This window comes from Chroicocephalus ridibundus, chromosome 3 (assembly GCF_963924245.1).
Source record: "Chroicocephalus ridibundus chromosome 3, bChrRid1.1, whole genome shotgun sequence".
Classification (NCBI taxonomy): Eukaryota; Metazoa; Chordata; class Aves; order Charadriiformes; family Laridae; genus Chroicocephalus; species Chroicocephalus ridibundus.
Window position 1 is genome coordinate 94,085,110 of NC_086286.1, and position 112,002 is coordinate 94,197,111.

Genomic DNA, 112,002 nt, shown 5'->3' on the forward strand with positions numbered 1-112,002 from the left:
GCTTCCTGTTCTGCTTTACTCATTTGCTCTGCAATACATAAACAAACAAAAAAAATTAAATCAACGGCATGGTTTTATCATCATGGCGTGAAGTTTGCTTGATTTTTCAACTCTTTCTTTACCGAATGTTTTGGAAGTTAGATTCTCCTGAGACGAGAATACAGTACAACCTCAAAGATCAACACCACAGTTCTTCTGTTTGAAGTCTTTGGTCTTTAAAGAGTGTACTCAGTTTCTTAGAGCAAGAAAAATAGGACTGTCACAAGGGACGACTTAGGTGTCTCTTCTGCTTTTGCCGCTAGCCTGCAAATGGGCACCAGAAGTGCATGCATTTTTTATGCCAAGTAATCTAAAACTTTTATAAGAATTCTTAGTTGTTATTCTATCCGATGTGAAAAACAATACAAACAGATACATTTAATTAGGTAGCCATCTGATACCTTACGCTGCAGAACGCAGTCATGCTACTCTTAAAGCATTCGTAATCTTAAATCTTATAAAGGCATATACCAGTTATGCTTTCCTCAGAGTGTATGTCTGGCCATATAATTATTAAATAAACATATCTAGTCCCCACCACACTAACTTTCACTGAATAAATCTCATTCAGTACATTCACTGGTAAATTCTTTGTTAGATTGCAAAACACCGTGGCACAGCTGACCATCACGTTAACGCCTAACAAGCACATGCAGCAGTGAGCTTTGTAAACCAAGTCAGTAAGGTTTTAAATAACTCATTCTTAATTCTGTGGGGTTTTTTTCTATTAACATCACATTTTATTAAAAAAATAAGTTTCCTATATTTAACATGTATATTAGCTTGCTGTATATGACTGAAGATCTCAAGACCTTTAACATTAAATGATAATAAATCAAACACTTTCTTCACAGCTTTGAAAAGGGGAGGGAGGAAGAAGGGGAGGACAGGAAAGAGGAGGGAGAAGGAGGAAGCACCAGGCCATTCTAGCAAGAGAACCAAATAGTTCTACAGCATCAAATTATGAACCTGCATCACAAATGTTAGAAAAAGGAAAACTAACTATTATATTGATCAAATTTGGATATATTCCATATAATTAGAACATACCATTGGGAAAGACAAAACCAGGAAGAAATACATTCTATTTGCAATTGTCTCTTCTCTGTATTTCCAAGAAATTCTTTTCCTTCCCTCTCTACAAGCCATCACTGATTTACCTGCATTTGTATATTTTACTATTCCTGTATGTCAGTTGCACTGAAGCCAGATACACAAGACCTTGCAAGGAAACAGCCTGAAACTATTTTATCACAGATTTTCCCCAACAATGGCAAGAATACTGGATAAATTCGATGGAGGAAACAACTCGGAGGTGTGCACATTACATATTTAACTTGTAGTCCAGAAGATTTCCCCCCACGTACTTTCAACACGAAACCTATGCAGGAGTCATCTCTAACATGATGTATATACGTGGTGCTCACGTATTCTCCGTGGGGCCCACTTCTTCTACGCGAGAAGAGGGAATGACCAAGTCCCCTAAATCCCACGGGTTATCTGTGCAAAAGATTAGCAGCCCACGGTTGTATTGCTCTACGTGCACTCGCTCTGCCTTGGTGAGCGAAACCCCTTTTACACAGAGGGTTTCACAGAGACAGTCGTCTCTGCAGAAACGCCCCGGCAGTAACGTCATTAGCAGCCGTGTTTTCAAGGTTTAGTGAGAATGAAAACTCATGGAGAACCTGAAGTACTGGGTTAGACTTGATCTTGCGTATAAAAATTGATCTTGCGTATAAAAATTGATCTTGGGGGACGGAGAGTTCAGCTAATGAATTCTCTGCTGCTTCTCTTTGGGAGAAGGGAATGACAAATGACATTCCCAGCAGAAAAATCAGGAGAGAAAATACTATCTGCAAGGAGGGATAGAAGGTCCCTCTCTCCCCTGACAGATTCCTTCCTGGGAGGAGTTTCTGGTTCCCTTCAAAGACATCTATGTCAGTAGAAGACTGGAGATACATATATCCTTGCACGAACCATCTCTTACTTTCCTCATGTGAATACCACAGCCTTTCTGTAACAAGGATAAAAGGCTACGTTTGCAGTTTAAGCAACGATGGCATTTTAGATTGTTGTAAAATCAAAATACACTGGAAATATCCAAACAAATCCCAACATTAGTCTGATGCTACCTAAAGCCAAGAACAAACAAGCAAGCAATGAACACTGGTATTTTGGTTTTTTGCGTGGATATTACAAAAAATAGTAATCATACACTTTTTTTCTTTTTAAATGTTCATTACTTAGATAAAGCACATATGAATGTAACATTCAGAGTTGTAACATAGAAAATGTAATGTGGGCAATCTGCTATTCCAAGTACACTTACCAAAATACAATTTTATAATGAAGAAAGTCTCAAAATACACCTGTACAACAATTGGGATCCACAAAATATGATTTAATAGTATCACTCAAGATCACTTCATTGAAACCACTTTTATAATACTGTTTGAATAGTAATCTCTGGTCAAAGAGCATTCTCCCCCGTTTCCTAGCCCGTCCCACTAAAGCAAGTGTGGAATTTTAATTGCAATGCGTATCTTTTAAAACCCCAAATCTGAAGCAGTCCTATTAACTATTACACTGCCTACACTTAGATACTGGGAGGATGGGAATCACCCTCTCTGAGGCCATGGTACATCGAGACACCCATATTATTGCTTGTAGCGCAAGCAGAATAATCTTGTAAAGGGCAACTAAATAGGGTCAAAATAGGAATTAGTTATCTCACTACCAAATCGTTCCCTATGTGTTACTTAAGCCTGTAACATTACAACTTTACTGAAAAAGAAAAAGTTAACCATTTTATCCTATAAATATTTTCTTTATTTGCTTTATGTTTAGAAGTTGCTATTTAAGTTCTATTAACAGAAATACATAACAAAAGCTCCCTAACAAGTGGAAAAAAAGTAATTACAAATGCTGAAAAAGTTGGCCTCATTAACATATGTACAGACTTGCTTACTTAATACACATCTTTGTGGGAATTAAATCATTTTATGACACACATTTATACAGGCATTAAACATTCCCAAGTAACTTTGAGCAGAGAATACGCCAAATCTTTAGTCTGGGCAGACAAAAAAATGTATATTTCAGTTTTGATTGTGGAGCTAACATGCAACAGATACAACATTCAGTCTGAGCTGCTGTTGATAAGTTGTTCTGTTTTTTCCTGCAAAGATCTTTCCATTGAACTCAGGTCCTTTTGTCCCTTCTTTTCCTTGTTCTGCTGTTCCTGCAGCTTCAGGATTATTTTTCGTATTTCTTCTCTTTTGGTTTTCATTCTTGGGCGTGGAAACCAGTCTGTTAAGTTCATTGGTAGCTCAAAACTCAGAATGGGATTCTGAAAAGAAAGGTCATTTCGATATTAAAGTCAGGAGTTATAACCTAAAAGGCTGGAGAGAACTGTAGTGGGGAAAAGTACATGCTTCTTCACCTCATTCCATCAGCATGGAACAAAGTTTCTGCAATTTGTGTGTTTGTACATGTACGATTCAGGTAGAATCAATCAAGCTTCAGTATGTTACAGAGTACCATTCATCCAGATCACAGTTCTGTGAAGAAGGGCCCTAATAATGTACTCAGTTTGCTACATCTTTTATACAAAGCGTTTGACTGCATAAATGTGTAAAATTGCTCTAATTTTTTTTTTTAAAGAGAAAATTATTGTAGTGATATAGCACATTTTTTAAGGATGACTAGCATCAAAATCTAGAGCTGATTAGGAATCCGCGGCTAAAGACTCCTGTTCTTATACTTTTAGGACCACAACCACCTAAGAAAGTCAGTTTTACATTGCACCCTAAAAAAACAGGGCCTGTGAAAAAACCCTGGCTACCACCAGCTCTTTGTGTGCTTACATTCTGCTTTCTTGGTAGAGGTCATTCATCCAATGAATTAAGAGAATGATTCTTACGAGATGACAACTACGCCACTTCTGTGACACTGGTATAACAATTTCACCCTAAACAAACAACAGGTTTTGGAATAGTGTTTTCTCTCCAAAGAAATGCCTCCCTTTGTGTATTCTCGTTTACATCATTAACAGGGTTATTTAAGAGTGAACTACATTCATCCACTGAGCTAACACTAATAGGGCTACTTGGGAAAAAAACAGTCACATTCTGCACAGGAACATGTCAGTGCTTAATGCTGCACTAGCTACATGACTCCACATCCAAACAGAGCATCAGGTAGATAACACCGCAATTAAAAAAACCCCAAAACTGTGTTGAACTGACTTTGCCAATGAAGCTACTTAACACCAGCAATAAGCGGACTTCAGAAGGATGACACTAAAGGATGCAGGAAACCATGAGCAAAGACTGAATAGGTTTTCCATCGTTTCAATTATAAAATAGGCCAGACAAAGGTGTGGGTTTTTTTCAAAAAAACTAGTGTGCTTACCAGCAACAGAGAGACATTTCAAATTAACCTGAACACGTCCTTAAGTAAGGCTTTTTGTTGTTGTTGTTCAGTTTGGGGAAGAAAAGCAGGGCCATGGGTCGGCAGCCAGTCACGCAGGTATTCTGCTGCCTCGGAGCTTCCTTCTTGCTTTGCGAGAAGACACGACCAATTTCGGCCGCGAAGCCGTGCTCCCAGGGCGGCGGAGGCCGCCCGGATCCCGCCCGCCCCCTGCCCCCGGCGCGGCCCCACGGCGGCCCCTGGCGGCGCGGCGGAGCCCGAGCCCGAGCCCGAGCCCGCAGGGCCGGGGCGCCTCTGGCCGCTCAGAGCTGCTCCCCCCCGGGGGCGAAGCTGGGCCGGCGCGGCGTTGAGGGAGGGCTGAGAAACTACGAGGGCTGACAGGTATGATCCTTACTACGCCACCTACCCTGTCAAATGAGTCTTGGGTTTAGAAAACACACATCATGATTTTAACCCTTATTATTAAAAAGCAGGGATTTGAAATAAATCCACAAAGAAGAAAAAGATGTGCCTGAGTAGTCCCACAAACATCAAATGAACCAGCCCTCCCCCCACACTCCCCATTTAGTTCGTACAGCTGCTGAAACGTATGAGACTGTGCAATTTTTCAAATACATTAGCAGCCAAAACTATTACTTCGATAACTGCAAGCCAGTCGAGTGCCATGCAAGTAGTACACCTGTTTGCCTTCCCCGCTAGTGTTACTTGTGAGAATACCCTGTGATTTGCTACCTGACACATCGACCTGCCACCCCTGCTCCCTGGCAGACAAAGCTGCTGCATACTGCAAGTCCAGGCAGGACAAGGGATTTCCGACTAACATAATTCAGCAACTAATTTGCAAAAAGGAAGGGGCTAAGATTATTAAAATTTGGTTGCTCCTCATATCCCTTGTGTAGAAACCAAGAAGCACGATGACGGTTCTAAGCTCTCAAGGACTCGCTGGTAAAGCAAAAGCTTTTGGCTTTGATTTGCATGAATGCACTCTGCTAAAGCCCTGCTGCTCTCCTAGAAAGTATGAACGAGGAGAATAAACCAACAGTTTTCTCAGGAAAGGTTCGTTACGGGAGAGTTCAGGAACAGCACTCAAGTACTATGGACCATAAACAGAGTTGGTGACCCATGCAGGCAACATCTCACTTTGACCATCATTTCGCCTCCCAACCCAGACCTGAAGGTGCTAATACACCTTCGCTAGTTGGTAAAAGTAGCTGTAACTTGAAGACAAGACAGTTAAACTAAGGAAGATTTTAACTTATTTCAATGGAATCAAGATTTGGCATTTAGCTGTAAATGATTCCACTTACATGTTTTAATGCAAGTTAAAAAAACTAGCTGTATCATATTAATGAATTTATTCAGAGTCACATTTCTTAGGGAAAAAAGAACAAGCTTTTTGTACCACATCTTTAGTTTAGAATTTGAACTCGAATTTGAACTCCGTTTCTTACCGGATAATTTTAAAGGGAATACATGATGAGAACACAAAGGAAGACTATTTTGTTAACATTCTCTCAGAAAATCCATGGCTTCTGATTTCTGATACCTGTGTGCAACTAATAATGATAACTAGTTTATTTTCCAAAAAGAATTATTTTGTATGTTAATGTATAAATTAGTTTATAATGCACAATCTAATAAATAGGTGTAAGAGACACACTACAGAGCCTTTTATTATTGTTACAGGTCATATTTGATTGCTGTAGGAGACCCAAAAAAAAATGGTTACATGAACAGGTATACATACCTCAAAAAAGCTCTCCACATACTGCAGTATGTACACTCCACAATCACTGAAGTTGTTCTGTTGTGGCACTTTTGGGTTGGAACCTTTCATGACGTCTTTGGAAAAGCTTCTTTTGTTGCCTTTCCTGACTTCCCATTCCACCTCTAAATATCTATGATAAAAGACCACGTAAATTCAAACTTTCATTTTCTTGCATAATTTTGAGAAGGGGGGGGGGGGGGGGGGGGGGGAGATAAAAGAAAATCAACAACTCAAACCCCCAGATATGAAACTTACTCCCTTAGTGTTTTCACAACATTTGACCGGGAAGGGCCCCTCAGTGAGTCCATAAGCAAAATGCAGGGCCTAAGAGAGAATACAATTTTTTAGTACACAATATTTTCCAGCAGTTTGGAAAACACATTGTTACACAGCTGGCTCGCCATGAAATAATTTGTGGGGTGATCTTGAACTGAACTAGATCAACACTATGAAGTTTTGCCAGTGCTGCTGTAATCCCCTAAACTGGGAGAGCTGAATGGAAAGTTATCTTTAGATTTAACCATACACTAAGTACAGAGAACTTCGGAATACACTTAGAAAAATATAGTACTGTCAGACTGAAAGCATGTGTTATAGTCAAAATCCAGGTGCCTGAAACTGCCTCAGGTGTCTCAAGCTCTTTTAGATGCACAGGTATCTGGGACACTGGCAAGAGACTAGAAAGTAAGGCACAGAACCCATATACATCCTTCTGGAGGGCAGATGGGACAGTCCACAGCCCCTACGACGACATGTTCAAGAAGTGATCCCAACCAATGAATCTGAAATCTGACAGTTACCCACAAAACACACACGTATTCTATTTGATAGACTCTAGAAAATAATGTATCCATAAACAATTTCTAGAGAACCAAGTCTGCTTGAAGTCATGCACATGACAGATGTTTACATCCCATCACTTGACGTAGAGGATACTACCTTTGCAGTAGCTATTAACATAACATGCATATCAGACACCTTATACGCAACAGCTGGATTTATACATCAAAGCTAACTCATACCAGAGTTCAGAATCTCGGCACAAGATGCAAGATGTATTTTGAGGGATCAAATAGGATGCAGACTACTCTTCACAAAGCTCTGCTTTCTCTTTGCTAACAATACCATGCATGTATTCAGACAAGGCGTCCTTTACAGAAACTCCAAACTAGTAAATTCGGACAAAATATCTGCATGCATTTATGTACAGGTTTATTTGCATTTATAAACTTTTTTACATGTATGCAATTTTTTAGGCATAAGCATATAGTCACTTGAATAATGTTTGCTTTTACTTGTACTGGTTTTAGTTTTTGATAAAAGAAAGTTACTATTTATATAGGTAATGTGCTTTAAAAATGCAGAGTCCAGTACTTTCGGGGTGGGGAAAAGAGGGAAAGAAGTGAAAACCTTTTCAAGGTAATACTCTTTTTCATATAGAGGTAATTTAAAAATATGCTAATAGTAAAGTATTTAAGTGCCCTTAATGACTTTCGATACTTAAGTGTACACAATCTTACGAAATTTCATGTTTGGATTGAAATAATGTCTGGTAGAAAGTATTATGTACAGATAATCCACCATCAGAATGGGATAAATTTAGCCAAGCTATAATCAGAAGCTCCTAAATCTGCTAAAAGTCATAACACAGATGTAACCCTTCCTCAAAATGTATTAAGAGCAATTCATACACATTCCCTATCATGTATAAATCTATAATTTTATCCTGCACCGTAAGAACATATTGTGCATCTTTACCTTTCTAGTAACCATTATATTCACAAAGAAGGAAATATAAAAATGGATAAATAAATTGTGAAAAAATGCAAACAAAATTGTGAAGATAGCAATTCTAGTAACAATATTTCTAGATTTGGAATCATGCGCTTCTGTCACACCAAAATGCAAGCAACTGCAGTCAATGATTATTAATAAATTATTTCTGGGTTTCAAACATCAAAAAATAAATTTTAAGAGTTTTAAAATCCAAAACAGGTAAAAAAAAAACCAAAACGAACTGAATTTAGTATTGTGGAATATTCTCATTAGAGAAAAAAGAATAATGCAAAGAACAGAGAGAGAAAAAAAGAATAATGCTAGGAACAGAAAGAGACAATAAAGAGAAACAGCTAGAGCACATTTAGATAAGAAATGGGAGCAGTTAAAATTACTCCCATTTTCCTGTACTAATTTGAGTGGGGACAAAGGTTTTCTTTAGTATTCATTTATTATTTTCATTTAAAGACCTTATTTTTTTTATATAGAGGAGGAGACATTGAAACATGCTTCTGCAGCTTCTTTTTGTAGGAATCGAAGTGCAAGATATCAAAGACCAGCCTTATTTGAAGAAACAATCTTCAATTGCCTGAAGCAGCACACAGGCTTAACAGAAACCCAAAAAGCTATTATTTAACTCATAGTGTTTATTCATTAAGCTGTCTGCTCACTGAAGATGTTGATATTGCAAAGTATAAAATTTTCTCTCAAACACTAATAACATGCTCATTAAAGTGTTTGAAGACTGATGTATGACTATTTCCCGTAATTACTGTCTTTTAAATTTCAGACTTTTATGGAATTTCCATTTTAATGGTTTTAACACTTACTGTTTGCAGATAGTAGGCTTCAGGTGCCATTGTCCCATTTCTGAATTACAGTTATCATCCACAAGGCCACCATCATCACTACTGTCTTCCTACAGAGGCAACAGGTTTACAAGGTGTTTAAAAGCTAGTATTGTTTTTCAAACAGATGCAAAAGAAACTATTGCTATACTTACCATTTTTATTCGAGACCAATAACATAAATTTAATAAAGAAGTGGTAGCTTTAATCTGAGACCATTCAGCGTTTGTAAATTTTGCATTACTAACTTTTAGTCACATGGTTTCTCAAATCCATGCTGAAACAACACAGAGTGAACGGTGCTATTTATTTAATGACTGCTGAAACTAGAAAAAACCTGCAACTGACACTTTCAAAGCATTGCTGGCTTAAAAAAGGTGCATCTCCATTATTTGGTTATAATCCAAATTATCAATACTTTTTCCCTTGCTAATGATTACTAGAAACTTGCTTGGTGGCTTCATGTACATTATCTTCTAGATGAAATGAAACAAAATCTGCAATGAATTCAGCAGTAAAATTTGATCTTTGCTCCAGAATATACCAACTCAATTCTTAGGGCAAAGGAAATAAAATCACCATGATATTACATATCATGGGTTATAAAAACAGCCATTCCACAAACCTCGGAATATCCTTTCATTTCAATATTGATTGCTATGCATGCTAGTGGTTTTGTTCACAAAACTTCCCTAAGTTCTTGTATCTAAAAGTAACCCAATGATCCATGGTTTATTACTCTTCTACTGAGTTCACTATTACTACCACAGACCATTGCATTATAGGGAAACAGATGCTTTCCAAAAATGAGAACCCCTGTATCAGCATGATTTGTGAAATTTTTGGTATTACGTACACTTCACTAACACACAGGATCCTATGACTGAAATCCTCATGCTATGCCATGAAGATGTTATCATATGAAAAACTACTGCCTAGTTCCTAATACAGTTGTTTCTGTTGCAGCCTCAACTCCATTTTTGGCAGACGTGAAGGTGCACTTGGCCTACCATTTGTATACGTGCTTTGTGCATTCTAGAAGGCATCAGTGACAGCTTCAGCCTGAGTTAAGTTCTAAGCTACACTGCAACCAGGAAATTTGGCATCTTTTCCTCAAGGAACACAGCTGGCCATGTGCTTTCTTCCCTGCCTTCATGCCATCTCCTTCAGAATGGAAACACTCTACTGCTCATTCTCCATCTTCAGGGAACTCTAACTGCTACAAAATAATCAGAAAGGCACTTCATCAAGTGGGAATCACAGAACGTTTGGGCAAGTGGCATGACAGGAGAGGTGGGTTGAGTCTGTATAAAAAGCATAGTTAGGTTTCAACATGAACTGCAGCTTTTATATGTGTGCACACATATACATACTATTTGGAAGCCATTACAAATAGCTGCAGACTTTGAAAAATAATTGTTCTGGACTCAAAGGTGAAAAATAGGTAATTCCTAGACTGTATATTTGATAGCCTCTGATTCTTTATTTCGGACAACTTGGAGTCATACACCTGGAACATGAACAGGAAGGCCAATTAGGAAGAGTAAATGTGTAACTCCTAGCGTCTCACACTGAATTTACACTGTAGAAGCAACAGCGCTATGTAATAATGCCTGCGTACCCAGTAGTAAGTCAGTAAAGGACATTTTAATGATCAGTCTTTCCACAGCTCTAAAATCTAAATGTCTTCCAATTTGACCAAGAACACTACTTGATTATAAATCCACATTGTTTAAATTTGATTAGGAGAAGCACCAATGAAACAAAACAGCAGAGTAGCACCTACTTATAAATGTGTCTGCTTATGTCCAGGAAACGGAGCTGAAATAAAAGTAACTTGTTCTTGGGTCTGGTAGATAAACATGGGTGTCGGGGAGATGAAAGACAGAAATGCGTTGACTTTCAGAGTTTCCACTAAAATCATTGTGTAATGAGACTCACAAAATTAAATGCAGCATCAGTACAGCAGCACCATATTAAACACTTAAATGAATAAATGTATAATCCTCTCCTATGAGCTAATTTGCATATTTTTGTAGGTAACCAGTGTTTTGTATTTGACACTTGTAAAGATAACTAGCTTTAGACAATGCACATTTACAATGTGTATACAGCTTTTAAGCTGCCCATTCAAAATACAACACAACAGTTTGCATTTAACAAAGAAAACTGCTAAATTCTTTACCTGGTTATCTTGGTCTTCAGAAAAATCTATAAGCTCATCTTCATTTAGTTTACTGCCATCAGCTGAGTCTTCACTGTAGTTTAGCCTGATTTTGTGCAATCCATCTGTATCAATCACAGACAGTAGTATATTTAAACATCAAATACTACGTCATCATTGAACACCAAACTCACTTTAAATACCTCAATTTCCTGAGGACTGCTTACAATAACCGTGATACAACTGACATATTTTATTCATGCATATGAACAGAAGTGAAAAGTTACTTCTAAGTAACAGCAGAAACTGTTCCTTATTCTGTGAAAGGCCTAAAAAAACCAAACATCTAGAGACCTAGACTAAAATCCACTCTGAAATTACCCTGTAGTTCCATGAAGCCTATACACAGTATAAATTGGTATTGCTACCAAAAGGAGCGGTCCCATTTGGTCCCTAATATAACCATTTATTCCCATCCCTAGCTGGTTCTTTCCATGACACCAAATACATCCCCACACAGTGGACCAGACTGAGAAAGTCAGTCACAAGCTTATGATTTTTTAACTTGAATAGTTTCCTTTATCGGATTCACTGTGTAGTTATATGAAGACTTGTGCTGGTAAAAGGGAAAAGGCAGCTTGGGAACACACTACTAGGAGGGCAGAATGCAGGATCAGCTCTCCTGGGAGCAGCAGCTTAGTTTGTGAAGCTTCACTGTTTGCTACATAAAACGAGTATCTCTAAATTCACTCCCTACCCCCTCTACATATTTAGTCCCTTGGGAAACAGCATCAGAAGAAATAAAGAATACCGAATGTACGAATGTTATAGTTATACCTGTGAAAGAAGCAGATACAGACAGATACAGGCTCCCTAGTCTTACTATACTACCATGCAAGACTTCGGAACAGATTTTGAGGGAAAAATAATAAACTATGTAGAAATAAGTGAAAAATGAATAACTCATGCCAGCAAAACCTCAAATCTTTGTAAGAAAGCTTATCCTATAAAAGGGCTATACTATATCCAAGCAATCCCAAAAATAAAAAAGCGTTGGTTATGATGTCACTGGAGGACGTATTACTTATTAAAGAAAACTAAGATTTCTATAAGAACAGTAAATAGGGCAATGAACTAGCTAATGGAAAAAACAGAGAAGACCTGGATTTGAGAATACTTCAACAGAGAATTTGAAGTAACACTTCAGAAAGAGGTCACTAGTGGAGCTCCACAGGGACAAACTTAGGAATTAGCCTCACTCAGTCTCTTTGAAAAGACCTTAGCACAAGAAGTAGGCCATATAGTAATGTGATTTATTGCTGAGAGATTCCTAACAAATAAAAATTGGTATCAAGAAGAATCACATCTCATACAAGAACTGAGCAATAAAAAGAGGATTAGTTCAGTAATAAAAACATACATATTTTGGATTATTTCTTCAAAGCTACTTAGGTATCAACTCCTACTGATTTTCAAGTCCAACACCGGGATTTAGTCTGAGATCAAGACATCGAAGTTTACGCTCCCACCTAGGATCTCGCAATGTTAAGCGGAGACCATAATCAGAGCAGAGAGCTACTCAACTGAACAGAGCTACTCTGTATCTGCTTTAGGATGAGAAGAGGTCTCTTTGTTTCATTAACTATACTATCAAAGAAGCACCTGCTGCCTTTTGAGATACCCTAGGATATCCAGGACATACGTATGGATTTGGCAGAGTCAATAGTCAAGACCTACACCCTTCTGGAGCAAAAGCTGAAGGGTGTGCAGAAAAGCCAAGGCCTACATCCCCATCTCCCATCTGGAGAGACTCAGAGTGTTTTCGTCAGCAACAGAATGACCATCAGCCACAAAAAAAAAAAAAAAAAAGAAAAAGTAATCCTCGTAAAAATATATGTCATGAAGTGTGTTCCATCTAATTACAGACAAGTAACGGTAGCAGCATCTGAGACACAAGACCATATCATACAGCGGCAATATCATAAACAATAACAATCACACATAAAATGAAAAATCAATTAAAACGCGAGCAGATCTCCACACACCCCCAGCCCCCTCCCCAAGACCTTCTAGAAATGACAATGTTATCACAAATGAATAAATTTAGATCAGAAAAGTAGGAGAGTGTTTATACCCACGAAGATATTAAACTTGTAATGGCCTGCAGTATACAGATCAGACCACGTGATTGACAGTCTTCTCAGATCTTGTACTATAAGCTATGCAATTACTTACTGTGTAAATTAAGTCAGAAGGAATACTATCTGTGACTAAAGTAAAAGTTTTTTGCATGACCAGATGTTTTGTAGTCTATGCCTCAAGGAGATGCGAATCTTGCAGTGAGCAGAGAAAACAATCTTTTCCTAATTCCTTCATATGCCTTTAAAAGTATGTCAGCTCCTTTGTACCCTTTGGTACAAACGCTGTTCCAGATCACTGAAATCAGCCTCCACAGCAGTGAAGCTTCTCTGAACGTAACACGGAGGTCATGTGAGAGATTTTTTTATTTTTTTTTAAATTATTTTCTTCTTACTTTTTTTACATACCTTCTATCAGGACATTAAATAACTTAATGGTGTTGAAGCAAAACCTCAAATGCTAGAAGACACTGGAATTAAGGTTGCTCACACAATCTTAATTCAGTTCCTCCATGCACATACACTCTGAGGATCCGTGGTCAACTACTATTCTTTCCTTAACAATTACAGTCTTAAGTGATGCAAAGTGATATCTAAAAAATGATTGTGTGAAAAAAGTTCATACAACTGAAAAAATTAATCTGATTTAGGAAAACAGTGTTTTATCGCCAGCCCTTTGCTATAAGAGTTATGTCAACCACAACAAAAACATTTTATATGCAATGGCTATAAATTACTTACATTGCAAGCACCCAAACTTCATCCACACACAATTGCAAAAGTAGTAATCTCCAATTTTTTTCATTAAAATTGCATATTTTTAAATTACATACCCATAGATTGGCTAGCAGTTGTGAATTCACCCTGTATACCATTTTTGTCCGGAGTCCTATGGTCTAGTTTATGGCAAGCTGATTCCACAGTGTTAGGCTCTTCCACGTCACTGTCTATTTGATTTAGCTTTTTAAAAGCAATTTTTCCCCTACAAGGACTTCTTCTACAACATGAAGACTCACTGTCCTCTGTTTCAGTGTTTGGGTCAATTAAAGCTGTATTATATTTTTTGGTCAACGTCTTCTTTGCTGTGGACTTGGAAGGTGAGTTTTGTGCATCTAATTCATTTGGCAAAGGAGATGGTGTGTTGGTCTCTCCATCTGAAGAGGAAGATTTTATCTGTGTTGTAGCACTTTCATGATAGTGGGGATTTGGTTCATATTTGGGTTTTTCTAAACCAGGAAAGCAGATGACAGCCAAAAACCAGTGGGCACTGCAAAGGAAAAAATACATTAAAAACTAGCAATTACATTAATGCTCACAGTTAAACACTGAGAGCACACACACACACACAAAAAACCCTCCCAAACCTTACCCCCCCCATAGTTATCAAAGATAGATTGCAACAGCTGTTCACTTTTTCGAGCAGGTTTTACTCAAGCCTTCACAGTCTTTTCTAAAGGAAAGGTGACTCCATGCAAGTAGTCACCAACAAATTCATTAATAGTATGCAGTTAGTTGAAAACGGGTGCTGGCTACATATTTATTTCAATTTGCTCATGCTTTATACATTCTTTTCCTTCTTTGAATTAAAGCTTATTTCTTTTTTGACAGTTTCTTTATCACTGTATGAACTACAGATTGTAGCATTCATGTTTTATGGCTGTATAAAGTTTTCTAGTAGTTCAGCACTAGCAACACAAGTAGTCAGATCTAATAGTATAGCTGGATTGCCCGTATTCTTCTTCCTATATATCTTCCAATTGTATATGACACTTCACGTTTTTAAAGAAACCTTGTCAACAGCGAATTAAAAAAGGGCAGAAAAGAGTGTTTGTAATGCCATCACCATGACTCTCTTGTCCTTCTCACCCTTCACAGAACTGACATTCTAACCCTTTCAGGATCAAAAATAGCTCCATTTTCCTCCTTATCTCCTTGCCTCTTTGGACTTTACTGACTTGCCACTCAACCAGAAATGGAGCAGCAGCAAATTCAGGGATTCAGACATTGCAAGTAGATATTGACTGATCTGATTTAGAAATTTTCTGAAGGTTCTCTGATTTCCTACAGCAAATAACAAAACAGAACCTAGCTACATACTAAGCAAGTGAAGACACATTTCAATGTGTTTTATAAAAAAGAAAAAGCAGTAGGTAAAAATGCATGTCTAACCGACATACTAAAAAATTAATTAGAAAATTATGAAGCCTAAATTTCATCAAAACTCTATGGCAGTTACAGTAAGCGGCCTTTGAAAGCAGCACGTGAAGTATGGAGGCATTTTGTCTTGAATGATTCACCACACCTAGTAAATGAATACATTAAGTATTGCCAAACCCTGGAATTTGTGTGCGCTCTATTAATATAGGCTTTATGTACCAATTATGTAAATAGACTAGCAAATTAACCTCGATCTAAAAAGGAAAGAGCTTGTAACTTTTAAAAGAATAACCTATTTCCATTGGAGACTTGAACAAAAAGGACTGTACTGCCAAAGGACGCTGATGCAGTCATAGTTAAATCAGACACATTGTTCTGAACTTAGCTCTCCCCTAGATTCATCCTGCCCACCTCAGTTACTGCAGTCTGACACTTGTTAGACAATAAGCCCACATTCCCTATACTAGTGTTTATGGGAGAGCCTGGAAAGGCTTTCTGGAAGTAGATACTGAAGTCCAGCAACTCCAAACCAGTAATTTCTAGAATGTACTTGTAAACCGATGCCAGAATCATAGAATGGTTTAGGTTGGAAGGGACTTTAAAGATCATCCAGTTCCAACCCCCCTGCCACAGGCAGGGACACCTCCCACTAGACCAGGTTGCTCAAAGCTCCATCCGGCCTGGCCTTGAACACTTCCAGGGATGGGGCATCCATGGCTTCCCTAGGCAACCTGTTCCAGTATCTTCTAAAAGAAATAAAAGCATCACTCTAGGCAGCACAGGAGACCTGTTATCAGGAACAACCACTAGCAGCATTCCTACAACGTGAGACAAGCTCTCAAGTTTTCTCAAATCCTAGAATAACTTGTTTCACATGCTACTCAATTCAAGACACAAAGAAGCAAATGAAACTGTGAGACCAGTTCTCAACCAGACTAATTTTGCCACAGATTAAGGTCTGAGACCTTTTATAAATAGTAAAGAATACATAACTTTCACTAGAACCAAAGAAACTCTTCAATACCTTTGATCCGCTATTGTATCACATAGAGAAAAGTTCTGTTCACAAGGACTAATTACCAGCATCAAACCCGGTGGCAAATTCCTGAAAAACACCTGCAGTGCTGCAACGTGTCAAGTTGCAAACAGTGGGAGAATCTATGCAACTCAAGGCTGTATGCACGTTCTATGATCAGAATCTCTGAAGACAGAGAACAAACTGATGGAAGAGAAGTGGGTGATGAAAGCCTTACTACACTATATTAGGTTGCATACACAGATGTCCAGGCACAGGCTGGACAGAAAAAATTCTGAAAACCAGGTTCTCCAAAAACCACACAGAATGGCATGTACTTTGCACTCTATACACCACAGGCATTAGCTGTCTCTCCCTCGTCACCACAGATTCTGTGTGCTCCTAGTGTTTTCACTAATCCCTCGAAGTTATGAGGCAATGCCCTGATTACAAAAAAAACCTCTAGACAATTAGACACCAAGTAGTTGGAAGTCATATTCTGCTGAACATACAGCATCTAAAATTCTCCATTCTCGCCAACACAAAGCGTGACAGTCCTCATTTTGCAAGTGAGGAACAGGAGCATTGGAAAATTTGGGGAAATTACGTAACACAAAAGAAATCACACAAGGGAATTTCTGAAAAAGCTGCAACTTCATACAGATATTAGGTGCCAGCCCACAGCCTTCATCGTAAGGCTTGCATGTCCGAAAGACTCACTGCAGATTAAGAAGCCAACTAATATACAAATCAGCACCACAAATATATAAAAATGTTGTATTTAGCACGAAAGCAAGGGTTCACAGTCCTAACAACCAACAAAGTCCAGGGGCTATACATTTCATAACACATTATATACACAGCTACAGAATGCTACCTGAGGCTGTAACTTACACAAACAGGATCTATATTGTACTTCCTAATCCTTCAATTTAGTATTTTGCCATTAAGAAAAAAAAAAAAAAATCAACACTGATACTTAGTGCCTCTTTTTTTCAGCAGTATGTTTAGTTCTAAAAATAAAACTTTGTTGTTCTACATCAGAGAAGCTAAGTAGTACTTGAAGTGGTACTGTAGTGAGGGTCAATGAAAATCAAACAGGATTTACATGTCAATTCAACATAAAGAGCTACAAATCAATGTGAGAGAGATACTTGCATTAACCAGCAAAACCTCGAAACATTTTTGACTGAAAAAAAGTGAGTTAAGACAACTCCAGTTCTCTGCTCTTGACCCATTTTGAAACATAAGAATACATGAAAAGAGCAGTCCGATGTAGAGCAGCCCAGTAACACCTGCTATTCTTCTGTGTCATGGCAACATAAGCAAGAAGGAGACACTTAGCAAGTGACAGCGATACTACTAGGATAGAGGCCTAGAAGCCTTCTGTCCTGGTTCCGGTGGGGATAGGGTTAATTTTCCCTGGTATTCCATGCCATGTGAGCCACGCCCACCCTGAGCTGCCGGGGGAGGGGGCAGGAAGTTGCTGCTTAAAAGCGGGCTGGGGCGTCCCGGGTCCGGCTGGTCGGCGAGCGGTGGGGAGCTGCGGTTCCGTAATCGCGTTTGTATATTCCCCTATCCGTGTTGTTGTTGTTGTTGTTTGCCTGTTCCCTTTGCTGTTCTGTTAAACTGCCTTTGTCCCAACCCAAGAGTCTTGCCTTTTCTTACGATCCTTCCTGTATTAGGAAGGCACGTGCGAGCGGCACGTGGTTCTTTGTTGCCATCTGAGGCTAAACCACGACACCTTCATACTTGACAGTTTTTCCATTCTTTCCCAAGTAGTTCCCCAGCCTTCTCTCTGTCCTCCGATATCAATTACTCATCATAATGGGAGTATTTCATTGCTGAGTCACTGATTCCTTCCTAAATATATTAGCATCTCCCCCCAAAACAGTCAGCTTTTTGTTCCTCAAAACTGAATGTTGGGTTTCAGGGGATGGGGCAAAGTGACATGTTTGAGGGGAGACAGAGTAGCAAAGTGCATCCAAAAAAATACTAGCACCCAACAGCAATAAATTAAAAAAAGAGAAATATGGAAGATCTAACTTATGCTTTCTTTGCCAGAAGGCAGGTCAAAAGACAACAATAAAAACCAAACCCACTCCCTCTGCCCCACTGTCAGACCAACACTAACTCATCTATGACCATGTGACCCACCTTCTGGATGCGGGGAAGGCTGTGGACATTGTCTGTCTGGACTTTGGTAAGGCCTTTGACACCATCCCCCACAGCATTCTCCTGGAGAAGCTGGCGAATCATGGCATAGACAAGTGTACTCTTCGCTGGGTTAAAAACTGGCTGGATGGCCGTGCCCAGAGAGTTGTGATTAATGGGGTGAAATCCTCTTGGCAGCCCATCACCAGCGGTGTCCCTCAGGGCTCAGTTTTGGGGCCAATTTTGTTTAATATCTTCATCAATGATCTGGATGAGGGGATTGAGTGCACCCTCAGTAAGTTTGCAGGCGACACCAAACCAGGTGGGGGTGTTGATCTGCTTGAGGGTAGGAAGGCTCTACGGAGGGACCTGGACAGGCTGGATCGATGGGCCAAGGCCAACTGTATGAGGTTTAATAAGGCCAAGTGCTGGGTCCTGCATTTCGGTCACAACAACCCCAAGCAACGCTACAGGCTTGGGGCAGAGTGGCTGGAAAGCTGCCCGGCAGAAAAGGACCTGGGGGTGCTGGTGGCCGGCCAGCTTAACATGAGCCAGCAGTGTGCCCAGGTGGCCAAGAAGGCCAACAGCATTCTAGCTTGTATCAGGAATAGCGTGGCCAGCAGGAGCAGGGAAGTGATCGTGCCTCTGTACTCGGCGCTGGTGAGGCCTCGCCTCCAGTACTGTGTTCAGTTCTGGGCCCCTCTGTACAAGAGGGACATTGAGGTGCTGGAGTGTGTCCAGAGGAGAGCTACCAGGCTGGTGAGGGGTCTGGAGACCAAGTCATATGAGGAGAGGCTGAGGGAGCTGGGCATGGTTAGCTTGGAGAAGAAGAGGCTGAGGGGAGACCTCACTGCCCTCTTCTACAACTACCTGAAAGGAGGTTGCAGAGAGGGGGGTGTTGGCCTCTTCTCCCAGGTGAATAATGACAGGACCAGAGGAAATGGTCTGAAGTTGCGGCAGGGGAGGTTTAGATTAGATATTAGGAAGAATTACTTTACTGAAAGAGTAGTCAGGCACTGGAACAGCCTGCCCAGGGAGGTGGTGGAGTCACCATCCCTAGAGGTATTTAAGAAACGTCTAGATGTGGCACTTCAGGGCATGCTCTACTGGCAGAGATTGTAGGTTGTTTGGTTGGACTCGATGATCTCAAAGGTCCTTTCCAACCATGAAGATTCTATGATTCTATGATCTCCCTGGATTCTTGGTTTTTTTTCTGTTCTGCAATATTCTTACTGTACGTATCAAGAAACCACTTTTGCAGATGAATGTCCTCCTATCACTACTTACCAAGTTTCAGTTCACAGTGAAGGACAGTTCCAAAAACTGTGAACAGGATCATTTCCAGATGAAAGATGCACATTAAGAGTACACTTTCCACGCTCTAATCACTACTGGATGTGTCCACGAGACCAAGCTAGTCCAAAGCAAAATCCCCAACCCACACGTGGTGCGAACATCACACCTTCAGTATAAACTGTTTTGTTCTGCAAATTTACTCCTACTGAGCTGTACTACTTGCTAAGGTAGACACTGCTTTAGTTCCTTATCAGTAAATGAAAAAGACAATGAAAACTGCTATGTGTTGAATTACTAGCAACGTAACTAATTCTTTTCAACGACAATAGCTTAGAAGAACGAACTCCAGAGAACCAGTTAAAACCTAGAAAAAGTACTCAGCAAAGCTCATTTTTACTAAGTCTTTATATTGTCTGATACTTCTTATACTACAACAATGCACTTAAAGGTCTTAAATTATGATTTTGTTTTTATCACTTGGAAAAAGATGTTTATTCTCTTAATTTTTAACTCCAATTGACACTATAATATAACTTTAAATTTTAGAATTATTAAACTTAGGCCCTTACCAAATGCGCTAAAAAGGTATATTTACTTACGCTTCATTAAGGGGAACAAAAATGAAATCTTTCTCAAAAATGTCAACATGCCGTGTCCATGTTTTCACTCGCCCATGTCGTTTTTGTTGTATTCTGCAAGAAGAAACCAACACATGATTTGTATGGTGGCTCTCATTTGAAATGAAAGACTACTTTTGCAGATATTTGCACCTTAACGGCTTATTAAGATTTCAATGTCATATTCTATTTTTCTTATAGCTCTGGATGCTTCCTAGAGTTCTCTTGGTATCATAATATTGTCTATAAGGATTTTATCTCTGTAAAGCATCTATTCTTGTATTCTTCACTGTATCTCAATGAGTCTTCACTTCTCTTAGTTAAACTAACTTATCAACAGACTTACGAAAGGTTTGAAGTTTCATGAATACTTCTTCTTTCTCTTTGATTAAGGCGTTTATAGAAGAATGAACTGAATACATGTATTCTATCAGCATCTTCTTTTTTCAGTTTTTCAAGTACCAAATACCTAATTAGTTAAAAAAAAAAGAAAGAAAAATTCAGGGAGGTTTTAACTCAACGTGTTCATCACCAGAGTAAAAAGGACTGCCAACAGTGCTACGTCCCCACCAAATTGTTGCAACCTCTCACAAAATACCTGTAAGAATAATAGAACTAACCACCCACATCAGCTAATAAATGCAAAATCTGTGTCAATTTCTCAAGGTATTAACAGCTCTGCTCAATCAACAAGTTCTGCTCCTGTTGTATTTATTTTTATTTCATGGCAGGAAAACAAATTTCCACTCAGTTTATAATGACCTATCTAGGAAAGACCCGTATTTTGTAACAGAGCCACTAAATCTCAAAATACTCCCACAGTGATGTACTAATTTTCTTTCTACCTCTAAAATATTGTAATAGAGTGAAAGTGATACACGTGCACCTTATGTGTAGCATAAACAAAGCAGAATGCAACAATTTAATACTCTTCGAACATCGTTAGCATCAGTGACACCAAAAAATTAATTTATGTATTATCTTAATCAAAATTAATTAAGTTCCAGGGAACACAAATACCCTGAAAAAAACCAAACTTTAAAAGGCTTTTTGTTTTCCTTGCAGTTAAAATTCCTCTTCAGATACTAAGAAATTTTAAAGAACATTTTTTCCAAGTGAGAACAATGTCATTGTCAAGCAGGACAGGAGAGGAATGAAAATTTCTTGCAAAGATACAAAACAGCCTTTCAACTAGAGCTACACATAGCTGGAGACCAAGTGTTATCAAGTGACCTATGAATTTTTAATCTCATAAGTTTTCAAGTTTCAAAGTAAAAGACAACTAAAAACTGATTTGAAATAAAACTTACTTTAAATAAAAATCAATAATAACATCATTTAAAAATTCTCCTTCATTTAGACAATGGAGGTCTTCGTTGGTCACAGAAATACCACCTTTAGCTGGAGGAGGTGGATAAACTATCAACCTGAAAAGAAAAATAAATTCAATAATAAATATGAAATGCCAAAAAACCTCGGAGAATTGTTACAGGGCAAAGATAAGTATCTTACTTTTCTATAGGACCAATAAATACTGTATGTGGTTCTCCAATTTCTTCATCATCATCAAAATACGGTAATTGTTTATTTCGCTGCTGCAATTTGGACTCAGAAGCAACCTTAAAAGAATAAAGTCATTATTAATTTGCATACTGTGCTCAAACTTACCAAAAAGGTAATAAAGCTTTGTGAAGTCAAGTAGTATACTTCAAGTTTGTGTTTTTTCCTTTCCTAGTTCATTTATTACACTTAGGTCTGTACTCATTTCTTGCAGAGCCACAAACACTTTCAAATTCTTTAAGAGGTAGTTTTGTTTAAAGAAAGCATTAAACTTAACTGCAACACTGCAACTTAATTTCTTGTTTGATGTGCTAGAATTTTATCAGTAGATGAATTTGGAAACAATTGTGTTGTCTAATTATAGTACAGATTTCTCATCCCTTAATAATTTTGAAATAACAACATCACTTGTGGACCACTGTCCAACCTTACAATCAAACTAAACACATTAGAAGGTATTGTGAATGCACAGACTATTTCCCATAGTTTCGTAACGCACCATGGACCACTCTGGGCATCCTCTTATAAAAGCCAGCAGAAGTTGTGGGGATTTTTTTTGGTCTGGTGACTAGCACACTATCTTTAGTGTCTTTGTAACCCAAATAATATAACGACTTTGTTTCAAGACAAAAACATAATTACATTTTTTATTTTGTTTTCTCTGTGAGATGGGCTTCCTTTGGAATTGTCTTCCAAGCACTTAGTAAATGCAACAAGCCTGCCATTGGCTTCTTCAAAGGAAATTTTCACAAAGAAGTCAGAAATATTATTTCTAATACCAATGTCAGTAATTATTTTTTCAAATATTGAGTTTGCATGAGTATCAAGACCAGTTTCAAAAATCAAAATGATGTACTGTTCTTCTTGACCTACAAAAAAGCAGACAGAAGATTATTCATTTAGAAACAAAATAAAATATGTTGCAATTAAAAACAGATTTCAAAGAAACCTGGGTCAACACATGTATGCAGTACTGACAATACATACAAGGAGTAACATATATGTATGCAGATGGACAGAAGGATTAACTACCAAATCCTTCTACCTACATTTGCAAAAAGAGTGCATGCAAATTCTGGTTTAATCTAGAAAAGTTAATTACTACACCTGATAAATTTTTAAAATCATAGAGAAACAGAATCAAAGAATGGTTAGAGTTGGAAGGGACCTTGAAGATCATCTAGTTCCAAACCCCCTGCCATGGGCAGGGACACCTCCCACTCGACCAGGTTACTCAAAGCCTGGCCTTGAACACTTCCAGGGATGGGGCATCCACAGCTTCTCTGGGCAACCTGTTCCAGTGCCTCACCACCCTCACAGTAAAGAATTTCTTCCCAATATCTAATCTAAATCTACACTTTTCCAGTTTAAAACCGTCACCTTTCGTCCTATCACTACACTCCCTGACAAAGAGTCCCTCCCCATCTTGCCTGTAGGCCCCGTTTAAGTACTAGAAGGCTGCTGTAAGGTCTCCCTAGAGCCTTCTCTTCTCCCGGCTGAACCACCCCAACTCTCTCAGCCTGTCCTCATAGGAGAGGTGCTCCAGCCCCCTGACCATCTTTATGGCCCTCCTCCAACAGGTCCATGTCCTTCCTGTGCTGAGGGTTCAACAGCTGGACGCAGTACTCCAGGCAGGGTCTCATGCAAATGGAGTAGAGGGGCAGAATCACCTCTCTCAACCTGCTGGCCACGCAGTTGGCCTTCTGGGCTGTGAGTGCACATCGTCAGCTCACGTCCAGCTTTTCATCTGCTAGGACCCTGCACTTGGCCTTGTTGAACTTCACGAGGTTCACAAGGGACCACTTCTTGAGCCTGTCCAGGTCCCTCTGAATGGCATCCCGTCCCTCAGGCACAACAATCACACCACTCAGCTTGGTGTTGTCTGCAAACTTGCTGAAGGTGCACTCGATCCCACTGTCTATGTAATTGATGAAGATATTAAACAGTACTGGTCCCAATACAGACGGAACCCAGGGGGACACCACTCGTCACCAATCTCCATCTAGATGTTGAGCAATACCCTCTGGATGCGACCATCTAACGAATTCCTCATCCACTGAACAGTCCACCCATCAAATCCATATCTTTCCAATTTAGAGAGATATACATGCAGATATAGCACTGACATTTACATGTCAGCTCTTTCAGACAATAGAGATTCTTAGAAACAGTGGAAGGTTGAAAGAAATACTTCTCTCACTTGGGGTAGCTAGCAAGTACGACACAAAACTTATTAGAAACTAAACTGAACAGAATACGACAGGGGAAAAAAGTACATTTTTGAGACAACTGTTTCCTGACTTAAATGGGAAAATAAGCATGATGGTTTTTAAAAAGCGTATACAAACTGTATACCACATATTAGAAGCACGAAGTTCTAACACAACTACTCTTACTGATTCTAGGCATGTGTTGTTGGGTACGTAAGTATAAAAACCTGTAATGGCAATTTCACAAAAGAAAGTTATTTTTCGCTGCTCACATTTTTGTTACTAAAGAAACAGAAATCTCTTAAGGATCTCCGATCCACTGGGAACCAGTTTTCATTTCTAAAAATTACACATCTGAACAAGGAACTTAAAATGTCACAGTAATCAAAATGTTCATCCTCTTACACAAGTAAACAGATCTCACCACTTAGAAGAGCAAAGCCCTGCTTTCAGGTCCTGTAACATAACCAAATCAAAATCTCCCTGCCTCCGGTGAACATTCTGCAAACAGAATACTGTCAGGTGTTCTCTCACGCTTACTCTTGCTAGCCCTAGTAAATCTCCTGTTTCTTTTGGTACAGTGGCTTAGCTTCAACAGGTCAGCCTACACCTTTACCAAAAGTTGGAGAACGTGAGTCGGATCAATCAGCTATTGTATAAATACCACCCACTCACATAATCTGAAAAAATAAAAAAGCAGTAAGTTGCACTAAGAGCAATTATTTAGGCAGTCAGAGACAGGAAGAGGATTCAGGCTGCAAATCCCAGTTTCATGTAGTTCGCTAAGTCAGAGCTGTAGAGACCTGTTTTTCCGCAAGAGTTTGAGACACATGCGTAACGATTTCCTTTTGGTTATTCTTAACTCAGCATGCTAACTGTTGTGAAAAACAATTCTTCAGCATCGTATTTCCCAATTCACCACACAGAGAATTTAGGTGTCTAACCAGGTTTTGGGTGTTCCTATTTTGGGAACTAGGCATCTACACACAATTGTTTACACAGCTACGGATTCAGGCTTACAGTAATTTCATTGCTCACAAGGCAAATAGCAGCTGTGTTATCACAAAGTACTTCTAAGTATCAAGTACAATAAAGCAGTTGGGTGTTAAAACTAGCTCAGCGCCACAGCCTCAGAGGGAAAAGCTGGAAAAAGAAAGGCTAAGAGACATGCTAAGGGAAGGATTTCTTAGACAGCCATCTCAGGAAGCTGTTCCTTTTTTCACTTTTGAACATCTGTGTTCATCTGTGTTCTAATGCCTGCTCCCAGGATTATGTCTAGCTCCCCTGCATGCTCTCCAATTACTTTTATAATTATGATACTCCTTACAGCTCATACTTTTTATAGGAGGTGGATGAGGTTGTTATAACAGTATTATGTGTTGGAAGCAAACAATTTTGAGACTGTTGAAAGCATTCTTCCTCCATTTGAATGCATCATGTATCTATGAAGCTGAGTACAAGTACAAAGAACCACAAAATTTAACCTAAAGAAAAGCCTATTTCAGGGGAAGATAACTCTATGCTAATTTTAAAAATACTGTGAATATTAAGATGCTAGACCCTTGAGGAAAATCATGTTGAAATTAATTTTAAGATACATGAAGACAATCCACTTATTTTCCAAGCAGATATTCGTCTACATCACAACATCGCTTACAACCATATGGGGGAAAAAAACCCAAGCCAACCCACACAACAGTTTCTACTGAAACTAAGGCCTGTAAGCAGAACAGCGCAGAAAGCAGAAGTAAGTATACCAAAAACTGTCCAATAAATGTAAAGGCCCGTATTCAAAAGCTAAACAAACCAACTTGCTTTCATTCAGTATAAATATTAGTGAAAAAAGTTATACTAAACTGACTAGATGCTGTAACTAGCACATATCTGGACAAACAGAAGACTATAGTTTTGCCAAGCTGTTCTGAACTGTACTCTTCAGCCTGAGAAGGTGGTTGTGCCCAGAAAAACACTACACCTGCTGCAGCCAGTAATGCCAGTTTTATTCTTTAGTCCAGTCACTCATGAGCCAAAACTTTAAAACACAATTTAAAATGAAATAGTAGACTAAAATTGTTTTACTTACTGTCTCCTTTACATTCGTACCAGACATTATCTTTACTCATTTTCAGTTGGTCTCTCAGGCTACTACAGGTTGATGGTACTGTTTGTAGGAAAACTACTGGTAATTTTCGGACACTACACCATTCACATTTGGTAAGTTCTGAAGTTTTCAGGTTAATCTCTCGGATATCACTTTCTGATTCTAGAAGAAAATAATGACATTATATTAAATTATAGTAAATATACATAGGTTTCCTTTACAATTTCCCCCTCTATTTTAACAAGAAATCAGTACGTGCTCATTAAGTTCTACAAAGTTTTTAAAAGATTCAAATCAACACATATCCAGGAAGTGGTGTCTGTTGATATCTTAAAAGATGAACTGAACTCCACTGTCACTTTTCAGGAAAGTAATCAGAAATAAACTGTTTTCTTCTCACCAACTTTAATCTAGTTTTTACTCCACAGAAAAAAAATGTAACTTCCAGTGACGATTTAAATTTGCAACTATTGCTATGATACATTTTACAACAGGTTTGTAAAACTTTCTTTGTAGATTTATCTTTGACAAAGTTTCCTTATGAAAAATAACTTTGAAATTAAGATAAACAAACACATGCAGAGAAACGACCTGATTGCCTGAGGAAAATAAGGTACCACTATCAATTTACAACCAAAGAGAAATGTCAGTAACACGGTAAATTTTTAAAACTACATCTGATGCTGACAGTGACAATGTTGAGAATTTTACAGGTTTTATTGAATTATAAAAATGGAAGGAAAAATGCGAAGTCAAAGTTCTTCGAATGTGGTGACGAAACCCAAAAGTTCAATGCCAGTAATTATTTCTAGATCAGAAAAATGGTTAATGGTAGTCACTTAAAGCTTTAGATAGTGGTAACTTCCACCATTCTACCACATGCTTGATGGCAGCCTCCACCAGAAAAACTATATCCCCTTAAATAGACAGGATAGAAGGAGAAATGGAGCCAACAAAGTCCTTTAGAAATTAAAAACGGTGCATGAAATCCGTCTCCTCCTTTCCCTGTAAAAGGGAGGAGAGTGAAGGGAATTCCTGAAAAGACTAAGGCCTTTACTAAGTTAAATTCTAGTAAACATTTCATGACCAGACAGATGATAAGTAAAAATTCGTAAAATGGTTACCACTTGAAGAGTTTAATTTGCAGCACCCTGAACATAATCGTATAAAGCCACATGATGAAAACAAATAAAAAAAAAGGATGGCATTACCATTACTTTCTACCTTACCGGTATTAGTTATTAGAGGTTCTTATTATTAGTGGAGGGAGTGCTCCTCTCTGCCTTCCCCCCCCCGCCCCCTGCTTTTTTTTATTTTTTAAACTGTTTTCCCTATCCTTCCTGTGGCATTTAGCAGCCAATGCCCAGCAGCAGCCCTCTACATCCTCTCTTTTTGATGGCAACTGAATTCACACCCCTGTGCCTGCCAGAAAAGAGTCTGCTGCTCATAAAGACAGAGCAAACAGTTACCCAAAGCAAGGCATCCACTGGCTGCAGACTGGAAGCGGTGGCCACCACAGCTCCTGCGGAGCAAAGCAGCTCTCCTTTTCTTCTAAACCTCCAATATCCCTGGTCCCACAAGCTGGGGAAGAAGGAGTCCAGCTCTGCGTCAGGCTGCAGCAACACCATGCTTCCCTCAAGCCAACAGGGCAGCATTTACTGCTCAGAACAGTAGTTTGCCATCTCATCAGGAAAAGAGCTGCAGAAATACGCCACAAGGATCTAACTAGTCCATCTCCTTGCACTGATTCTCCTTTTTCTCCCTAAGGACTTATATATGATAAAATGAAGATAGTAACTAAATGAAGGTTTGTAGACGATTCCTTGAGTCTTCTCTCCTTTGTGTTTAAAATGAACAACAAAACAGCTTTCGAAGGCTAGGCTGTAATACCACAGTCTCTATAGTAATACTTCAGTTTTCTCCTTCCTAAACGTACACGCTTTCCTTAATACATTTCACGTAAATTCCCACTTTCAGAGGCAGACTGCAATAACTACAATCGCAACTTAGAAGTGGATTCAACCCATTTAACTGAGGCATATAGGTCCTTCTAATGGTGTATAGATAGAAGGTCCTTGCCAAAACATGAGCTAGTTGGTCTTTGGAGAAAACTCTGAATCCTTGTAACTGTATTTGCACTGAGATGAAGCATACTGAATTTATGTGAGAGGAAGACTGTCTACTCTTCAGATGATAATTTAAATCATATTCATCCTTTTGCATTAAGACAGGCATCTTATAATACATTTCACCATAAGCACCTTAATCTGTGAACTATATTTCCTGTAATGCTGACAGAAGACAGACAATAGGACTTATCCATTAAAGGCAATGTGAATAGTTTTTCACACATTCGAAACACCACTTGGGAGCTGCACAAAACTGACATGGGGTGTGGAGAGAATTTTGAGAACTTGATGTATATACACACAAAAACAAGCTCAAGGCAGGACAGTACTGCTATTTCTACTGCTGTTCAAAGCATTTGCCTTTCCCTGACAAAGCATGACGACTGTAATCAATCTAAAGAAAAAAAACATTAGGTGTCATTTTTATTTCAAGACTCTTACTTGTATTAAAACAAATCATCCTATGATTATAAAGTTAATAGAAATGGAGCTGGGAATACACCCATATTCCTCCAGATGCAAAACTCAAAAAAAATTAAAGTGCTAAATGTTCCAATAAACACAGCATTTAGTGAGTTGCCATTTTTATGCTAATGAGGGATCAAGTCCCAGGGAAATAAATTCACCATGCAGTTGTTTTGCCTAAAAATTGATAGACGTTTTCTACAAATTTTACTAAACTTTGTAGTGTTGTTTGGTTGTTTTTTTTTAATTTATTTAATGCATGAAAACTGGTAGTTTCTATGCATCTATATTTTAGATGTAGCAAACGTAAATACTTGACTGAGCAAAGGCTACGCTTATCTTTACAGGTTGTGAGACACCATTTTGCATATAATAGTGACAAAATATAATAGTCCTGTTTTACAAACAACAAAAGGCAAAATTCAATAGGACTGCATCTTCACGGAAACTTAAGATTATCAAATGGAGGCAAAGCTTCTTTTCAGGCCGAAAGCAAAACCCTACAAAGGGTTTTCTACCTCCAAAAGAAAACAAAGGAAACAGAGCAATAGTTGTAAACTCACCATCTCCCAAACTATGTCACTGTATTTCTTTCATTAACATGAAATATACAACTTAGAGACTAGAGAAGAAAAAATTTTCAAGGGAGATACAGACAGGAAAGGTCTAAGACACCTGTGTGGTTTTTACTCTCTACTTACGCATCTGAAATAAAAGAACTAATAAAGTGTTAAAGGTACCATGTTTTACAGGAGGTTATTCTTCCCTTTTGTTTTTGCTAATCATTTTTAAAACAACCTTTGCTGACCATCACCAGAATATCTACAACTCTTCAGCTAGGATGAAGTGTAAGAACTAATGACCCAGTTGCACGCACAACACAAATTGCTAACTCCTGCTATCTGTGAATTTTCTTTCTGTCAGTAGAACGCAGAGAGAATGCCAAATCATTTTGTTTCTTATTCACCAGGCAGTTCAGGTTGAATTTATACTCTCAATTTTTTTCTTTTCTCTTATCTGACTACAAGCACCCAGTATAATTAATTACATACATAACAAAACCAGAGAAAACGTTTCATTATGATTCACTTGTTAATTCCTTTGACAAAGTTACTTCATTCAAAAATATATTGAGTACTAACATAAAATGAAAGATGTACTCACCTTCTTGACTTTCTAGGCGTATTTTGATATAATCCAGGCAAAACTGTGGAAGACAACATAATAATATTTCACATCTTCTCTAAACCAAAATTAACTTAATGGCTTTTAACTGTTAGTAAACATAATTGAATTGACTAAGTAACTGTCAATTACTTAGTAATGATTGTAACATATTTTAATTGACTTAATGAAAACTTTAAAATAAAAAATGTATTTTTTTAAAAAAAACCAAAGTGTATATTTTGGTACAACTCAAGAAAGCAAGTATATTCTTTACTATTCAGTGTCTCTTTCACTCATATTGACTATTGAAACTTAAGATCTCTCAAGTACTCAATTTTCAAAAAGGTTCAAAATACTGTAAAAAATACCAAAAATTACAGGGAGAAAAAACCCGCATCTTTTAAGGAGAATGCCACCTATCAGTATTTAAGCAAATCACACAATAGGGATTCGCAGAGAGGCGTTACTTGTTCTTTCCACCTCTTTCCTATTTGGTGAAGAGCTTAGCGGTTACTCCTGCGAGAAGTATGCTGCATGCTGCATACAACTAACATGCAATGTCTCCTTGAACATCTCCATGCAGCTTAGAAGGTTAACAAAAAAAGGTATTGTAAGCAAGATTATTCACCTGCAGACATGCTGCTTCTTCCCACCTATCAATATCAATTTTTTGGTAATTACTGCCTTCAATTTTCTTAGCAAATGCACGCCAGTCCATAAGCCCTCCCCCAACAAAGTAAACACATTTTCAAGTGTTTTGTAGGCATGATGTTTCTATTAAACACCAAAACTAGATGGTATGCATTAGGAAGCACATAACAGTATTTTGGGTTTCTTTGGGAACCACAGCCTCTGAAATTGGAGACAAACTTACTGTTCCAGGCAAAGGCAAAATATTATGTTGATCAAGTATGAAAATAACAACATCCATCAAAAACTGAAAGGAAATTTGTCAAATAACAAGTTTACTTACAATGACAGGTTCCACTACCATTCTTCGTAGTGTTCCTATTCGTATACTTCGACAGTTCAGAATGACACTTTCACAGGAATTTTGATAATTTAGAGGTACAGCCTCAGTTACAATCTCTTGAGAAATAACTTTACGACGTTTTATTGGAGTGTTAGACACAATGTTCCCAAACTGAAAAGTAATTTTCAAGGTTTCAGAATGTCTCACTAAGATTTATTGCTAAAACAAGCTTATTAAAAACTAGTGACTAAATTTTCAGGTACTTTTCTGTTTGTCAACAGGATTACTTACTATAGCAGCCACCTTAACCATATCCAGAAGGTAGAAATTTCCTAAGGGACTTTTTTGGAACACCTGACAATGTAAATATTGCTAGATTCAAGAAAAGAAATGGAAACCAAAACTTGTAGACTTTTTTTAACATTTCCAAATCACATATAATGCTTATAAAATTGCCAAAACCAATTCAGTTTTTGTCATTTTGAAACAACATTCAGCCCAGCAAAACAAAGTTATTTTTAATATATTTTATTTGTTTATTTATATAAAAACACTAATTACTAATGCTGTAAAAGCACCACAAAATTGGTGGTTTTATTTTTTGTTTCAGTTTTTTTTTTAGTCCGAGCTTTTCGTGACTGAAAACACTGAGTAATTACTGTAGTACAGTACATCAATCACATTATCAGGAGTAGAATCTTCAAGAAATATAAATAAATAAGCCCAATCAAAATTCCTTAAAGCAACTTTATAAAACTATTAAGATTTTTTTAGGATAGATTCCAGGGTCAGAAGACTAAATACTGAAAGAAGGCCACGTGGAGTTTGGCTCCAGTTCAGGAACGTCTCTAGCTGCTGACTGAAGCTGTAATCTCAGTTAAGCCCCCTGTTTACCAACAGAACAATCTTACCAAAAACAATTAAACCAAAAGCAAGCTGGCTGATAGCCATCAAGATTAATATATTTATTTGTTGTGTTCCTTATAATGCTATACTTTGTTGACAGATTTTCTGTACACTAGTCTTTTCTTTGTTATTTATATTGTTTCATAAAGTCCATTAATAAACATTCTTTTGGGTTACAAAATACAACTAAATTCCCACAGAAAAACATTTTAAGGGATTCAGTATTTCTATTAAGCCTAAATCTCAACATTTCAAGCCCCTAATTACTAGCCTATCTTGGCCATAATTCAAAACATACTTTTCAATGCTTCATTTAAATACAGTGGAGGAAGCAGAGATTCTAAATCCCTGTAATTAAAGTATTTTGCTATAGCTCCTGTTGAAGACACTTTTTCATTTTTGTCTGTTGGACTAGCTAAACATTAAAAGCTCAAAACTCAAATCACAGACAAACAGTAAAACAGTAAACATTAAAGTGGTGCTATATTCAAATAGCCTCTTCAGTAAAGAATTAATTAATATTTTGAGAGAAAAACAAATGTACAAAGCTTCTTAAAGCTTCTTCTATCATATCTGACAAAAACACCCTGACATCTGCAATTCTTGGAAGTTTCCTTGAATCAACGCAAAGTCTGTGTTAAATTTCACCAAGGGAAAAAAAAAAAAAAAAAAAAAATCTGTTTCCCTTGTTTTCAAAACCAAGCTCTTTTCTACTTTTGTCTAAAATATGCGGTTAATTTCCAATGGTACAACTTGGTTCTTAAAGACTAGTGAACAGGAATATATGGATATACAAAGGAAAACATTTGGGAGAGTTTCAGAAGTCTTAGACACCAGTGCCTTCACAATGCAACGCTTTCAATGAATCCAGCACATAACACCAGAATAGCTGAAAATCAAAAGTATTTATCATTCAAGCTTTTAGCCCCTCAGTTTTATTGTTGGCTAGAGGTTCACAGCTTTGTATTGACAATGATGACTAATTATACACCACATTATAAACACCCATAATTTAATCAATTACAGCACTAGAATATTGGCTTCTGAATCTCAAAATAGCATGAAGGTTTTGGCATCATTACTCTAGCGTTTTAACTCAGACAACAAAGGGTTTGAGACTGCAGGTGGAAATCTGATACTCTCATTGAACCAAACCCACAATAGTAAAACTGGACAAGTGACCCAAGAGTGGTTTTAATCAGCACTATTAATTTAACACCAGTTGTCACGGGGAATTCATTCTTCTTAATGGCTCACTACTGAGGTAGTTAAGTTTCACATACCGTGAAAGCTGTTCCCTTTGACAGCACTTAAGGAGTTTGCTCATGGTGCATTTTTTGTCTTTTGTTTATCCAATTTTTGCAGTGGTACTCAATTAAAAAACAAAAGCCCCACCATGAAATCCTTAAAATAAGTGCTATTAATTGGGACAGTTGTCAAAGTATTTTAATTTTAAAGGCCCACTATTGTTCCCAGTGTCTCTTTTTATGTTTAACTTCATACGTCCAAAGTCTTCCCACGCAACAACTGGTACTGACACTCTTCTGCAAATGAAGTGGGCCCTTGAGTTTCAGAGAGATACCCCGCCCAGTCTCAAAGAGTATACATTCAACACAGAAGCATCTACGTTAAAAGTGTAATTCAAATCATGATGAACGCTTGTAAAAATGTAATGAACACATTTTCTTATGTTTCCAGTACTATGTAAGCAGATACTACTCAACGAGTTGCTAAATAAGAAAAGCAATCAAATATAGTCAACTTCTGACAATGCAAAACAAGCCGTTACATTTTCCATTTATGATTTGATTTTTGTTTTCTTTAAACAAAGCGTTAAATAGTACCTGATCTTTCATTCTTGCTTTTCTTGGTAGTGTGACTGCAATTTCTGTATCTGTTGTTATACTACCTATTCTCTGTTCTATTCCACAACTGTTTTCCTTTAATGCTGCTTCCACCTTTCCTGTAGAAGGAGCTGGGGAGGAGCGGGCTGAATCTGCAGGACGAGGTGAAATGCTTTCCATTCTCCTAGTGCTGCCACTATCCTCCTCATCATCATCATCACTAGACAAAACAACTAAACAGAAAATATTAAATTCTCAACCACTACATTTTTCTGTAACAGAAATGTCTTTTCAAGCAACAGCTTTAAAATAATTTATGTAATTGTCCTGCAGTGCCAAGAAAGTCCACATTTATCATTATATTATGCTTTTATTAACGTTTATTTGGAATCTGCTCGCAGGTGCTCTCTCCCTCATTTTTTTATTTCTCACAACTAACTGCACACGAAATGGGTATCATTAACCCGCCTCTAGATACAGAAGTGAAGCCATACATTTCTTGTATGTACATTCCTTCAATCAAGAATTGACAGTGAATAATGTAACTTAAGAAAAACTGACAAGAAATTATGACCGACATTGTTCACATCTGCAAGACAACATGGTCTAGTAAACTAAGCATGGAACTAGAAGCATAACTTCCCAAATTTCAGTTCTTTCCTGCTTATAAATTAATTTGAGTTTATGCAGAGAAAGCACAACTATTAACATTTTTCAAATTATGAAATGCAATTAAATGCATAGCTCAAAAGGAAAGAGGGAAAAATATAAAATAAAAAAAAAAAATAATCAAAGACTGTCTTTCCCTTTGGGACAATGAATGATGGAATTCTGCCCAAGAATGTTTTTTCTTAAAATGATAAAGTGTAAGCCTTTAAAAAAAAAAAAAAAAAGGGGGGGGGGACCAAAAAATAATGACATAATGTTTGTTTTCCCCAGTCTTCATCTTTCTCAGGGAGTAACTCAGTATATGAAAAGGAAATTATAAAAAGGTCTGGCCCTCCTCCCCAAGAACACATCCACAAAAACATTCCATGCAAAATCAGAAATGTAAACCTTCAGTTTCTTCAGTATACGCTATTTTGGGTTTCCAGTTTATGGCTATATTCATAAAAAGGTACTTACTTGGATCATTTAGTTCTGATGGTCTTGTACTCCTCTGTCTTAAGCTTCCTGTAATTTTAGGACTTTTTGTCCCAGTTATAAGACCAACTTTTCCATTCTGTCGTAACATAGAATGTCCTACAACTTCATTACTCAGTAGAATATCCGTTGGACCTTTCCCAACAGCAGAACTATAAAACTTCTTTGTGTTGAACCCTGTACCCGAAGATTTTTGTCCTGTTGAATTCTGATGTATTGAAGAACGTGATAAAGGCCCCACAGATTCACTTAATGCCACAGTTTGTCTGGAGACTCTTTGCAAATCCTTTAGAGAAGCACTTTCACAATGTCGGCATTTGGTCTGATTATCGTTTGCCTGCCCACAATTTGGACAATCAGTAGAATAATCAATTTGTTCCAAAAGCTAGAGGGGAAACAAATACACACAAAATCAGTAACTGCGTAAGTACAAAGATATCATTTCCAAATCTCACATTTAATTTCCATTCAGAATGAAGGTAGACAACACTATATTAGCAACTACAGTGAACAGAGAAAGCAAACATTAAAATACAGTTTGATTTTTTTCATTTAAGAAAATGAAAAATGTTCTAATAGGAACAAATGCCATTTCTGTCAATTTTTAAAAAGGGATTAATATTGGACAATTCAGATCTTCCTTCTTGCCTTTCTTCTTTCCATACATAAAAGGTTGCACACCATTCAGATATACATATCCATCAGCAAGAAGGTCCAGATACATTGTTTCCGTAAAAATAGTTTCATTGGACAAAAATAAAGTAATCTAAGGATCCACAGAGCAATGGTAAAGAGGACTAGAAGCAAGCTCCTAGGTCATGAAGTACATTTGTTCTCCCAGGATATTTTCTAACAGCCTGGCAAAGCATGTAGAAAAATCACTCCTTAAAAAAAAAGACAAAAAATTAAGAAAATAGAGAGAAAACAAAAAAAAAAGGGAAAAGAAAAGAAAAGTAAATACATTGCTCCAGAGCCCAGTATCTCAGAAAAGGACTTGAGGAAAAGGAGTTCTCTAAACTTTCAAGAGGAAAGCAGGGGCTACAAGGGAAAATGTATCCTATCACTGCAAAGACAAAGATGTGTTTTGTTTCTCTCACATGTACTAGGCCCCACTTAATTACGTATCACAAGTGCAGAACCTGGACTTCTAAGTCTAAGGGATTCAATACTAACATAAGCTACTGAATGTGTACTGAGTTGAATACAAGACACCTCTAGAACAGAAATGTTTGTTATTGTCTCCTGGAGTATTGAGCTCAAATCACATAACCATTGTACTGTGAACTACTGAAGATACTAAATACCTACATCCCACCAAAAACTTTTTGAACCTATTTTCAAACCAAAACATAGCTATAACTGTTTGCACCCTCCACATCCCCAGCCATGAACATTTTTCCAATAAAGAAGACTTTCTCAGGTGTTGAATCTTCAATCATCTTTTAAAATAAATGTAAAGACAAAAGCCATACACAGAGAATATATTATTTTTACAAAATTTCTGCAATTTAACAAAGTTACACATATCACAGTGAAACCGATGCAAAAAAACCCCAGTGTATAAAATGTATCAGACCTCTAAAAGCCAAGTGGTGGGATACGATGGTAAGTGACATGAAAACCATTGTTGTGCCTCAGTGTTCAGTTACAGGATACAGTTTTTACAAAGATACTACTAATCACATTGAAAAAATTTCAATTAGACATTAAAATACTCAACAGAAGCTACCAATCATACCTGAAGGATCTTAAGTATAGAATAACCGCACCCCTCTACTTCAACCACACCAAAAACTTAAAACTAACTTCCTTTCCATGGTTTGAGAACCTGCATCTTGATGGTAGAGGTAGCAGTGTTTAATTAAGAGGGGCACACTCTTCTCTTTTTTAGACCCTATTTTAAGATAAATGACTACTTAAGTAGATGAGTTCTACCTAAATGTGTCTGCCTTCTATGTTTTATAATACAGTATTTTTTTAAACCTTGAAATCTGCAAAATAGAAGTACTAAATGTACTATACAAATACTCTGCCCTATCTCTAATAAATGATTCAGAATCCAAAGCTTTTGTTATTTTTCAGCTTTTTTTTTTTTTTTTTAGGAAGCACATATGAAGCAGAAAATCCTCCTTCCTTTAAAATTATGTACATTTTTAACAACTGGAAAGTGCAACCTATTATAGTCTGGTAAGATGAAAACCATTTGCACTTTGCCTGACAAGCAGCTGGTTATGTTTGTAATTCCTCTGGCACAAAACTACTACCAACACTTTTGAATTGTTCAGACGTTCCACAAACCTCTGATCGATCATCTGCACGCTTCAGCAACTCACGGCTCATGAAAATGCATATAGTTCATGACAAATGCATAAATCATTGTGTTAAATCCCTATGCTGCAATAAAGGATAAAACTCTTAAGCCATTTAAAAAAAAGAAAATAAAACCAAGAGTTGTGCTAGTGAACCCAGTTGCAGCAAAACCTGTTCTATATCCAGGAAGTGTATCCACAAACTGTACAGTCTTATAGGATCATAACTATCCTGTGGGACTGGAGTAAAGGTTTATCTAGCCCTGTGCTGTATTTTCAACAGTGGCCAGTGGTAGTGTTGGGAGCACAGGGAACAGAGTAAGGACAATTACTTGATGTAATCACCAATGTAGACATTTCCTGAATCAGTGGTTGAATTTAACTCAACCTGTTTAATGATGATGTAGCCTCACAAATTTTGAAATCTTGTAATGATTGTGTGAAAAATATGCAGGTTTCACCTTTTTTAAGCTAACTGCTTGACACATATCACAGGCACTCAGCTCTTGTGTCTGAGAAAAAGTACGTGGTTTCCATTCATGGCTGTTGATGTTCTCAACTTTAGAGATCTCCAAGATACGCATGGGAACAAGTACCAGATGTAATTATTAAATCCTGTTTACAAGTCCAATCTGTCTGATGGCTTTGGAAATGAAATCATGCCCCTGGAACAACATAATCGAGTCTGCGCTTTTTTATCGGGGAGACAGAGAACACCTTGTTTTAGCAATGAGGTCAGCTACACACAATCTGGCTCAAGGACACCAAGCTACTGCTATTTCTACATGCAGCTCCAGCCCTCACTTTCCACATGTTTACAATGGGGGAAGTAGTTCTTGCTTCTACAGGTACACTGAGCTAGGAGTTACTGCAAATGGTCAACACAGATCACAGTCCAGCCACAAATGATGAGCCCCTCTCCTTCCTCTCATGCTAATTCACATCATTTGTAAGGAAAAAACTGTGTTAAAAGATGACACTTGTTAGATCTTCAGACTGAAAATTTTTTTATCAAGGCAGCGACAAGATTCCGTTTATTTTTAACTTGTTTTCTTCAACGACCATTTCAATCTAGAAGACTGTTTTCTGCTCTTGTCCCTTACCTGACAGGACATAAGCAATGAATATTTTACTTTTTTAAACAAACATAAACAAAGTTATCAATGTAATGATTAAAACAAAATCCATAGAACTGCAATGACTTTTGTTTTGTTTTCAACTGTTTTGCTACTTCATTACTTAGATTTATGGATTGTATCTATATAGGTATCATATGTAGATCAAAAACTCATCTATTAAAATTTCCAAGTAACATCATAGTAATTAACTAACTATAGAATGGAAATGAGTAAGATTAGCACCAAGTGTTCCATCCTAGCAAAGAAATACAGTCTGACTTCCTTTCTAATACACAGAAGCAAACATAAACTGATTACATGTAATAATGACACATCTAGTTATTATGTTGGTTTTTTTTTTAAATTAAGAACTTCTTACAGGAAGTTTTGCTTTGATAGTCATACAGTGGGCATTATGAATCTTCCACAGTAACTTGGGAAGATGATAAGAAATACAGAAGGGCTCACAGGAATTTCCAAAATACCTTAAATATGATATTCAGAAAAGTTCCAGTCAAAACATCCTGGTCGGCTGTATCTAGACCAGAGAATGCCATTGTGATACCTGCACTATTTTCACTGAGAAAGAGAGCAACCGAGTAAGAAGGACTTGCATCTCTGCAGTACCTCTGTCTTTATTGTTATAATGAATACATAAAATCATGATACTTAAAAAAAAAAAAATCCTGTCAAAGAGTAAGATATTGTTCATCTATTTCATAGACAGCAAACCAAAATTACCAGTTTCTGGTTTCTCGACCAGCCAATCAATTTAAACACAGGTTCTTTTGCTTTCTACTACAGCATCTATTTGTTCAAATAAAAAAATAAATATTTCATAGCTAGTATAAATATTAACACTTAAATATCTCTATGATTATAGCTTTTTAAAAAAAATGTCATTATCTAAATCTTTCTCCCAACTCTAAGGATTTTTAAAACATCAACTTATTTTACAACTGAATGCTTGTTTTTAAAATATGCATCAACTTTTAAAGTTAAACAGAAGTTTACGTATCTTTAAAATCTAACCCACCTTTAACTGGCTTAAGCATTTTTTTGTAGCAGAAGATAGAGTCAAGTCAGATTGATATGAATTGCAGTAACGTTTCTGTTGCACTTTTCTCTTAATTTCCGATTCTGATTCTGATTCTGACTCTTCTGTGTTTTCCATTATACTATCTAGGAGGGGAAAAATGCAAAAATGTTAACAAGAAATGTCTGCTCATATGCTGTTAAAATTATTTCTTCACATACATGAACACCTTTTTTAAGACGCAACAAACTACACTGCTTCAAGTGTCTCATTATTTGTTGTATCAGTAAGAAAAAAAATCCACAAAGTAACTTTGAAAATTTTGCTTTATTAATACTATTTAAGTGTCTCTTGGTGGCAATAGGTAGCTTAATATCTTTGAAGGAGGCTTGGGACTTGAAAATCGATACTAACTTCACTACAACTAGAATGGAGTGACTGCTACGGAAAGTAGGAGGGGATCTGCTAGATTATGATGATGGTAATTATCACTAAAGAACTGTTGGTGAATGCATTTAGAATCATCGGAAATGTTCTGCGTAATTAGGATTTATACCTTCAAAACAAGACTCAGCAGTGCAGTGAACTATACTGTCATATCCTGTTTTATACCAGGGCACTCATTTAAATACTGGAATAGTATAGCAAAAAAGAAATCCATAATCTACTTAAACTAACAACATACAGAGTGAGATTTTCTTTTAAGCACAGTATGTTTTACAAGAGTGCCTTAATTCAGTTTAATGTAAAAGTGCTATTTACACTCCCTAGCCTAATTGCAGTCTCCATACTGGAACTTTTTTAAGTTCGGTGGTTGTTTTTCTTTTTCCAACAGATATGAGCACTTTTTCAATATACATACTGATAGTCTCCCAAACATCCTAGTATTAGAAGACACCTCGAAACTGAAGAATGACTTGTTTTCAAAAAAGAAACAATAATAAGTGGGTTTTTTTCTAAGTTAACTTACTTTTCTGTAGAATTGATGAAGTTCTACTTACATTAACCTTAAAAAGGCACAGCAGAACAGCTGGCCAGTGTCAATGCCTAAGCAGCTGCATAACAGGTTTACAGACTGTATCTGTACTGACAAAGCTCAACCAAACACAGTGTTTCCTCTTTTCCAATTTCAGAATTTCCCCACCTCATAGCATATCGTATTTTCTCTCTTGCATCTCCATCAATGGCCCCTAATCAATACTGTAAGAGCATATTTCATTTGAGCTACAGGGCAGTGCTGACGCTGACTCTTCTCCTCACTACCTCAGTGCCTGAATGTACTTCATAACAAATGTTATTTACCGTGTTATATTTTGCACATACTAACAGTACTACAGAAGTTCCTTGCCAATAATTCAAGAACAAGCTGGGGGCCTGGGCTTGGATTAGATGATCTCCTGAGATCTCATGCAACTCCAACAGTTCTATGATTCTAAGTTTTTCCAATTTCAGTTGAAAATAACTGAAGCGCAATTTAAAATTAATTCTGACATGACCGAACAGGTTGCAGAAATCTGCTAAAAAGGGCAAAATCCTCCCTTCATGCACAAACTTGTTTAAACCTAGAATAACAGGATATAAGGATAGAAATAGATATACTAAAGGTTACACAGAGTTTGGCAACACACCCACCCAAAGCAGGTATTCAAAAAAATTATTCTGCTTAAAAGAAATGAGAACTCTAAACGTAACTTACCCACACCTTGAGACCGTGGTAACCTAATGTGGTCTGCTTCTACTTTCTGAAGTTGAGGGGGATATTCTTTTCTGGAAAATAAATTAGATATACGGTTATTCTTTTGACAGACATCATTGTAATTTAGCCAAAATTATACATGAAAAAAATAAACCTGAAACGTATCTGAAAGCTATGAATAAATAACTTCTCCTATTACATGCTATTTATACACTTAAAAAAAAAAAAAAAAAGCATTACCGGAATTCTAAGAGCACCTACCATAAAGGTCTTAGAAGTGTTTCTGATCTAAACCCCTTTGATAGTAACCAATAGTTCAGGAGTCTCTCACTTTCAGACCCAAGTCTTCAAAGACTGAAGCCTGCATCTCCTCTCCCCTCTCATGAAGTACAAGATAGATACTTTTAAAATCCAAATTTTATTTATTTTTTTAATATTAAAGTAGATTCCACAAGTTCCACAACTTAAAAAACAGGAAGAGAAGATGCAAAACAGAGGAAAGGGATCTAATGTCAAAAATTGCCGTGGCCAAAAAAATAAAAAGAACAAGACAGGAGAAGACGTAGTTCCCATATACTTGTTTTAAAAATATAATGCTATAGACAAATTAGTGGATAATAAAACTTCTGTTGGTATAGTTTGCATAATATACATATCACATTTTTCGTGCAAATAAATGCAATATAAAACATTCTAGTAGGATTTTTTGAGTCTCCTGAAAGACATTTTCAGTTTACACACAAGCATGTCAAATCATGCTACTCCCAAATTAAGATTCCTGAAGCTCACAGCATCTCAGTTACTGTTTGTGGCAGTTCTCTTTCTCAGCTATCTTACCCTGCTCTGCAGCTGCAGATTACTGTTCCTGTTATAACAGATGGCACACACCTGAAACACAGGAGGCCTTGCCAACCACTTCAGCAGAAACCGGTTTTATTGGCAAGTTAAGCCAGTGCACTGGGCTGCAAATGGGTCACATACATCCCATACTGCTACCTCTGATTACGAGGACATTAATCAACAGCAAGGAGGCAAAGAAAACAGCTGTAGGCAGTAACATCTCAAATTAACAGCTAAATTTTGAGAACCCACCTGGCAAAAACCTGTCTTTGGCTGAAGCTGACTTCAGGACTAGCCATAATATTTTATTTCTTTCAGCACAGCATTTCCTAATGCATCACATTAGAAAACCTTGGAATTTTCTGCATTTCTAGGTAATATTTCTCAGGGTTGTACCATATTTTATTATTAACTAACGCCTTTGGAACAAGATTAATCTACAATGCCCTTTGGGATACCTCTTACCTAAATAAAAACATGTTTTATTGTGTTGAGTGGCTGCAGTGTGAATGAAAACTCGGGCAGAAAGGATTGAGAAACAAGCATGGCTGGATTGCAACACAGAATGTAGAGACGCCACAGTACTTTATGGTGACTGCTCACAAACACCTCACAGCCAACAAATTAAGTAGTTTATTTGTTACTGATTGTGTCAAACATCAAACATGTTTCTGAAACAATCCTACTCCTCCAAGAAGTTCTTTTTACTGCCTGCACGCATAAAAACTGAACCAAACTCAGAAACTCAACATGAATATTTATTCATAAATTAAGTGTATGATTTTTTTTTTATCATTTTCTTTAAAAATTCAAATGACAAGGGATTGCTTTAAAGGCAGAATTGGTAGAAATATAAGGCAGAGCCTAAACTAATCACTACCTAATGAGAAGCTGTTACTGTCAAACCCAATGACAATGATATTCTAAAGGGTAGAAAACACCTGTAACACCACTATAGGAGATTTGAAAAACATAAACTTTGTAGTAAGGATGCGCGAGCTGTTGTTTGACATGTTATGATTATCTTCCAGTAGTCTTTCAAAACAGTAAGTCTTGTTTTGAACATAACTGTTAGAAAAATTATTGTCTGTAAAATGTTTTAAATATACAACATTTAATTGATATTTAAGAGAAACAATACTGAAACTATTTGACATTTAATTACAAGCAATGAAAACAATATGGTAGATTTCAAATACTAAAATTTCTTTTAGAAATTAGCTGACAATTCAAAGTCTCTGGACATTTGTATGTTATGATTTTACTTCTAAAAATCATACAGCTTTGCATTACATTTTTAACACGCAACATTTATTTATCTTTTTAAGATAATAAATTCCTCACCGATCATATATTGCTAAATAATTTTCTGACAATAAATTGGAATACAGTAGAATTATTTACCCTTGTCTGAATTTTGCTATCAGCATAGACTTGTATTGATACTTATTAAATGGCCGAGCACTTGCAAGAATACACAAGGGCTAGCATAAAATGAGTATCTTTCTTCTCCCACAATAGAAGACTTACTTGTATGCTCACAATGAACCAGTAACACCCAAACCTAAGTTATGAAAAACAACTCTAAGTCAACTTAGGCTTCCTAACACAGTTTAACTTGATTAGCAATTCAAGGTCAGGTTTGAAGTTGCTTTGAGTTAGAAACAAAAGTGGAGACTATTTTAAACACTACTTAATTTCATCTGAAAAAAATGCTTTCTTGGAGACAGTAACAGCCACCAAAACAAGCGGACGGCAACTTGAGGTGCCTCCTACTAATTTCCTTTCCTGAAAAGCCCACACACAAATAAAAAGGCAGAGCCCACCACCACAAAGTTTTTACAGATGAAAAAGTGAAGGCTCCCCCCTCACCATGATGTTCGCTGGCATTTGAACAGCTGCAGATCCATTGAGACCTTCTCCAGTAAAGTACTTAGTACACTGAGCAGTTTAATTGTGTGTTGGTGCAGAAACAGAATGGAAACTATAGTTGTTTTTTTTTTAAATCAAACAATAGACCTATCTTTAAAAGGACTTCTTGGAAAAGAAAAGAATTCTTGTAAGAGATTAAAAAACATACAGCACTTCAAAACAAATGCCTTCTTGCTGTTAAATCCTAACTTAAACTAATAGTCTCACGTTTCAAAAGGAATAAATGAGGGATCAAATAGCTAAACCAACCAAGACGCGAGACTATCTACATACTGTATTTAACAGAAAAAAATAAGAAATACAATATTGATTCCTGTTCCTACCATCCTAGCAAATATTAAAAATGCACAAATTTTTTTTCCCTGTTAGGATTCCTAAAATATTTATGAGATTCAGATTTTGTTTGAAGAACAGGGCTCCATGCTCAGCGATTAAATCATTTTAGGCAACTCATTTATCCCATCCATTATAAGCAGTTTTGATTTTAATAACTTTAAGTACAAGGGAGGTAGACCAGTATTTCATAAAAGCAACCTCAAGAAGTAGTAAAGCATCAAACAGCAAAACATTAATTACAATATCAAGAAAGATCAGGCTTTTCCTGCAACAAAAATGACAAAAATACTGAGGTAGTCTGGACTGTGGAGAGTCTTGAACTTTTAACACATCTTAACAGCTAAATGGTACAGCATTCTTAACAAAACATGTTTTGCCCAGAGAGAATGGTGTCACTGATTTAGTATTTTCAGCACACATTCAAGATTACTGACATATTCCTTTGCTGATGGAATTGGACCTTAGTATCTTCACCTTGGGCTGGTAGACAGACCTGTGTGACACCCTTCAGCCAAAGTGAAGTTTTAACATTAGAATTTCTTCTCTAGAAAAAAAAAAAGGGGGGGGGGGCACAGGTGGGGGACACAGGGACAACAATCTACGCCAGAAAGGAATAAACCTAAAGAAGCATCTGGATCTGGGAATTTTGGATACAGTGCTGTCTTAGATAAGAGCTTTCAAAACTACCTCCGATCTGTTCTGAGCCACATCAAAAATACCATCTATGTGCAAGGCTGCACCAACTCCTAACTTTGTTGAGGCGCAGGCTCACGCCAGAGCTGAGTTTAGTGTGCAGTCTGGCTCTTTGGGAGGCTGCTTTATTCAGCCTTCTCTCACTCTGTATAGTAGTATTTGGAGGTATGCCACCACAGGCAGGCTACTGGTTCCTACATCATTACACAAAACCAGAGTAAAGTATGGTTAAGACAGGAAGCACCAAGCTGCTGAGGTGAGATTTACCTTCAGTGTGTCTTATAGGAAAAGCAGAGTACAAAAGTCAAGGGCTGAAAGAGAGAAGTTGCAGGACAGGGAGTTGGGGTTTTAGTATGCAGGTCAGTAGCCCTATTTCACCTAGAAAGTCAGGAGCTGCAGCTGCACTTATCATGATGGCTAATGACTGAAACTAAATTTAGCAGCTCCTGCCTACATCGTCTTCCCCTGCTAGGACAGCAACAAAAAGCAGGGAAGGAAAAAAGAACGTATCCAGTAGTACTTGTTTAAGAAGCAGCAGGTGTCCCCCAGGGAAAATTAAGATCACCAGCATGCAATTCAATCCTAGTATTCTATGACACACAATGACAAATTAAAAACATTAATAGCTGAATGGTGAACTAATAACATAAATGCAGCACAAAGAAAAACAGGGAAAAATACATGAACTCAAAGCCTAGGTAGCAGGAGGATGATCAAATCCCTTCTTAGAGGGCCAAAACTAACTGGCAAGTATCTCTCTGAGATTTCTTTTAAGAAATAGCAAAAAAGCAGTAAAACAGAAAGGCTTGGTTTTACTACTGAATTTGAAATAAACCTAGAAAATCCTGAATTCACAAAGAACAGATCTAGACTAGATTTCTGTTTTATTTATATCATTATTGGTTAAACATTATATACACTGTTTAAACAACCCAACCTGATATCAAGCATATAATGCCAAAAAACACCTACATAGACAGGATTGTTACCAAGAAAAACAGAATTAATTCATTACTATCAAGAAAACCTTTCCACTGACATATAAATTTAAGTTACATAGGAAGAAAAAGCAAATGTATGGTATTTCACATTGCTAACAAAATATTAACAGCAGTAAAACAGTGGAAAATGAGTGAGAAATGAGCCTGAAATGAGCAATGAAAAACCAGCATGCCTGGTTTTGCTACACATTTTCTGTTAATTGCTTTAACATATACACTTCATGAACAGAATGTACACAGTAATGCAATAAAAACCTTAATGCTATTCAAACCATGCTCAGATGACATGAAAAGCTGTTGAACACCTACTAAGATACGCTTCAGAACCATTCTATTACAGAAAGTTTGTGGCTCTATGAAGAGATTTAGCAGTGAATTCTTAAATTCCAGAGAAAGTCCGAATTTATCTATTTAACATTGGATATTTAGAGAAGACATATTTCCAGTGGAAATGTACCCAAAGTTCACATTAACATGCATTATCTAGAGATGGACATAAAGGTCTTTTTTTGGTAAAAGGGAGTAAGTGAACCATAAAAAAAGAAATAAAAACAACTAATGCCCCTCACACATGAGAATATATGATTGACTGGATCGAACATTCTTTAACTAGCACTGATAAAGCACTCATTCAGGTAGTTTTCTTAATGCTCATTGCCATGCTCATTTCATCAACAGTAAGCTTACCTTTCCTTTCGGTCCAGATTGCTTAAAATATGAAAAAAGAAAAAAAAACATAAGATGCAAAGCCCCACACGTGTTGCACATCACTAAATTCAAGTTATTAAATATAAACTGTAACTGTTTCGTTGTCTCTTGCACTCACTGGACTAGTTTTCAAATGAGCATTATTATTTTTCACAGCATTTTTGTAACAGTAATTATAAACACACAAACAAATGCTACTTGACAGACAGCAATGGTCAGTGGCCTAAATACTACATTGTCTTGCCTCTTTTTCAATGTATAAAATTTGCTAATTCTGAACTCAACCCAATTGTCTCACTTAATTCACTGCAATGTAGAACCGGACATGACAGAATCCTAATACGTGAATTAAGATAAAGCCCCATTTCCAATCCCCGATTGCCATACGAAAGGAGATAAAACCCATTTACATAACAACTTCTTTCCAACTCTTCAAAAAATATTTAAGTGCTTAAATTGAGGGGGAAAAAAAATTCAGAAAGCACTACTTAAATATTTAGGAGACCACGTGCAATCAACTACTGGATAGAGAAGGATAAACAGAAGCAACCAGCCTCCTCCTCAGGTTTTTGCTAAGAAGAATCTCCAATTCACGAATTAGGGCCACTAGTTTCAGAAGTGTCTCCTTTAACATCAGTGAAATGTAGTTGGTGCTCACAACTCGGGTCCTTTGCATATACCAAGAGTGATATAAAAATAGATCTTACTAAGCACAGCACAAAGACAACTGTAAAACAGTATCGTTCTCTCTCCTGCTTTTTCAAAACTCGCCATATGGAATGCTGTAAGCTTTTAATACGTGGCTGTTCCTCCCAAATATCAAAAGCCTAACAAACTTCTGTAATATATGCATTACACTAAACCAGAACAAACTGGTTTGTGTTTTACTTCTGTCAAATTAAACAGAGTAATAATATTACAGAGTAATAAAACTCATTCTCCTTTCCTTTTTACAAACAGAACACTCACAAGAATAGAGCATACTCTCTAACTGTTACCCAGAAGAACAGCAGGATTGAAAGCAAACCAGGTAAAAAGGTAATCATGATAATCCTACAAAGCACAGTACGAAAACATATTCAATCTCCACAGCGCTGTGGGTTCTTGGAAGAGAGTAAAAGGAATTCAAAACTGAACATGACCACTGCAACTTAGGCTGGGGTGGGGGTAATCAGCCAATGCTGCATGGAAGTGGGGAAAATTTGCTTCCAACTGGACCTAGCTTTAATAAACACTGGTTTTGTGCAGGTCACATCTGAATTTATAAATGCAGTCAGATCTAAACCACATCTTGCATGGAGCCATATCCAGTATCTTTGTATCCTTGGCACAGTTAATACATAACTTGCATTAACTGTTTACAGGTGCTACAGAGGGTCACACTATTGAGAATTGTAAATTTTAATGCTAAGGAAACTTAAAGGCAGGAAAAAAAATTCCAGAATGCCTAATACTGTACACTGTCATTACATTAGATGCCTTGCTTGTTTTAAAAATCAAAGAATCATTTAGGTTGGAAAAGACCTTTAAGATCGTTGAGTCTGACCATAAATGTAACACTGCCAAGCCCACTAAATCCCATATTAATACAACGCACTTAAAGAATTATCACTTTTACATCTCAGAAAGATTAAGAAATGAGAATCCTGGACAGACCCAGGAATTATAGCGAGCAGTGTCCCTATGAATTGCTGCATGCAGCTCATGCATTAATATTTGTTAGACATGCTGTACATACATGCTATTCCAATGCCAAGTCTTGGAGAACAGTCAGTCAATAGCATAAGATAGAACCACGTGTCCATTAAATGAAGCAAAATAGTCTGAACCAACTACAACACTAGGCTACACTGTATCTGAAAATCTGTTTTATCAGAAGTGAACAAATTTTAAGTTCATCCCCAGATTTCACTGGAAAAAACACAAATAATATTTATCAAAATATTATTTTGAAATGCCCAATTTTGTTGTATTGGAAGCTTATATTTGAAATAAGAGTGAAACAGATACTCAGCCAGATCTTAAATTAACATGCATGTGCAAAAAAAGTTGAAGATGAGAAATACAGTACAAATCACAAGCTCCAAATTCAACTTGAAAAAGATTACAGCCAAGTTTCATAATTAGCTTGCCCCATGTGACACCGTCCCCACTCAAAGAACCTAGTATAAATAACGAAATCTGTAACGTCAGTGCCCGAGACTCAATCCGCTCAGAACTAATTTAATCATGGTTTTATTTTTCATTACCCTTTCAATAATGCACTAGACATTTAAGAACAATACATTAGGTTAGTTAAAACTATTTTCCCCATGTTGTTACTGATCACCATACCATAAAACAATTCTAGAAATGCAAACAATGTAAAAGAACGCAACTTTGTGTTGGCTTTCAAGTAGTATAGCAACAAAGCCCAACACATTAGAACTCAATTTCCATGCTACCAGATTTTTTTTTTGTCTGGATATATACCTAGAATTTTATTCTTGGTTTGCCATCCACATTCTCTGCATGTACTCCTTTCTGAGGAGACACCACCAGAACTTACTTTTAAACTCAACAATTGTTTAACATTAGTAAAAACCAGCAAAAAAAGATACTAAGAAGTTCCCAAAAAACTAAAAATGTACCACCAAAAAAAATTACATGGTTTATATGCACTGGAATTTTGTATTATGAACAGTTTTACAGTCCTATTTTAGTTTGGTTTTTTTTCTAACAACTACTGTCTTCTCATTCATAAACCTACATTTTCCATATCAAGAAGCCTTAAGATCCCCCTTCTTTTTTAATTAAGTAAAAAAGCATATCAGGAGGACTTGTTCTATTAATTTTCAACCCTCTAACTCAGAAACAGATTTGGAACCTTTCAGAAGCAGTCAATTGCATCAAGTGTCAAAAGATACTGGCATTAAAAATCCTTTGCATAGTTCCTATGTAAAGCTCACCCTCAGTCAATTAGATCATACTGGTTCTGACATCCTCCAGTAGCAAAACTTTGCTTGGAATTGTTATGACTATTTCCTGCCTTTGAAACTCCTAAAATATTCTTAGCATAAGAGTTAACTGTCTGTTGTTAACGTAAATGAACTATAATAACAACCCTGAAAGAAAACACATTTAGAAACATTCAAGATGACTATTATCCAATTACTTCATGCAGTATTCAGGTTGCCTATATTATGCATTAGTTTTCTTTCTGTGGGTCACACATGTGAAGACGCTACTTTTATTTTTTTTTTCCCACATTACATTGTAGGCTTATAAAGAAGCAAGTCACCTAGGTGAGAAAGGCAAGCTGGCACATCTAACATCCCCTCAAGATCAAGAATCTCTGGAGCAGACTTTCCTGCATGCTGAAGAAGCCTACAGCACTTAACTAGATAAGATGGCGGTTTCGAAGAACCACCTTAAAACAAAGCTTAATCAAGTACACTGATATTATTAAGGTCAACATTCAGCAATTCAAGAAAGAGCAGTCTTGCATGATTTTGCTTACTTCGAATCATTTTAATTAGCACTGTAGATCAAGATTTTAACCCTTAGAATTACAAAAAAAAAAAATAGATAGATAAGGGCATGAATGCTTAAGAGATGCCCCATGCTTTCCTCCATGGAATATTGAACAAAAATATTCTAAAAAGGACTGCATGTAAGAAGAAAAGAGCAGAAAGAGCACAGCTGGTTCAGCCTAAAACACACGGGTAACATACACCTCATCGTCTTTCAGATAATCTGTGGGAAAAATTCTGCCAATCCTCCTTAGTCATCCCTGCCTTGCCATGACAGGAAGAAATGAAAAGGGAGATCTCTACTACTGCATCTGCTATTACTAAGGGGAAGGAAACATCCACACTATTTTCCATTTACAGATGACAGTACAGTTTGAAATGGAAGGAGGCAACAATGGTGTAGATCCTCAGGGACAGGACTGCAAAATCCGTTTTTCTGCCTGTTTCTTCAATGCCAGATTACCCTAATATATGTTTGGATCACATCATTCGTTCACATTAGTATACGGGCTTTGTTTTTCTGAAGATAGCAAATGTAAGCAAGGGAAGTGGGATGAAAAGAGGATGATGCCTGTGTATGATCCCACCACTCCAAAGAATCTACACCAAACACGAGAGAGGTAAAAAGGGGGCAGAAAATGGAGGCTACAAAACGCTGATGGGATGAAGCACTCCTGTAGGCTGGTGGAAATCCATGAAATTCACAGATAAAGAGAGCTCTGAATAGACAAATTTTGCAGGAAAATTCCTTAAAGCAATGGTTATCTCATATGTTTGTGATACACATTGGGTGTGAAAAGCCTGTAACAGAAATTTAAAAACAACCCTGCAATTTATAGAAGTCTGATATAGTTTTAAGTTTTCAAAACAATGAAGTTTAATTCAGCATAGCTGAGTAAGATTCTCCAATTTCCAGCTGTCCATTCTAACAATTATTTATATAAATGCAAAGCCTTGCTTCTGTGAGATGTCCCAGTTTATGTTTTATGCTGTATTTACAGACCATATAGGATCAACAGATCTATAACTTAATCTTTAGCTGGATTTTATTCAAGCTGGAGTTTCTGTGAATTAGTATTTGATGATGTTGTCAGTTATGTGAATTTCTACTGCATACTATGTTTGTCCATTTCAAAGTATTTTCTAAGTGTATTTACATTAGCAGGTGCTCTCCTACTGAATATGTGCCATAGTGTGGTTAGTAAATTCTAAGATTATATAATAAGTTCTGAACAGTAAGTTTTATGAAACTTCAGTAATTAAGATCAAAGCTCAAGAATGCACCATGTAATTACTTACGTTTCCTTAAAACACTTCATAGCAAAAGGGAAACCATTAAATACAAAACCAGAAAAGATTCTTTTGAATTGAACATCTGGAGGAACAAATATAGTCTTACCTTTGGGCTGCTGTTTTTACTACTGCTGTCTGTGCATGTGCATGGTGAAAACGTCTACCATGTACCACAGTTACAGGACAAGACATATTCTGAGCATTTTCACTGCAAACATACAGAAAAATGGTTAAAGAAAAGACTCTGGTGTATTTGTACATCATTTTAGCTAAAAACTGTGGTGTCCTGCTTTTACAATAACAGCCATACAAAACAAAAAACCAACAAGGTATTTCTGAATCAATAATACAACTTGTTAGGATCCTCTGACAGGCACAAAAACATTCCGATAGACAAATAAGAATATACACAATTATATTTTTTTTTCCCTGGAAGAAAAACTAAAGAATTTTTAAATTTTATTGCCACCCAAAACACTGTGAACCAGCTCTCCTTTACTCATCTCCATCACTGCAAAAAGACACAGCCTTTTTTAATGAATTAAAACCCATTTATAATTAATTTCATACTTCCATCTACACATTTTATCAAGGCATAATGTTAACTTCTTTAATGTGCCTTAGAGGGCATAACATGCAAACATTTAGAAATTCGTAACATTGCACATGCAGAAATTTCCCTCATCTTCTTACTCATACGGGAAAAGAAATAAGATGGCTGGTAACCAAAAAACACAACAGAGCTAAAAAAAAAAAAAGAGAAGGATTCTCAGGTGTTCAAATGTCTCAGCAGGACTCTGCACAGAGATAGTATATTCACTAATGTTTTTCAGCATTTCTTTGGTTTCTTCATTTGCTGCCTTTTAACACTTTAATCCCATTACTGTGTAAAACAAGTAATTCTGGAGAGAAGATTACTTGCCATTACCCTCTCTAGTAAAAGCTGATATAAAGATATGGTAGATCAATAATACAGTATTCCTTCAAAGATTGTTAGAGCCTAACAATTATCCTACGCACTTCTGTGACAGGACACACAATACTACATTTGAAATGCTCAAAAAACATGGAATTTTTAACAGACAGCATGTTGATAACACAAACGGTTTCAAATTATGGAACTACAACGCTTACATTTTGCTTGTAAAATTGCCTGGAAATCTTATTTGCACTAAATAAAATCATGTGAAAAAGCATTCTGATTGATTAAAAATATTTCTCAGAAATATTATTCAACAGAATTTTTGCTCCTGCCACTTGTCCTGTTATGAACAATGAAAAAACCTGAAGTATCAAAAAACCCCCAAAAGCTGCAAACCAATTCCTAATCCTTCCTCTACATTCCCCAAAAAGTGAAACTGAGCAAACTGCGAGCTTGCTTTTTGAATTTCTTTTCAGTTTAGCACTACAAACCCTTTTGGGAGCCTTATATCAAGTATTATAAGTGAATATTAGAAGCTTTCAGAGCATTTCTGACTGATCATAAGATGACTGTTATGATCTGACTGATCATAACATAACCACGAACGCAACACAACAAGACCTATCAAAACCAACTAAATGGTAAAACTCTCTTTCCTAGCATATGAAGTTTTAGCTTTGCCAAACTATCGTGATTGGGAAACTCTTGTCACAAAGTCTTGTGCCCCTGCAGCAGAAAAAAACCTGATATGCAGCGCTTCTGCTTTCTGCCTCACGCTCAAGTAGTGAGAAACTCCAGTAGGTGCTGGAATAGAACATCGCAGCCTGCTGGGTGATCAGATTTGAGTCAAAGCAGACTGTTCTAGATAGCACACTTAAATGGTTCATATGGCATCAGATATGCTTCCAAGTAGGACAGCTATAAAACACAATCTGCTCTATAATCCTGTTCTTTGAATAGAACATACCCAGTGCAGACAAAATCACCCGAAAATTTAATCATAAAGTCCTAGCAAGTTGCAAAATGGGCACATCCAAACTGAAATCTGGGTTTGCAAGTTTCAGCACATTTTCAAGAAAATTAACATATAACACTAAAACCAGCGTGATCCACCAATCAGAAAGTTCCTTGAAAGAAGAAATGTTCTAGAAGCCTCAAAGAACTTACGATATATTAACGATGTATCTCTCCCTGACATGACCTCAGAAACAACAGAATTATTTAAAGTTTAGGCTCTGATGAAAACAAGGTTACACTGCCACTTTCTATCAGCTGATAGAACTTCTTATCACCACAGATTAAAAAGGCAAAGCACACAGGAATCTTGCACTGGGCAAAGGGATGGATCTAGAAGTAATGGAAGCATGAAATTTCAGGAACACAGGACACAACTATAGACTACATTAATTCTGCTGTTTGCCAAATTAACTTTTTTTATGAAATATTACACAAAAAAATCTAAAATAGACTTAAGGAAGTCAGAAATTTTGATACATGTTATTGAAAATAGCAAGGATAAAAGCAATTTAAAGTAAGACCTCATGATTAAAAATAAAACAAACCAAAAAAGCCCCCAAAAACTATTAGGGTTAAGTTAGAGCTTGAGACTGGATTTGCTTAACCAGATAACAGATGATAATGTTTTGCTTGGTTTAAATTTTTGTACATGCAAGTGGATATGTACAGGGAAAGTTTCTTATCACTGTCCTTGCATATCCCATTTTCCTATCACTCATTCCCTGAATTTTAGGGAATACTGTACTACAATAACACTAATTTGAGTCAAGCTCCACTGATCTGAAAAGTTTTTAATCCCTATTCTGCAAACAAGGTGGGGGGGGGGGGGGGGGAAAAAAAAAAAGACTTCAACTTTGTGATAAAAATCACCATGAACAGCTCAAGAATCTCAAGTAGCTTATCTTCTTGTACTAAATCTAGCAGCTTAACTGCACGATCAATCTTCAGAATTTTCTCTAGTTGAACAGTCCCAATATTGAAAGGACAACTATTACCCACCTTCCATGCTGCATGTCAAAGTGAACATGCCAGCAGTCTCCGCTACAGACAGTAACTGGATCACAAACCTCTACTGATTTGGGGATTTTATTGTGATACGTGTGTTATGAAAGACACACATTGCTGTCACAATTAAATTATTAAATCAAGATAATCACTTACAGCATAATCACATTTTCAAGCAGCCTTAGTGACCAAAATCTGAGTTATTAAATATGAACTCATAGTACCAAGTGTTTACGGCAGTCATAGTTGCCTGCACGCATCCATTATTCCCAACTAAATTCCTTCATTACTGACAGTTTATTAACAAGAAGGTGGATAGTTATATTTTCCATTTAAATTCAGCATGCAGCTCAGTACTAGACAGAAGGCAAATGCCTGCTTTCAAAGTAGATAATGTGACCTTTAAGTAAGGTAACGTACTTGCAACAGATTTTATTTTTTTTAGTTGAATTTTATGAATCATACTAGGTCTTAGGTTTATAACATTTTATTTGTCAATAGAAGGAATTCCCAATGCAAGTAACAGAATGCCTGAAACTGCTTAGACTGTCTAAAAAACCCTCATCAATTACTTACCTTAAAAACAAAATGAAACAAACATACCCTTCTGGAACTTAAGAAAAACATATACATACACAGTCAAGTATGATTGCTTTAATAGAAAAAGGGAGAAAAATTACATAGTAAGGTTGGATTTCACTACAAATCTCACAGCCAGACAGAAGAAAATTCTAGTTTCCAGAGGATTAGAGAAATCTTATTTTAAATGGTTAGGTGTACTCAAAACAAGCCACAAATGTAATGTTGCACAGGCTTCTTCGCTACTAAAACAGAGCAAAGAAGTCCTGACAGATTTGTTAACAGGCATTTGTATCTTTATGTCTATGTTCAAGAACAGAATCCTAAAGAATGGAATAACCAAGGTGATTCCCTAAGAACTGCCCAATTTGAAGAGCAGCAAGGTAGAAATCTGGATATAATCTTATAAATCTGTTGTGTGTACTAAAAATTAAAGACTGAAACACAAAACATCATTTACATCACATAAATCAAGGATAATGAAGTACTATGCTAATTTATGTAAATGTAAAAAGACTTTTAAAAAGGGATGAAAGGAAAGAAAAGTGATGTTCAGAGTTACCAAGAGCTGCAAAGGAAGTGCTTAAATGTGTTGAAAAATAACAGACTCCTGTGCAATGGCACAACTTTTAATCTATAACAAAAAAAACTTGCCATTATTAAATGCATTTTATTCAAAAAAAGGTTTTTAAGTTCCATATAAGATCCTATTAGTCTATCTCAAAAATCAAGACACTGTCTGTATTCTTATCAAAGGGAAGCAGGGAAAATGTAGGTGCACTCTCACCAAAAAGCTAAGTAAAATCTTTTTCATAAACGTATGATCATGTCTGATCTGCAGGTCTGATCTGACCAGGTCCGAAACATCTGTGAAGAGAATGCAATGATCGCTTTCGTGTTTTATTGGACACTGGGAAGGCAATGACTTTTGTATTCGTTGTTCTCTATCAAACTGATGGACCACCAGTCCAGATTGGAAATTCTGGATTTGTTCCCTCTACATCAGGCTCAAAGATGAGAACAGCAGATGACACACATCACACATGACTTCAAGGATTTATTTTCTCAAATGACTCTGTGATAAGATGGTCCCACTAAACAACAAAGCTCTATGGATCAGCATGCAAGAATGAAGACAAGGACATCCCTCATACAGCCATGTATGGGTTAGGTATTTGATGACTGGCCCAACTATAGCTAGCTATCTGATGAACTTTTCCTTCCCGCAAAGGTAACCAAATTGAGTGCAGTGTAGCAATATGAAACATTCCCAGAGGAAGTTACATGAATGTATCACTTTTTATTATATACTAAATAAAGAGATTAGTCTGTTACAAGCTAGGGATGGTAGTAACAAGCAAGTACAGCACAGAATGCTTAAACACTGTTCCTGTCAGCTCTAAATGCAAGTGACAATCTCACAATATCATGTAGGAGTATGGATATTTGCCGAATCCTTTAAAGGAATAGTCCATGACTCCTAAATCAAATGATATCTTGCAGTAAGAAAAACAGAAAATGCATCCTGAGTTAACCTTGGCAATTCACAGTCATGGAAAGAAATTCTTGATGGGCATGTTAGAAATATTCTTCTACCTGATAGCACTGCGTAGAGGAAACAATAACACATGCTGACAACATTGGCAAGGCACTGACAACTATGCCAGTGAATGCTCTATTTTAATAATCTTGTAGTATTTTACTAACACACTATTTAACATTTTGGAAAAGGAAAGACCTTAACAACCTAGTTTTCTATCTTTGCTCAGAAGCACACAACAGCGTAGCTTCTTAAAATGCACGGCAGATAATGAAAATGTACAAGTTCTTTTCATTTAGCATTGATTTATATCAACGATCGAGTACATAAGTAAACATAAAACTAAATGTAGTACCTCAGTTTCTTGCTATTTCCCATCATGTTGAGGCCAATTGAGTTCCCTTTAAAAAGTCTCAAGCTTCCAGCTTTGCCTCGCCTTGCATATGTTTTTATGAAATCACCACTGGTGCCGACAGCTCCAGGCCGACAACGAAGTGACTGTAAGAAGAGAATTCACATATATTAAAATACTTGTATAAAAGTTAAAAGGAAAAAAACAGATTGCAAAATATTTATATAAATATTACTTTGGCTTCATTTTCAGACTACTTCTGTGCCAAATTTCAAGTAAAATATACCCCGTCTACACCCTTACTCACCAGAATTCCTTACTAAACAAAATATGAATATTTTCAAGGTGTTATGAAGCATCTTGCAGTTCTAAGCTATTTCAGTATACATGAAAAAAAAAAACCAAAACAAAAGCATGGGGTTGCCTATGTATCTTCTCCTTTTATATATATATATACACACACACATATATATGCATACAAAACTGGGAATCTGACAGTAAGCAATCAAGGGATATAAGGATTAATATTTTTAATTAAAAATTATAATCCCATTAATGACAACTATCTACAGTTAAACGTATTCACGCTCATATTTTCAGAGCACTATGCAAACCAAGATCTACAGGAGTAAGAGGAAAAAATAACACGAAGGGTAGGCAGAAAGACAGCTTGTGCATATGTTGCTAAATCAACACAGAAACTTTAATTTTGCAATGCCACACAGATGACTAAGCAACATTGTTAAAGAACCCAGCAAGCTTTAAAGATACATTTTCAACAGAGATAAACAGAGTATTTACCTTTCTTTCTTCATTGGGACTGAATGGCCCATCACTGTCATCTACACTGAGCAGATTTGCCTCACTAGATAGGTGTGGGAGAGAAAAGCAGATTCATTGTAATGCAACAGAGCACCATCACAACATTTTAAACACACAAAGGGGCTTTTTTTTTCCCCTTTGCTCTTTAAATTTAAATGCATCACATTCACATTGTATATACATGCCCAAAACATCAGGAACATAAAGCAGACAACGTAGTGATCCAGATGTTGTTATGTGAACCTGAACTTAAAGTGTATATTAAACTATTTCACAAAAGCAAAATTAAAAGAATGTTATTAATTAAAAATAGAGAATACTACTGAACCTTCAATATTGTTATGGCAATGTTACTGACATGAAAGATTCTATACAACCCTATGCATAAATTAAGTCAAATGCTAAATTTATCTATAAAACATAGTCTAAGTTTGTTCACGCATATCAATGTTCAAGTATGTAGTTTAAAACTGCAAACTTCACACTGCTTTAGGAGAAGAACTTACGTATAACTGAATTTTATCCCATAGGAATTACTGCCAAAATACGTCTTCCTAAAAATAGCGTATTCAGTTTGGCTCAACTTTTCATTAAAATGTGTTTCTGTAGTACTTTTATGTCTGTAAACTTCATCTATTATAATGGGGAAGAAGATGCAACAAAAAGAAACCCACACCATGATCCTGTGAAAAGGTATCTTTCTAGTCATAGGCAATTATCCTCAAATGTGTATTTAAATTAAAACCCCAATCAAACATTGTATACTGATAGCAACTAGATCAGGCTAACACATTCTTGCTTCCAGGAGAAGCAATCTGCAGATAAGCCCTTCTCATCAATCCTGGTAAGGTTACTCCTTTCTTGGCCACAACAAAAAAATATGTTAGCCAACTTGTAATTGCATGGTTTTGGGGTTTTTAATTAAGATCATTCAGGCAGAAATTACTTAAGAATACAAGCAGTTATGCCGGGAGTTCTAAGGGAACAACTACACGAGAGAAACAATGATGGAGGTGAAGGTGGAAACATTTCTTAGCTGCAGGTATGATATGTTGATTGCAATACACACAGTGACTTTTGCTCTTTATATATAGGTAACCACTCAGTACCACCACCCCCCATTTTCCTAAAAACTTCTTCCATGCACAAGATTTCCTGTCATGTTACAATTTATTCCTCCACCTTATATAATACGGATATCCCTACATCAAATAAAATGAAAGAAAAAAATGTTCTTGACTCATAGGGTGAGAATTGCAGACCCTGGAGCTTCAGGAGATAAGACTGTGCACACAGTTGGTTTTGATATGGGAAGAATGATCTAAGTGTCAACACTCAGCCAGTGGCACTGTTGTATTTTCCTTTCGTCTACAGACCACAAGAATACTAAGTGCGTAATGGTAAAGCAGTGTAGCGGATCATCACTAATTTCCAATATACAGTGTCACAAAGACAAGAGTATAGTTGTACTTCTGTACAGACTATGCATGGATATTACAATTTTAAAATACTGTAACATTTTTTAAAATTCTCTTTCAGGATAAATTATTCTTTCAAGGGAGGCTCAGTGAGCTTTCTCAACCCTTCATCAGAAGACAATAAGTTCAACGATTTCAGAAATTTTCCAAATCCTAGAGCACAAAGAAAACCCTGCAGCACAGACATGAACAGCAACCTATGGTAGGTACCTGCAGCTCTGGCATTCACCTATTGTGTTCACCTAGCCACATCATTTCACCTCTAGATGTGTTTTTGTTCTTCAGCTCCAGCTTGTACAAAAGTCATGACAATTTTAAAAATGCCATTGTACAGAGGGTGTACATTTAGGGCTTCAAGATTCCACAATACTGCAACCATTTTAACAGAGGGTGTTTGGGTGCGTGAGAGAGAAGGGAAGGTAACAGACTGCAAATGAACAAAACACTGAAAAAAATCCTTACATCAAACTGAACATGAACAACCCTTATGATGCAACTAAAATGACATGACTAAAAAAATATTTGGGAATTGGATGTCTTTAAAGAACCAATATTTTTAGACTTTACAAACTGCAAAGTATATGCATCAGTACCAGAAAGGCTGTTTTTTTCAGAGAGTAGAATACATAGCAACTGAGTAATGTCTATTTGCTCATGCATCACATGCTTACAGTTGCCTGCTTAAACAGACAGGAAAAAAATCCACTATACCACACTCCCACATACCAGACAATAACGTTTTAACACTACAGAAATGAAACCTCAGTGGTCTTGCTGGGAGGAAGCTATGCCTCCACAATTTGTCACTTTTAACCAGGGAACCAGAGAGAGATGTTTTCATATTAGAATAAAAATTTCTAACACTCCAATGATCTGCAAGCATATTTCTATCAACTACCAACTGATCTAGCCATGTTTCAAATGTAATTGGAATTTCTTTCTCAAAACTCTTACATACAAAAACAGGAGGCTGACAAATTTCCCCTCACTGCACACTGTGTACATTCCTTATTTTAAATTACATGGTGGTAGGCAGCATAGTTAAAAAAGCCCTGATATCAGAGGCATAAGAGAAGTAGTGTTATTATTCAACTCATGCACAGTGACATCCCATTAAAAATAACTTTAACTAAAACTGCTAAAAATTAAGAACTGAGGCTCTGAACAAAAGGCTTTTTATCAATTTAAAGGTTATAGGGCCTTACTAACAGGGTCACAAAAGAAGGATAAAACATCTATACAAATGGGTAGGCGGGGGTGTTTGAGAAAGGAAGAAAAAGGAAAAAAGTACTGGAAAAAAGCTAAACAGAAATAAAAAAAAAAAAAGTATCACTGCTTTTCCAGTCAGGAATACAAAGGAACAAGCAGTTTACACCCCTAAGTGAAAGAAAAAAAAATAAATAAAAGTTTTTGAAAGAAAATGTTAGTTAAGAAAGGACACCATAGCACAAATAAACTAGACACACACATTTCTTTGTATTCAGTTTTTTGATAAGGCTATTATTGAACAAATCTCAGTGGAAGGCCCAAGTCTGGACTATTAAAATCCAGTATGACAGCCAAGAGAAAACCAGGTCTGTCAGTTTACAAGACCACTGCGGGGCATATCAAGACATATTTCAAAACCATTTACCCAGATATTAAAAAGGAAGTAAACATAAATTATCCAAGACACTTCAAGAACAATCACCTGTAAACTAGAAAGCATCTTATAAGATGTTAATTTCAGAAATCAATTCAGTTAATATATTACTTTGGCCACGTTAGCATAAGTATGACATCCTTTCATGTCTTCTGCTACAGAAGACAAACATCATTTCCATCATTTATTCTGTGATGGTCTACACAGGTTTCAGTGTGTTCAGCTGACCAACTGGTCTTTTTTTTCTACTGTTCTGCATAAAGATTTCTCTTCTGTGTGATCTCCAAGAACAAAGCAAGAAAAGTCTCGAGTCACTTGCTATTATCTTGATTGCCATCTTGAGTAGATCAAATCTTGTAAATCATCAAAAATGATACTTTTACTCTTTCAAGTGGACTGAAGATTATCTGCAGGCATTTACTTTGGGATAAGATACTTGTCAATTACCACTTTCAATTTCTGTAACTCTAGTTCCATGCCAAGTATCAATTCTAGTAGCATTTTAAAATGTATATGTTGTGTTGGGTGATCTTCAATTTTTCCAAGTCTTCTTCAGTTTACAAAGTTCTTTACTCTTTTTGTCTTCATTATGCAACACCTCACCATTACAACACAGCCTATCTAATTACCCAAATAAGTTAAACAAAACAATTCTTTTAAAATAATCTACCTATTCTAAAAATTGCTTTGATAGGAAGTCATTAGCCACGTTATTTTGTGTTCATTTCACTGAAGAAAGATAATCCAAACAGACATCCAGTATTGACCAACAACATTAGCACAGGTCCTATGGGGTAATATAAGAACACAGCCAATCCTTTAAGTGCTGGAATGTTATTCTTGGGCCAGTTCAAAACAAACTTATTGTGTGTCTGCCATTAAGAGGGCAAAAAGCTGTGACAAGGTCAGACACTGCTAGTGCCTCAACAACAAGCATGAGATGCATCCAGATGCTTCCTTCAGATTTACAGCTTTCTCCACACAGAAATGCAGTAAGTTACAAACATTGCTAGTAAATACCAGCACAGCATAGCCAATGACATTTTAAAAACCTGCCAGACTACATACTTATTTGTCGTGGTTTGGGCAGGACTGGCCACTGAAACAATAGTATGCTCAAAATATTGGGGGGATGCAAAGCTTTATGCTGGAAGAATTTTGTGAACTAAAGCTGCTTATCTTTGAAACGTTCTACTAAGGGTAAAGGGAATTAAGAAAGAAAAGGACAATTTACTGTCAAATAATTTGTTTTCTAAAGATTCCGTTCTGTCAATATTTTGTTATATAAAGTAAAAACGTATCAGAAATACACTTTTTTTTTTTTTTCAAAATGCTCAAAGCTTACAATACCATCAAGACAGAAAACCCCAGGTGTTACCAAGAGTAAACGTGGGCAGCTTAAAACACATAGCTGTCTGGAGGGAGTGAGAAGTTGCCTGAAATGGTATCAGAGGATGGGTAAACAAAAAAGGCAGGATCTCCAGTTTAAATCAATTTTCAACTACTCTTTTATCAAAACCTCCAGATACGATTCTCCATAATTCACAGATACAAAAACAACTTACTGATGCGAGTAGGTAATAAAATTTCAACACTGGCTATGTGAGAACTGTTTATCATACAGAATATTTGAAAGGAATGAAAAAATCACTCAGAAATACAATCTTAAAAATAGATGTAACTATATAAAAACATATGTTCCACAATCAGTTTTTCTAACTTTTTTTTTAGCATCAGTACACTATACATAGTTCATTCCCTGTTCTTAAGTCAACATCAGCTGGAGACAGATGGAAAACAGCAGTAAAATACCAGAAGTAAAAAAATCTGCTATGCTTACTTAAGTGAGTTACTTTTATTTCTGAAAACAAGCAAAATGCAAATACTAACTATATTATGCGTACTATCATGACACTTAAAACATATTACTATGCACCAGAAATGGATGTAAAATTGCTAAAAATAAAAAAGGCAAGCTTAATTTTATAAAATTAAAAAGCCCTTAGTTTGAGAACCTTTTAAAAAGTCGATTTAAGTTCTAATACAGTTCTGTTTTGACAAAAGCTCTTAATGCTTACCTCACACTTCAGTGAACTCCCAAACTCATTTTTTAATATCTAAAGCATCGCATTTCTCAATGTTTTTGTCAGATTACAGCATAGCCTGCTACTGCAGCCTAAGTGGTTATGTGTCTACTTTCCCATCTCCCTTCCAACACACAATATTTGGCATAATATTACAGGATATAAATTCATATAAGAATTATTTTTGTATTTAACCACAGGATTCAATTTCTCCTTACTAGAGAACCACAGAATCCTTTTTAAACTTGCAGGTCCTACTCTCCAAATATCTAAGAACAACAAATATACCTAACATGCATTCTTCATGTATGAAACTTGTTCTTTTAACAATTCATTAGTCTTTTTGGAAATAAATACATTAATATCAAGAAAACATATAAGTAACAATAAAATGTCACAAGGACAAAGTATGTATTCAAACTACACACACAGGGTTTAAGTTCTAGTCAAAATCCAAACATACCAAGTAAAGAAATAAATGATCAGGGAACAAAACCAGCCTTAAGTCTACCCAGTGAGATAAGGACACAGGAGGAAAACCTACAGTCTTTTAAGCTTAGTTTAACTTGATGTAGGCCTACAGCTACTGCAGTACCTTAATCATAACTGTGAAGTACCAAGTAGCATCACCACTAAAGGAGAAGTTGAAGCTGCTTGGATACCCTGCTCTTACCATTTCCTTACTTTGCATGTTGACATATTTCTTGTCTGTGTTCCTTAGAATTACACAGTAGCTCCGAAGACAACTACACTTGAAACGTACTGTTCCCTATGTTGTGAGCCCCACATTCACAATTAACTTTACATTATAATGTACTTTTTTATGTACTTTACTATTTAAAATAATCACTTCTTTGAAGCCATTTTCCTTAATCACTGAAATTTTTAAGATGTTATATATTGTTTCTTATTAATAAATTACAAAAAAGTATTTACTTATAAATAGACACTTATACTTTCAATAGCCTAAATAAAAGTATCCTTACTCTTTCTCTGCATCTCCTTCACTTTCTTCTGCATGATCAAAGCTCCAATTATTTTTAAAACCTCCATCTCTCTTGGACTGTGATCTATCCAAAGCTGAAATGAGAACAAGTTAAGATAAGTCTTGATTTTAAGATGAGTTATTAATCAACACAAACTAGAAGAATAAACCAGATGCATATATTTTCCCCAAGTATTTATTTTGTTGATGTCAATGTTTAACTATCATTTGACAAAATAAGTTCATCAATGCAGTGGTGACTCATTTTTCTAAATAAATACAAGTGAGTATCTGCCAACATCTTAACTACTAATGCAACAAGTTAAGAAGCTATTAAAAATGATGACATGAGGTAGTTTTACAAGGATATCAACTGTTTTAGACACCTGTAAATTTCAGGGTTCCTTCCCTGATATGAACTATATGCATGCAGAAAGGGTCCTAAAATTTATTATTTAAATGTTTAATACCCAAACACATATTTAGTTCTTCCATATAAAAGTAACAGTCCTGAACTGCCCCAAGTACAATTTCAATGTAATATGCTTTTTTTCTTTAATTCAACATATGACACTGACCTGAATTAACATCTGATGCTAACTGAAATTTCAGCATTAGCATCAAGTAAGCAAAAACCTGAGCTTTCTGAGAACAGTCACACTACATCAAATTTCAGATTTATCTACTGCGATATCCAATGGCATGGAGATTTTCATATAATATGATGGCATGGGGGTACTCTTAAGTGAAGGAGGTCCAGTGCATGGAGACAGCACTCGTTATGGCGAGGCACTGTTCACCCCAGGCCCTAATTATTGCAACTAAGAGCTGTCTCACACAAATTCTGTATGACAAACTATGCAGCAGCTTTGACTCTGGTATAATTTAATGTGTCTTTTCTTACTATGTTCTTCTTTACATAGTTGGAAATGCATTTAGAAATAATGAATACAACTCTATGTTTTAATAGAAAACAAAAAAAAAAAATCACAACCAACAACAGATGTCTATGGTAAAGTATAAAGACTGCACACAGAAATAATTATTGCATATTCAACCTCTGCTTCCAGCTACATACATCTACCAAGGACTTCCTGAGCCATGGATGATATTTTTGTGTTTAACAGCCATTGCTACTCTTTTTCTTCTCCCTGCTTGCTTTTTTAATCAAGCCTACTTTATAGGATCAACAGCATCTTGCAGTAGAGAATACCTCAGCTTAATTACACATTATATGAGTAAGTATCTTCTTTTGTTTGTTCTGATTCAATTTGGCATCTTTTGCCCCTACTTAGTACTCCACTCCTTCAGTTCTTGTACTTTGGAAGACAGTAATAAGTAATCCTTCCCTATTCACTCATGACTGCATAGATCTCTCTTGTGTTCTTTCACAGTCATCCTTTTCCCAGGCAGAAAAAGAAAAAAAACTGAGTCATTTTTCCTCACATAAAAGCTGTTTCATGCCTTTAAATCACTCTCAATGCTTCTCTCTGAACCACTTCTAGTCTACTGTACCCTTTTTGAGATGAGGATACCAACACTATGAGGAATATTCAAGATGCATACGTGCCATGAATTTCTACAGAAGCAGTATGATGTTTCTGTTTTGTTCTTTAGTCCCTTCCTAATAAGTCTTAACACTGGATTTGCTGTTTTCACTGCTATGGAGAACTGCACTGATCTTTATGTACTATATAATTCCATCTTTCACTGATGGCTGGTAAGAACCAGTTCAGGGCCAATTAGTGTCTACAAAAATTCTCTTTCCTACTTCTTATTCACTTGGACTACTTGGCATTTACCTACACCGAATTTCATATATGATTTTAACCCACATAACCCAAAATCTGAGCATCTGCCATTTTCTTCAAATAGCTAGCCACTACACTAACTCAAATAAAATCTGGAACATCTACAAATTTTGTCATCTCACTATTAATCCATTTTCTTTATATCTGCGCACCAATGTTAACCCAGAGCCTCGTGGAATTCAATGAGTTACTCCTCCTATTAACGAAAAAACATTTTTGTCCTCTCTTTCCAGTTTTTCCTTACAAAACTTTCCATTTTATCCATACGCAACTTAGCCTCTCCAAAAGCCTTTGGTAGAAGACTTTACAGAGGCAATGATGAAATTAATTCTGGTCTTCATTACCATTTCTATGAATCTGGGTCGTGTAGTCACAAAGCTCACGGATGTAAAGCTTCTCAAATACCTCCACTGCCTTTTTAAAAAGCTGGTATCGGTATCATACTAGCTACCTTCTTTACCTGTAGCAGAAAGACAATGCTAACCAACAAGTAACACACTACGAGTTCCTCTTACAACACTTGCACACAACACTTTGATACCATTCGATCCTGTTGCCTTGTTCACTGTTTGCTTAAATGAGCTGCAATTTCTTCCACTGATGTTTCGTTTTGAGTCATATACTCTATCACATTCCTTCTTAAGAAATATTCGGCATAAAGACCTTTATAAGTGTTGCCAAAGTAGGTGCAAGTGATTTCAGGTTTTTTAGCTGTGACCTTTTAGCCACCTTTTACAACTCAGGTATTTAGTGACCCTAGAGATATTCCATAAACTTTTCTATTGAGTTTGAAGAAGTACTTAATGATAGTTTTTATGCCTGTTGGGAGTTATTTATCAAAAATTTTTTTGCCTGTCTCATTGGAATTACAGGTTTAATCCTCCAGCTTTTTTACTAATCTCCATTTTCATCATTTGGACAAAAGTTCGGAGTCAAGAAGGATGATGTTTTATTTCAGACTTCTCCCCTTAGGCTGCTGTTTAGCCATGCCAACATTTTGTGGGGCCTTTTGAAGTCTATTTAAATAAGCAGCATTCATGTGCTGTAAGCCTTCAATATGGTGTCTTTAAATAACTCGCAAGCTGTCTGCAAATATTTCACACTTCGGTTGCAGAGAATGGTTTAGGTTGGAAGGGACCTTAACTATCATCTAGTTCCAACCCCCCTGCCATGGGCAGGGACACCTCCCACTAGACCAGGTTGCTCAAAGCCCCATCAAGCCTGGCCTTGAACACTTCCAGGGAATGGAGCATCCATAACTTCTCTGGGCAACCTGTTCCAGTGCCTCACCACCCTCACAATAAAGAATTTCTTCCCAATGTCTAACCTAAATCTACCCTCTTCCAGTTTGAGGTCATTACCCCTCATCCTATCACTACATGCCCTTGCAAAAAGTCCCTCTCCAGCTTTCTTGTAGGCCTCCTTTAGGTACTAGAAGGCTACTATAAGATCTCCCCAGAACCTTCTTTTTTCCATGCTGAACAACCCCAACTTGCTCAGCCTGTCTTCGTAAGAGAGATGCTCCAGCCCTCTGATCATGTTCATGGCCCTCCTCTGGACTCACTGCAACAGGTCCATGTCCTTCTTATGTTGGGGGCCCCAGAGCTGGATGCAGTACTCCAGGTGGGGTCTCATGAGAGACAAGTAGAGGGGTAGAATCACTGCCCTGGCCATGCTTCTTTTGATGCAGCCCAGGATGCAGTTGCTTTTCACTGCCGGCTCACGTTGAGCTTCTCATCCACCAACACCCTCAAATCCCTCTCCTCAGGGCTGCTCTCAATCCATTCTATGGCCAGACTGTATTTGTACATGGGACTGCATCTTTTAGTTTCTTTCAGAAGTTTCTTAAGATATTCTGTAGTCCTTCCCCTCCCCACCCCGCCATGTCTGCTATTTCTGCAGCTTTTAGAATTTCTCTTAACAGGCTACTATAGTCAGCATCCTGGTCAACTTAAGTGGTAATGTGATTTTTCACATAGTCCTTGAATCTATCTGGATTTCATATAACTTTTGGAGCCATTTATGTCTGATCTAACTTGAACTTTTTCTGGAACACACAGTACTTCTTCAATCAACACAATCAATTCTTCACCAGTTGCCCTTTAGTCTCAATTGTCATAATGTCCCTCTAATTATTTTCCTTCTATCTAATTTCAAATAAATTAATTCTGTCAGTTTCCAGTTCTCTCATTTTACCTAAAATATTTTTCTAGGTTTCTTCACACAAATGAAGCAAACGCTTTTTTTGGCATGGGGTTTCTTTTGGTCCTTTTTCTGTTTAAATTGGACTATGTGTACATGATTTTCTACGCTAGTTCCTACCTTAGTTTTACCAGCTACAGTACAGGATTTTTTTTTTTTAATAGTTTTATCCACTGAGCATAAATTACATCAAATCATGTGCTGCTCCACATGTATCAGCCTCAGTCCACTCTAGGTGCCGTGAGACTGCTTCTAATTTTGTTTTGAGAAAATCCATCCCCACTGCACAGAACTCCCTCTCTAAAGACGAAATTTGCAGATATTAATTCATCTTCCCTGCGTGTTTTTTTCTGACATTGCAACTGTCCATTTTTGCGGCCCTGCACCTGCTATGGAATATGCCAAGATTCCTATCATGTGCAACAATGCTACCAGCTCTTCTGTTGCGTTCTCTACAAGTCTTCAGATATCTTATAAAGTTTACCATCTCTGCTCCCATGAGACAGCTTGCGACAGATTCTGTCTACTCTCATAAACCCAGCAACCTATTTTTGCAATAATCCAGTCCACTGCCACAGTCCAGCTCAGTTGTCCATGGAAGAAGAGTCTGACTCTGCTCGCACAGCTCTGGATCAATTTCCACTCTCTCTAGTACTCTTGATCCTACCACAAACGCAAATCTACAAGTATACCATCATGTTAGCCAGACTGTTCACCTAAGAGAGTTACTTGATCTGAATGGTCACTTGGGATCTGATTTTATACAGGATTGTTTGTTTTAACAGGGATAACAAGTCATCTGTCACACAGGCTAAGTTTCTAACTATTTTGTAGTAAGACTTAAATTTGCAACTTCTGTGTTGCAATTTTTACTATGTATACTATGAAGACCATTTTAATCAGCAAGACGCATTCATACTTAGAAGGTGACAATATTCAAATAAGCTGACCTGGCCCTAAGAGATTGCGCCAACAGTGCCCATTAAGGCAGCATGCTGGAGCAGATTTCACTAGCAATGGCAAATCATTTTTCCTCCCACTATAAGTTCCCCTTGGTGCTGTTACACCAAGGGAGATTAGCAATTCTCAGCCCCAGAAACTAGAAGGAATTTAAACAGACATTCTTAACAGGTGTATCTGACATACATCACTGCTTTTTAAAATAATTGTGATCAGTGACATTTCATTTTAAAAAGCCAATTAAAAAAGTTTGCTGCAAAATTAATTCGTATTTCAGTTTTTATTAAAACTTTTATGGCATTACTAACAAAATCCTGAAGTCACCCTTTTAAAAATCCCCATACTGCCTTTTTATGTAAAATCCAATTGACTAATTTTAGGTTACAAAACAAAGTATGCTGTAGGAAGAATGGCAGAAAGCATATTAACACCTTTCAGCTACTGTGTGTGGGCACTGTTTTGTAAACTCCTTTAGCAGGAGTTTCTATCATTCAACAGTGTCCTTAACCAATTCCTATATGGGAGGAAAAAAGTTCACAGTGAATCTCCATGAAATAATAGAAAAGCTATGCATTTGCAAAAAAAATCATTTAGAATTCTGCCTAAAACAATGAAGTGAGGAGTAACATATACAGTATTTAGTTAAGTCCTAGTGTGTAACACAAAGTACCATCTTAGAAGATTTTTTTTGCATGCCTTGTACCCCTTGCTCTAAGGCACATCATTCCATAGTAATCTATATTACATCTGACCAGGAAAACGTTATCTATTTCTTCTCACTGTTTTGGATATGATGCTGTATTGGGTTTGCGTGATAAGGTTTTGGTAGCCAGGGGAGGGGGGCATTGCAGGGTGTTCTGTGAGAAGATGCCAGAAGCTGCCCTCATGTCCGATAAAGCCAATGCCAGCCAGCTACAAGACTGACCCACTGCTGGCCAAGGCTGAGCCCATCAGCGACAGTGGTAGTGTCTCTGTGATAACATATTTAAGAAGGGGAAAAAACAGCTGTGCAACAGCAGCTGGGAGAGAGGAGTGAGAATACATAAGAGCAAAAACTCTGCAGACGCCAAGGTCAGCGAAGAAGGAGGGGCTGGAGGTGCTCCAGGCCTGCAGCCTGTGGTGAAGACCATGATGCGGCAGGCTGTCCCCCTGCAGCTCATGGAGGTTAACAGTGGAGCAGTATCCACCTGCAGGCCATGGAGGGCCCCACGCCGGAAGCAGGTAGATGCACCCAAAGGAGGCTGCAACCACGTGGGCAGCCCATGCAGGCTCCTGACAGATCTGTGAACCCATGGGGAGGAGCACACGTTAGAGCAGGTTTGCTGTCAGGACCTGTGACCCCATGGGGGACCCATGCTGGAGCAGTCTGGTCCTGAAGGACTGCACCTGGTGGAAATGACCCACACTGGAACAGTTTGTGAAGAAGTGCAGCTCATGGGAAGGACTCACATTGGAGTAGTTCACGGAGGACTGTCTTCCATGGGAGGGACCCCATGCTGGAGCAGAAGAGCACGAGGAGGGAGGAATGGCAGAGACAATGCATTGTGAACTGACCACAACCCCCTTTCCTTGTGCCCCTGCGCCGCTTGGGGGGACTCAGTAGAGAAATCAGGAGTGAAGTTGAGCCTGGGAAGAAGGGAGGGGCAGGAGGAAGGTGTTTTTAGATTTGTTCTTTTTCATTATCCTCCTCTGATTTGATTGGTAATGAATTAAATTAATTTCCCCAAGTCGAGTCTGTTTAGCCCATGATGGTAATTGCTGAGTGATATCCCTGTCCTGATCTTGACCCAGGAGCCTTTCATCATATTATCTCTCCCCATGTACAGCTGAGGAGGGGAAGTAATAGAGCAGCTTGGTGGGGACTTGGTAACCAGCCACGGTCAACCCACCACAGTCACCAGATGTGTGTACTGGTCACAGGAAGACCAACTTCTCTAGGAAAGCAACTTTTTCAGACGTATCACTGTATTGTCAAAAGAACTCCCCACCCCCAGAATACAACATTAGAGACTTTAAGGTCTCTATTTCAGCACACGGAAGCTTTTAAAAGTCTTTCGTCTGCTGAGATCACATCTCTTTCTGTGCCCGAGAACTATCCTAAACATGAAACCTAAATCAAACAAAGGTTTGATTCAAGACCACGGAGTTTTTCCAGGAGGACCTGAAATTTACTTTTTTTTTTTTCCCCAGTTACACTGATCTGAAAAAAAAGAAATAATAGAAGCCTCATCTTACAAATGCTTAGACTGTAACTGCAACAAACTTAGCAGATAATTTGCATTTTTTGTGTGAAGGCTGCAGTAATTTAAATGTGCTCAGAATCATTGCCTTCATTCAGACTCGTATTTAAGTAAATTAAAAAGAATGCTTCTAAGCCTTCTAATCTGTTGTTCATTTAGAGTCGTCACATATATTGTTAAGAGGATACAAGCACTCATAACAATCTGACACAGAAATATTTTTTTAATTTTTACCTTCCCTGTTGATTCATTATTCTTTCAAAAAGGCTTCTTCAGGCTTCTATGCAAAATAGCTTTTTATCTTCCAGCTTTGATACTATCAGCTCTAGTAGGTCAACTGTGTAACCACAGTGAGGTTGCATTTTCACATTCTGAAGCAGGACTACATGAACAGGTTTATGCACCCCTCACACTTCCTGAAAGCTGGGGCTTCTTGCTCCTGTCCTGTACACTGCGTACATCAGCACAGACCTACCTGAGGGCAAACCTGGGGAAGGAAACTAATTCAGGCAAAAATGCCTTGAGCAGTGGGGCAGGGGAAAGCTATTTTTCAACCACATCAGTTCCCTGCTCTGTTCAACCACACCACCACAGCACAGCTATGACAGCACAGCAGAGGTAAGAGGCATCCAAGAACTAAGATTGGTTTAGGCACTAAGAATACCAAAGAAATCTGCACGGAACCATAGCCTAACCTACATTTATAGGTACAGATTTAGAGATCTGTTGCTTAAAAGATGCTTTAACTTTTCTCTCCCTAACTAGACGCAGATGCAAAAAAAGCTGTCATTTCCAGTAACAGGCAGTAATCATAAATTAATAGTAAGTTAGATATTACATGAAGCACAGAGTTCAGCAGTAAAGTTCTACGATACCAGTGTTAACAGATACAAAGTATGGACATTCTTTCACACATGAAGGCAATTTAATTTCTCATATGGCTAATAAAAACCTCACCATTTCAAGAATATGATGCCAACAGAAAACCAATGATAAATACTGAGTATCCACTCCTGGACAAAAAGCACACAAAGAAAAAGCATTTATAAGAGGTCTGTAATACAAAGATGGAACATAATCTGCATATTCTGATAAACAATTATTTTATTTTTTTTTCCTTCGGGACTTTCACACACATTGGGTTGCTTACAGTGCAGAATATCACACAGAATGACTGGACTCAAGAAGACAGAACTGCATAAATTTGATCATTTGCCAAACTGTGTTTAATATTTTCTAAGTATTAACAAGGAGTAACAGAGGAGGACAGAGCTCTGAAGTATGTTAAACATTTTCTTTGCAATGTCTTTGAAGGTTTTTCTGGTAAAATAGCAGTGGTAACCACACACTGGACAATGTGTGTTTCTTGACCTTTTCTACTGATTCTCCCAACAGAGATGTAGATGTATCACCCAAAGATGCTGCCCGTATGATAGCATCAGAAAACAATGCAGCAGTACTTCAAGAGGGCTTATTTACACCAGCAGCAAAAAGAATGCTGAGGAAAACATGGGCCCACTGCTCAATGGGACAGCAACCTAGTGACACAGAACATGGAAAAAACTGAAGAACTTGATCCTTCTTTTTTTTTTTTTTTTTGCCCCTGCAGATTTTAGTGGTAAGTTCTACCCTCTGACCTCCCAGTTCCCCAGCTCTACCAGCAGAGCGTTTGGGAATGTAACATCACCCATTGTCAAGGAAGATATGATTAAGGAACACTTAAGTCAGTTGTACATGTAGAAGTCCATAGGATCAGACAGGATGCATCTGATGGTGTTGAGGAAGCTTGCCACTCTCACTATTAGGCCAGTGTACACTATATTTGAAAGGTCATGGCATGAGAGAGGTTACCAATGACTGGAAAAACATCATACCTATCTTCAAGATGGGCAACAAGGATGATCTGGTGAACTACAGGCTGGTCTGCTTCACCTCAACCCTTGATAAGGTTATGGATCAAGCCTTCCAGGAATCCACTCCCAGCTACACAATGACAAGAAGGTGAAAAGCCAGCATGGATTTACCAAGGGCAAATTGTGCCCAACTAACCCAACTGCATTCTCTAGTCAGATAGCTGGCTGTGTAGGTAAGGGGAGAGTAACGAGTATTGCAAGGCCTTTGACATGGTCTCCCACAGGGTCCTTATAGCCAGACTAGAGAGACAGGGGTGAGTAAATGAATGAGAAGGTGAGGGGAAAACCAGTTGGACCATTGGGGTCAAAGGGTGATGACTACCAGTACAAATCCAGCTGCTGGCATCCCTCAGTGATCAGTACTGGAGCAAATACTGTTTAATGCCTTTGTTAATAATCTGGATGCTGGGATCAAGTGCACTGAGCACTCGATACCAAACTGGGGAAGCAGCTGACACACTGGAAGCAGAGAGGGCTGCTATTCAGAGGGACCTGACCAGCTGGAGAAATGGGCTGACAACAACCTTATAAAGTTCAACAAAAGCAAAATGCGAAGTCCTACATCTGCAACCAAATAAGCCCATGCAGCAGTGCATGCTGGGGGCTGACTGGCTAGGAAGCAGCTCTTCAAGAGAATCTAGGGGTCCCAGTAGACAGCAAATTGAACATGGATCAGGAGTGCACCCCCACAACGTGGAAGGCCAACCTCATGACATAATAGCAAAAGTTTAGCCAGCAGTCAAGAGAAGCGACTCTTCCCCTCCATATGGCACTTCCACACGAAACTGTAACTGGAGTACTGCATTCAGTTTTGGCTCTCCAGTATAACAAAGACAGTGACACACTAAATCAAGTTTGGTGAAGGGCTGTCCAGATAGCCAAGGGGATCAAGCATATGACATATAAGGAGAGACTAAAAAAACTGGGTTTATTCAGCCTTCAAAAGGGGAAGGGAAGACCTTCTTGCTGTCTTCAACTACCTAATGTGAAGGCAGAGAGAAGATAAAGCCAAACTCTACACAGCGATGCACAGCACAAGGGGCAATAGACACAAGCTGGAACAAAGAAAATTCCAACTCAACGGAAGAATTTATTTTTTACTATGAGGGTGATCAAGAGTGGACCAGGCTGACCTGAGAGGTCATGCAGATTGAACAAAGCCCTGAGCAAACTGCTCTGACTGGGCTTAGTTCGGACAGGAGGTCCCACGTGGTTCCAACCAGCAATCAAGTAAAACCAGTGACTACTCATAGGTACAAAGAATCACCTAAGGCAACTGCACCATCATCACAAACGCTTCCAAAATGAAGTACTTCAGTCACTTTCCTTTTTTTCTTTCTCTGAGTAAGTATGCCACCCACTCAAACTTTCCACACAAGTAAAATAATTTAAATAACATCAAAAGTAGGATTCAACAATAAAGGGGAAAAAGAAGAAACAAATAAACAAGTAATTTTTTCATCTCTAGTATTATGAATGTATATAATTCTCTACTTACATAAGACCTTTATTGCTAGACTGGAGACACACTAAAGATTCAGAAAGGAAGAAGAAAGTTTCAGTGTTTTTACAGTAAAGACAAAGATAGGAGACATATCTTCCTATTTTATAGGAGAATAAAAGGTTAGGATAGGCTAGGGACAATTTCTGAACTGCCATTTACTCTCAAAATGTGAAAAAGTATATAAAGCTAACAAGCCATTTCAAGGAAGATGACACTTGAATAAAAATTCCAGAATATGATTTCTGTGGCAAATCAGTATGTGATGTTAATCACGTATGGTCTCAATTCTGAATACTGGAAGAGTTTTACAAGATAAGCAAAACACAGCAGGAAACCTTACAGTACATTATGTATCTGATTTGCACACTTCTGATTTTAGACTTAGTTATGCACCGTGGGATTCAACTTCATAAAAAAAACTAAGCTGGTGCAACTGAGAATACAGCAGCACTAAACAAACAGCAATCTATTTTTAGAAAGTGCTGAGAGGCAGTTACATACAGAATAAGATTAATAACCTAGCCTATCTACCCAGAAATTAGGCAACCAACACTTTGAGAGGGTTTCCAGGTTTGTTGCAATAATTGGAACATCAGGTTGAAATACAGCATGGTATTTGCATACCAAAAGGAAGAAGACCCCCCAAAAAATCAAGAATTTGTGTTATCTAACACTTCTGGATTTATCCTGCAAACTTTCACAGATTATGTCAGATAGGTATTATCCCCTCTATAAAAACATACAGAAATTAAAGTCCAGAAAGGTTCCATGACTTCTACAAGAAAATAACTTGCAAATGTAGGACAGAAGAAGAAACTCTAAAATGTAATTAAAGTAGAAAAAAGCAAGACACTTCTTTAATGTTGTCAACTGTTCAAAATTCACTGAAAATGGACAGGAAAAAAAAAAAATGGACACACAAAACCAAAACACTCGACAACCAAGAAAACCTCAATAATTTGGTCAAATGAAAAAGGCACATCTCAGAAAAAATCTGAGTAGGGAAAGGACGAAAGGAGAATGAAAGTTAGTTAAACTGTAAACTGTGAGAAAAATTTGCATTTGCCTTTCTGTAAAGGCCAAAGACCTGTTTTTTCTCCCTGTTCTTAGTGACACTGGCAAGCTTTCATACCCGACTGAGAGGGCAGTCAACTGGATTGGATTGCTGATATGGCTGAAAAGTAATACAGACTAGCTCCACCAACACTTCACTCCCACCACCCCCACCCCACCCCCACCTTAGTTTTCTGCCAATTTAGTTCCTTCAGCCAACTTGCCATGAAGCCAGAGAAGTGCCAGTGTTGACTCAAGCAAAGCTGTGAGCGCACTGTCTCTGGGAGGGGCAGCAGGACTGTCACTCTGAGCAGCACAGAGCAGTTCGGTAGGCCTGGCTGTGATGTAAATTGCTGGCACAATTATTTGCATGGCTATACAGTACGGCCCCACACATGGAGACTGCTACGAGTTAGAGAATGACCCTGCAAATATATATACAGTTAAAAATCAAGTAAATCACAGAATGGTTCGGGTTGGAAGGGACCTTAAAGATCATCTAGTTCCAACCCCCCTGCCATGGACAGGGACACCTCCCACTAGACCAGGCTGCTCAAAGCCTCATCCAGCCTGGCCTTGAACATTTCCAGGGATGGGGCATTGACAACTTCCCTGCGCAACCTGTTCCAGTGTCTCACCACATTCACAGTAAAGGATTTCTTCCTGATATTCAATCTAAATCTACCCTCTTTCAGTTTGAGGCCGTTACCCCGTGTCCTATCATAACACCCCCTGATAAAGAGTCCCTCCCCATCCTTCCTGTAGGCCCCATCGTGCCTGTAATCATGTCTGTTTATAAGAGAAAAAACACACCACCAAAAAAACCAGAGAAATGCAACACAAATACAAGCAACAGCCTCCTGCTCACACTATATATTTCAATTCCTTTCACAATTAGAGATCATCAATGCAGCAAGGCATGATGTAATGTAACTACATTACTGCATTAAAAACACATAAATCTTTGTAATGGAAGTATCAAACTTCACTAGATCTAACGACAATGAGTTTAAGAAACACTTGACAACTGCTAACTAAATCACAGTGTGCTAAAATTCACTAAGCAGGCTTTATTTTTAAAAAGCTAAAAAATAACTTCAACATCCCTGAAAAACAAACATTTTCTCAGTAATTACTTGTAAAGGCATTGAAATGAGGAAGGGCTATCGATGAACTAATTTTTAATATAACAAAGTAGCACAGGCCAGCTTTGTAACTGCACCCAGTTATGAACCTACTTTTTAAGAAATACCACTCAAAAGACAGCTGAAGCAAAACATCCAACTTCTTAGGGGACCATCCTGCAACTGGAGATGAGTTTCAGCCACCTTCATCCAAACATGAAACTCGTGCTTACCTTGATCTACCAGTTCGTTCTATCACAGTGCACAGAGTAAATCTTTCTTCCAAGTAATGAGCAGTGCCTTTACTATCTAACAAAGGCTTTTCTAGATGACAAAGAACTTCTTTACTACATTGATGACAAATATTTATTTTTTGTAGTATTCATCAGGTAAAGATTCAGCTACAACATTTTTACTTTACGGCAGAACTAGTAATCTCTGTTAGAGGTTTACTGCTCCACTGTGCCACGTATATGCAATGATAATAACCTAGACCGGAGCAGTCCAGAGGTTCACTTTTGAAAGTTTATTTTCAATTCTAAAGGAACCTTAAATTGCCTCTTGAGCAGTAAGCCTTGTTAGAAATAAAGTTATGATGCACTCTAGTGTTTCTAAAAGAAGTGAGCCTCAGAAATTACAAAGGCAATTGTAAATATGAAACCTAACATCTATCTACTGCATAGTTCAAATTCTCATCTAATGGGCTCTTGAATACTCTTTCTGTTAAGACTGTCGTATTAAATTCTGTCATCAGCAGGATATTCATATTTTGCTAAATGAGCCATAAAAATTGGACATGCCAAACAAACACAACATTATATCCTACAAAATTAATAAAAATACATCAGTAGAATGACTTTTCGTACAAGTGAAACAACTGTATGGCACTAGATAAACACATTCTCATGAAAATAACAAACATTTTTGCAGCTGTTTCTTACAGACATGAATTTCTAACATTACATAATATTAAACTTGTCATATAGTATTATGTTTTACCACACCAGCAAAATATTATCGGTATTTATCAATCCTAAAACATGGTTGTGGCAAGTCTTAAAATGAAATTAAAAAAAAAAAAAAGGCAAACCAAAAAACAGGGAGACTTTGTTGCCGCTACAGCTTATATGGTCTGAAAACAAATAAAAACATAGGAAGGCTTCACACAGATTTTCTGAATCATCACTGTTCTTTGTTTATAATCATTCAAGATTCAGCCCAAGAGAGATATCCCAAATTCAATGTCTTTCACTTCAAGGTATTCTTTCATAGGAATTACTGGGACATGCATTCAGAAATATTCCCTTGCCTCATGCAACACCTACAGCACTTGCCCGTTAACAAAAACTTTTTAAAGGCCTGTTGACCAACCTGGGAAGAGTAACCACAGCCTGTTAATTTATTCCCTCCAGTCTCCCTCCAGCCTTCACCAAAAACTTCCGCACAGAACCTGTTGTTTAAAATAATTTAATTTCCCTGGCCAGAATAAAGCTGCTGTTACACAAAAGTATTTATTCTAAAGTTTAAGTCATGTATTACACCTTAACCTGACTTAAGTGAAGGGGGGGGCATGAGAGAGCATGAAAGGGGTAATGTGCTACTCCTCTCACATGCAGAGCCTGTCTGCCCTCTCCAATCCAAGCCATTGTCCTGCCTCTCCCGTTTACCCTTCAGTGAGCAAACTCAACAGGGGTTTGGCAAAGTGCCAATCTGGCAAGACAGTACACAACAAGTTCAATCTCCTTGGCAATAAACTGGTAAGCCTCAGGGGTGGTGAACAGTACAAGACACACCATGATGCTGGAATGTGGGGAGGGGGGGGGCGGGGAGGGGAGGCAAAGGGGGAAGAGTGGCAGACCTCTCTCTCTCCCCCACCTGCAGCAGTGAGCCCTTAAGAGCAGCACAGCTGCAACACATAACTCTCTCTTACCATAGAATAGTTTGGTTTGCAAGGGGCTTTCAAAGGTCATCTAGTCCAACCTCCCCTGCAATGAGTAGGGACATCTTCAACTAGATCAGGTTGTTCAAGGTCTAGCCTGACCTTGAATGTTTCCAGGGATGGCACATCTACAGCCTCTCTGTGCAACCTGTTCCAGTGTTTCACCACCCTCATTGTAAAAAAATTTCTTCCTTATATCTAGTCTAAATCTTCCCTCTTTCAGTTTAAAGCCATTACCCCTTGTTCTGTCACAACAGGCCCTACTAAAAAGTCTGTCCCCATCTTTGTTATAAGCTCCCTTTAGGTAGTGGAAGGCTGCTATAAGGTCTCCCTAGAGCCTTCACTTATCCAAGCTGAACAACCCCAACTCTCTCAGCCTGTCCTCATAGGAGAGGTGCTCCATCCTTCTGATCATCTCTGTGGCACTCCTCTGGACTTGCTCCAACAGGTCCATGTCTTTCCTGTGCTGAGGGCTCCAGAGCTGGACACAGTACTCCAGGTGGGGTCTCACCGGAGTGGAGGGGCAGCACCACCTCCCTCGCCCTGCTGGCCATGCTTCTTTTGATGCAGCCCAGGATACAGTTGGCCTTCTGGTCTGTGAGCACACATTGTCAGCTCATGTCCAGCTTTTCATCCACCAGTACCTTCAAATCCTTCTCTACAGCGCTGTTCTCAATCCCTTCATCCCCCATTCTGTACTGATACTGGGGGTTGCCCTGACCCAGGTGCAGGACCCTGCACTTGGCCTTGTTGAACCTCATGAGGTTCACACTGGCCCACTATTGAGCCCTCTGGATGGCATCCCATCCCCCAGGTGCATCAACTGCACCACTCAGCTTGTTGTCTTCAGTTAATAATGTTCTCTTAGTCCCTATGCCCAAACCAGTTAATAATTTTAAGCCTTGCAAAGAGAACCAATAAATAGTTGGCATGCAGCTTTGCATCTAAAATGGAGTCGCAGCATGGTAAGATAAAAGCACCAATGTCACAATTCACTGCTTTAGGGAATACATACACCCACTTTATCATTACCCTGTACAAGACAACAGCATTGCACCTTAATAATTTTACTACTCTTTGGATAGTTTGAAAGCATTATTTGATATCCATGTTGCAAATTGCTAGTGTACACTAACTACAAGACATCAGTATTCATGCATTTACTACAATCCTTTTAATAACAACTATCCTCGTATATAAGAGAGTATCTATTAGAACATAATTCCTTCCACAGATTATTTAGAAAAGTTACTCAAACAGCAGCATTGCCAAAATGCTATTTCTTTAACTCATAGCAGACATTACACTATAAATTTAAAAAAACCCCTAACTTCTCAAAAGTTATTTGCTCTTAATCATTCCTCTTAGCTACAGTACCCAAACAACCATTAGCCATTCTGTATTCTGATTTATACTAGACTGTAATTCAGTGACTGAATTCCATTTGGCACAAATCCCCAGTTCCAAGCAGGGAGACTACACCATACAAGAAAATTAAGTAAGTTTTCAGTACTTTGACGACATTACAAGTACTCAAAAGACATCTCACAAATATGTCTATGTACTAATGAACTACTAAGCTCTACTTACAACATGCTAATAGTTCTCAAAAAAAGCTTCCAGCTTAAACATGTCACTGAATTAGGCAGTGATTTAATGATTAAAAATACACCCTTTGATTTTAACCCATTATTTAATAACTGGTTATCTTTTCCACATTTCCTAACTCAGCAGCAAAACATTTTTTATCTTGTATTTGTGAAGGACCAGGGAAATAAGGATTGCCAGGTGATTATTTTTGCATCGTGATATCCATCAACACAGGCTGCTGAGCACCCACTATTGAAATGCTGTTTATTCCTGTGAACACAACATGCACAAGCAACTGACACGACCAACAGAGACACCTTTGACTTCACCACAGCTGAAGACCAGCTTCACCTGAAAATATTACACATGCTAGGCTGTTGAACGCATTAAGAGGAAGTTTAAGAACACATGCTTTTAAAAATTAAACGTGTAAGATAAAATTACCACCAGGTTTAATTCTATATAATATATAAGAATAGTAATATTTTTACTAGTGCTTTAATTTTAGGCAAGAAATAATCAAGCACACAGCATCGGACAGATTTCAACCTATGTAAGAATATCTCTCCAAATTGAAACCAAGTAAGTGCTAAAACATAGGCCAAAAGAAAGGATCTTTACAAATCTGCCTCCCCTCCCACAATGGAAGTGCCTTTTAGAACAATGAAGTTAAGAGAAGAATTACATTTGCCCTTTTTCCTCCAAAAAGAATTTGCTCTCTACAGCCTCCCTCACCACAACAGCTCCACTTTATCTTGTTTTCTCGGCCTCCTGCAGTATCTTAAGGTATCCTGTACACTCTTCCACTCCTTTCTGCCACACATACACAGATGGAGGTATACACTGACCTGTGTACCGAGTCCTCTATCTGCCCTGACTCCTGACTGCTCAGCCAGTATATGTACTAACACCGGCTAGCAGCCAACAAGCAGCTAAGGAACCACTGAAGCCTTCACTTCAGGAACTACTATTTCTGACTTCTCTGTTTATGGAAGTGGGCAAGTTTCACAAAATTTCTAGCTATTTACCTGTGAGATCTCTACTCCTCTGCAAAAGGGTTTAATAGCTATTAGTAGGAAGGGAGGAGACAAAGTGATGAGAGATTACTAAAAACGCCCTCACATTCTTATAAAGCAGTATTTAAAGCAGTGAGTTTGGTGATTAGTCTCACATTATAGGACGTGCTACAAGACAAGACACCTTGACAGCCCTCAGTTATCTCAATTAAGGGATACAGCTAAAATCACAGAAAAGGTGAAGTCTGATACAGCACTGAAATCCATGCATAGTCTTCTAGAAACAACAGTAATAAAAGCCAAAGTTCCCCTTGAAACCATTGCAATAAATAATTTGTTATGTTTTATCCTCGTACGTAAAACAAGCAAAATACTAAAATATCCAAATAGGTTCATCATAAAAGTATCTGTGCAAGCAAGACATTTGCAAAATGTTGGTTTATGCTTGCTATCATGCCACATATTGATGGTATTACTATTAATTTTGTATTTATACTTACATAAAGAAGAGTGTAAGGATCTCTTTTAGGAACATTTTATATTTAATTTTTTTTTTGGCCACTAAAACCCAGTACAATTTCTGTACTTTTTCTGAGGAAAGAGTAGCACTTTACTACCAAATCCAAGTGCTAGAAAATAAGGGAGAAGGCATCCCATACAAGATACTCTTACACCTGAAGCTCTGATGTCCCACTTTGTGCAAAATTATTATAGCAGCAGCTACTTAGAAAAAAATACCAAATAATAAAAGCCTCCATAATGAAACCCAGAAAATTGCACGCAGGTGCTTTCCAATTTAGAAAGCCGAGGACAAGCCTGGGCTCCTAGAATCCTATGTCTCAAAATTAAAAAGAAGGTGACAATGTGGAAGAGAACTTGGGCACAAGCTATTATTTTAGAGTGTGCTATCAAGCTTATTACAACATATGTTACAGAGCATTCATAGATAAATTAAGTTTATTTTTAGTATCCTTCTACATGCTGAAAAAAAAGCCTACATGTTCATACAAAGCCTGTCTTTCTTAATATTTCATGCCACCTATCACGCAAGTTAGATTGGCACATACAAAAAATAAGAGAGTAACATGATAGTTTCAATTTGACTTTGCTGAGAAATAATTCTCGAGTGGGTTTCATTCCTAGAAAATAATCTGTCACTGAAGTCGATGAGAAGGTTCTTAAACCCACTGGAAAGGACAGCTGAACAAATGTGGACACCTGAAGACATGTGCAGTGCTGGAAAGAAACTCTGAATGGGTCAGAGGACTAGGAGACATAAGCAAGCCACGGAAGAGTCACAAAGTTCCCACTAGAAAGCTACTCTCAAGAAAAACAGAAGGAAGGAACAGAACATGTCTGGACATTGCTGGGACTGATGCAAACCAGAGAAGAATTCAACAGCATAAAGCAGGAGTTTAGATTACGGTAGACATAGAAGGTGAATGATACCTCAAACACCCCCTGCCCTCATTTTCAAGCTAATACTTATCTCCGCTAGGTCATAAACAAAGCATTAGAGACTGCTTCAGAGACAATTACAACAATTAATAATTAAATTTCACTGTTAAGAGAAAAATTAAGACAAGAGTCATAGCAGGTAGAAAATTTTAAAGTGTTCTATCAGAATATAAATTTCACTGTCCCCCTAATTTGCATTACTCCTGTCAGAGATTTCTCAGTCTGATTAAAAGAAAAAATGCTGTGTGTTTCTCTATCACTCCAGAATCTCAGCTACTTTTAAGAAAATACAAGTCTACAATCCTTGCTTTGGTGAAGACAATTCTTTACATGTGAGCTAAATGAAAAACAAAGTGGTCTTCTAGAGTCCTCTGGCAGACAACTGTGAAGTTTCTTCTGCTGCTAATGGGTAGTCCACATAGTTCTCTCTATTGCTATTAGGAAACCTGTAGCCAAGAAAATGGAATGAAAATTGAGCAAATTCCTGTCATGTTTGCACTGAAATCTCTCAGCAGCTCTGAAGGTAGGGACTGGCAACATTCCTTAGAAAGGAGATCCTCAAAAAGAAACTTCAATACTGGTTCTCAGTATCACTACTGTAACCAACAGGAGACTGAAAAAAGAAAACAGGAAGGAATAAAATGTTTCTCATTTCTTCTGGAAAACACATGCATTTAAGAATACTTTAAACTTTGCCTGTTATCTACTGTACAAACACAGGGAAACTTTAAATTTAGGGCTGGAAAAGAGAAATTACAATTTCCTTGCAACTCAGTAACATCCAAGGAGGCAGAATATAACAAGAGTTCCCACAGTTTTTCTCCGGGGGTAATGATCAACAGTACTGTCCATTCCTACACGTTGAACATCCCCCTATTCTAAACTCAAACAGATTTGCCTATAATTGCTTTGTATTTTAGGTGTGACTATCATTTAAAAAACACAGGAATTCTTTAATCACTACATTTCTAGTCTTCCGAATCAGGAAAGAATTCCCATGCAACAGGACTACTTTGTTAGTGTGAATTTCTGCATATTCTGCCCATAACTTTGGAAGTTTACCACGGAAAAGTAAATTCAGAAAAGTTTTACAAATTCCTCTTGCAAACTAGCTTAAACAACAAAAATAAGGTACTTTCCACACTTCTAAATTTTAACAGTCCTGACATTTCAAGAAAAGTAAACACACAGGTCATGTATATCAATCTATATGATATACACCAACTATGAGCACTGCTCTAGAATGGTAACAAATATAGCTTTAAAAAGACTCAAACATTCTAGTTCTAGGGACCTTTTTCACATTTTCCATTAAACAGTCTATACAACACAGCATAAAAAATGATGACACGTTAGATACGCAAAACCGGACAAAAACCATGTACTAGTATGAATCACTGTGTTCAAGAACAGCATTACCAGAAAGGCAACAGATAAATCACCCAAGAAACACCCTTCCAGAAACACCATTTTGTTTTTATCGGAGAATAAAATAATAAAAATATTAAAAGGAAGCACTTTAAGAGAAGAATGACAGACACATTTCTTCATAGTAACATCTGTTACACTAAGTGAGAGAAAAGCAGTATTTTACTGGACATACGGTGTCAAAATCAAAATTCTGAACAACTATCATACTTAAAAGCAATTAATTTCATTTAACTCTGTATTTAAGTCTGACTGATAGTCAACATAAGGATGACAGCACCAGAAGTTTCTATGTACGTATATGTACACACACATACATATATAGCTACATATTTAAACAGCACAGTTTCCATTAGACTGAGTTCAATTAGTGATAGCTGTAACATCCATTTGTCACGCAATTCATTTGTTTTGCACATTAATGGCAGGGATGGACAGAGGAGTCCTTTAATATTACACCAACCTTTAACATAACACTTCCAAAAATATCAAGTAAACAAAACAAACAAAAAATGCTTGTTGCTTACACAGACTTCAGCAGAGTCCATGAAATATACACTCAGACTAGTTACAGATATAACTCTATGTTCACATATTAATCATCATCTTGCAACAGAAGTTGCCCTATTTCCTACTCTATACACTTTTATCCCCATTACGCTTGTTTCACAAGCTTGGCACTCTCATGCTCGTCTAGCCTTTGGATAATGGTGCTTCTAACATCGTTAGGTTGACCTAATGTGCTTTCCAAAGACCCCACATATGTGTATATTCTATGCCTTTACTTTTTCCTATAAAGTCAACATCTCTGATAAGAACCTCTCAAATAATGTCTGAAAGCCTTCTTTTCGTTTTGCGTCAAATCAATACAAAGTTTACCAGCTCTTACTAGATCTGCCACAGTACCATCAACCCATGTGGTCTTGGGCCATCCTCTAGAATTGTCACCACCATCCACATTAGGTCTTCTTCACATGTGCATGCACACTCACACACTCTTAGGCTTTCTATCATATCATCAGTCCCAAAATGAATGCATCCCCAAATAATGGGGAAACACAAAACCAGCTGATAACTCAGTTCACCAATTGTGGAATACTGAACTTGGAATAGGGATGTTATCCAGTGTCACGTTGGTCCTGCTGTTGGAGACTTCAGAAGCAAAAAAAAGTGTAGGTGTTGCATATGAAATCTGTCTTTTTTTAGCCACCTGTCCAACCAGCAAGTAGCCAAGGTGCACACAGAAGGCACTAACTAGTCATCACCCTGAGACTTTTAGCCGTCTGCGCAAACCTCACTATATTCTGTGGAGAGAGTTCAGGAAAAAATGGAGTGTCTGCATTTCAACACCAAACATGTTAAAGGTAGAAGGGAGGTAACGTGAGAGCAGTTATTAACCAGAAACAGTTTCTGAACATCAGAATTTCAGATTAATCATTCAAAACAACAAGCAATATTTTGTTCACACAGTACTTCTATTCCAGAACCTGTAGTAATAAAAACCAAAACCCAATATCCCACAGCAATACAAAATCTGCACGAGGTACGTTCTGTATAATATACGTACTACAAAACCTCCAATGCTAAACTTATCCCTGACTTGAAAAACTCTACTTATGAGGAGTAATTTATTTCATTGATGTATCTTTTTCTTCATTATCATCATGGCAGTTTAGCAGAATTTAGCATACTATTGGCCTATGTCATCAGAATATACGCTTACAGCAATTTTGCAAGACTATAACAGCAGATTTATTTTTTTTTAAATCGGTGACACTGTAAAGGCTCAACAGTTAAAGATACTCGAATTTCAAGAGACTTTCTGCATTATAATTAAGAGCTTTACAATGACCAAAAAAAAAAGAGAAAATAAAAACAACCTACACATCAAAAAAATTACTCAAGGCTTTATAAACGCTAAAGGTTTCTTTCAGTTGCAGCTGATAGATTCATCATCATCTTCGTCTCCCAAATGTAAGAATGATCCCCCTCCCAACATTAACCCCAGTCCCAAACCTTTAAAGTAGCATTTCAGAAGCAGGCGAGACTCATATTCTGGTGGGGGAAAGGGTACGGACTAGGCCGGGGCCTGGGAGCAGACTAAAGGCAGCGAAATGCAGCGGGGAGGCGGCAGAGCAATCCTCGCTTCCCCTCCTCACCTAGCGCTAACCTTGCCCGGCCGCCCACCACCCCACCGCCCCTCCGAGAGAGGATTCCTCCCGCTGCAAAACCGGCCCTGCTGCACCAAGCCCAGGCTGCTCTCAGCGCTCTGCCCCTACAAAGAAAACACTGCATTTCCAAAGCCTCAGAAAATTAAAAGAAAGAAAAAAAGAAAAAGAATAAGAAATCAAATCGCCCTCGCTAACCCCTCCCTCAAAAGCAGGTCTCTTTTCACCGAATCAAACCACCCCTTACGGCACCCACCCTTCCCCCACCACGAAGCCACCTCTCATTGTCGTCGTCCCCCAAAGGGGACCCATTCCCCCCCCACACCCCCCCATGCACACACACGCCCGCCTCCCCCATTCCCCAGTCTGCACCGTACCCCTTACTGGTTGCCAGAAGGGAAACGCAGCCCATGGGCCCCTTTCCCACCCTCTCAGCCATGCACGCACCTTCCAGAAACAAGCTGTCTCTGCAGCCGCCGCCGCCGCCGCCACCGGCCATCTTCCTGCTGCCGAGCCTCGCTCCCTCACTCCATCGCCCAGACAGGCGGCGGGGCCTGGCCCTTCCCCCGGCCTGCGCGCTCCGCCGCCCACCCCCACTGCGGAAGGCTGAGTGACCCGCAGCGGCGGCGGCGCCGCCGAGGCCCGGCCCTCTCCCGCTCGCAGCTCACGGCGGGCCGCGCTGCCTTCCGGCCCCCGTGCAGGAGGAAGCGGCGGCAGCGCGCCCGCTCCTCCCTCACCCCGTCCGCCACCAGCAGCCCCCCGAGCGGTTGCCAGCCGGGCCTGGCCCAGCAGCCGCCGATGGCGCCCGGCGGGGGAGAGGGGCCTGGCCGGTACTCCGCCGGAGGCGCCTCCGAGCACACGGGGAGGATGAGGAAACGGTGCGCGCCGCGCTGCCGCCCCTCTCCTCCATGAACGGCGCGGCGGGGCCTCACCAGCGCTTCCCTGCCGAGACCCCCGGCTGGCCCGCCCCGCCGGCCGCAGCGGGGGCCGCCGGCTTCCCCGGCCCCTAGACGATTAAAATGGCCGCAGTAGGGCTGCGCCTGGCGATGCCTCGGGCTCTCCCGCTCCCCCCTTGATCAGCTCGGAGGCAGCAGCTTTCGGGAGGTGAGGAGGTGGATCGGACTGCGCAAAATGAATGAACTTCCACGCGTGCGGGAGCCCATTGCGCAGGACTGAGGCCCGTGGGTCTCGCCTAGCTCACGCTCGGGCAAAAGGCCGCAAAGGTCTAACGAGTTCTTACCGATCATGAAATCCTCCGTGGCCCGATCAAGGCATGTTTAAATGCAAAACTTAGATTCTGCAAAACATACAGCGTTGCCAAGCCAACTATACAGAATTTGCAAGTCATGGCCTCAGGTGTATTTGACTTTTAAAATTAAAAAAACCTTTTTTAGCATGTAAGGTTTTACATTTTAAAAAGCTTTCTTGTGAAGCCTAAGTACCAAAACCATACATCCTTTAAAAACTGAAGGCAAATTATGACAGTCTACAGTTAGTGAAAACTAGATACTCCTTTCTTGGACAGGTTCCTTCATCTGGAATTCTACTGATCACACTTTTTACTGCAGAATCAGGGAATTTTTATGTCTAATTTAAAGTACGTAGTTTCTAAAATTACTAATCCCTGAGAAGTGAGCTTCCAAAAATGCTTGAACTTAAGAGTTTGTAGTCTAAAGTCCTAAATTAGGCAAGTTCAAATACCTAGTGCATATGAAAATTAAAAACTAGAGAGAGGAAAATTCTTTATTTTCCTTTAAGCCTTCTAAATTTGTTATTTTCATTCCCAAATTTTCCATATTGGCACCAACTATATTCACAAGCCAGTGTGTTTAAAAATATAAGCAAGAGGTAAAAAGAACGCGAGCAGAGCGCAGAGCTGGCCTGGAAGAAGACACACAAGAGACGTCACACTGCTCCCCAAATGCTACGTCACACCACCAGAGCCAACGAGCAATTAGAAATAATTCCAAAAGCTGGCAAACCCGCATATCCTGATCTTCAAAATCTCCTTAGAAAAAAGACTTCTTTTTGAAAGAGAGATCATAAAATATTCTTGATTCATTAGTAATAAAATTAACAGGAAACAATTAGGAAAAAACGGTGCAAGCTAATTATACAGAAGCCAGAAGACCATATGTTTAATAGAAACCTAATATTAAAAAAAAAAGGAAATTTAGAATCTAATTTTCAAAAAATATGCTATTGTATATCAGAAGGGCATTGTCTAGACAGAGAGTTTAGTGCTGAGGTTACAGCATTAATCCACACAAAAAAGTTCCTATTGACAGCTGAGACCAGACAGGTTCAGGTCTGCCCAATTCTTCACAATTTTTTAAAAACTAAGGGTTATGAGTTATGATTATGAGTTATTTGAATAAAAGTTTGATACACAGTAGTGTGCCAAGTCAAGGCATCGAATACAGCTTCATAGTCTTATTTTTAGTGAACTGAGGCACAGTATAGATTAAAATACCTTTTTTAAGTAGAAATAACAAGGGAAGATGTTATCAATATTCGTCTAGATGCATGGTTGATTTTTTGATCGATAATTTAACATCTACTTTTTTATGGAGAAGAGCTGCCCCAAAATTACATCTCACTGCAGTGTTCTTTTTTCCTTTCTTTTGAAGCTCTTGAAGGATGCGAGAGAATAGTATGTAGTCAAATCTCTTGTTAATTTGTTTTTCATTAAGCTTTTATTAGTAGTCTGTTCTCAGCCTTAGAGTGTTTTTTTTTTTCATTTGAGAAGTATTTGTGAGGGAATGTAATGCTGATGCCACTCAAGTCTTACAAAATCTTTTCAGCATCCTCTTAATTTTGCTTAGAACCAGAGGATTTTCTTCATGTATACGAAGTAACTAACAGATCAATGAGAAAGAGAAAATTAGCATTCCCCTTCCTGCTGGAGGAAATCATACAGAATTTCTTGAGTTTTCTTTCTCTTCTCAGCCAAAATGTTAATTGTGTTCACAGAGTAAAAGCCCAGGGATGACATGCATCAGATCATTACTTCCTGGCCTTTAGCAGCCACTAGAAGTTGACTAGTCCCACTATGGGTAGTTAGAATCATAGAATCATAGAATTGCCTAGGTTGGAAGGGACCTTTCAGATCATCGAGTGCAACCATCAACCTAACACTGACAATAAAACATATCTCTAAGCACTAAGTCCGTTGACAATCACAGGACACAATCTAAGATCCTGAATTTGCAACCGCTGGCACGTGCACAGTTCTGTTGACACAGCACTGCGCAGAGTGAAAAGCTGATTACTTCATTAGGCAATGTCGAAGAACTTTTGTTTCACCTTAGAAATCTAGTTTTTCCTTCTTTTCCCACAATGAAAAAATTGTCATTAATGAATGTGACTTAGACGATTCAGTACTGAAATTATGGAAAAGAATACATCTTTTTTTCTTTGTATTTCTGATTCCTTCCAATTACTTATTGTTTTCTGTATGTTTCTTAAGGTTAGCCAACAAAATGAGGGCGGCTACTTCATAGAAACACTATTTCCTTACTTAAGGAATAAAATTGAATTGTGATTGCAGTTTCACAGCTTCTCTAGTTGTGGTATTGTACATTACTTAATTTCCTTTACTGCGGCATAAATTGCATATAGAAGTTTAAGGGAATTTATGGGCACCTTGAATAATTTTTTGTTGTTTACAACCCATGAACAAGACCAGATTCTACAGACTATAAATCAATGCTTTTTAAACGTCCCATCTTTCAGAAATTAATTTATGGGCTCAATTATTTTTCACTGTTTTCCACAGTTGTTCTTAGAACTGTTACTTGAAGGTATTAATGATGCATAATCTATGTCCTTTGTGAATAAAAAAACAGTTTTGTTGCTGTTCCTCATGACTTGATGCCTGGCTTTCCTCTGTGCATTTTTAAAGCAAAATCAGATTTATTTCTTGTCCTTACAATGCCTTATTTTTGCTATTAAAGCTCATTTTTTAATTTTAGGGGTTTTTTACCTTATATTCCAGGATAGCTCACATACTGTAGTTAACTCTTCAGGAACGTTCCCAAATGGAATGGTACTCGCAAATCGAAGAGTACCATTCCTCTATGTGCTAGGACTTATAATGATACATCAAGATGTGGAAAAGTTTTTTGTTAAATTTTGTTATCGAAGATAGTTTGTCAAGTAGGTAGTAAATAACTATGGACTGCTTAAAATCATCAGGGCTTTGTCTAAAATGTTTTCTTAATTCCTTCCTTGAAGGAGACCTGTTTTTAAAATCTGATCAGCCTACTCAAAATGCAATATTGTCTTGTTGGAAGATAACCATAGTAAACAAATACCTATTAGGTTTCCTGCTACTGTCATAAACATTTTGAAAAGAAAAATCACATTATTAATTGCTGGGGCAGTTGCTTAAATATCTGCTGCGCTGTCTTGGACATTACTGCATTATAACTATTCAAAGAGAAATAGTTTTGCTTTAAATCTGCAAGTTCTCTTGTCGGACAGTGAGATCAAGCAACTGTGCTGGTTAAAAAAAATAATGACTCATTAAGCATCAGAGTGAGATTTATAGATATAAAGGAGTGATTGAGAGATGTGTCAGTATCATTAGTTACAACACAGCATTAGATAGTACTTTTGGAAATAAACATTTCTTTCTGGGAGATCTGGGCTACCTACACCTGGAAGTCTTTTTTTTCTAGTAGAAAAAATAACAGAATTTGGTGCACAGCCCAGAACCATTACATCAGTGACCTCTCCTAAATAGAAGAATAATTATCATCATCAGAAAAAGTAAAACTTTATAAAAGAGAATGATTTAAAATGTATGCATGAAATCATACTAAAGAAGAAATGGCCAATATAAATCAAATATAAAGTATTCCATCCGAAAAAAATTTGGGATAATCTTCTATATTTTTAATTATTCCTTACTAATGTATATTGGGTAATTATTTTATGACACATTTTGAGGCAAAGATTGATCTTTAACTAAAGAAAGGCAAAACTGTTGATAGTTTTTTAAGTGTTAAAAAGAGAGCACATAAAAGGCTCAAGAGAATACATCAGATCTGAGATACTTAGAATATACTCCCCAATGTATATTAGAAATGTCTGTATAAAAGATATTTCTGTGTATTTTGGTGCACTTTATCCTGAAGCAACTCTGTCATTAATCTGAAATAAACTTTTCTTTTTCTGTAATATTTTTATGGTGGTATTCTAATGGAAATATGTTTTTGCATACAGACTGATGAAATACATTTATTGATTGCAATCCAAGCTTTATGATTAGGCAACAGTATAAATTTGTTGTTTGTCTTTCAGCATAACCCTTTCATCATTTTACTAATAAGGGCAGAAGTTTTAACTGATTTAAAGTAGGGAAAATAGAAAATGTTCCATTTGTCAACATTAAATAGTGTGGCATAATCACAATAGTCTTTCATCTACTCACAAAAAGAATAGAATAAATGCATTTACAGTCCAAAATATTAAAATCAAAGACTATGTAATCAGGAAAATAAAATAATAGGGTGTTTTTACTGCAATAAAAATAAAATAAAAGCACAGCAAGACTCAGACTGTTACTTAAAGCATGTCAGTCCAAAAATATCAGCATACAAAATATGGTATGCATATATGCACTGGCTCAGACTCTCTCTCTGATCTTTTGCTTTTCAAATCAATGGGAAATACGCCTAAGTCAACTTCTAAAGTATTTTTAAACACATTGAATAGATATTGAAACTTTTTTTTTGTATGAAGTTACACAGAAGTCACTCTCACAAATCACACATCGAAAGAAATACGTGTTCTTAATTGCCAGCTAACAGAACTTGCAGATGGTCTTTCTTTATAATGGTCTCACACCCATCAGAAAAGGAAACTGTTTTGTATCAGAAATCCTTGGAGATACTTTGTCAATTATCATTAGCCTCAAGATTTTTATGTTCATAGAGATGTCTAATTTAAATAAATGCATGTAATAAACAGAAAATACCCAATTGAAATTGTTTCAGCAGGGTCACACATTTTAGAAGAGGATCACCTTTTCCCTGCCTGTTCCATTAAATGCCTATTTGTCTAAAGTTTTAAGAATACTTAGGTTTCAGAGCAATTTTAGCAAAAGTTATTATCTGTTTTATGTAGGTAAGTTCTGTATATATCTGAATCATGTTTATAAAAATAAACACCACAAAGGGCACATAAAATGGCAAATAATAACCCATACACCTACAAGCAGAAATACATGCTATAGCAAAGAAAAAGCTCAGGTTTGTGTACAAGGAGGTGTATCATAATCATAACGAAAGCAGAGGCGAAAAATCACTACATCCTACCTAAAGTCAGTGTGCATGACTTACTGCTCTACTGTTTATGCTGCTAGCTAAAACACTAAAGTTGTTTCTTATAGATCCCCCTTCTAATCAGAAGAACTTCTGGAAACTTTTTCTCAGTCTACGAAAGAGATTAGAGATCTGGACTATGATGACAGATGTGCTTCTGCCTGAGTACTTCAGTGGTTCAGTACAGTCTCATCTGCGAGGTGGGACCAGTAAAAGCATATGTGGGAATAACCATATTGCAAAGAATAGAATCCATACATACAGGATTTGAAAGACAAAAAGGGATCATTTCATTTGTCCTTCTGCATAAAGTTGTAAAGACTTAAAACGTCACTGGCATACGCCCTTACAAATCTCAGTTTAAGACTGAACTTCAGTCTCCACAGATAGTGAATTGGAAACGTTGGCTTTTTTTTCCATATTAACCTAAATAATCTTCTCTACAAATAAGTTTCTTTTTCCACCTCAATTAGAGTTCACTGTGCTCTTTTGAGTAACTTTTCTATACTGGGAGATTGCTGTAGTGCTTCTCAGTCTTTTCTACAGTTCCTTCAGTCTTCCTTCATTTATTATTTTTAATCTCTGTGGAGCCTCTTTAACTTGGCTCTATTTTAAAGTGGGGCATTCAAAATGGGATGCAGTACTAATATAGGTCTCTCCAATGCTGAATAAAGCAGAATGACTGTCTTCTGCTTCTGACATACTGCATTTTTTTTAATATACCCTAATATATTATTAATAGATCCTAAAATATTTTTCAACAAAACCACAGTTAGATCACGCTCAATTTGTAGTCCAATATAAATCCCAAGTTCTTTTCTGTACTGTTATTCCCTAGCCAGCTATATCTCATTTTGGATTAGTTCATTTGATTTCTCCTTCTGAAGTGTATGGTTTTCTACTTGTCTTCACTGTGTATCATCTTGATAGTTTTAGATAATTTCTTTTAATTTATCCAGATCACTTTGAACTCTAATCCTGTCCTTAACCTTACCACTTGTTAGGTGCCTGCAACACTTGTGATTTGGCAGGGAAAATAATAGTAGAATTATAGCTAGCATAAAAGCGTGAAGGATCAAGTGCCCCCTCTCAGTCTGTCAGTGAAACACTGAGAGTGCACTTTTTCAGCCCACTTCCAGGTTCAGTTTTAAGAAGTCATACAGGACAGTGGCTAACGTCTTACTAGAGTCAGTATCACCTGCATTGTCTCTATTTATCCTGCATGCCAACTATTCCAACAAAGACGGACAAAAGTGTAGTGTGACATCGGAGCTTTACAGTGATTCTCAGAAGACTGGAATACAAGATGTGTAAGAAGGCTTTCATATCCGTGTAGAAGTCCAGAGTTCTTTACTCTTCTCAGTCACTTTCCTCTTTTCCACAAGATGAGGAATGTCATTCTGCGTTAACATTTCCTCTGTTAGAAGGATGTGGATGTCCACTGCTATTTTTGAAGATGTCATTTACATTCTTTAATAGAGGTACATACTAACAGCAGTGGTCCACCTGAAATACTCAGTTATACATACAGTAATTGTCAAATGGTAGAATGTGGGTTTGGAAGGCTCAAGGCAAGATGAAGTTTTCTCCAGAATTGTACGGATAGCCAAATTAGCCCTCTATAATCCCTATGAAATAAGACATAAGAAATATTCATGGAGTAGAGCCTTGGCCCTGATGAAGTCTGTAGAGAACTTTGATTAATGTAAGCAATGTGAGCTCTGAGACAGGGGAGGTTAAAGAAATGAGAGCTGTCTCATGCTCACAGTTATACTGTATAAGGACATCTCAATGAGAGGGAATGTTCTAACTCATAGTGATTTGCGAGTTCTGCAGTATTTGTTAACAAGCTGTATCAGTTTATAAAGTGGCTTATCACAAGCATTTATTTTAACTTTAAAGGTTCTCCAAGTCTTTATGCTCTTTGATAAATGACAGTGTCAGTCACTATGTATGTGTCTTTGATTCAGTCCAGGCATATATCATCCTTATCATTAGCTGCATGTATAAATATGAGATGAATCTGGCTGTCATTGGTGTATTATTCCTAATGAGTACCATCAGATCACGTTCTTCAAGTAGTCACATGTAGCTGTTAAAAGTAGGAGGCCAAGAAGCTAGGAGACAATGGAGTCAGGGAATAGCTGCTACCACTCGAGTCCTGTCAGAAATCATTGGATCCCATATAACACCATACTCATGTCACATAAAAATGTCACTCATATTGCTGTTGATTTTGTCAAAAGCTAAGGAGATGTTGACTGCTGTGAGCAGGAGTGAATTCAACTGATTTTGGTGTTTCACTCCTTTTTCTGCTAAAAATTCTTGAGAGTTGCTTTGGTAGTTATTTGTCTTTTCTAGGAGCATGAGGTCGACAGGAGTTTGTAAGCGTATTGTGAGCATATGTGAGGATATTACTCAGACTACTTGGTGCTCACAGGAAAGATATTGTTCCTTTTAATATTATGAATAAATTAATCTCTATTTCTTTTTGAGAAAACCCTGTAACTTGTGATTTAATTTGCTTACTTTAATACACTGAATTTTGTAAATTTATGTAAAAGGTACCTAAATCACAAGCACATTTTAAACAAAATAAAGACATGAAAACTAATCAGTTTTCCATCAGTTTGAAGATATATGTACTTTGACTGAGGATTTATGGTTGCTAAAACAATGTGAAATTTTAGCAGACTGTTTAAATTACAGTTACCATATGAGGACATTTAAAGTGGAGCTGACATATTATTAATGTCTGTCCTGTTTGCTGCCTTGTAGTATAGAAGCTAAATGTATTGTTTTTCAGCATAGAAAAGTTTTAAAGTGCTGTATCAGTTTTCATTGTAAAAATTCCAGACTCTGTACCACCCGTAAGGATGAATAAAGATTGTAATCATTCTATGGGAAATTCAGCAAATGAAACATAATCTTCTTAAGAATAGGTAATATAATTTAAAGAAAGGAAAATTAAATCTTATTCATTACCCATAAGTAGTTTTCCAAGAGGAAAATCATCAAATGACACCTGAAGTGTATTGGGAAGAAATTCAGTGCTGTAGAATGTTTCCTTTCTTACTGCATGAAAGTTTGTTGCTTTCATACAGCAGAAGATTTGAAGCGGCCTTAGAACAATTATATATGCTGTCTATAATAAACTATATTACAATGTTTTTGTGGTTTCTGATTTGTAGGATCTGATTAACAATATTTTCATAATTTTGGGGGTATTTTGAGATCTATTACTGTCCTCATCACTTTATTTAATAGCAACCCATTAGCTACCATCTTCTCCTCCTCCCCAGACAGACTCACCTTGTTTTCAGACTCTATTCGCATTTGTCTCACATCTCCCTGTGGCTCCTGCACTAAATGCAATCCTTCAACTTCTTGTCATCATTGCTCAAATTCTTCCCTTCCCTCAGTCTTCCCTAAAATCTTTCTGTCTGGCTTTTCCTTTCATTTAGTTTGTGTTTTCAGCTTCTTTCCACCTATTCTCTCAGGACCAAAATCCCTTCCATGCTTCCAACAGAGATTTCTCCAACCCTTTTCTCCCACAATTGCTACCCCATTCCTGCCTTTTGTTGTGGTTCCCTCCCACTGCTGCTTCTGCTATATTAGTTAGGATCCATGATCCATATTCAATAACTGAGGATAGCAATAGCTGAAATTTAGCTACATAAATAAAATCTTGTCCCTATTTCTTGACTACATTTTCTTCAGTGCCATAATTCAGTTTAGTAATAAAACACGTTCTTATCTTCTTGTATTAGCTAACACATGTCATTTTGTTTCTAAAAATGTTGCATACATACATGTAAGACTGAAACAGCAATCCAACAAATTTCATACTCTGTGCAAAGAACCTCAACAAAAACATAATTAATGCAATACAATGTTTGAGATTTTTAGCCAACAAAAGCCAGACCATTTAGAGCTAAGTTCCCATAGCAACCTTACTCTATCTCCTCCTGTGTCTGTGTGATAGGGTCTTTTTATACATGACCACATATTGCTAGAGAATGTGCTGTATTATTCCATAAATAGAACATCAGTTTAATAGGTGACTTAACTACACAAGGACTTACAAAATTATATATATGTCTTCAAAGGAAATTAAATCACTGTGGCTTGTACAGATACTGTATGTATATAAATAGTGGAAGAAATTTTCATGTAAGATTCAACATGATGTTGCAACATCATTAACATAAATCCTGACTGCAAGTGAATTTTTGGCATGTTTTTAGTTTCACGATTATCTATTTCCCTGTATATGTAGAAAATATAAAGACTAAATAATTATGGGAGGAAAATTGTTGATATTTTTTAAAAAATAATACAAGGAGACTCTTCAATTTCAAGTGATTATTTTCCAGATTAGGCAGCGGCATAAAAGCATATGGGAACTCAAAAGAGGCAGACTTTGGTCAGACTTCGGGGCCTGAAATTATCCAGTTTAACTGTAAGCACTTAAATAAAGAGGCCAGAGTTATATATACCCTGTAATTTCTCTACAATTTAGGGAGGTGGAAGAGCATCTCCAAAGGATGATTCAGTCCTCCTGAGATGAGGAGATTTGCCTTCTGCCTATCTTACTCTGGTCTGGAGAAAGCAGTCAAGATTCCTTCATAGCCCAATTTATCACTTACAGTAGGATAAATCCAAGCTGTATTGTCCAAGAAAAAGGAATAAGACTTTCAGACATTTCTAAGTACTTAACATGTCTTAGCGGTTAGATGCAGGAGTCTCCATGGACTACACCGATATCAATTTCTAAATCCATGACTTCTTGTTCACTTGACAATACAAATTTGTTCTGTGTTAGATAGGACAACACAGGCCATCTCTTTTGAGTAGACACAGAAACAGTACTGTGATTATTCTGGGTTTACACTGACTGCAGAAAGATGATACCTTATGTGACCTAATATTAAAATGATGCAGACGATAATACCTTACTTATACATAAAGACTGTTGGAAGAACTTAACTTCATTTGTGTGTGTGCATTTGAACCAGCAGAATGAGTTAACATTGATTCAGCACTTTACAGTCTTCAGCTGTGACATTTTTGATAGAGGACTGTCTCAGAGAACCTAGGTATCTATCTTTACAGGCATCAGGTAAGGTACATCAGCATCCAACTCAGGAGTTTTGTTTGCTACTTCTGAATGCCGAGTTAGGCGTTGCAGCTCAAAAGTAAAGAAACCCTAAACTTTTGTTGGATCTAGATCAAGATGACAAAGTTGAGATCCCTGGTAATTTATAGGTACCCTTGAAATGTATGATTGGAATTGGAAGTGTTTTATATGATATGACATTGATAAAAAATTCTGGCAAACCAGATGGCAATCAGTTAATTTGGAGAGGATTTTAAAACAAGAATAATATGATAAAGAAAAGTGAGGAATAACATTGCAAAAAAATACTCCTGACACAAAAGAGAGAAATGTTATCCATTTCCTCAGTTGGGCTGCAGAATACATTTTCCATATTCAGTTTCTTTGTAAAAAAGACCTACAGAGGAGACCTGGTTAATGTTCTGATGGTTGTTAGAAGCTAAGCAGGTGGATACTGCTGGCATTCAACCACTGTTAGCTCTGAAGAAATCTGACACTCAACAGTTAGATGAATGGCAAAGCAGAAGTATCTGCTTTCCTGTAATAAAACAACAATGAGACAATGTGTCCAAATAAAAGTGGGTAACAGTCTGAAATATTGAACAGTTCCCAAAAGAAATAATAATGAGGAACTATTCAACTAATATTCTCTCTCTCACATGGTTGTTTCAGGGCAGTAATCATACTGTGCTATGCTGGATTTGTTGGAACTAGCACATTTAATTGTAAACCTTCATATAAAACAGTAGTGAGAGAGAGCTTTTTTTTTTTTTTCACCCAAACAAAAAGCAAATGCATGAGATCCTAGGGATCTGAATGCTCTGAATGAAAAGCTTTCATCTAGATACAGTTCAGGAAGGCAAAGTGGGGAAACAGATGAAAATGCATAACACAACAAATAGAAACCTAATGGGGAAAAAACTGTAAGAGTTTGAAGAGTATGAGTGTGCAACCACAGTTAGAAGCAGATGTCAGACCACAGGCTGAAACTGTTTCTGATGCTATGAACAGAGGAACTCTTAAGTTATCTAAATCCTCTTATACCCAGGGAAGTAAGTAGAGCCTTGCAAATTATCTTAAGTAAATGGAGTAGCAACAAGAATATTTGACCTTCTTACCAATTTGTCCTCTTAGTTGAAACAGTTCAAAACATTCTCTATAGTGGGTCAATATACCTTTAACCTCCATTACAAAGTTCACAGACAACAGCATATTATTTCCGCATCTAAGACAGGAATAACTGCAGCTTCTCACTCACTAGGAGAGCAGGACCCCACCATCAACACCGGCTGGCATATCAGGAAAGCCATACGCTTGAACTAACTGTATCGTGAGACAAGAACCTCATTAGCCCTGAGGGTCCACAGCCAAAAGTATTGTTTTCCTATCAGGTTTTAGGTTAGTTATTTTTTGAAAACTTCACACATGGTTACTTACAGGCTTGTAGCAACTGCCTGGAGAAAGCAGATTTTGACACAGGCCAGTAAGACATCTTTCCTGTGTTGCCAAGGGAAAGTGTCCGGCGAGGAAGGAAAAGCTTTGACGTGTGGAAAGGACCAAAAAAGATGCGTCTGGTCCAGAAACAAGTCACCTGTTGGGGGAGCCTTCTGGTGAGGTTTCCTGAGGCACTTCCAGACCAGCTCCCTTTTCCAGAGCCCACGGGAAAGCTCTGCGGCCGCCTGGGCAAAGCCGGCAGCGCAGGGGCTCTGGCAGTTGTCCGGACCCGCCCAACGGTCACCCCAACCGCCGCCTCAGCAACCAACCGCCGCCTCAGCCGGCCTTGCCACCTCCCCCTCAGCGCCCCTCGGCTTCACCGCCCGCCTCAGCCCCCACCAGCTTCGCTTCTCCCCTTCAGCGCCCAGCGGCCTCCCCGCCGGCAGAGCCCAGGCAAAGAAGCCGGCCTGGCCCAGGCTGTGGGGCACGATGGCTGTTTGCCCTGGGCGGGCACTGCCCTGGGCTCTGCACCTGCAAGGTCCGGCCTTGCTTCATGGGGTAAATCCCGCCATCCCTCAAAGAAAGGCTTCTGGCATCGCCCTCTTCTCTGGCTTGGCTTCTTGTTTGCGCTGGTCAGGTAAAGGGGGAGGAAACATCTTTAGCCAAATGTAGAAATGAATTTGTGTCTATGTAATGAAACTTGGGGTTACACAGCTACAGTTAAATATACACACTGTGTTACCGATTACCGTGTTACTCTGAGAAAGCAATGTACGTATATAGTGAACATAAGCATTATTTTCAACTGGAAAACTCACAAGCCTTTTCTTTTTTCTTAGGCAATGGGTCAAACCATTGTTATTTTGCTCCAGCTATTTGTTACAAACTCATAAACAACTACATTTTTCCACCATTATTCATCATCACCTACAATATTTGTAAGTATACTGATCATGGCACTTAGATCTCTCTCTAATATATATATAAATAAATATATTGGTCTTGCAACGCTTAGGTTTATAGAGATATATATATGATACTAGCATTGCAAATAACAAACGCGTTATTTCAATTTCTGTAAAACAGTAGTAACCCATAACCAAAAACTGTACCAAAGGTTATGTTGAATTACACGTAATTTATGTGTACCTGTAAGAATACCCTACCACCAAGGGTAAGTACGAAGAGATAAAGTTATCTTAATCATCAACATTTGCCTTTCTTGGGTCATGAAGATTTTTCTAATGCTTTTACACCCCACATGTATTACCTGCAGGACATTTGCAAGCCATAATGCCATGGTAAGCGTCATGTAAGATGCCATAGAATCATTTTTGTGTAATAATGTAATGAAATTCTGATACAGATCTCTCTGGTTTAAGAAATAACCACCACTTCTAACTTAGATGAACTCAGAAACTGGCAATTTACATTTCACAGGTAGAATTTTGTGGATGCCTTTCTACAGCAGAGATTGGGGTTAGTTTGCTAGAGATCTACCATCTGTGATTGTCTGAGACATACCTACTTCTTAATTGGAGCTTCTGGTGCAATAATTACTATTCTGTTTATAGCAGTACCATAACTTTTAAATCAATTGTTTTCTCATAGATCCAAACAGTAAAGATTAGCAATGACGTATCAGTGCTGCAAGGTAATTGACCTGGCAGCATGAGATAAATTAACACTTAGATTGCTACTCTTTGCTTTGATGCACCATTAAGAAAGTTAAGAATCGGCAGTCAGATGGGGAGAGGAAAACCCAGTTTTGCTCTTGTTCAGTTTTAAATTGATCACTAATACAAGATCTTGAAAGAAGTTGATGTGATTCATTCAGATTTCAAACAGAAGCTGTTGAATATAGCAACTTTTTCAATTATGGGAGCAAGGAATCTGAAGTAGTGAAAACAGTAGAGCTCAAGCTGAGAGGGGAAAGATACTAAGAAAGAGAATACACAAGATAGGGCAAGGAGATACAAATCAAGCTTTTAAGTCCATCAGCAGGACCAGCTGGTGAGTATTTTGGAGAACTGGGCAATTTACTTGGGCAATTAAATATGAAATCAGAAAATTAGCACTTGGCCTTAGTTTGTGTTTTAGGAAACAGCTGCGTAATACAGATAATGCTGACTGATATTTGTAAAGCATGTGCATGAAGCCAGGTAATATTAAGAACAAAATATGCCACGTCACAAAATACCTACCCTGAGAGGTAAGAATTCTTTTGTAAATGCTATTATAAAAATAAAATTCTGTTATAGCTACCTGGCCCACGAGAAGTCAGTCTTTGAACTATTCACAGCTTCTAATGCCTTAAAATTATCCTAATGAATTAAGAAATACAGTTATCCTCACTTAAAGGAACATAGGCACAGACAGTGGGATTCATATCTTTTGTCTTCAGATGACTGCAGAACTGTAGTCCACATCTGATGTGGAGGCCTGACATGCTCCTTTATGTTTAACAGAGAGAAATAGGCACTTTCAAGGTATGACTCATTTGAGATATTTTTAGATACCTACTTTAGAATGGTGTGGATTGCTCCTTCAAATCTCCTGCTCTCCTGTTGCTTTCCATTAACTATAAAAGTTATCTAGATGTCTAGCTCAGATGTAGATTTCTATAGTGTAGGAGTCCCCATTTGATTAGATTAATTGTATCTTGAGAGACTCATCAGAAAATACAAGCTGGCTATCTGAGTTCCAGAACCACACATACATCCCCAGTCTTTTAGAGGAAAGTACTGGATGATGTTATATTTCTATGTCCCATCCAAGTGTCTCAAGATTAATTTAATTTTTTATTCCTTTCTTCAGTGATTTTTCTGGGCAGGTTCTCTAATTCTTTTGGACTCTGATTTATGTTCAGAATATGCCTACATGTCGTGCTGTGAGTAGACACAGTCTTTCTATGCCGATGCTGAAAGCTGATATAACCTCACACTGCAAGTGTTCTGAGCCAACCGAAAGTGTGCGCACTTCAGTGCCCAGCCCTGGCTAATTAACTGTGCCACATAGCCGTCTTGTTAGCTCTGGTATGGTGTGACATTCACTGTGCTCACGCATTTCTTGATCAGCACAGAACATAGGTAGAGTGATCTGGGGCCTGTCTAAAGTAACCAGGTAGGCAGAGCTGCAGAAAGGTTATAACCCTTCCATCTGCTTTGTTGCAGCTGTGCACTGTTTGTCATCTGATTAGGATTATGACTGTATAATAGAGTAGATCATCGCATATAAGTAAAATAGAAAAGATCTAATGATGTCTTGGAATTGGTGAATATATGTAACTGCTTCTTTCTTCTGTGTGATCTGATTGAGTAGACAACTCTAAAGAAAAGAATGTCCAGTCTTCTAGATAGGAAGAGCCAAAATTTGGTGTTACACTGGTATGAGTAACAAGTAACTAATAAGAGCTATTTTTAAACTTGCAATCAGAGTAATTAAGATTAGAGGATGGCCTACACTGGGCAAATGATATGATGTACAGCCATTGGGGTGTAGTAAGACTGAGACTCTCCAGTGAGATGACCTTTACAAAAATGTTTTGTTAATCTCTCCAGGAAATTCAAATGACAGCTTCACCTCATGCAGTCTGCATCTATAATCATCACATCCACGGTATTATTCTCCCTTTTTCTTAGCTTCATCACTTACTATGGAAACAGCTATATGACATTTTCCCTTAACTGTTGTGTTATCTCCTGGGAACAGGGAATTTAGAGCAAATTCTTTCTTATCCTGCCTCACACAGATGTCATTTTACTTGTGGAAGCAGCACCTTTAATCGGTTTTAGTTAGGACTCCTCTATTCTGTCATCTCTGGAATGAAAATTTCTTCACACCTTTTTCATCTCATGAAATTGTGTTGTTATGGCAATGTTTTATAGTGCTGACCTATGCGTTTGATGAACATAATTACAAAATTTTAAGCAAGCACAAGAATTTATAGACTACTTGTCCATGCTTCAGAGTAAAGTGGAACACTGTCTTTCCACAAGTCATTTACAAAGTAAATTAAAGGATTATGTTCTTTTTATTTTTTGTTCCCTTATGAAATTGAAACTGAAGAATGACTCTTTTCAAGTTTTGAGGGAATGTTCTAATTAGTGAGCTGAAGAATAGCTCCTATAAATGTCAATAGTTAAGCAGTCTTGGCTTTCTAAACTATATATGCACAGTAATGAAAGAGCAAGTACCCTTGAAAATTATTTTGTCACCTTTTGAAGTCATACTTTCAGAACCATATTTTTAGTCAGATGAATTGCAGCTGAAAATATTTCATTTTTATGAAGCTAGTCTTGACCAGATTGTGCCATTAACATACCTTTGTTTACAAAACATCAAAAAACCCACCCTGTCTTAACAGTCTTAATCTTAAAAATAGGCTAAACTAGCTGTGAAAGTATATATGAACATTTCACTCTTCATAAGAATTTACAAATCTTATAACGTGCCCTGTCATATCACTGAACATTGGGACACAAGGAACCACAATATTAGGATAAAAGTAGCCCAAATTGGTATAAGGCGTCACGAGATTTAGCACTATTTGATGACAGACCTCTTCTATGACTGGCATTTAATAAGTGTGTTATAGTGGATTTTTAGTAGACTGCATTTTGTGATGCGATATTCTCACAACAGTATCAAGAAGCTTTGATATAGCCAGCCTGACTTTGATTTCAGTTTCACTAACTGAACTCTCATTTAAATTTTTTAGTGTAAAGACTCCAGGATTTTATTAATCTAGCAATGTTTCTTAGTCTGTCACAAGGGGGCAGATTAGTACTGTTGAAGTTTATAATTTTTTTCCAGCAATCAGTAGCAATCTACAAGAGAAGACATATGTTAAGACTGATCATTTGAAAAATCTTGAAATACACTGTTGCTAACAGTTTGATTTTCTTATCAGTATTGAATTATGAGGTTTTAATGTAAGTGTTTCAATCACAAAATAAATGCTTGCTCTGGGGGATTGTATTTGTAACTTTTTAATGCAAGAAATAAAATTAAACAACATAGTATAATGGATTTTCCATTCTATTTATCACACTACTCACATAGTGTTCGGTCAACCACTGCGAATTATTAGCAATTGCCACTTTTTGTGGCAAATTTTGTGGTAAACCCCCCCTTTTATAACTTAAAAATACAAATAAGAAAGATTTGATTCATTAAAGCTTGTTTCTGAAACTTCTAATTCTTTCACAGTTTCTAGTAATCATGCGATAATAGTGTGTAGTATCCCTTAAAAATAAAATTTATTTATGGAGATAAATTAAAATGATAGAAATTTAGTTCCATAAATAAACCCCTTTCTTAAAAAAACAAATCTTCATTCTGTCTTTTACTCTTTACTTTTCAAACAGTATATTCTTACCTCAAACTGCATCCCTATGCTACAAGCATAACTCAATAGTCCAGTCAGTTGAAGGATATAAACCAATTTAACTTGAATATTCCTCAATTCCTTTTTCTCTCTTTTGTGAATTCTGGTCACTTTTAGTTTTTCATTTTCTGCTGAAAAGTAACGTTCTAAGTTTCCTTTTTTGATATTTACTGAATTCAAAGTAACAGCATTCAAAATTATTTATGTTTGGTTGGGCCTCACTGGGTTTACATATATACTGAAAGAGGAATAGTGATCCAGCTTACAGATTTTTCAAGATAAGGCTGTGCTCAAGACCTTAAACACTTAGCAGAAGCTAGTGTCTGACTCAAATGAGCTGTTGAAGGATCCCCAGAATTTTGATCTGGAAAATAAATAACAAAAATTTGCTTTTCATACCAGAGAAAAATAGTAATAAATCCATTGAATTTACTGTATGCTGTAAAGAGAAATAAAATAATTGTATTTCTGGTAAAATTCCGAGTAAATTCTGTTGTAGCATGACAGTATTCCTTGTGCTGAGAAGTTTTAGACTGAACGTGCACTGTAGTACTTGGAGCAAGTATTTTTAGAACATATTTATGTACCAAAAAAGTCTAATTTTTAATACCTATGATTCTAAGAAAATAAATACATAAATAATAAAACAATATATTAAGAAGCTACTAACAGAAGAAAGATAAAAGTGTCTTCTACTTCTGACCATATATAACAGAAATGTTACCAGTGTCACTTGGCAAAAAGAAAACAAAAGGAAGACAGATGATGATACAAAAGCCAGCCTAACTGAGTTTCAGGGATGAATTTCACCAAAACACTGTTTTCTGTATTCCAACATGGAGGCTAGTCCATACAGGCGGAATCTTCTGTCTGTGAAACTTTAACGTTAAAGCAGGCAAAGTTTTAAGCACTTGCCTCCTGAGTATGTGCAAAATATGATAATTCAGAAGGTTATAATTTGATAATAAACAGTGGCTTTACACTGTAAAAGCAACCCACCTTCAGAAGTATCAGGCCTCTTATGTAAGACAAGGCACAAAAAAAGAACCTTAACTTTTATCAGAGTTGCCATCAATCTTTAGTACAAGATGGCAATAATTTTTTTTTCTGAAATAGAATGTCTCAAACCAAATAAAAATAACTTGAGACTGCAACTGAGATCACATGTAGAAAATTTCAGCTCAGACGTTTAAGGTATGACAAAACTATAGGAAATAGAATCTAGCTAGTAGTTTCGCATACTATATATATGTTTACCTATATGTATATTTTTGTATAAATACATGTAAGTATAGTGGTAAAAGCTCTGTCCAAGGAAATGGCATTTGACTAAAATAGTTGATATATTAAGTTCTGATGCCAAATTCAAACACAAATTATTTCAATGGTGTTATATATATCCATGTATATATTTATATATATAAAAATGTGTCTTCAGATGTCAGGATTTGTTATAAATAAGCAAATGCCTTAGATGTCTGTTCTCAGTTTGCAGGTCATATGTACGTGGGATGAAGTACACAGTGGTGATTGTTCTAAGATCAGAAGAAAGGCATTAAAAAGGCTTGTTGTTGAAATTTATGTTCTATTTTTAAAAGAACAAGATGTCAGCTTGCCTTAGCTTTTTCTACATCAAAACAGTGTTATTTAAATTTATGTAATTGTTATGTATACTTCTCATGTTTTTAAGAGCCCCATGGTAATAGTTAATGAGAAAAACAGAAATGTATTTATTATGCCAAATATTTATTCCATGCTGACATTACTCCTACTGGTAAATCTGGTGTGTACTGACCTTATTCATTGTATCCAGGACATTATGTAAGGGAAAAATATGCATAATGTTGTTGCAGACAGTACATCCCACACTTAAACAGAATCAAAGTACTCTTTAAGACATTTTCTAGGATCTAACCAGCGATACAGACCAGATGGCAACGATTCAGCATACTGTGTTTGCAAATTTCAGCTGAGCCCTCTTAAGAAATATTTCTGGATGTGAATGGACTTTTTACTTGCTATGAACTTTAAAACATCATTCAGGATGTGTATCTGATCTTTTGAATTTTTGAATTCAGTAACAAAAGTAAAATGTCCAGAAACTTTTGGAAAACAGTGACAAAGGTGATGGTAAGAAAGTGGTTTTTTTAATTCAGTTTTATGTTATAATTAGTGATCCTAGAATAAAAATGTTGGAAAATTAATTTTGAAGCTTAATTCAATGGGTAAATTGATTCTATTGTTTAATATATTTTCAAATGTTGTCCCCATACTGAACACAGTGTGATAGAAGACCTGATGTTATTTATAGTGTTGCTAAAGGATATGTTGTTTGACTTAGATTTTTTGGCAATATATACAGATATATACATTTCGAGTATATGCATATATGTAAACTGTATGATAGTAAGATATTTAATAAGTTTATTGCAGTTAGAAAAAATAATTTAGCTTCTAATTTCTAGGAAGGTATTTTTGCCACTGTTTTACTGCTCTCATGGCAAAAGATGGTACATTTCTACAAGAAGGCATAGGGCACATAACACACAACAAACTGAGTTTTTAAAAAAAGTCATTAACAAACTGAAAGGGTACCATGTGCTTTACAGCTTTACACGTTACTCAGTTTTGCAGGGAAAATGGCTAGAGAGACACCATCCTAAAACGAAAGCTTAGACTGAAAAGGGCTGTTCAGGAAACATCATGTAAAAAGCATCAAAGCTACTCCCTCTGTGATCTCTTTTGAGACCACAGTGTGCAAGTGGAAAAGGGAGAAGAGTTTCTGAATTATTTTTATGAGAAATATGTATGGTTCATTTTATCCACCTACTTTTATATCGTAAGCAAGACCAAAAGTGTTGACAACTTGTTAAGAATGAGCAATGAGAGATGGCTGTAGCTCGTGTATTCAGGACTGTATTAGTATACATGAACTATGAGAGAATGTCCACTTTTAAGTAGTTTTACCTTGGAAAGAAAGAAAATAGGAAATGCATACGCAGTGCTCCAGGTGCCTAAATTTCAATTCTGAGTCAAGTCTCTAGAACAGGAACTTTGCTGTCCAGTGACACTGTGGTTAGCCGTGCTGTAGGCCTGAGAAGGTTGGCATAATGCTGCTGGAATATTCATAAACCATTTCTCTCCATTCCAATCTAAATACTGTAAAATATTATTTATTGCTCCAGCATACTATTTCTGAAAAGACTGTCCCATCATTTCCGAGAATATCATAGGTTTGTGTTCGTACTGAGTGGGAAGCTCTCCAACAGACACTCAGCTTTATAGATGTAGCTAAAGAACATCTATGAAAAAACAGAGTGTACATCTTTACTCGTAAATTAAACTGGTCCAAACTACAGGCCTGAGCACTGGCACATGACCATACCATTAAATTATCAGAGAAGACCCTGCAACAATTGTGGTTTGTGCCAACCAGTGTTTTCCTAGATAGTGCCTGGGAAAGGTTCAGATTATCACAGGCCAGGGTCTACTCCCAGTAGTCTGGAAGCAGGTAAAGGAGAGCCATGTGGCCACAGTATTATTTACTAATACAGCTGTAGCCAGGGATGGTGAAGCCAGAAAACCAGTCTCAGGATAATGAGGCTGGTAAAATGGAGGCATTTAAAGGCTGATAGAAAAGGGTTCATTTCCAAAAGAGTTGTATAAAGGATCCGGTAGAATAAGACCCTCTGTGGTTCATCTTGCTTTGCAGGGCATAGAACAGGGTGCTGTGCACCGTGTGTCCCATTCTGCACTGATGCTGAGTTGTGACCACCACAGGTGGAGCATATGTGTTAAATGTGAAGAGTTATATAATCACATTATGATTAATTTTTTGCTATGCACCTTTTGTTTTCTTTTGCTAATAGCTGAAATATATTTGCATCAGTTGTGAATGAGAATGGTCACGATATATTTGCCCTGAGACTCTAAATACTGGTTAGTTATTGTGCCTGTATAAGTGGATAATAATAATACACTTTGAAATCGAAATGGATAATCATAAGCTTTAAAATCTTTAAGTTAGAGAATCAGTTTATTTTAAACACCGAAGTCATAATTGTGATGGTTTTGGTCACAGGTTGGACAATTAAACATCCTAAGTGACAAACTTTAATCTAAATTTGGCAGTTTTCAAAAGAACTGAAGCCCTACACCGCTAGATGGCATTATGTAGTCATTTAGGAACTATGGAAAGGCACAGAACACTAATAATCCATACCAATAATGTGAAAATCAGTAAATATTACTGCACCACGATAAATCATTTTGTTTTCAAGTCACAATAAAAACGTCTCATACAGCTTTTTACGGTATCACTTTAAGGGCAGAACATAAGATATGATAGTTGAATATTGGTTTTGTAACAGCATGCTAGTAATTGCTAGCTTATTAACTCAAGACTAGCAGTGTATACACACTTAAAATGATCTCTGGAAAATTTAGTAATAAAAATGGGGACAGATGACAAAGGCATTGTGAGTGCAATGCACTCACACAATGTAAGGTTTCTTCTACAGTTTCTCCATTTGTATGCAGCCTTGACTTACAGCTACGGATGGATCTCAGTTAAAACCCTGGAGATGAATAACTCCAAACCCTGATGATGTTCAACACTCACTTCCAGTTAGGAATTTTGCAAATGTTCTCCATGCATAGAATGGGACTACCTCCTGGAACCAATTATTCATGAACTTTAGTGTGCTCGAAATCCAGTCTCAGATCCAAAATTTGCAGCCTCATTATATCTCTACCAAGAGTACTGCGGCCCCTGGGACTTTTATAACAAAGCCTATTCAGTTTACCAGTTGCTATGATGGCTTCATAATGAGAGAAAATATCCATGAGAAACAAGTTTTCAAATGCCTCAGTTCTGCAGACAATGCCTGTAGCCCAAAGGCTTGTGTTATTAGTAATGGACCCAATTCTGACCAATTCTCTACAGACATATAGCTCTTGTTGATTCACCTTTATAAATGAGGGCAAATTTAGTCTTTAAATTTCTCAAGAATCTTGATAAAAAATCAAATTTCTACTCATCTGTAGGTCTTGTTTGTAGATGCTTTAAGTTCCTAAAAAATTTCTCATTTCTTACCTGTATTAAATAGACAAAACAATCCTTACATTGAGCAAAGTATGTAGTCCTTTTCCATTTTACTAGACTAAAAAATTCTGATGCTATTTAAGGTGAGGAAAGGCCAAGTTTTGTCTCAACTTCGTCCTGTCCCAATTTGTCAGCTCCTGGATGCTACATTGCCTGATTAGAGTAGGGAAAAGCCTACCCATAAGGTCCATGACATGTGCATGTCCTGTCATAGGGTGGAGAGGCCTCAAGCGTAAAGTTTTAAATTGGGACCATGACTGCCAATGGGGCTTTTGTGAGCTTAGGGCTCCACTGAGTGATGTGCCTGCTACAGATCCCTGTCAGTTTGTAACACCAGGCAAAAGTACAGCTGGAGCAGGCCAGCCAGCTGCACAGGGTGTGCGCAGTGCTGGGACAGGAGAGTGGCTGTGACAGGCAACTATTGGTCTCTGAGATGGAGGTGCAGCAGTGTAAGAACCTGAAACTCCTGTCAAATGAGTATCACACTCCGTGTAAGGTATTTGACAGGTCTGGCAACAGAAAAGAGATATTGTTTCCCAGTAGCACCTACAAAACAAGAAAGGGAGCTGGTTTTTTTAACCTCTCCCACAGTTTCTGCTGCATGACATAGGTTTCTCTGAAGAAAGGGATTGTAATAATAACTATGGTTTGGTGATAAGTAGCTCATATGGGCTGTTGGTAATGGTACCAGCAAGCAGTGGAGAGATTCACCAGTCTCCAGAGCTGTTCTTGGTGGAAATCCTCCAGTTGTGGCACAAGTGTCTTTCAAGTCCAGGTAGCAGCTTTTTTTAGTGAATGCAAGGCAAGTAGTAGGCAAGGAAGTAGGCAAACTCTTCAGTGGATCACTACAGGAAGAAGCTTTTCATCCATATGCTTTTAATATTTGTCATTAGGATATGTGAGCAGCAGATATAAAAATAGATGTTATTTTGAGTTTTATTCATTTTAGGATTAGCCTAATAATGTCTTATTCAATTTATTATACCTTGTAATGTATATAATCTGTTCTTTTACTAGTCACACTCATTCATTCTACACTGGATAGTATAGTAGTATAACATCCACTATATAGTGTACTGGGACATATATATACAAATGTAGCTAACTAATATAACATGGTAGGTCTGTCTGCTACCCACGTAAGTCTGTCAGAGGCAGTTTAATTATTTTCTGGCTTTTTTTTTTCTTTCTTTCTTTTTTTTGTTTTTGTTTTTGAATACACCGAGTATGATGTAGTGTTCTTTATAAAGATCTGATGTAAATAAGTCTTGGACCAGACTCATTAAAATTTATTGACATAACAAGGATACTTTCAAGAGTTTTTGGTATTTTGTGCTATGCCCTTCCTTGTTTATACTGGCTTCAGCTGATATAAGCATGACCACAGAGTAAGTTTACATCAAGCTCAAGTTAAAGTAGAAAAGTTGGGTTGAAACTCGGAGAAAAACATTACTAGCTTAGCTAAGTGCATTTATTCACAAGGTACATATCTCTATTGACCCTTAGTCAGTAGGTCTCAGTAATCTTCACTATCTATGGCATGATTTTCTGGCTAGACAGAAGAGCTGAAGAAAAAAACGGAAAACATAGGGCTGCTTAATTTAATGAAAATGGAGAACAGAAAATCAGTTGTTTAAAATAAATTCTTAAAGAAAACTTCAGGTTTGTGAAGGAAATGCAGTTTTGTTTTCAGGGGTACAAACAGATACTTGGGATCTGAAAAGCAACAGTTAAGATAGTGAGAGTGAGAATCATGTCATCTAATTCCAGATGTCAGGGACATCTGATTTAACCTCAGTATCTTATGATCAGTGGAGAGTAATAAACACTTCTAGGGAGTGATTTCACCAACTGTAATAGTAGGAGAGGAACTATACTTTAGCAATGCTTGTTTCTCTCAACAGCACAGGGAGAGCAGGCAACTAGCTCACGAGCATTCATGAACTCTACAGATTTCTGTATTAGTAGAGCTGAATCCCAAGCTGATCATAATGTATATGATCTGTGGTATGGATATCATAATATGGTGATGATGGGGGCTCTCTCTTGCTGCTCAAATTAGAGTGTGGGGGAAAGAGCCTCCTGCCCAGCTTGCCCCTCCTTCCTCTAGAAATTCCTCAGGTTGTTTGATACCAAATGAATAACTGGGGCAAGTTTTTAGCTCCAATTTACTGACATCTTTCTACTTACCATAAAATGCATAGTTATCTCAAGGTCATTATAGTTGCGTTTTTCTTCCATTTAATGTGAAGTTCATTGGCTGAAGCACAAAGTTACAAAAACTCCCCTTAAGTTTTGTTAGACTAGAATATCTACTCTGAATTGTCTTCTCTTCAGATATCAGATTTCTCACAGCCGCACTACTTGCATGAAGAGCAATTGTGGGATTTCTGCTGACCAATAATAAAATGGTGCATTTC

General features: G+C 37.4%; 1 protein-coding gene across 3 annotated transcripts; it reads right to left on the bottom strand.

Moving 5' to 3' along the window:
- Positions 1-781: 781 nt before the first annotated feature.
- Positions 782-87,213, bottom strand: SENP6 (SUMO specific peptidase 6). 3 transcript variants are annotated; one of them, XM_063330143.1, is made up of 24 exons: positions 86,655-87,213; positions 63,803-63,896; positions 57,592-57,655; positions 56,794-56,936; positions 51,482-51,583; positions 46,550-46,570; positions 41,061-41,131; positions 39,365-39,510; positions 34,884-35,286; positions 33,759-33,991; positions 31,009-31,179; positions 30,033-30,075; positions 26,257-26,436; positions 22,606-22,832; positions 21,916-22,022; positions 21,714-21,830; positions 20,750-20,872; positions 20,386-20,478; positions 13,998-14,431; positions 11,048-11,151; positions 8,845-8,933; positions 6,494-6,562; positions 6,218-6,368; positions 782-3,388 (listed from the first exon to the last, which is right to left on the bottom strand). In XM_063330143.1, exons 1-24 carry the CDS (start codon positions 86,704-86,706, stop codon positions 3,179-3,181), a joined length of 3,447 nt encoding a protein of 1,148 aa, XP_063186213.1. In that variant the 5' UTR covers positions 86,707-87,213; the 3' UTR covers positions 782-3,178. The 3 variants fall into 3 exon arrangements, with proteins under 3 accessions (XP_063186213.1, XP_063186214.1, XP_063186216.1); XM_063330144.1 differs by lacking the exon at positions 46,550-46,570; XM_063330146.1 differs by lacking the exon at positions 63,803-63,896 and having other exon boundaries at positions 86,655-87,026.
- Positions 87,214-112,002: the final 24,789 nt, after the last annotated feature.

Coding starts and splice junctions, on each gene's coding strand:
- SENP6 (XM_063330143.1), bottom strand. CDS start 86,706: ATGGCCGGTGGCGGCGGCGGCGGCGGCTGCAGAGACAGCTTGTTTCTG. Junction 31,180..33,758: donor AAGCAAGAATGAAAGATCAG/GTACTATTTAAC, acceptor ATTACTTTTCAG/TTTGGGAACATTGTGTCTAA. Junction 20,873..21,713: donor ATTATTGATTTTTATTTAAA/GTAAGTTTTATT, acceptor TTAACTAATTAG/GTATTTGGTACTTGAAAAAC.